We start from the raw sequence: 144,179 nt of genomic DNA, 5'->3' as shown, positions 1-144,179 counted from the left end.
TCTTTACAATTGTGAAAAATGTCTTTCTGCAGTTGATTAGTTTCAGGATCAACATTTTGATGAGAATACTTTGTAAGTGGCACCAAGTCCTCCAGACTGTATCACCTGAAGAGGGTCATAGCTAGTCTCACTGTTAGGACAGACAAGATTCACTAGTATGGTCAAGGTGACAGCTTGTTCTCTCCAAGAGAAAGTTTTTCTTTTCTCTTTATAACCAACAAGTAATAAGTGCTTGGAACCCTACCAATAGCTAGTTCCCATTGGACTTCCTTCTAGAGTTTCATCATCTGTTGGTGACCATAGTCTGAATCAATTATTTCATTAGGGATTATAAAATAGATGTTTTTGGATTCTATCATTCCTTCTACACTTATCAGCTGGAAGTGCTCTATAAAACACTACTTTTTGACATCAATTAGTACTATTTGGATACTTGCAAATATAAAATATTCTTGTACAGGAAAGGCACAATAAATGTTTATCTTCCCCCTTTAATTGCCATTATGGAAATAGAGAGTTTATGCACAAGCTATTTGCAATGGACATAGATTATTTTTTTGAGGGCTTTCTCTTTATTTTTTTTGTGTCCTTTTGATGGCCATTGTTTTTGCTGTTATAAATATGCTGTGTTGAAAATTCCTAGGGCGCTTGGGTGGCTCAGTTGGTTGAATGTCTGACTCTTGATTTTTAGCTCAGGTCATGATCCCAGGGTTGTGGGATGGAGCCCCCTCAGTGTGGAGCCTACTTAAGATTCTCTCTCTGTCTCTCTCTCTCTCTCTCTCCCCCTCTGCCCCTCCCTGGCTCTCTCTCTCTCTCTCTCTCACACACACACACACACACACACTCAAATAAATTTTAAAAAAGAAAATTCCTGGACATACATGTGCAAACATTTCTACAGAATTAATTCCTAAAAGAATTTCTGGGCCAAAGTGTGTACACACAGTCAAAGCTTTGGTAGATCCTGCCAAATTGCCTTTACAGAGTTAGATCATTTCCCACTGCAGCAAAGCATGAATGAGAATGTTTTCTCACATGCTTCCTGATACTATATAGAATCAATGTTTATAGTCTTCATAATATGATAGACATTGTCTTGGCACCAGCTTACCTTGGCTGGCTTGTCTCTTCCCCACTGAGCCTTCCTGTGAAATGACTGAACAGAAACACACTGCAATTGGTCTGCCTAGGGGTATGTTTGATGGTATTACTTGGATTTGCCATGGCACCTGAGGAACTCTGAGAGATGGTGTAGAACCTGCCTCAGAGTTATACCAACCAGAAGTGAGGAAGTTAGAGTATTTTTCTACCTCTTCCCCATCTACCAATGGATTGAGCACTGCGCTCAGGGTCATTGGCTCTGACGCTTGTGGCTCAGCCTGCAAGCTTACTTCTTGCCCAGCAAGAAAGGCTTACGGTGGAGAATGACAAGTGTTCTTAGTCTTCAGTGAGGTGAACGCTGAAAAGATATGGATGGGGCACCAACCATATCAGCTATAAGATCTCTGTCAGGAAGCCACACTTCATGCCCAAAGAAGCAAAATACAATAATTGTTCCATTGCCACAGACGGCAGAACATAGCACAGAAACAGATGTAAGATATGGAGCTCTTGAAACAGAGGTATAAATGAAGTGTTACAGGATTGGCAAATGCAGTAGGGGATGGGATGACGGAGACCAAGAGAGAGAAACCACGTACTAAGTTTAAGAGTATCTATGGCAGGCATTTTGCAAACGTCCTTAGTAACCCATTGATAATGATTGGGGTGATTCCAAATCATTCTGGGGCAATGACACCATGAGATAAGAGAATCTGGGAGAGTGAACAGGGAGGGGGACATTTAGAGTGGACAAGAAGAAAGATGATTCTCTTAACCACACCTGGTGAAGGTTTTTATCAACTCCCTAGAGAGGAGAAATTGGAAGATGATATAAGAACCTCACTATACATTTTCATATAGTTTATGGGATATTTTAAGTTAACCGCAGTCATTCTCAACTAATCCTTCTATAGTTTTCACAGAAAATCCTCAGTTAAAGAACTCTTGTAGGCACTGCTGTTATTATTTTTATATATGTTTAATTAATTAATTATATTCTTTCATTCCAGATACTCTGCTTAATTATTATTCTTTCATTCAAAGGGTAAACCACTGCCCAAAAGATGGCTAAGGGATCTGGAGTCAAACTTCTTGTATTTGCACCCCATCGCTACTAATTCTTATATTATATGACCTTGAGCAACTTTCTGAACGTCTCTGAGCTTCTGTTTCTCATCTGTGAGATGAGAAACCTACCCTGTAGGAATGTGGTGAAGATTTAATGAGCTGTCTACATAAATGCCTGGCATATTATGAGTACTCCATAAAAGTTAGGTATTTTGTAAGAATAACAGTTCTGGGAAGCCACAAGTCTAGAAGTCAAGGTTCAGGTGCTCTGAATAACTGGGGAAGCAGCTGTCCTTACGGAAGGCTGCTTCGTCACGCCTTACTTCCGTCTGAGCGTGCCCACACTGAAAGCGGGCATAGACTGTGGGGTCAGGGCATCGGCATTTCACATTGTTCTTCTAGGCCTATGGGCAAACTCAAAATCATGCCTTCTGAGTGGAAAGACCCCAGAGCTGTGAGTCTTTATTGGTATAATAGAGAGTAGAAGTCTGTCCAGAGAAAAGTGCACCTAGAGAGGCTCAGAGGAAGGTCTCATTGTGGGAACTGGCAGAAGAGGTACTTGACTCCGGTGATAAACAGGTAGGGCTACTTTGTCTCAAGGGCTGTGAGGGTCTGGTCCATGTGCGCCAAAATGCCGGTGATGAAAAGAAAAACACTGTGTCATGAGCATCAGAGCACAGAACTACCTGGCATATTTAACACCTTTGAAAAAGAAAAGAGAACAAAAATAAACAACCCCCCAAAGAATTCCCAATATGATTATTGTGAGAACATACTTCTTTGGCATTAACTAGGGTCTGTCTTAATATACAGATCAGGAGGAATGAGATCTGTTTTCCCGAATATATAATCCTAAGAAACAGGCCAAATGAGAATGTAGTCTCCTTGGAGGTAAAAGCCAGTTGTAGAGCCCAGCGTAGGGGCTTTGATTAAAAAAGCTTCAGAACATGGATCCATTTCCTCTTGCGCCAACTTTGGCTCAATGCAATCTTCTCTCTTTCATTTCATCACAGAGTAAAGTGATTCTTAGGGCCAAGAAAAGTTATGGAAGCATCATAATTTAGTGAAAATATACTCAATGTTCACGCTGAGATTATAAAAATCTTACCAGTTTCAGGCTCTTTTCTATTTAACTCCTGGCAAGAGACACTTGAATAACTAAGAGGATAGAAAATTTTCTCATGGAAAATAGTTAAAAATGTTAAGGTCACGGGGCACCTAGGTGGTGCAGTCGGTTGAGTGTCTGACTTCAGCTCAGGTCATGATTTCACAGTTCATGAGTTCGAGCCCCACATCGGGCTCTGTGCTGACAGACAGCTAAGAGCCTGGAGCCTGCTTCAGATTCTGTGTCTCCCTCTCTCTGCCCCTCTGCCGCTCACACTCTGTCTCTCTCTCTCTCAAAAATAAATAAACATTTAAAAAAATTAAAAAAATAAAATGTTAATGTCACAAGCCAGTGAAGAAAAAAAAAATCTCACTCAGAAATACCATGTTTGGTGTGCCTGGCTGGCTCAGTTGGCAATGTGCAACTCTTGATTTCAGTGTTGTAAATTTGAGCCCCACATTGGATTTAGAGATTATTTAAATTAAAAAAAAAGATACTATGTTTAAACACTGAAAATCTTACTTTTTCTCCATACACACTTCATGGAAGGTAATTCTGAAGATCAGATAATGTTTCACATTATCTGCCTGAGTCGGAGTTGCCCATTGGAATTTAAGGGTAGGGGATAGAGGCTTAAGGAGTGACAGTCAGCATGGGGAAAGCATGGCTTGACCCTTTGCAAAGGGATTTTATTTGTAGCAATTCTGAAGGTCAGGGCTTTGTAATTTTGTAAAAAGACCATCCTCCTTAAGGCTTTACTCTCAACACCTGTCTTTCTTTGGGACAAGGGTGAGTATGACAGCAAAGACAAAACAGAAAAGAACCCATCTGAAAAAATGAAAACTCATCAATCTTTGGTTTCTGCTATGTTCTCTGGGATATCAAGAGTTAATTAGTTGATAAGAAACTACCACTCTTTAGCTATAGTTTTTCTACCAAAGCAGAAATATAGAACCTGTTCTAATTACAGAGAGTTTGTTGCTATTTTTTTTGTTTGGATTCTTTTCCCTAGTTTATGTTTCAGATACGAGTAAAAGTCCAACGAATGGAATTTAGAAACATTCCACAGTGAGACATAAACAACATGTAGTCAAATCCCAGTTCTCCCTGAGCTGTTCGCCTGAAGATTCATTTCCTGACGCCCCCGCCCCCTCCCTCACCCCCACCCCCACCGCCTTTGCTGCAGAAATGGTCAGTGCTCTGGCTCCTTTCTTTTCAAGTGTGTCATGTCATTTGTTCTTGCAGTTTGGGGGGGCTCTGTCCTTCACATACTCAGCTGATGTGAATGGTTTTATGGATAAGACATGGGCAACCTGGGTTCCCCTGAGTTCCATGCCTTCCAAGGCCAGGGGTGTGGAGGAAGCCATGGTATTGTGTGCATGCAATGGCTGTTGTCCAGTTCAGAGATAACACACAGTTGTTTCTACATTTGGTGAAATGTCAGAATCATTGCCTCATACAAAAGTGGGCAGAGCCAGTAAATTGGGCTAGAAAGAGATGGACAATTCATTATTCAAATTATCATGTCCCTATAAATTATTTGTGTCCCTCAGATGGGAAACTAGGTATAAGTGGAAAATCTGTGGGGAAAGGAAATTTAAAGAAAGGAAAGAAAAGGAAAGGTCAAAATGTTGTTTAAAGTTAAGTCATTCTAGATTGGTTCTCATAGGTTCCAAGACTTCTTGGCAAACAAGGAAAATGCATGAAACGGAAGGTGGGAACTGGGCAAGGTGTCTGCAAAGTTCTACTGGTCCTTTAGGGCTAAAGGGAGGTTATTTTAGGATCAGAAATATGTGCTTTGGAAACGTGCCTATTTTTTCAGTTTGGATTTTCCATAATTATTTCTCATGTTCTCCCTTATTTAGTCAAGTATTTTTTTAAATATCAATGATAAACCGCAACAAAATTGAGAGCAACACAGTACGCGTTTACAAGCACAAAAAAATCAAATCAGTTTCAACTGGGTCAAGGGGAACTAAAAAATGGAGGGTGTGTGTGTCTATTCTTGAGTCAGAGTTTTGGTTGGGGATTAACATGTGGAAAACCGAAGGGGATTCCCATCCTGGAGTGACTTTCTGGGATTTTGGTTTTCTGCTAAAATCTTGGAAGATTTGTGTTTTACTCATAAGGGAGGCTATTTCCCATTGTACACTTTGTTTAATGTCACACATAAAATACTAAATTATGTTTATAAACTGCTTAATAGAAAAATTGGATACTTAAATTTTACTTCATGTCATCAAAGAAGTATATCCTAGGTTACTATTTGTACAGATCCAAGTGTTGGTATATTATGTTTGCTAAAGAAAGGTGAAAAGTAGTTATTCTTAAGTGGCTTATCATCTGAAAATCTTAATGGTAAATTTCAACTTGTTCCTATTTTATTTTTTCTTTTTCCTGGAATAAACTTGACTTTACTTTGTGTAAGTATAACTTCTTGTCAAGACCATAAAATGGGTAGAACCGTGATATTTCATACCCTTTTATTTGTAGTTTTGCGGGAAAAGATCTCAGTAATAATATTATTAACAGACTAAAAATGTTTCCCCAGGATGTTTGACTTTTAAAATTAATTTATAATCTAAAATCTGCAATGGGCAACTTCTATTTAAAGTATGATCTATGGTGTCAAAATGGTGCCAAATGGCCTGCTTCTGTCGTTCCCTTAAAAGAAAATTCCTTCTTTCCTCTTTTCTACGCCACTGCCTAGTCCCAGGAATTCCAAGTAGTAACTTTCCTGTATTTTATTATGATTTATAGGAATGATGTGTCATTATACATTACTTTTTTTTTTTTATAAACAGTTTGGGGTGACTATTTTGGAGAAGCTTTGTCAAAAGCTAAATAATGAATAATAAGAAGTGTTTATGTTTTTTGCAAGGGTAGCAGTGACTGAGAGAAGAAATAGAAGAGGAAACAGAAGAGGGTGGCATTAGAAGATAAGTATAGCTCCTTGTGTAGGGTTTCCTCCTCCTATTGCCTAAGCTCCTAAAGGACAGGGAACGAATGTGGCAATGCTTTGAGGTACTGCCCCTCTAAGAACTCATAGTTTAGAGGAAAAGAGAGATGAGTACACAGAAACTATAGTACTAAACACAAGAGGAATTTAGCAAGATTTTAGACTATTTTTTTTTAACGTTCATTTATTATTGAGAGACAGAGAGATACAGACCATGAGCAGGGGAGGGGCAGAGAGAGAGAGAGGGAGACACAGAATCCGAAGCAGGCTCCAGGCTCTGAGCTGTCAGCACACAGCCCGACGTGGGGCTTGAACTCACAAACTGCAAGATCATGACCTGAGCTGAAGTCAGACGCCCCACGGACTAAGCCACCCAGGCGCCTCAGATTTTAGACTATTTTTAAAAGAAATACAGCTGTAGGATCGTCAAGTACAAAGAGTGAATTGAATGAACTGTCGAGTAGTATCAAATTTGAGTTACTGATGATGACTCAAGTTCTTGCCGAAATGTTAGGCTTTTTTCACCTTTAAGTCATGTTAACACGTTCTCTCCAGTTTCAAGAGAAGCAATCTTAAATTGGGGTGTATGAAAAAGTTTAGTTTCCTGATAATTGGTTGTTTTGGGCACATGTCACAGTAAAAGGAAGAACAAAGAGGTTTTGCTCAGAATCAGGCCATTGTGGTTGTTTTTCTCCCAGGGTGATAGTCTTTGGGGACATATGCAGGGGTTGAGGGAAAAATCTTAAAAGCATCAGAATGTTAATATCAGCAGTGCCTGAGCTGCTTCATTGAATATAAAGCTAAGAAATCTCCTGTTAACTGATCACCGGGCCAAGTGTTGACAACACATTCAGTTTACTGACGTTTATACAAAGCCCAGAGAGCTGCAGAGAATCAAATCAGATTTTAAAGCACTGGAAAGAATGACACTGTTAAAACATAAATGTCTTTCTTAACAATTGATAGTTATTGAAGGAGAAAATAGCAGGTTACTGAGATGAAATGTCTCAGGTCAATAATTGAGCCTCCGCCGGTCTCTATGCATCTGGAGCTACATAAAGAAGTAATTATGGGGCTCAGCGTGTCTCACTTCAAAGTTTGTCTCATGGGCCTTCCAGAGCCCATGGGACAATATCTCCCAGAGCCAGACGGTAAGAGGGGAAAAAATCCACCCCAGGGGAAGACAAATGTTTTGTAATAAGTGTGAGCAATTGGCTGAAGGGAACAATTACTTTTATCTCTGCTACTGAGCCTCTGGATTCTGCCAAGTATATTTATGCTCCTTGGCAAACACTGAATTTTAATTTCTTGGCAAAACATACTCACAGACATCTCTTTTACAATATCTAGGAAAAGATCCTACTTTGTAAACACTCATTCTACAGAGTTTAAAAGCTACGGTGGGGGATTAAATCACATATCCCTCCTTAAATCTTCGGAGAGGAAAGAATTCCTCATGAAAAGGGACATCCAGACAGTTAATAGGAAGGAGTCTCTTTTGTTAAGGGTATTTGGTCTGTCTCATCTCCTATTAAGTGTTCTTACTGGTTCTGAGAGAGTTTGAATTCTCGATATCACTTAAAAAACAGAACAATACCCTCTAGCCCACCCTAACCCTATGTTTGCTCCTCGGTTCCTAGGCACTACAAGCTCTTTCTTTCTTTCTTTCTTTCTTTCTTTCTTTCTGGTGAGACAGTATAATTTCAACACCATCAAGTCACTGAGAACCCTGGAGAAAGTGATCAGTAACGTTACTAAGTGTCACTTGGCAGAATTCCCTCTAAAAGCCAAACCAAGGAACTGGGCATAAGTGAGCTCCTGGCACACAGCACTAAACAAAACTGACAGAAATAAAACTTGGAGCTCCAGAAACCAATGGTCTTCCTGTGTGAGAAGATGCTCTGACAAGGAAAAATGTTTTGAGTAGTGACACAGATTGCCTCCTGGCTGTGGCCATGCTACTGAGGAGGAGACATTCTATGTGGGTTTGTGACTGGGCCCTAGCTGTTTTGATCAAAGGGAAAGGTATTGGGTAGAAGAACCACCAAGTTGAATTTTTCTTTTTTTTCTCTTTTGTCTTCTAAGATCTGGTACATGGTAAAATGCAGCCCACTCACAGCCCCCAAGTTACATGTTACGGACAGTCCCTTGAGGGATATCCCTTAATTCCGATTCAGCTATCATTGACCAGGATTTAAAGTTTCATGGTTTAAGCCCTGTTTTGATAAGAAAAAATTATTCTTCACACTGAGCCGTGCTAATTCTACTTTTTCTAAAATAGAGCAAGGCTGATGGATTTGTGACAAATATAAGTCAAGACATTGTTAATGATCATTCATTCCAATAAGCCTTCAGAACTTTTCTCAACAGGGCACTCCAAGCAGTCATCACCCAAAAGACTTCTTATAAGGATATAAGAGTGTGTCAAGGCACCCAAGGGCAGGAGTGAAGAAATACCATGACTAGATCAAGAAGCAGAAGGCTCTTGAAGCCTTTTCTTTACCTTTCATCTCTGTTCCTCATGAGCATATGTGGTGGGCAGGATAATGGCCCCCACAGATGTCCTAATCCCTGAAACCTGTGAAAATGCTATTTTACATAGCAAGAGGGACTCTGCAGATATGATCAAGTGAAAGATCTTGAGATCCCTGTCTTGAGATGGGGAGAGCATCCTGGATTACCCAAGTGAGCCCAGTGTAATCACAAGGGTCCTTAAAAGAGAGAGATAGGAGAGTCAGTCAGAAAAGGAGATGTGACAATGGAAGCAGAGGTTGTGGTGTTGCAACCATAAACCAAGGATGCAGCCAGCCTTGAGAAGACGGAAAAGGCAAGGAATGTAACCCTGCCAACGCATTTGAGACCTCTGACCTTCAGAGGCATAAAATAATAACTGACTTGTTTAAGCCACCAAGTTTGTTGCGATTTATGACTGCATCGGCGGGAAACCAATACAACATTTGCTTCGTCTGGCTTTCTCTTTTGGCCAAGAGACTGGCTGTTTTCTCTGCTCCTCAGTTCATGTGGAAAGCATAACCTCCCCAGAGTGCCCAAGGCTACGTGTTGTAGGTGCCATCACACACACCTGACTCAACTCTCTTGGCTCCTGAGACTCTGACCGTCTTGGTTCCATTCCTAAATCCCCAAAAGAGAAGGTGACCAGGTCAGCTTGGGTCAGGGGTTCTCCCTGTAGCAGGTCATTCAAAACCAGGTTGTAGGATCACACAGCATAAGCAAGGCTGCCAGGAACCAACTCCTGTGGTTTGCCTGGGCATCTCCCAGAGATGGTGGGCAGGGCAGGCCTCTCAACAGGTGTCTACTATGGTATATATGCCTTCGTTTGTTAACCTCTTAAATTAAAAATTTTCCTCTACGAAGTCCCTGTAGTGGGATGTTGTAGATTGCTAACGGTCCCACTGTTTCATTCTTCTATATATTTATATGTTTTGGTAGTGTCCTTCTAACTTGATCTGACCTTGGCCACATGCCTCGCTTTAGCCAACAGGACAAATGGTCTTACAAAACCACTTGCATATTTCTGCTCCTTTGCTCAGACCCTTATCTTTCTCTCAAGAGCAGGCCTGGGGAAGCCTATTGCAGGATGGGAGACCAGGTAGCACAGAATAAGTCATCCTAGCTGAGGTCATCCTAGACCAGCCAGTCCCCCGCCAGCTGAGAGCTGACCACAGGTATATAAGTGAGCCCAGCTGGTTCAGTTCATATCAACACAATCGCTGAGCCAACCCTAGACTTATGAACAAGAATAGATGTTACCATTGAATTCCACTGAAGTTTCATAGTTGTTTGTTATACAGCATTATTGTGGCAATAGATAATGGATACAGGGCAATGTGATGTTTAAATATCATTTTATTTCCTTAACTCGATTGCCCTTAAGACTGATTCTTATTATCCTTGACAAAAATTGGCTTTCAGAATCTCAGCCAGAGATCAGACCTGAAGCATCAGAAAGGATGGAAGGCAGACTGATGTTTTTTTCAAATCTCCTATTTATCCATCCCTCTGGCACTATGCTAAGTGTTCTCCCAAAGTCTACCTCATAGAGCCTCATAGACACTCTTTATGGTAGGTTTGTTTATAGATGAGGAAACTGAAGCTCAGTGAGAGTTAAGTAACTTGCTCAAGTCGCTTGCATATTACATCCAAGAATTCAGATTTGATCCCAGATCTGTCTGTTGGAAAGCCTCTTTCTGATACCAGGCCCAGCGTCCTCAGTGCCCATCATTCAGATGTAGCAAATAAAAATATAGGACATTTAGTTAAATTTGAATTTCAGATAAAAAATGATTTCAGGGTGCCTGGGTGGCTCATTCGGATGGGCATCTGACTTCAGCTCAGGTCGTGATCTCGTGGTCTGTGAGTCTGAGCCCCGCGTCAGGCTCTGTGCTGAGATCTCAGAGACTGCAGCCTGCTTCGGATTCTGTCTCCCTCTCTCTCTGCCCCTCTGCTGCCCGCACTCTGTGTGTCTCTCTCTCTCTCAAAAATAAATAAACATAAATTAAAAAAAACAATTTCTTGTTTATCTGAAGTTCAAATTTATTGGTGTCTTGTAATTTAACTGGCAACCCTACCAACAAGAAGCTTACTTGGTGGGGGAGGGATATGTAAAAAGTGTGGTAGAGTTCATCCCACCCTAGTGATAATATATTTGAAAATAACAGATTATTACACCTGTAGAAAAGGTCATGAGCTCTCTGATGATTTACAAGGGAAGGATGCTGAGGCTCCTACTCTCACACTCCTGAGTCTTTAACTTTTGTAAGGTTTGTAACCTCAAAGGCCTCTGGTCATGTGCTCTTGGGATATTCTCCCAGCCACAAAGTGAGAACATTCATGCCCCTTTGCTATTCTTTTCTAGGCCACCTTAGGGAAGTATAGAAATCATATGGTGTATGTTGCTGGCTATTAATGAATCCAAAGTCTGAAGATAGAGGATTTTTTTTCTGCCTATGCAGAAGAAATTAAGGGAAGATCAGAGTACGTGAATAATAGCTAGCCATATGCCAGGAATTTCTCTAAACATTTAAAATAGATTAACTCACATAATCCACACAAAAACCCGATGAGGCAAATGCTATTATCAACATCTCATTTTATAGATGAGGAATGAGAGAGGTTAAGTTAGCAATCTAAGGTTGCACAGCTAGTAAATGGCAGTGCTGCCAGAGTTCAGATGTATAACCACTATGCTATGCTGCCTCTCACCTAGAATCTACTAAATTTCTACTATGTGCCAGGCATTGTCCTGAGACATAGTAGTGAACAATACAGTTTCTGCCTCTATGAATCATACATTCTGATGAGGGAAGGTAGAAAATGGAGGTGGAAAAAATATCCAATAGTGATAAGTGCTATGGAGATAATAAATCAGGGTCATGTGATAGAGAGTTTCTGGTGAAAGGATGGCTGCACTAGAATAGGGAATGATTTTTTAAGGAAGTATCATTTGAGCTGAGATTTTGTTTAAAAAGGAGCTCACTATGCAAAAATCTGGAGGAAGAATATTCCAGGAAAAGGGGACGCTCTTGTGGCAAAGGCATTTGAGAAACAGAAGTAACGCAGCACTGCTGAGATAAAAGAGGAACGGGAGAGAGGGGTAAGACGTGGCCCAATGGGTGGGTCAGGTCACAAGGTCATTTGTAGGCCATGGTGAAGGAAGATTGCATTCTCAGTAGGATGGACAAATATTGGAGGGCTTTAAGCATGGGAGGGACATGATATGATCTTGAGTTTTAAGGATCACTATAGTTGTTACATGAAGAAGAAACTGAGTCAGTGCAGGGTGGGTGTGGTTGGTAAAAGCAGAAGTAAGGGAATCTGGAGGCTATTGCTGTAGCTCCTGACAGACATAGGATTTTGCACAAGGGTGGCCAAGTGGATGGATACGTTTGAGGGGTGGAGTTGGCAGGACTTACTGATGGATTATAAGTAAGGAGTACGAGAAGGTGAGGAAGGAAAGCAGATATGCAGGTATTTGGTTTGAGCAGCCTGCTGGGTGTGGTGCCATTTAATAACATGAGGAAGCCTAGGGAAGGAGCAGAATAGAGTTCTGTTTTGACCATGTTAAGTTTGAGATTCTTAAAAAACATCCAAGAAGGACTACCAGGGAATCAGATGAACCAGCATCCTCTACCTCCTTTGCCTGTGTGTCCTTTCTCTTTTCTGCTCCATGTAAACCCAGGAACAGAACTCAGAGGCTCTGGGATGGCTCATTTGGTCAAGCATCTGACTCTTGGTTTTGGCTCAGGTCATGATCTCACGGTTCATGAGATCAAGCCCCACGTCGGGTTCTGCTCTGACAGCACAGAGCTTGGGATTCTCTCACTCCCTCTCTCTGCCCCTCTTCTGTTCTCTCTTTCTCTCAAAATAAATAAATAAAACTTAAAAAAAAAGAAAAGAAACAGAACTCAGCATGTCTCTTAGATCTTTAAATAGCATTCACTCATACAGCAATGTAAACTGAAGATTTTGTTCAGGACATGGGGGAGGCATTTATGTCATAAATCTCAGAGCAAACAGCTTAAACACTAATTAGACAATTGTTTCCCAAAGGCCTTTCCTGGTCCTTGGCCATGTATTCACAGGAGTTTCTCTCTGATTTTTCTTCTGTAAAAGAAGTGCACCAGTGGGGCGCCTGGGTGGCACAGTCGGTTAAGCGTCCGACTTCAGCCAGGTCACGATCTCGCGCTCCGTGAGTTCAAGCCCCGCGTCGGGCTCTGGGCTGATGGCTCAGAGCCTGGAGCCTGTTTCCGATTCTGTGTCTCCCTCTCTCTCTGCCCCTCCCCCGTTCATGCTCTGTCTCTCTCTGTCCCAAAAATAAATAAACGTTGAAAAAAAAAAAAATTAAAAAAAAAAAAAAAAAAAGAAGTGCACCAGTGTTTTAAGCTCTTCTCTTTTTCAAGTGTCTGCTGGCACTGACCGCTTTCAGACTGCAAAGTCCTCTATCTGTTATTAAACAGAACTATTCCACTCTACCATCCTGCTTATACCCTAATTTACATTTCTGGACCCATGAAGCTGCTTAGCAAGGAAAGTCCCCCTTAAGTACCACGGCCCATTGACCTAAAGTTTGGAAGGTTTAGGGCTATAAATGAAAGTAAATGTTTTCTGTTTTGTAAGTGTGCATATGCGCACACATAAAAACTAGTATCTTGGTCCTTGCCCGTCATTATAAAGAATTGTTCTTTAGAGATCAATGGGTAAATTGTTCATGAGCTATTTATCAGTATGGATTTTAATGTGAGATAGTCTTGTTTCACTGTGCTTATGATTTCTTCCTATGTAAAAAGATGGTTTTCTTGGTTGAGGATGATTAGAATCCTAGCATAGTTCTTTTCGTTTTTGTTGTTCAATCTTCTAAGACTAGAGGATAGAACCTGCGTGCTTCGTCTGTCTTGGTTGGATGATGCAATCCATGATCCATGTGACCACCTATCACCATTCTTAACTGGTACCAGCTAGGTGCTGGGCCCTGTGCTAACTAAGTAGGACCATGTTCCTGCCCCCAAATTTATATTCCATCAGGAAAGGTTGTGCTCCAGCAAATTCTGAGTAATGAGTGTGTAGGAAAATGTTATGAATTTTACTGTTTACTCTGCTTAAGGAGTAAGTACTCTCTCCTTATTTCAGAAGGCCTGATGCGCATATAATAGTCACCAATCCTACCAAACAGAAATCCCATCTTACTATAGCATTTACTGGCATGCAATATTTATAAATCTGTGATGATTCTTAGGAACAGAATTCTCTGCTTTATCGCCTGTGGTAAGCTTAAAAAGAGCCCCCCAAACACTAAGTCCCGGCTTCTGCCAGCTAGCTCTGCACTAGGAAGGAGTGTTTATTAGTTTGCAAAAGTAGCGTGTAAATGAAGCATTCCTGCACGCTAAGCAAGCAAGCGATCCGGGCGCATCGCACCGAGAAGAAATCTGAACTGTGGGGCCTCTGAATCTCTTGGCCCCTCTGTCAATGACTTGTCATTTCGGAACGGCTGTTTGAATGCTAATTCACAATGTGCAGCCCAGAAAATCAACGGTGGGTCAAATGAGTGGTGAGAACATTTTTCATTTGTTATCCTTCAGAAAACACGAGCTGGTGTCAGGAAACAGCCTCCAAGGTAAATGGGTAGGAGATCACTTTTTTCCAGTTGCAATTATAATAGCAAAGGCAATCTAAAAAAATGGTTGATTCGATCAGTAGCGTTAACTTATATCAGATTTAAGTCAATAAGCAAATAAATGAACCCACGGTCTATGCAAAACATTGGGTGAGTCAGGAATGGGTGATGATTTTTGTTCTGGATTTGTCACTTGGCTGCCTTCTCTGGAAGAGCAACAGGAAGTGCCCTTAGCTGACTGCAGCACACAGTGTCCTAGGCAGACGTACAAGGGTCTGGGCAATGGACTGTCCAGGGATATCTCGGACTGGGTGTGTCACCAAAGTCGTTGTGAGATCTGTCTTCAAAGAAACACAACTTGGCTACTTCTGTTGCATGAAACTCTCTTTCTCTCTTTCTCTCAAACACATACATACACGTGCACACACATGTGCACACACACACACACATAGATACCGTATGTAGTCGATTTTGTCACCATAGCAAATTTACACATTTTGTACTTCGTCTTTGCAGAGTTGCTTCGTACTTATTTCCCTACATTAACAGACTATCGGCTATTTTATTCTGAAAATTTTAGACTCACAGAAAGCCTGGAAAGTAATATAACAAAAACGTGAGTGCTTACTATTCAGAATTAACACATATTAACAGTGTGTTTATTTGCTTCAGATTTTTTAAGACATAGAATTAGAGACAATGTCTTTTTTGTGCCATTCCATTTTACCCCTTCCATCCTGGGACACAGCCTCACCGGGAAGTTGCTGGGTGTTCTTTCCTTCTAAGATTTTATATCTTTTACTACAGATGTCTGCATTGACGAAAACATTTGGCTCATGTTTATATTTTAAAATCTTAGGCAAGTATCAGTTTATCCTACAAATCAGTCTGAATCTCGTCTTTTTAAAAAACACTCAATATTGTTTTTGAGATCTATCCACATGAAAGCATTTAGATCTAGTTTATCCATTCATTCTAACTGATGTGGGACTATTCTACAATTTATTTATTTAAGGCTCTTTCCTCTCCCCATCCCTTTTGGCAGTAACAGACAATGCTATTTTGGGCATATATGCATACATCTCCTTGTACGAAAATAATGTTCTCTATAGCATGTTTCTAAAAGTGGAATTCCTGATCAGTACAATATACGGATTTTTCAATGTTATCAGCTATTGCCAAATTGGTCTCCAAAGTTGTCCCAATGTGCACCACTACTGGCTGTGTATTAGAATTCTATTTCTATTATATCTAGTTATTCTAATTCTATTTCCTTATATCCTCACTAATACCAGGTATTATCAAACTTTTGAAGTATTACTTGTCTGACAGGTGCAAAATATGTTTTCATTTGCGTTTTCCCATTACTGCTGAGGCTGAACATTTTGTCGTACTTTTTTTTTTTTTTTGCCATTAGTTTCTCTCTTGTATAAGTTTGCTTCATGTGTCTTTGCTCATGTTTCCATTGTCTTATTTGTATTTTCTCATAAGTTTATGGAAATACCTTTTTTATATTCTTGATACTATGCTTTTTTTCTCTTGTTTTTAATATATTAATTTATTGTCAAACTGGTTTCTCATATAACACCCAGTGCTCACCCCAACAAGTGCCCTCCTCAATGCCCATCACCACCTGTCCCCTCTCCCCACCCCCCCATCAACCCTCAGTTTGTTTCCAGTATTTAAGAGTCTCTTATGGTTTGCATCCTTCCCTCTCTGTAACTTTTTCCCCCCTCCCCCCCCCCCCCCCCCCCTGGTCTTCTGTTAAGTTTCTCAGGATCCACATATGAGTGAAAACATACGGTATCTGTCTTTCTCTGCCTGACTTATTTCACTTAGCATAACACTCTCCAGTTCCATACACATTGCTACAAATGGCCAGATTTCATTCTTTCTCATTTCCAAGTAGTATTCCATTGTATATATAAACCACAATTTCTTTATCCATTCATCAGTTGATGGACATTTAGGCTCTTTCCATAGTTTGGCTATTGTTGAAAGTGCTGCTATAAACATTGGGATACAAGTGCCCCTATGCATCAGCACTCCTGTATCCCTTGGGTAAATTCCTAGCAGTGCTATTGCTGAGTCATAGGGTAGATCTATTTTTAATTTTTTGAGGAACCTCCACACTGCTTTCTAGAGGCAGCTGCACCAGTTTGCATTCCCACCAACAGTGCAAGAGGGTCACGTTTCTCCACATCCTCTCCAGCATCTTGATAGTATGCTTTTTTTTTTTTTTTAAATTTTTTTTTTTTTCAACGTTTATTTATTTTTGGGACAGAGAGAGACAGAGCATGAACGGGGGAGGGGCAGAGAGAGAGGGAGACACAGAATCGGAAACAGGCTCCAGGCTCTGAGCCATCAGCCCAGAGCCCGACGCGGGGCTCGAACTCACGGACCGCGAGATCGTGACCTGGCTGAAGTCGGACGCTTAACCGACTGCGCCACCCAGGCGCCCCGATAGTATGCTTTTGACTGCATGAGTGGCAAAAGTCTTTTAGAGTTTGTGATTGTCCTTATACATTATTTATGGTGTCTTTTACTGGATAGGAGTATTGCATTCTAATGTATATAATGTCTCATTGGTGCTTTTTCTATTGTGAAATACACATAGCAGGAGATTGACCATTGGTGACGTTTAGTACCTTCACAATGATGTGCAATGCAACCATCACCATCTACTTTCAGAAACATTTTCATCACTCCAAAAGGCACCCATACCTGTTAAGCAGTCACTCCCTATTCTGCCCCTGCCCCAGGCCAGCAACCACTGAATCTGCTTTCTGTCCCTATGAATTTGCCCACTCTGGATATTTCATGTGAATAGACCTATATAACAGGTGGCCTTTTGTAACTGCTTCTTTCGCTTAGCATAATGCTTTCAAGCTTCATTCATGTTGTAGCAAGGTATCAGCATTTCATTCCTTTTACAGTGAATACTGATTTGTATGTACCACATACACATAATGTGGACGATCCACATTTGTTTACCCTCTCATCAGTTAATGGACACTGAATTGTTTTCATCCTTTTGGCTATTGTGAATACTGCCGCTATGAACATCGGCATACAAGTATCTGTTTGAGACCGTGTTTTCAATTTTTTGTGGCATATTTATAGGAACTGCTGAGTCATAAATGAAATTCCAAGTTTAGCTTTCTGAGGAACACCCAAAAATGTACTCCACAGTAGCTACACCGTTTTACATTCCTACCAGCAATGTATGAGTGTTCCAATTTCTCCACATCCTTATTAACACTTGTAATTTTCCATTAAAAATTACTACTTATTATAGCTATTCTAAAAAGCATGAGCTTTACCTCATTGTGCTTTTGACTTGCATTTCCCTAATGGCTAATGATGTTGAGCATCTCTTCATGTTTGCTTGTTGGCTATTTTTATATCTTCTTTGGAGAAATGTCTATTCAAGTCCTTTGCCCATTTTTTAAATGAGTGGTCTTTTTGTTATTGAGTTGTCATAGTTCTTTATATATTCTGGATACTAGAGCTTACTGATTATATGATTTGCAAATATTTCTCCTATCGGTAGGTTCTTCTCACTTTCTTGGTAGTGTCCTTGATGTGACAAAGTTTTTAATTTTGATTGAAGTCAATTTATCTATTTTCTTTTGTTGTTATGCTTTTGATGTCATATCTAAGAAATCATTGTTAAATCCAAGGCCATGAACATTTACCCCTATGTTTTCCTAAGATTTTTCCTGGTTTTTTTTTTTATGGTTTTATGGTTTTATATTTAGGTCTTTAATCATTTGACGTGAATTTTTTATGTAATTGAACTTTCTTATAACTTATAGATATTTTTCCTATATTCTCAGTACTAATGCTTTTTTTTGGTTAATGGATTACAAAAGTCTTTTAGAGTTTGTGATTGTCTTTTTACTTTATTCATAGTGTCCTTTATTGTGTAGGAGTATTACATTTTATTGTATACAATTTATTATTTGTGCTTTTTGGATCTGTTCAAGAAATTTTCTCTTTCTGAGGTCATAAAATTATTTGCCTGCATTTTTATATTTTCCTTACCTTTAGGTCCACAAAATTTATCTAGAATTTATTTTTATGTATGAGGTAGGATTCTAATTATTGTTTGCCTACATGGATAGCTATTTGTTTTAACAGAGTTCATTGACTTCCCTCCTAATTTGTAATATTACCTCTGTTATATGCCAAGTTCTGGGTTTTGTTTGTTTATACCTCTTTGTGTGTCAGCCAATTTTTATTACTACAGCTTTATTATAAGTCTTAGCGTCTAGTATGGCAATCCTTTCTCCTTGTTCTTCAAAATTGCCTTGGTGCGGTAGGTGAAATAATGCCCCCTGGCCCTCTTAAATGTTTGCATCCTAATCCCTAGAACCCTTTTACCTAACATGGCAAAAGGGACTTTGCAGAGATGGTGAAGCTAATGATCTTGAGATGGAGAGATAATCCTGTTCTATCCAGGTGAACCCAGCGTAATCTCAAGTGCCCTTAAAATGGAAATCAGGAGGGTCAGAGTCAGTGAAGGAGATAAGATGATGGAATAAGTCAGAGTGATATGGCCATGAGTCAAGGAATGTAGGCAGCCTCTAAAAACTGGCAAAGGCAAGGAATGGATTCTCTCCTAGAACCTCCAGAAGGAACACAGCCCTATTGACACCTTGCTCTTAGCTCTGTAAATCTCATTTTGAACTTTGGAACTTCAGAACAGTAGGATAATAAATTTGTGTTGTTTTAAGTCACTAAGTTTGTGGTAATTCATTATAGCAACAATAGGAAACTAATACACTTGATTATCTTGCTCTTTTCTCCTCTACATGAATTTTAGAATAATTTTATTAAGCTGCACACACATCCACAAATTCCACAAAAAATATCAATTGGAATTGCATGGGATTTATGGATTACTTTGAATTTGATAGGAATTAATATCTGTACATTATTGGTCTTTCCACTTACATATCTGTACATTTATTTTAGTAAGTCCTTTATGTCTTTAAGTATTACAGTTATCATAAAGGTCTTGCATATCTTTTGACAGATTTTGTGCTGAGGGTACCTTGTAGTTTTCACTGTTCATGGAACAGAATTTAAAAAATTATATTTTCTCATTTGTAATTGTTTGTGTATAAGAAAAACTATGTGTTTTTTCAGCTTAATCTTTTTTCCCAGTAAACTTTCTGGACTTAAAAAAATTATTAGAATAATTTGCCTAAAATGCCTATTGGATTTTCCATATAGACAATCATTTACAAACAATGTATCTTTCCTTCTAGTTCTCATCCTTCTTGTTCCTGTTTCTTGTCTAACTGCATTGATTAGGCTTCCAGGTGAGTAGAATAGAATAGTGGCAGTATTTCCTTCTTGTTGTAGTTGACTAGCTTTGTGGTTATGTATATATTTTTCCCTATTTGAATAATCAAACAACTGTACTGTTGGGGATAGCCTGTCCAAATCATGGAGACTATCTACCTCTTTTCATACTGTCAGCTCTACAAAAATCTTTCTAGAATGGACCTCTACTTCGTACCATTTGTTCCTTTGGCCCAAAGACAGCCTTCTTGGGAAAGTTGGTAGGTCACTCTTACAAACCCTGTTTATGGTATGAAGTTTAAAATATCCCCCAAAAGGAGCGATCAACCAAGTAAAGCTTAATAACAATATTATCTTTTTTTTTTCTAGTATTTCTTTTATTGGTCTAGGATATCCAGGATAGATATCTAGAATAGCTTTTATCAGGCTCCCACCACCTCAGTGACATGACTGAGCAACTTGCAGAAGATATGGTGTATTCTTGGAGTAGCACGTGGATCTGATCCCAAATCCAAACAAACTGAAGGAGATGAACCCAGCCCCTGTCGAAGGTGCAGTTGGGCTCAGCTGCTGTCCTGTGGAGCTCTGGGAGGAGGTGGGAAACTGAGGGCCCAGCCTTCACATGCCAGCCAAGTGGGCCGGCAAACCCACAACAATGTGTATGACCTCTAATGGGCCTGACCTTATACCAACATCCCAAGCATAACATGGCTGCTGTTTCACTCTGTCTTCAAATCTGAAAAACATTTCTCTTGTGGCCAATCTGAACCTAGGACCATGCAGAGAGGGAAACTCTGGGAAACGTAGTTTTTAGCTTACCATGTTGATAATAAAAGCCACCATAATTGTTGTCTTGCTCGTCAGAAAGTATCCTATGTATATCACATCATGTTGACCGCATACAGAGTACCTCTACTGGGCCAAGTAAAGGCCAAAAAATTAAAAAAATTTTTTTTTTATAAACTTTTTTTTTTTTAATTTATTTTTGGGACAGAGAGAGACAGAGCATGAACGGGGAGGGGCAGAGAGAGAGGAGAGACAGAATCGGAAACAGGCTCCAGGCTCCGAGCCATCAGCCCAGAGCCTGACCGGGGCTCGAACTTCACGGACCGCGAGATCGTGACCTGGCTGAAGTCGGACGCTTAACCGACTGTGCCACCCAGGCGCCCCTAAAATTTTTAATAAAGTCTGTGAAGGCTTCACTTGAAAAATATTTCTTATGTTCCAACATTGGACATTGTCTACTATGTTTCCAGAGTCCGTCATGGTTGGACAGTTGACTTTTTCTCTTTATTTATTTGCATTAGAAAATAAATGTCTACCACATCATTGTTGCAAAAGACAGGCCAAACTTTTAAAAAATAAATATATATAATTATACATGATATATGTTGCATATGTGATTTACCATTGTAACTTCCTCGAATCCTTTCTGGAAAGTACATGGGATACAAAAATAAAAACAGAATATTTTCCTGAGGATGTTTGATTTTCACAGAACTTTCCAAAGAAAGTTCAAACAAGAATCCTCTTAACACTTGCATTTCTGAAGAAGAATCCTGTCAGTGATCACTTTTTATTTACTGACATTTGGAAAGAAGATATATGCTCATAATGATCTCTTTACAATGAAAGTACAAGTTCTCTTCTTATGTGTGTATTTGTTAATTTTGTGTGTGTGCTCCTTTTTCGGCCAAAGCTATATGCTCTGTTGCCCCGATTCTTGGGTAAAATTCTTTACTCAAAATAAATGGTCTGAATACAAAACAAAGCTTTTAGATAAAGATTTAAAGTGAAGCCTATTGAAAAGTTTTTGGTATACAGTACCTGGCCTACTTCATTATTTACGTCACTTTTGAGATCTTATCTTTCATTTCTTAGGAAACTCAAACTACAGCTTTTAATTTTAACCCCTGGGGTATTGTCTTTGGCAGAAGAAAACAAAGATTCTATCAGTTTTATTTTATGTTTTGCCTGAGAAAAATTCTTGTAAATAATATATCTAAGTATAACACCATTATTTCTGCAATATAGGAAGTCTTCTTGGGATATGAAATTTTGTGACTGAACAAACTGGATTTCCCTTATTCAAAGTTCTTGTTGAGTTAAAATATGGTAAAAAGGTTCACAGAGATATATCTGACTGAAGCAGCGTTAAGTGTTTTTTGTATTTTCTTAAAAGTTGAACACTATTTGTAAGTTATTTGCAAGGGGAATAAACAACTAGCATCAGGTGTGTTTTTTCTACCTGTATTCAGTTTCTTTTATAAGTTTGGATGATGGTACAGTTCCACAGGTATTGCTGTGATGCTTATTGTATTACCATAATTAGGATCTCAGAAGCTATGTTCCATATGGAATAAGATGAATTTTTTTTGTAAATTAAAAGAAAAACATTTTAAAGATATGTATTCAGAGGTACATATAGTATATATATACAGACAGTACATAGAGAAAAAGCAGCGCTTGGATTAATTTTAGTTGCTCTAACAAGTTTTAGCAAAGAGTTACAAACATGCTATTGACCATAATGTTGAACTAGTTTGATTTTCGTTAATGTCATGGTAGGAATAAAGGTCAGGAATACCTCCTCAGAGACTTAAAAATGGGTGGGTTATAGAGGCGCCTGGGTGGCTCAGTTGGTTAAGCGTCCGACTTCAGCTCAGGTCATGATATCGCAGTTCACGAGTTTTGAGCCCCACATTGGGCTCTGTCCTGACAGCTCAGAGCCTGGAGCCCTTCTACGGATTCTGTGTTTCCCTCTCTCTCTGCCCCTCCCCTGCTCGTGCTCTCTCTCTCTCTCTCTCTCTCTCAAATAAAATAACATTTAAAAAATGGGTGGGTATATTCCAGGACAGAGAAGCAGAGGTGCTGCAGACCAAGGGGCAACATGAGCCCAGGCGTGGAGGGATGAAGCTGGAAGTATGGCTGCTCTGAGACCAGACACGACAGGCACCTCAGATGAGTGCAGGGAGTGAGCAGACCCAGCCCACCCTTGCTTGCCTGCTAAGGAGCTTGCCTTTTACCCTGGGGAAGACAGGGAGCCAGTGATGACTTAGAAATGAATTGGTTCTGGGGGCGCCAGGGTGGCTCATTTGGTTATGCCACCCACTCTTGATTTCAGCTCAGGTCATGATCCCACCATTTGTGAGTTCAAGCCCCATGTTGGCTCTGCTATGACAGTGTGGAGCCTAGGTGGGACTCTCTCTCTCTCCCCCCCCACCCTCTCTGCCCTGCTCCCACTTTCTCCCCCACACCAATTTCTCTCTCTCAAAATAATAAATAAAAACTTAAAAAAAAAAAAGAAATGAATTGGTTCTGGACAATAGTTCCAGGTTAAACTCCTAGGTCCTAGAGGTGAAATGCTATAGAGTGAGGTTTATTTCTGGAAACTTCATAAAAGAAAAACCCCAATCATGAAAACAAACAGAAAAGAAACAATACAGAAACATATGCTTTACAAATGTGTGTCAAGAGCTATGCAGTGAAGGCTACTTTGGGTTTTTTGTTTGTTTGTTTGTTGTTTTTGCATAAACTGTACTGAAGTTGTCTTCTTTCCTTGCAAATCTCCTGTAACAAACATGGGGATTTTTTTCCCAAAGACCTTGGCCCCAGTTAAAATTGGGGTGTCTTGTCTCTAAACTGCTAAACTGACAATTAGATTCATCCATCATTTACTTAATAAATATTTATTGAACACCTATTATGTGAGGATATTGTTTCTGCCATCACAGAGGGTTTTTCCCCCCAGAGAGAAAGCACCTGCACAGGCACACATGCACAACACACCACCCTCTCCCCAACTACAATGCCAGGTAGTGAGAAAGGTAATAAGGTTATAAAGAAAAATGAACAGACTGAGGGGAAAAAGGGAAGAGAGAGTGATGGGAATCTTCTATAGAGTTGTTTTATAAGTCAAGGAAGATTTCTCTGTGGAAGTGGCATTGGAGCAGAGCCTATGAATGAAATGAGAGAGAAAGCAACGAGGCTGTCAGGGGAAAAGAACCAGTAGGAATGCCTCCAAATGTCTGGACGGAATGGAGATAGGTGGGGACAGCGGCTCAAGTCACTACCTCTTTGGTGATTCCTTGCTGTGAACACAGATGGAGATTCGATCACCTATATCATCTCTGACTTCACTGAACTTCTCAGAGTCTTCAGTCACCTCTGATTGTTTGGTAACAGTTCCGTCATTAGATTAGATACCAATACGATGATGCTTGTATTGGTGGTTGGTTGGCCTATGTGTGTGTGGCTTTATGATAAGACAGCTTGAACAACAGAGGGTTAAAATTCCATCCACTGTAAACATGGGATCTTAATAACATGATTACATTTCGTTAAAAAAAATCCATGATGATAATAGCAACCAGCGTTTTTAAAAAGCACTTGAGGTGGGCAAGTACTGCCCTCGTGATAGAGGTAAGAAAAGAGGCTTAGAAAGTCTAAGCTAACTTGCTCAAGATTATACACTCAATGCTGATGGCTAGGTTTGAAATGAGGTCCTGTCCAGGTTCAGAGTTCAAACTTTATACCAACCACAGTGCTGGACTGTCTCCAATGGCAATGCCACTGAGGGCAGTATGGAGGATGTGAGTGTTAAATAGAATGAGGCAGTACTTCTGACTAATTTCCTGACAACCTGCTCCCTCACCTGGATATTCTGTTAACTTAGACTCCAGAGTAAATGCAATTCTCTGCTTTTAAGCATATACTTAGAGCAGACAGATTTCTTAGGAGGACAAGGTCTTATGGGAATTCATCTTTAAGAATAGTCTTCATTGTAAGGTTCAAACCTTATAGTGCAGGTTGAACTGAGAAATAAGGTTGAAGTAGGGCTATTTTTTAAGTTTATTATTTATTTTGAGAGAGAGAGAGAGGAGAGACAGACAGACAGACAGACAGAATCCCAAGTAGGCTCCATGCTGTCAGCGAGGAGCCCGACATGGGGCTCAAACTCGTGAACTGTGAGATCATAACCTGAGCCGAGATCAAGAGTCAGATGTTTAACTGACGGGAGCCACCCAGATGCTCCTGAGGTAGAGCTGTTTAGAGATAAGAATGAACCTGTGATTGTTTAGAAGCTGTAGAAGTCCACAAATTCAATCATAGCACAGGGCTAACCTCTGGATGATAACCATGTTTTTGGGGGGGCAGTATCATTTCTCCTGTGATATCTTAAAATTAAGTTAATGCGGGGCGGCCTGGGTGGCTCAGTCAGTTAAGCGGCCGACTTCAGCTCAGGTCACAATATCGCGGTCCGTGAGTTCGAGCCCCGCGTCGGGCTCTGGGCTGATGGCTCAGAGCCTGGAGCCTGCTTCCGATTCTGTGTCTCCCTCTCTCTCTGCCCCTCCCCCGTTCATGCTCTGTCTCTCTCTGTCTCAAAAATAAATAAAAGTTAAAAAAAATTAAAAAAAATAAAATTAAGTTAATGCATAGACAGCTGCATTTTCTCCCCCGCCCCCCCACACCCCAGAAAACTCATGTAAATTCAAATAGCAGCACATAGTTGTAAATGTGTTTGGGCTCCTTTTCCTTAATGGAAATGTGATGATAATTGTATAAATTCTTTAAGCCAAACCATTAGCATCATACTGACGCTTAGCCTGACTTTTTGGTGAACAGGTTGGAAAGATTAAGATAACAGCTCTTCCCCTGCCATTAAGAAATCCATCCTTAATATTTGGTTTTGGCTTTCATTTCAGAGATAGCCATTCACAGCTCAAAAACAAAATATGTGAGAAATGGAATCAGAGTGATCGAAAATAGAATCTGATTTTAGTATACATTGTTCATTTCTCCCTATGTACAAAAAGTATGAAATTTATTGTCTTCTTTCTGTTGCAGGGACTGTGCCTGCCATTTCATTAAAAAAAATTGTTTCATGTTGAAACAATCATAAACTCACAGGAACATTATAACTTTTTTCCTTGAATAATTTGTGATTAGTTCGCAGAGGTTTCGTCCTCATCCCCGAATGCATCAGAGCGTCTCCAAAGGCGTTCTGCTACGTAACATGCTGTAATAACCCAGTGGATGACATCACTACCATCTAGTCCTCACACTCAGTAAGGTGTGCTGGTTGTCCCAAGGTCCTTGGTAGCAGCGGGGTCTAGTTCAGAGTCACATGTTGCCATGACTTGTCCTGTCCCTTTAGCGTCCTTCAGGCCGGACCAGTTCCTTACTCTTCCCCTTGATTTTCATGACCTTGACTCTTTTGAAGATTAACAGGCCAGGCATCTTATGGAATGTTCTTCAATTTGGGTGAGTCTGGGTTCCTCATGATTAGATTCAGGTTATGAAGTTCTGACAGGGACCAATACCACAGGAGTGACCCGTGTTCTTATCCCATCCAATCTTCCGGCTCACGGTGTAAATTGGTTCCATTACTGATGATGTTTACTTGGAGCCCTGCTTACATTAGACTCTGTCAGGATTTCTTACTGTAAAGTAATTCTTTCCCTTGTATAATGAATACTTATCTTGTTAGGAGTACTTTGAAACCATATAATATCCTGTTTACCGCTCCCTCTTTCCTTAGGAACTTATTTTCATGCACAAGATGCTCCTGGTTTGTCTTACATTTTCTCTGCCCCTGGCAACACTAGTGAAAACACTAGAACACACGCACCTACACCCATACCCCACACCCACCCCCCCACCCCCCCACACGTATTATTTCCATATTTATCTGTATATACTGAAAAATATGAATTAATACCAGTACCCCCAATTCCAATCCCATAGTATAGCACTCATTCTACTTTCTCTCTTTTATGTTTTTTTTTTTTTAACAGTGACAAGCCTGGTTTCCATCATCCTCAATATATTTGCTGGTTGATAAGTCCATTTGTGACCGATCTCCCATCCTCCCCATAACCCTCTTCCCCACATCTCCTTCTTTTTGCTCAACATTCCCCAGTCTGAGCTCCACCCCACATGGACACCATCCTCATTCTACTTGAGCTCTAACAGCACATGCCAGGTGGCCCCCACAAGTATGTGTTTTCTCATCCTGCTCGGGCTCCTAAACTCTGTTGCTAGGCTGTCCCCTTACAGAGATGCCCTTCCCTCCCGCTCAGGTTCTGAGTCCCTACACCAGTTCACCTCCTGTGTGGATAGCCTCCTCTTTCCCCTTGGGATCTGATAACCCACGCGAGTTTGTCCCTCTGAATGCACTGTAAGATACTGTACACAGGACACCAGAAGACACAACAATCTCTCCCTCCTGGAACTCACAATCTAGTGCAAGGGGACAGACCATGAATGTTATAAATACGTCCACCTTGAGGTATGTTTAAGGTCATTCATGCTAGAAAATGGCAGAACAGGATAAAGGGAATGAGGAGTGAGAGTGGGGGTGCAGTTTTAGGAAGGGTAGTCAGTCAAGGCCTCATGAGAAGCTGTCACTAGAGTAAAATTTTGAAGAGGAGGAAGTGAAGAAGTGAGCCATGGCTGTCTGGGAGAAGGGCATTTATCCCAAGTAGGGACAGCACCCAGGGTAGTGACCTGAGAGGGGAGCTTGCTGGAGTGCACCAGGCTTAGCACACTGGGCCGGATGGCCAGAGATGGGGAGAGAGGTGGGAGAGGGGGCATGGGGGAATGGGGACACACCATGTCCACTGCATTCCCACTCGTACCTTTACCACTCTGACTTAACCCTTCAGTTAAGTGACATTTTTTTTCATGTCATTTGTCTCCCAATCCCAAATTCCTATTACAAAGGATTCCAAATAGTAGCATTCTAACATGGTCAAGCAGACAAAGGCAAGGCATTTAAAAAAGCTATTAATACTGATAATACAGGATAATTGTGTTTCCTCACTTAGTATTTCTTGGCCACCAGGTGGTTCATGGGACCGCTTCATTGGGAACACAGAGGAAATGTGTAGAGGGAGGACAGACCCTGACTGTCCACCTTCCCAACTGGCATTTCACAGACAGATGTGAACATCTGAACTAGTGTCTCCTCTGAGAAGTGGGCATCTGATTCCCCGGTCACCGTAATAGTAGTACGGAGAATAAAGATCTCTAGTTTAGAGTTAAGCTTGCTCCTCTTTTATTGGAATGCCGACTCACCCCAGAAAGATTTATTTTTACAGGTCAAAGAGTAGTACACCACAGGGTGCAGCCCACTGTGTTTTGGTTATTGTGTCTTTGATTTTACAAGTAACATGAGGTCATGTATTTTTTAAAACATGAAAATAAAAAGTGAACGTTGAATTCTCGAAAGCCCAGGGCTTTTTGGCTCGTTCCTCCAGCTCTTCGTGATGCGGATATGTTAAGCTGAAAGATAGTCTCAACGTGTCTTCAAAGGCTTTATTGTGCAGCTGTTGAATTTTGAAAGGTGTAATTTATGATATATCATGTCTACTCTTAGGACTGAGATGAGTACTGGCCAGCTGATTCTAGTGAAAATATCATTTGATGACTAAAAGTAGTGAATTCCATTCTCAAGGGAAAAAGTTATCCTCTGGGCCCCAGCACTGGCATCTAATTCCACATCATCTCAAGGGCGAGTTCTTAACACAAAAGACAAGGTTCAGCTGATAAGTTCAGAGCTCGCTATCACTAGTTTACAGAACCCATCCGAGAATTTATAGGCGAATGACTGTGATCTCAGTGGCACCATCAGCATGACAATCATAAGGGGGATCTTGTGAGGATGTCCTTAGGAAGCAACTCCCTTCACCCCTGTACTCAGTTTTCCTCTCTGTAAAGTGGAAGACTGTGCTGCTCTCATTTGTTGAAGGTTCCTAACTAGGTTATGACCTCTTTGTGAATAAGCTGGTAACACTCAGGTGACCATGCCAAGCCGGCAAGTGACATACCAGCACCCAGTACTGATAAGACTGGTTTAGAATTACATATTGTGTTTGGCTGTGGCACAACATATTAAGGTGGACACTGATAACTTGGATACGATCTGGAGGAGGTGCCAAAATGGTGAGGGTGTCACATAAGGGATGGTTAAATAATCGGAAATACTTGCCTGGAGAAGCCTTGGTGCTGTGTTCGGCAATACGGAAGGTCATCTGTGGCACACGTGTTGGACTTATTCTGGGGATCTGGACAAGATGCTGTGTGAAGGAAAACCTGCTCAGTTTCAGCTTGGTGACAGAGTGTCTTTCCCAACACACAACATATGCCGTTCAAATAACATTTGGAATATTGTCTCCTCTAGCTCCCCTACGTGGCTCTGTTGAGGGGAAAGGGGCCATGTTAGGTGCCTATTGTCCTTCTGTGTCTCTTGGTCTCCTCTCTTTTATGCTTATGCATTCCTCTACCCTGTCCTGAGTGTGCCAATCTTCACTGCATTCTCTGAAATACAAACTGTCCGACAGGCTTATTATCATCATTATTCTTGACAGTTACCCAGAGTTAACAAATAGACACCATAACCCCTAGCACCATGACCGCCACCAGGAATGAGCACTCTGAGTCAGCTGTGTGCAAGAGGGTCGGAGTTTCAGTGACCCACTGAACTGGGCTTCTTAGATCATATTTATCCCTAACCTTATTCACACTGACCATGTCCAGGCACTGTGCTGAATGTCCTGCGTGTACATACTCATTGGAGCCTCAAAATAATTGAAGAGGTGGATAATTTTATTATCCTTGTGTTATAGATGAGGAAACTAAGAGTCAGAGAGCTTAAACAACTTGTCTGAAAAAGCCTCAGCAGTCTGACAAATCTTTAATAACTCTGAGGAAATGCAGAGTTTGCTGACAGAAAGGTTGAGTGTGTGCATCAAAGATAGCATGGGACCTGGAGGGGAGGGGGGATAGTCTGTGCTAGAAGGGTGCTCTGGAAGGAAATGAAAGGAGGTGAGTAAAGACAAGTCCCGAGGTAGCAGAAAGGGCAACATTGACAGATGGCTTGGAGTCAAACTTTGATCTTTTTCCATTTTCTTAAAATGTGCTTTTTCCTTGTACATTTGTCAGCATTTAAAACTATGCAGAATTGCTGAATTGCTACATATACTCTTTCTTTACCATAGCCACGTAGACTCATCCCTGCTATCTTAAATTTGGGGATATGGCCTGCCCTGTACTCTTAAGTTAAGCTTTTTCTAGAGTTTTCTCACTCTAGTGGTCCTTCTTAAAAATGGGGCTCCAGTTCATTTCTAGACCAGCATACGTGGTTCTGTCTTTGCTGTGCCTAGGCATAGCTATTATGCTACACTGCTGTGCAAACATGCTTTGATCTGATCCCCCCTCTCTTTCTCCAGTTATATAAAATCACATGACTCCAAAGTTAGATAAATGCCGATGCCGAGCCACAGGAGAGCAGGGCTTGGGACCAATATTTTGTTGAAGGGATCTATTTCCCCCTTTCATACAGACAGGGCTGATTCCTATTCCCCAAGCTTGCGAGAGGATACTTGGAGTAGAAGAGCAGGAAGAGGGTCTGCTCATTTTGTGCTTTCAATTCTTGTGTTGGTGTAATAAAAAAAGAGAGAGAGAGAACATATTTTTAATTTAGTTATGCAGGATGGTCTCCACTTGCTCTTCTAAATCTGCTCTCTCCCATAGTATGGCCTTCAGGGACTGCTTTACCCAGGCTCCCCTGACTCTGTGGATTACAGCTGGGTTTGGGCAATGGGACAAACCAGCAGAAGAGTAGAGAGTAGGAGAGAAGTCTCCAGGAAGGGAGTCCCTTTGTTCCCTCCCTGCGATTTGCCAACAGCTATGCTTCCCTACTTAGGGCTACACAGCTCCAGTTGGGTGACATCTCTCATAGTTCGCCTCCAGTGGCTGCCTCTCCCTTGTCCCTTCAGGCCTAGGGGTGGTAGAGTGTGTAAGGGACGTCCACCATCCCTTGTCGATTCCCTCTGTAAACATGCCTTTCATTCAACAGTCCTCAGTGACCCTTTGGAGGACGCCATCTCTTTTAACTGGAAACTTCATTGATTTGACTCTTGGCAGATTCTTAAAAAATGAAACACCTGGATCACAGAATTAAACCACCCCAACTGAACTTTAATAGTACATTCATTTTAGAGGGAATACAAAATGTAATTCAAGAAAATGTACTAACAATGAAAGGAATTGTGAAAGATACCAACAAAAACACCAAAAAAAGAGTAACTTTCTGAAATAGAAAATTAATGCCCAATACATGTCTCTGGTCCCCTGTATAGACTATAACTTTAGTGAGCTGCTAGAATAACATTTATTTCCACAGTGTGTAATTAAGTTGATCACAATGCTTTGTAAATTAAGAATCAATTATAATGCTGTTAGGTGATTGGAGGTATTTATAAATGTGTACTCAAAGAGGAAATCCAATGAAGTTAAGTGTTTGATGAGGCAGAAGGACAGTCGTCAATATTTAAGTTGTAATACCACCTGCATGCGTAGGCACTGTATGTCCACACATATAAACTTCTCATTTGCAGAGAAGACTGCATCTCCATCTGTAAATGGCTCAAGCGGGGGCTCTTCCTAAATTCAGAAAACCATGAGATTTGGCTAAACGAAATAATCTTTACATAAGTGCAAGCTAATTGTTTTCCCCTGCGTTTCAATGACACCAAGTTTACCCCCTGAATATATTGGGTTTTTTCTTGATCCAAATCAGAGCTGACATTACACGAACATTAGGACAACCCTTTCAAAGCGCACCGACATGAGCAGACAGGGGTGCCAAGAATGTAAGTGAATTACACTGAGACTGCAGTGATACTGATCGGATTTTCCCTGCTTGCTGCTCAGGGGCTTACAGCCTCTGCCAGCATGGTGGTTTTGGGTTGGCGCAGTTTCTAGAGCTTTGTTCTGGTTCTACGTTGTCATGGGTCCAAACCACTTGAGATTCAGGTCTTTTGGAGGCTTTCTGTATCTTCTACCAGATCTTTGGATGTTCAAGGCCATAAGTTAGTACCAGAATTTTCCAGTTCCCTCTTGGGAAACATGACCTGAGGCCACAGGGAACTGGGAACAATTTGGCTCAGAGCAGACTACTCTGGCCCATCCAATTCTGGACGCCTAACGTCAGAGCTGGGATTCTGAAGTGAAAATCCGCTATAGTTTTTCCCTTTTCATCCCAATGACTGTCGGGGACAACAAATAAAACCTGCATCTTCTTTTATCACAATTCAATTCTCTGACATACGAGGCTAAGCTCCGTGTTTTTCATTAAGTTGAAAATGAGTCAGTAAACGTGAACAGATATGTCTGAGGTGATGGGATTTTAGAAAGGAAATATTTACCCGTCTAATTTTTTCTGTTACCTTTAAATTGCCATTAATAATAGGTGATTGTCTATTACACAGGATTTTTACATTTAATTCCTTCTGTGTATATGCAAACAAAACAACAGGACTCAGCCATTTAATACAGTACAAGGAACAGGAGTACATCAGGAAACAAAGCTCTAGAAGTCTACCAGTTCTTAAATAAATGGCTTCAACTTTTATATATTGGGACCCCAGAGTAAATCATTTTGTTCCCACTAGAGATACTATGTCCAACTATGCCTTTTCTTGTTTTTGTTTGTTTGTTTTTAAGGTTCTCAGGCATTATTTCAGAATTTTGGGGTGATGGTGAGGTGAAGAGAAGGACTATAGTTAACATTTTCATTTGGTTTCATTTGGAGGAAAAAATAGTCATCTTATAAATCAATCTTTCGTATTCAAAGTAACGTTAGAATTTTATGTTTAGGAATTACCCATGAGTATAATTATTAGTCCTGTTTAGAGCAATTTCTTAACTTCAGATACTTGTTTGCAGGGAAGATTTATTTACATGTCCAGATTTCAGTTAAGTTAAATTTTGCCTGGTTTGTTTAAATCAGTATGAAAGCAAACCATTTATTTATTCTTTTAAAAATAAGAGCTGATTTTACATAGATTGTGTCAAAACACACTGATGCCTAGAATGGTTTGGAAAACTCTTAGTGATCATCTAGTTTGATAACTACTTATAAGAAATGGTTTTACGTAAGCAACTCAACGAGACCTTGGAAAAAACTGACATCCCCTTTTTGGTTTTTATAATAGCTATCCTGTAATAACACACTGCAAAATAAATAAATAAATAAGGTGTTTCTACTATTCTGAAGATCATGCTGTAAGGAAAAGAAATACTCGAATACCAAGTAGTATACTGACTATTTTAACATTTAAATTACAATGAAACCATACTTTTAAAAACTTGCCAAAATAAATATAATTTTTCCACTTTTATCTCACTAAAAAATATATCTACGCTATAAACTGTTAGTTGGGGGAACTCACACTCTTCCATTTCTAAATTTTTGTCTCATAGTTTATTTTTGTGACATTTCAGATGAGTTTATGCAGGAACTAAGATGATTAAGCAGTGCAAATTTGCTGAAATATTTTAATGCCGGTATATTTTTATACCATGGCAAACATTTAGATTTAGAAACATATTAAGATATGACTCACTGTTGCATTATTTCCTATATAGTATGAGTCAAACCATGTTTCCTGGATAAAAACTTAGATGCATGAGTTTTGCTACAACAGTCACCTTATAAAGTAGATGTTAGTCACAGCCTCAGCATGAGCCTTAGAAGAGTTTCAGGGTTTACTGAGAATTGATCAGATTTTTCCATTCTTAATTCTAATACTTGGTTGCAGACATAGCCCCATAGCCTCTCCCTGGAAATAGAATGAAGAATATTAATCAGAATTAACTCTCTCAATAGCCTATTATTTCTTGTTGAGAGGAAAATTCCGAAAGTGTTCTTCATTACTGTCGGCACAACGAACATTATAAATAAATAACCCGATACTTTGACACCCAGCTTCCGGAGGAGTAGTGAGAAGGTGACGTTAACCAGCTGAGCTTACTTCTCTTCCACGCGTAATACTGTAGTGACGAGGGAGTCCTCCCACGTGCACAAATACGACACTACAAAGTGCCTGTGATTTCCAAATTCACTGGCCAAACAAAGGGTTTCTTAAGCAATCACAAGACACCCAGGCGTGGTTGCTTCCTCGTATGGACTTCATAGAGAATACATGTGAAGTTTTCTCTGGCCTGACTGTGCACCGTATGTTTACAGCGGCAGTAGCATAGATGATTGAAATCGAACACACAGTAACTACTTATGGGTTTTAAACAACTTACAAAACCACAATGTTCTCATTCAACAGGAAAGCTTAAATCAAAAGGCAACCGGATCCTAAATGCAGTTGGTTTTTTCTCAAAGGCCACGTACATGCTCATCGAGGCAGCTTTTATGTATTCTGCTGACACCTTCTGTGAAGTGCCTTGTCAGCACCTCTGTAGCACAAACTGCTGCTGAAACGTTGTTTACTCTGTTTTATTAGGGTAGCTTCACTTGTTATAAACTAACTTTTTTCATTTCTCCAAGGAGCCATTTCAAAATGATCTTCCAGATGCTGGCTAATAAGCACTTCTTAACTACTGTCCACAAGGTCAATCTATTTGCTGGCATTTGACTGTATAGAACAGGAAGTCTGTGCTGCATCTTGTGTTCTTAATGAAACCCGACAACAACCGGACTGAACGCACATTAGTCTCAGAACAGGAGGCCGAAGGATGGCAAAGACCAAGGGTCAATATTGAATTGATGGATAAAATCTAAGAGCTTGGAGGTCCCACTTTTCTTTTCGGGAAGAGGTTTCATTCATGTATGCAAAAATCTGTAAGAAGCAAAAAGGAAAAACTATATTAGTTTTATGTTGTAGCAGTGGAATGGGATTAGACGACGTGCAATTTCTTAAGATTAAGAACAAATGTGTGTGTGTGTGTGTGTGTGTGTGTGCGCGCGCGCCAGTAGTGGTAAAAGATAGGTAGAAGAATCTCATTCTTCCATGTTTATTCTTGACAAAAACTCTGAAATGTAAGCATTTTCTCCTTCTGACAGATGAGGACGTGAACTTCAGGAAAGTTAGTAACAATATGTTACTTATTTTTTTTTTAAAAAATTATTTCTTTATTTATTTATTTATTTTATTATTTATTTATATTTTATTATTTTAACGTTTTATTTATTTTGGGACAGAGAGAGACAGAGCATGAACGGGGGAGGAGCAGAGAGAGAGGGAGACACAGAATCGAAGAAACAGGCTCCAGGCTCTGAGCCATCAGCTCAGAGGCTGACGCGGGGCTCGTACTCCCGACCGCGAGATCGTGACCTGGCTGAAGTCGGACGCTTAACCGACTGCGCCACCCAGGCGCCCCTTTTATTTATTTTTGGGATAGAGAGAGACAGAGCATGAACGGGGGAGGGGCAGAGAGAGAGGGAGACACAGAATCGGAAACAGGCTCCAGGCTCCGAGCTGTCAGCACAGAGCCCGACGCGGGGCTCGAACCCACGAACTGTGAGATCATGACCTGAGCCGAAGTCGGATGCTCAGCCGACTGAGCCACCCAGGCGCCCCACAATATGTTACATTTATATCCAACACTTAATCTGACTTAATTATCACAATTCAGGGAGAGAAGTCACCCAGACATGGGTTCTGGACATGGGACTGCCTGGCCTTGAATCCTGGCTCCATAGATAGCTTTGGGACCGTTGGTAAGAAAACAAATCTTTGTGCCTCAGTTTTTACATCTGTAAAATGAGTGATAATGAAAACAGTACCTACCTCTTGGGTTTTTTGGAAGGATGACCGGAAGTAATATGTGCAAGCTATGTAAAACAGTGCTCACCCAGTAAGTACCCCACAATATTAGTTGTCATTATCTCCTTCAGTGAGGACACCAAAGTGCAGAGAAGTCAGGTGACTTTCCCAAGTCCCCAAGGGCTGGTTAGTTGGCAGAGTTGGGACAAACATTCCAACTTCCTTGACAGCGAGTAGAGTGCTCAGCCATGTGCTACATTCATGGCTATAGCCTATCTTAGAACAAATGCCCTTAGAACAACCTCCTAAATACTGGAAAGCTGACACATCTTGCCCATTGACCAATGTTTCAAACTGGTATACCAGTTCCCATCTGATTCCTCACATATTTGGGGATCAATGCAAGTTCTGGTCAGATTCAAAGGAATGGAACAGTACATGCTCCATGAAGATCAAACACTCCCACATGGCTTACTGAAAAGAGGAAAACAAAGGGAAATCACACCCGACTTTAAAACCAGTTCTTTATAATGTTACAGGGACTTTCTTACCAGGGGGAGCCTGTGAGTTAGAGAGCTGCGACTTCTTCCTCCAGGGTCCTTTGCCAGAAAAAGGAATGTTTTTTTTTTCCTTTCCTCCTGGTACGTTACTCTGCAGGCATCTGGCAATTGGATATACAAAGCAAATTGCAGGGATGGAGAAGAGTAGTCATCTTTGGGTTGCTTATGTTAGGACAAGAGCAGGAAGGTTTGGCAGCCAGAGGTGTTTATGACAGAGAATCTTGGAATAGGGAATGGAGGAAAGACTTGGCAGATGAGCAAGGAAAAAGAAGAATTGATGGTGGATTTCCCTGATTATACAGAGAAAAGGAAAGTTAGGTGGGAATATGCAACAGAGCAATACTTTTCTTGTCAGCCAAACTATTTTGGATGAGAAATAGACAGTACTTATATGGTATATCCAAGGAGCAATTTTGAAGATTAGAATTTCAAGATAATGGTGTACAAAAGTCCAGTAGATTAAAATATATTAGTTAATACACACACATACAACTGACACTCTGTCATAGAAAAAGTCTGTAGCTGAACTTATGATCTAGTTTGGCCAAAGCATACGATGACCCTGAACTGGCTAGCCATAGCGGCAGTGTAGACAGGGCTCAGCACTCTAGTGTCACACATGAAGATGAGTCAGGTTTTCAGTGGGGAATGAACCCGTATCATAGTTCCTGATCTCATTAGAGAGCAATAGAGAGCAATGAGAAGTGAAAAATGGTTTTAGAGAATGAAGCAATTCTGTACTATTTGTTTCCTTTCCCTTTCATCCATCATACTGGGCAATTTTTAGAAATGCTTAAAATTTGTATTTCATGAGGTGGCCAAGATTTTGGAGGAGATAATTTCTTCTTTTACACTGGGAAAAGTTGACATACTTTAGGGACCCTGAAGTTCATGATATAAGTTTTATCTTTTTTTACCTCACCATTTCCTTCCCCCACCCCCCACCCCACCCCCATGGTCCTCGTCTCTTGCCTAGAGCTCACCATTTTTGATGTTGTGGATCCTAGCTTTGTCTTTAATTGTAAAATATACATAGCATAAAAATCTACCATTTTAACCACGTTCAAGTGTAAAATCAGTGGCATTAAGTACATTTATATTGTTGTGCAACTATGTTGTTTATGTTATTTTCTGTATATCAAGATGTTTTGACATTTTAAAACCTTTCTGGTTGGGAAGAGATTGCCTCTCCCCAGGGCTAGCCATTCTTTTTTTTTTTTTTTAAATGTTTATTTATGTATTTTGGGAAAAAGAGAGAGAGAGAGAGAGACAGGGACAGAGGGAGGGAGGGAGGAGTGGGGGAGGGGGAGAGGGAGAGGAGAGAGAGAATCCCAAGCAGGCTCCACAATGTCAGCACAGAGTGATGCAGGGCTCCGATCTCGCTAACTGTGAAATCAGGACCTGAGCTGAAATCCAGAGTTGGACCCTTAACTGACTAAGCCAGCCAGGTGCCCCAGGGCTAGCCATTCTTCAGAGACAGCCCAGGGCTCACCCAGGAGCTGTCCTTTGATATGCAAAGTAACCAAGCCTGAGCCCCTCCACGTGGTCCTGTACCCCAGGGGCAATATTCCTCTGGAGAGGCCCAGGCTGTCCTCCGGCTTCTGCTCCTTCTGCCTCCCCATCTACTCTAGTACCTTCCTTGCGGCTCTGGTGTTGTGCAGTGTTTGCTGTATGATACAACTTATTGTCCCGAGCCTTTCCTGTGCTCCTCTTCTGGCTGCACCGGACTGGCCATCACGTAAAAGAACACAGAATAGCAACCATCGCCACCATCCGTCTCCAGAACCTTTTCTTCATCACCCCAAACTGAAACCCTGTACCCGTTAAACAATAACTCCACATTTCCTTCTGCCTCCAGCCGATCCTAGATTTTAATGAAAGGCTGACTGACACATTGGATATATCAATTAATAACGTTTCAGTGCTACTCTGAAATCAGCTTCCAAGGCTGATAGAATTTATACGTGTTTTTGCACACCTGACTAACAAATTTGCTATGAACAATCTAAACGAGTCAAGTTGAGTTTTGATTCCTTAGGATAGAGGCTCTCTCTACAGGGCTTTGCTAAGAATATAGAGTTTGATTTGGTACCTACAAGGTGGTATGGATCAAAATTAGTGTTCTTTAGATTTATCTTCTTTTTTCTTTAACATTTATTTATTTTTGAGACAGAGAGAGAGCATGAACAGGGGAGGGTCAGAGAAAGAGGGAGACACAGAATCTGAAACAGGCTCCAGGCTCTGAGCTGTCAGCACAGAGCCCGACACGGGGCTCGAACCCACGGACCGCGAGATCATGACCTGAGCCGAAGTCGGACGCTGAACCGACTGAGCCACCCAGGCACCCTAGATTTATCTTCTTTTTTTTTTTTTCAACGTTTATTTATTTTTGGGACAGAGAGAGACAGAGCATGAACGGGGGAGGGGCAGAGAGAGAGGGAGACACAGAATCGGAAACAGGCTCCGGGCTCTGAGCCATCAGCCCAGAGCCCGACACGGGGCTCGAACTCACAGACCGCGAGATCATGACCTGGCTGAAGTCGGACGCTTAACCGACTGTGCCACCCAGGCGCCCCAATCTTCTTTAGAACACTTTCAGCCTCTCATGGAAAGTTTCCTCTTGGCTCTGACTGGTACTGTGATTCTGGGCTACTTTTCTACTGTTAATGCAACTCCATCGTGGTTTCAGAATTTGGGGGCAAATGAGAACTTTATTGGTTGTTCACTGAAATCACCTGAGGACTGTTTAGACTACTCTGATGGCTTGCTCCCACCCTCAGAGACTCTGATTTAATTAATCTGGGCTGTAACATGGGTGTCCTCAGGTTTTTTAACCTCCCCCCCCCCGCCGATGATTCTAACATGCAACCAAGGTTGGGAAACCACTGTTTTAGAACCTTTACCCAACCCCTGAAACAAGCTGAAAATTATTCATTATCACACTTAACAACAAAAGACCCATCAGTCAAACAAATGACGTTAGCTTCCAGAATTCAGTTCGTGATCATTACTATACAATCTGATTTTCCTTTGGAAATTGAACCCTATGTGGATAGCAGTTAATATTTACTGAAGACTTATGTGTGCCAGGCATGGGGCTAAGCAATTTGTAAGTCTCATTCTGTTTAATCCTTACACAAACTTGCAAAATATGATTATTCCTGTTTTAGTGAGGAGGAAATCAAGGCCTAGTAGATTAGTTACCATGCCCCAAGTCACCCTCCAGGGAAGTAGGGAAGTCATGGAGGAGCCACACTCAAGCAGTGGGACCAAAACCCTCCTTTTAGCCACTACACAGTCTGCCACCTTCTCCGTAAACAGCCTGTGATACAAAGGCTCACGTGAGGGGCGCCTGGGTGGGCTCAGTCGGTTAAGCGTCCGATGACTTCGGCTCAGGTCACGATCTCACTGTCCGTGAGTTTGAGCCCCGCGTCGGGCTCTGTGCCTACTGCTCAGAACCTGGAGCCTGTTTCAGATTCTGTGTCTCCCTCTCTCTCTGCCCCTCCCCCGTTCATGCTCTGTCTCTCTCTGTCCCAAAAATAAATAAACGTTGAAAAAAAAAAAAATTAAAAAAAAAAAAACAAAACCACAGCTATAGCTAAGTAGCTACTTGTCTTTCTTTGGGTTTTTTTTTTTTTTCCCCTTCACATTTTTACAGTTAAACTGCAGGCAGAGACTGTCATAAGTTTACCTGCCTTGTGAAAGACATTAGGGTATCCTGCCTATGGTTTTGTATAATCCATTCTTTAAAAAACTTTTGGTGTCCATTATACTTCCAAAAACTTTTTTTAAACACAGAACTTTTGGGGGGACGTTATTTTCCAGGCATATGATGTTTTACGGAAATCCCTTCCCCCAAACCATAGGTGCTTTGTGGTAGAGGGGACAGGAGCCTATTTCCCTAGGAAGACTGGGGCAGGGATACGGCTCCAGTACTAAAGAGTATTCCCTGCCTTGTGCTTCAGATGATCCCGGGACTGGACCCAAAAGAGAGTTCATGCTAAAGTTTGGAGCTCTGGGCCTGCACGTTCCAGGGTGCTGGCCCTTAACTCTTCGAGGAAAAGGATAGGCACTGTGGAACATCTACCCCGAACTCCTATAAACACAAGATTTTGCAAATGATTTGAAAGTGATCCATGTGCTGCCCATGTTGTGCAAAAACAACCCTGGTCTAAGGGAAGTTCTGGCCCTCCCCGCATGCACTTTCCCTATCCCTGGCCCTTCCCATCACCCATATGTCCTAACTGCAGAAGACTTAAGCCTAGTGTTCCGTTAGAGGGGGCAATTTTAGGCAGCAGATTATTCTGAGAAAAATGAAGCTTGGTGTATCTTGGCCATATAAACTGAGGCACAGTGGATGTGAGCTCAAGATAAGGGAGGGGAATGGTGGTCAGAAACCACAAAATAGAGGACAGGAGAAGCCACGGAAACCGAGCCGACCAAGTTGCAGATTAACTGGGTCTTAAGCCTTGGTGGAAAGAGACTTGCTGTCCTCCTGAACACTGTGGGGAGATGAGTCCCTCACCATTTCTATTCTATTCTGTGCTATGCCATTCCATTCTTTCTTTCTTTTTTTTTTACTTAATACTGTGATGGACTCTTGACATGCCAAAAAAGAAATACACCTCCCTAAAGCTGTTTTTCTATAAAGTGAGGGCCTGGCCTCAATTATCTGAAAGAGCAGTGATGACTAACTTAAAGGGTGTAGACATAATGTGCAGCTTTTCTTTTGGAAGAAGAACTATGGCTCTTGCTGTCTAAATTTTAAAAATTCAGTGTAATTGTGTCTTTATTCACAACCACCGTTTTATAATGGTGAAGGACGAGGTGTCAACCGAAAACATTACTTTAGAGGAACATTCTCTTTTAAAATAATTTTTTTAATGTTTATTATTTTTGAGAGAGAGAGAGAAAGAGAGAGACAGAATGTGAGCAGGGTAGGGGCCAAGAGAGAGGGAGACACAGAATCCGAAGCAGGCTCCAGGCTCTGAGCTGTCAGCACAGAGCCGGATGCGGGGCTCAAACTCACAAACCGTGAGATCATGACCTGAGCCGAAGTCGGATGCTTAACCGACTTAGCCACCCAGACAGCCCTAAAGGAACATTCTCTTAAAAGGTCACATGTCTTAAAATGATTTTACTAATCCCCAAACACATCGTTGGTGATGCATAATGATAAAGGGATTTCCAGCCGTTCATGGATAGAACTTAAAATATTACCAAACAAATTCATTGTGGTTATGCATGGAGAGTTCTGAGATTCTTTCATCCTTACTAGCATTGTGATATTTTGCACATACGTAATTGACAAATTTCATATGTTTTACAACCCCCATTCATGTTACATTTACATAAAGAGTTCCAGGAATGAACAGAAAACTCCAGTACTGTTTACTTGAATTTGCTCTGTATTTTGAAGACCATATTTCCACTAATCAGACTGCCTAGAAATTATAGCCCTAAAGAATTTCTAAAGATGAAGACATTATTTTAGAATGAGCCAACGGTTCACTTTTGAAACTTCAGAACTGAATAATATATTCTAAGGGCAAGTGGAAAGCAGTTTAAAATGACCAGCAGTTATCCACAGCTATTGGGAATGTAGGGACTGAGTGGCTTGATGTGGGTTGGAAATTAAAATACAAACATTATCTGAGGCAAGATTGGAGGTCTGATATATTTTCTGTGTTCTGTTCCATTTCAGGAAGAAAGTTTCTATTTATCTCTGTGAAATGATGACAACAGCTGATCAACATAAGGAGGAATTCATTAATTTATACACTATCCCTTTAGTACATAAACAGTTTGGAATATGTTGTTGGTCCCATGCATGATTTCATATTGGACAGCCAAAATAATGTCATTTCCTGAAAATACCATGTTTTGTTTTTTTTTTTATCACGTAAGAAATGTTTTATGTGTACCAACAGAAGATTTTATGTGAGGGGTAATCTGATTATTTCTTAATTTAGACCAACATTTATATTAGCCAGTCTCCTTAAATCTCCGTCTCAGCCTTTAATTCATAGGACTGTGGAGAAGAAAAAAGAAACCGCACACTTGGCCCCAGCTCCTTGATCTGGCATGCAGAAAAAGGTCTTTGCCATTTTATTTTTAAAGTGAACAAGTTGGAATTGAGACAAAGCGGTCCAGGATATTTATAACATCCTTACCATTCTTTTGTGAAAAGTTGGATGAATCTTCTCATATGCAACCCCTGAAATGAGTACTTTCTCTCTGCTAGTACTGTGGCTAAGAGGACAGGCTCTGTGCTTCAATTGCCCGGCTGTGAACCCCAGTTCCAACACTCACTAGCTGTCGGACCCAGGGTAAGGTATTTGCCTCATCTGTAAAATGGGAACAATAATACTATCTATTTTATAGGTTGTTGTGAAGATAATAAGTTAGGTATGTAAAAATTAGCACTCAAAAGGTTAGCCATTTTGATGTTGATAATAATGATATTTGAGGGTTGAGCTTGACTTCATATAAGGTGCTGGGCATTTTACATTTTGCTAGTTCCACTTCCAACCTTTGGAAGTCCTAGACTCATGTTCTTGGAGCAAGCAGTAATTCTAACCTGCCTACACCTTGGGACAATGGCTGACACAAATAGTTCCAGGTTTCCTAAATTCCCCACTCCCCCTCCCTGCTTCCCTCCCTCCTGGCACGCTGGAAGAGGCTGGTGCCCCACTGGATACACAGCTGTCAAATCTCCTCTTTACTGGGCCAGTGGAGTGGTGTGGCCCACTTTTGAGGGACACAGAAAGCAGCTCTGTTATCCCGAGGAAGGAGTAGAGATAGAGTAGATTGCTAGTACTTTCTGGGGACACAAGGAAGACAATTAGTTGGGATAGCTCATTCATAATCACTTTACATTGGTTACATTTTGAAGTGATAATATTTTGGATATTTGGGGTTAAATAAAATTGATGAATTTTTACCATTTCTCTTTACTTTTTGTCATTTGGCTAATAGAACATTGCAAATTCCATATGTGGCACAAGTGTATTCTATTGGACTGTATTGTTCTGTTAGAGGAACAGGAGAACTTCTGAACGCAATCACAGGTCTTTGCCTTGTCCCGGTTAGGGTGCGTGGAAATGATTACTGCCTCGTATGGGAGATTGATGTAGGCCATTTCTGACCACATTTTCGTGTGGGCCAAGTAGACAAAAAGGACATGAGCAGAAGGTGCCCCCCAGGGCCCATGGCAAGCATTCTGAAATAACAGAATGTATGCACCAAACAGTAGCTGTGATTTTTAAATCAACAGATAAGCTCTCCATGAAATAACTTAAATCAGGATACTGCAGCATTTCATAAGGTTTCAAGTGCTATGTAAATGAAAGATTCTAACAAGCACCAATAATCTATTGACAAAGCAATTAGTGAGCGGTCAATGTAAATTTCCTTATTCAAAGATGGCTTGAGGGGCACCTGGGTGGCTCAATCAGTTGAGCACCAACTCTTGACTTGGGCTTGGCTCACTCAGGTCATGATCTCAGGTCGTGGGATCGAGCTCTGAGTCAGGTTCCATGCTGAGCATGGCTCCTGCTTGAGATTCTCTCCCATTCCTCTCCCTCTGCTCCTCCCCAGTTTCTCTCTTTCTCTCAAAAATAAAATAAAATTAGAAGAAAAAAAAAGATGACTTGATACTTCCCATTTAAGGTACAGTTCAAATACCTGTTGGGGCCTAGTGAGTTACCTACACTTCATCTGCATAACTTGTCATGTTAGCCCCAAGGTGAGAATCAGTGTCTGACTTTCTGATTATGTTCACTCTAGGCTTTTTCCCTGTTCTTTGGGAATCTTTGCCATGCATACATGCAGAAGCAAACCTGGATAATATTGCTGATAGTATCAATGCCACTATCATAAAGTGCCTTCATAATCCTCATCTGGTGTCCCCAACCCATAAACAGGCGATCTAAATAAAAAACACAGCTTCAAAGTGAATCTCCTACTTCCCTACTCCTTCTAACCAGACTTCTAGGCTCTAAGCCCCTTGCATCTGGCAACTCTGGAGCAGTTCTCTGGCTTAATGGTAAATAAAGGGGGAAAATAATTTTCATATGAATATGTGTATGTATACACAGAGGGCTTGAAAATCAACATACAGCAATAACCGAGATCTCATGATAAAAGGCAAATTTATTTGAAAACAGGAACCTGTTGAAAATCACTGCCTTTATCTTTTATATTGTATGTATGCAGTGGATTAGTCTTGATCAGAGGAGAGACTTTTTCCTCCTGCTGTCTTCCTCTAAAGGGCTTAGGGAATAACAATCCTTTTCACAAGCCTGTGTCCTCTCTGAGCCCATTCCCAAGGTATTTAATTGGCTGGGGAAGGGTATTTTATATATATGCACTCAAAGATCACAGAGGAAACTCTTAGAACTGACCTCCCAATTTGCACCAAGCCAAGACCAACACTACCCACATCAGAAAGGGTTTATTGGCCTCTGAGTTGTATTCTAAGTTGCTTAGTGGAACTAGACATTCTTTCTCTCAAAGACACATGTTCTGCATATTAGTCCTGACCCCCCCCCCCCAAAGGTGATTTAATTCCTATTATGCCACCAAACATTTCTACTAGTAAACAAAAGATACGCATAGAAGCCATGTCAGTTTCTATATCACAGCCTTTCTGTTGCACAAACTCCCTGGTTCAGGGTGGAATAGAAGATGGTGGCCTCTCGTGGTCCTACTTCATTTCAGAAGAGGGCACCTTTGTGTAACTACTGATTCAGACCAGCTTCTGCCCCCAACAGAGAATGGGGGTAGAAGTGTGAGGACAATGGGGACCAGAGAGAAGAGAACATAGCTATGAATCCAAGTTAATTTAGGGGGCAAGGTGTCCCTTTCCACCCTGGAGGATGAGTATATGCAAGTAATCAAAAGCAGTGATGGAGGCGGGAAGTAAGATAAAGTCACTTCTCTAGCTTCTACAGGTCAGACCTGATATTGGTAGGCACTATCCAGCTCTTCTTTTCTCCAAGGAGGGAGTTATGGCCAACTGCTTACATCCTTCAGGGTCAACTTGTTCTTTTTATTAAACTTAAAAAAATATATATATATATATATATATTTTTTAATTTATTTTATTTTTTTATTTTAAACTTAAAAAAAAAAATATATATATATATATATATATATATATATATATATATCTATATATATTGAGAGAGAGGGAGAGAGACATAGAGCACAAGCGGAGAGGGGCAGAGAGAGAGGGAGACACAGAATCTGAAGCAGGCCTCTGAGATGTCAGCACAGAGACTGATGTGGGGCTTGAACCCACAAACCATGAGATCATGACCTGAGATGAAGTCGGGGCCTTAACCAACTGAGCCACCCAGGCGCCCCCAGCCTTGTGCTTTTGAAGACTGGGAAGTGGCGCTGCGAAACTCCAGTCCCCAGCTTCCAGTATGAGGCCAGTGCCTGCTCAGGACACATTCCAGGCTCTGCTACCTGTTCCACCAGAGGAGACTCAAACTCACAGCATTATAGAGCTGACTGCTAAGCCTGCACCAAACCAGGCCAGCACCCATCCCAAACCTAGGCACCCATTTTCAGTTCCCCAGGCAGCCTCTGGCCTGCTGGGTCATGGCACATGCTGTACATGCCTAACTCTCCCAACCTTGAGATGGACCAGCCATTCCTGTGTGTGGCTTTGTGCTCATAAAGCGTATGACTCTAAACTGAAGAAACCCTGTAGATATTTCTGATAGTGATATGAAAAGAATACTTGTAAGAGGGTACAAAATGCCTTCTTTAGAGGAATTGCAAAAGCTTAGCGAGGGGTTTCTCCAAGCAACCAACTTTGCCTTTAATTAGCATTATGGACATATTATGAGGTCCACGTTTTTTTCATTGGCCACAAAGAGTTTACATCCCCAATAGGTAAACTGGGAAACTTGTGAACTGTTTGCTGAACTTTTATGACAAGTAATGAATGCTCTGACTTTATCAACAGGGACCCTTCTCAATGGCAGCTGGAATGCTGTGGGTTGGCCACCACATTATGTGTTGGGAGAAACAGAAGTCAAAGCACAGAGAACACAGACCCATGGGTAGGGGTACAGGAAGGTGACCTGAAGCTCAGGGAAGGCAGGTTGTACTGATACCCATCCAAAGGTGGAGGGGCTGCCTCCTCCACAGGCACTGAGGCCAGGCTAGCAGAGTCTGGTGGGAGTGGGGGGTGGCTTTTTACCCTCTGACAGTGGTCTGGGGCTGGCTTATGGAGGGTCCAGGCTCCCTTTCAGGGGACTGTACTAGGTGTAAGAAACACTAGCATAGAGTCAGCGGGTTAGGGGGAGCAGGGAAGTGGGGTAAAGGTGAGAAGCCAGAGGAGAAGGCTCTAGGCCTCCCCAGGACCTATTCTTACAAGTTGCAAAAGTGAGTCAGAAGGCTGCCCAGAGCCGGGCTATGGAAACCAAGTGGCTTAACTTACTGTGAAAGGCAAGGAGCACACAGCAAAGGTGATGGTCATAATAGCCAGGAGAATGAGGTGGTCTGTCTCCTCCGCCATGGACAGCCTTTCCCCTCTCCTGCGGGCCCCAGGGGCGTCCCGGCAGCTGCCCAAGGAGGGCCCGCAGCGGCTTCTCCTGCTCCGACGGTGCATGCGGATGAGGTTGAGGATGACGCTGAAGTTGCAGGCGAGCACCGCGACGATGAGGAGGAGCAGCAGGGTGGCATACAACTGCAGGTACGTAGTCTGGCCGTGCTCGATGAAGCACCACGTCCCGGGGCAGTACTGGACGTACTGCCCGTAGTTCAGCAACGGCAGCGAGCAAAAGAGTAGGGAGACGGCGTAGATGGTGGGCAGCACTGCCAGGCCGCTGCGGCGTGACACGACGCTGGTAGAAGTAGGGTGCCCGATGGACAGGTAGCGCTCCAGGGCCATGGCGAACAGCATGAGCATCGTGGCCAGGCTGAAGAAGGTCATGGCGAAGGCGAAGTAGGTGCACGCACGGCTGTCAGGCGCCAGCGCCACCAGGGTCTGGTTCCGAGCGTAGGAAGCCAGCACCACCGGGCTGATGAGGCAGGTCCCAAGCAGGTCGGTGAACACCAGCTCTGTCACCAGCACGTGGAACAAGGAGACCGAGTTCCCGCGTCCCGCGCTGCGTCCCGCGTCCCCCCGCCAGCGGCGCGCCAGCAGCGCCAGAGCGATGAGGTTCCCCAGCACCCCGGCCGAGAACATCACCGAGCTGATGGCCGGACTTTCGCCGGAGGGGAGCCACTGCCGCGACCCGCAGTCCTCGGGCCAGGAGTCATTGGAGATATTGCCCATGGTGGAGCGCCGGCAGGAGAGAGGCGCCCTCCTCTCCCGGCTCGTACCTGGAGGAGGAGGGTCTGAGAGCGCTCCGGCACGCAGAGGGAAAGGGGGAGGGATCCTAGTCCAGAGCCCCCTTCCGGCCCCCAGCGCGCCCAGGGCAGGCTCGGCCCCAGGGCTCGCGTCGCTCCGGGAGAGGCCACTAGGCTGCAGCATCCGGGCGGCGCTCAGGGCTCCTCTGCCGATCCTCGCTCCTCTCGGCCGCGGCCCCGCGCCCAGGGGGCGGCCGCCACCACTCCGCACCCGCCTGGGGACGGACTCAGAAGCGGAGTCACCGTCCCCAGGGCTAGCGCCCGCAAGCCGCCCCAGAGGTGGGACGCGCGCGTCCCACCCCGTGGGGGCACTGCGAGTTCACTGCGAGGTCCTCAGCGGGGAGAGGGGAGGAGACGGCCCCGACCCCGAACGCCGGCCCGGCCCGGCCCCGCGGGCGCTGGGCTGGAGCTGCGCTGTGGCCCTGCTCCCACCCAAACCCTGGGCAGTGGGTGCTGGAAGCCGCACGGCCGCCGACCTCGGCTAGGAAGCGTTGAGCCCAGGCGGAGCGCTGGGAGCGAGAGCGGGGCACTTGTGGGGTGCGCAGAATTCACGGAAGGCGAAAACGGGAAAGCAAGAGTGACTCACCAGACAATGGAGAAGTTTGGAGGGCCAGTCCTGGCCGTGTGCATAAGAAGGGAACAACAGACACTAAAGACAGCTTGCAGTAAGATCAGTGTCTTTTTCTTTTTTCTTTTCTTTTAACATTCTCAGGAAGATAAGCCAAGGGGCCGGGACCAAAATTGGGAGGAAGTTGAAAGTACGCCTGGTGAGTGTGAGGAACCGAACCAGGCGCGCCGCTGAGCTGCCTGTTGCATTGTCGGCTTTGATTCGGTTGCCAGCATTTCGCCTTTTCCTGTGTCAACACCAGAACGGCTAACCACTCGTTACAGCAAGCAAGCAAGAATGAAAGAAAAAGAGAAAGAAATGTTCCTGATGTGTGGAATTGTGTTTGTGAACACAGCTGGAAAGCACTGCACGGCGGCTCTCCACTCAAGATCGGCCCTGAGAGAAAATGTTGCTCAGGATTAATCTTTTCATGTTAACTGTGCAGAGCACATTTGGAAAGACCCATTCCTGGTAAAGTGTATTACTAAGTGGCCAGTTTTAGAAACTAGGGCTGACAAACGTGTCACAGTTGCAGACTCCTGAAAATGGGCTGGTGTTTAAAACAACAACAAAAATCCAGTTTGATGGTCGAAAGGGGTAATTCTATTCTGTGAGGAAAGTCATAGCCACTTGGGGACGGGAGGAAGACTGAGAGGTGGAAGGATCTGCATAGGGAACAGGCAAGGGGAAAAAGTCATCAGGGTGGAAGAAAGAAAAAATTACCTGTTGAAGAACACATCTTACTCGCCATGAATATGTTAGCTCACCTTGATACTTGGTCTGGGAATTGGAATGGAGATGGGGCTCCCAAAGGACAAGTTCACAGGGAGTCTATTTTTCTCAAATAAGGAGTTCAGCAGTCACAGGTAGGTGGGCTTCTCAGGACCCACCTCCTTCTGTTCTCCAGCCCTTTATTCCTAGCATACCGGCTTTCAGTCTACATGTTCTTTCCCCATGTAGTCACCAGTCAGGATTCAACCAGAGAAAAAAACCACTATAAGTGATGAAGAATGACAGATTTATTGTTAGGCACCAGATCTGTGCTGTTCAACATAGTAGCCACTAGCCACATGTGGCAGTGTAAATGAATTAAGATGAACTGAGAGTAAAAATGTAGTTTCTTGGTTGCACTAGGTACACTTCAAGTGCTCGATAGCCACATGTATGTGACTAGTGGCTATCGTTGGGCAGCTCATATACAAAACATTTCCATCATCACAGAAGTTCTATTGGAGAAGAGGCATCAGACCTTACATGATTGTGGGAGCTCATTGAGAAGTCTGTTCAAAGCTGTTTGAGGTCTTTGATTCTAGTGTTGAAATGTGAAGTCACCATAGGTCAGACAGAATGGCAGTCAGGGTAGAAAGCTAGACCTGGATAAAAGCAAGTACAGGCTTGGAACCTGCAGGGGCTAACTGGAATTCATGAAAAACTAGAATCCTCTAAGACAGACTGGATTTGTGTGTGTCCCTCCCTACCTCTGACCTTGATAACAGGCATACTGCAGAAGAAGCTGGCATCCTTCATGGGGCTGCACATGCACTTGGCTTAGGACACGGAGAAGCTGAAGGAGGACACCCAACCAGCCAGGTGAGCCAGCAGATGAGTGACAATGTACTAGAGTCACCACTGTGCCTGGAGCCCTTGCATTGTCCTTCAGAGCATGAAAACCATGGCTGCTGCTTCGCCGCTGCCCTCTCAATCACATACAGCACTTCTCTTGTGGCTAATGCTAACCTTGAAACCATGCAGAATTCTGGAGAACAGATCCTGCTCAGCTGAGTTGACCCAGTATAAAGCTACCACACTGCCCCGTGGGTCCAGGCATGAAGTCTGCATTGAAAGAGGAGGGTGAGAAAGAGGCAGCTCCTGTGAGCTCTCTCTCTCTCTCTCTTGTGCCTGTTTCTTTCATCAGGAAAGCTAGTTTTCTAGAAGCACCTCGGTAGACTTCCCTTTGTGTCTCTTTAGCCAGAACGTGGCAAATTGGCCACTCCTTAGCTCCATAGGAAGCTGAGACGAGGGTATTGGGCATTTCCAGCTTCTTCCAGAGTAGAGACAGGCAGGGGAGAATGGGCTGGGAGTGGCATTGGGTTAGTCAGCCTCTTGTCCACTGTTGTGCACAGTGCATTCCCTACTATCCCCTCTGTGGAGCCTGAAAGGAAGGGCAAGAACACCTATTCCAAATTGCACCCATTGCATTTGAAGAAACTGAGGCACAGAAAAGTTGATGATCTTACCCAAGGACATACAAAGTTAGTGCAAAGCTAGGAGTATGGAAGCCAGACCATCTCAATTACATTACAGACCCCTGCATATTGCGCACATTGTCCATTTAAAGCCAGAAAGGAGTACATGGCAAGATACCCATCCTCAATACTGCATTAGAGCTCCCTGGCAAATCACCCAACACAATTTAGATGTTACTTTTTGCCTGACATATTGGTGAAATTTGAAAAGATTACACATATCCAGTATGACCAGAGAGAGAGAGAGAGAGAGAGAGAGAGAGAGAAATGTGCTTACTATTGGTGGAAGTGTGAGTGTGGCTACAGCCTTCTTGGTGAGAATGGTCTGTTAATTATCACAAATTTTGAATATGCTTCAGCCCAGAAATAATATTAAAGAAATGTACTGCCTCAGGAGACATAATCTGACAAATACACAAAGTTATCATATACGCACAGCAGAAAGAATGTTCGTTATTGCAAGGATCTAGAGGACTTCCATAGAGGACTTGTTTAATAAATTTTGATATACCTATGCAATGGATTATATAGTTGCTGAAAAGGATGATATGTATCTGTAGTTCTTGATAATGATCTTTACCACACATTGAGTTAAAAGCATGTATATTATTTCATTCATATAAAATGATATGTGTAAGCATTTGCATAGAGCAGCATCTAGAAGGATGTTCAGCAAAATGTTAGTAGTAATTTCTCCGGGTAGTACTTTTTTCTTTATGCCTGTTTGTTTTGACTGATTTTTCTATAAATATGTATTACCTTTATATTAGGAAATGCAAGGAAGCTGCATTAGAAAAAATTTTTTAGAAAAAAATCACTGGAGGAGACTGTCCTTTCTACTTGGCAGAAAGAAGGGAGTTAGATGCTAATGTTTTAAATTATCTTCCAGTTCTACTGTTAAGGTCTTGCCAGTTGTTTGAGGCTGATCAGGAGAGTGGAGATGTATCCTTTATTTTTCACGAGGATTTTTGCAACTGTCCTTATTTGAAGATTGGAAATAATCACGCATTTCACACCATTTCTAATAAGACGGTGCCCTGCCCTACTTCAAGTGACTGCTTTGACATTAGATTTTTGTCATCCCTTAACACAATTCTGTCATCACCAGGAAGTCCCTGTCTTACAAAGGTGGAAACAAAGTGTCAACCAAAGGGTCCAAAAAAACAAAAAAAAAAAAAACCTCAAAACGCAGTTAATAAAAACCAACTTTGAGATAGGTTCAAAAAAAATTAAAGGTAACTAACTATAAGTGGGCAGGTAGAATCTTAGTGGAGAAATAGAAACTATAAAAAAAAAAAACGGAGTGGAAATTCTAGAACTGAAACAGCAGCTTGTATTTGGCAGAAGAAAGAGTGAGCTTAAAGACTAATCACCTCTGGTCACCCTGCTTTCCATGTTATCATTACTTTTGCGCTCACTGGAAATATTCACACACTTTCCATACCATGCAAGGCTTGCCCCATTTACCTATCAAGAGATGCGTGGGTTTTCTGTGCTCTCGGATACCTCAAACCTCTCTGGGATCTGGGGTGCAGGGCCACATTATCTAGGAAACTCCAGTGTTCACATCTAAGCTAACTCTTGTTCTCTTGAACTTCCCCTTCTCTCTTTCACAGCTTGTGGACCCAGGTGGGGAAGAAGTAGGACAACTTTACTCTTCCTCATCTCTGACCTAGGTCTCCTCTACCTAGGTCTCCTCTACTCTAGTCTTTCAAAAGTCCTAAGCCAAACATTGTGTTCTGTTACATTGTTCTTTCTTTGAGGCAGTTAGCATAGCACACTCTAGCTGCTGCTAAAACTAGGCAAAGGGCTCACTTATCAGCCAAGTACTGGGCAAAAAAATTCACAGGTTAATATGTCAAATTATAACATTTACATTCACCTAGGTGTGTGTATATCCGAGGCTTGGTGAGACTTATTACAACCTCATAGGATTGTTTGAGAAACAATTTGATAAAGTCTTTGCAAAACCTGGGTCAATACAAAGTACTTTACAAACGGATGTAGGAGTACAACAGTTCTCTTGTCTTTAGACGGGAAATATCACAGCTGCTTATTAGCTCCAGGAGTTCGATCAAATGAGTCACTCCAATAATGTCAGGAAGGTAGATTGCCTGTGATTCTTATTCTTTTCTAAGATTGATAGAGAACAAAGAATCCAATATAGTAATGAAAATTCTCTTTTCTGAGAAATGTTGCCTTCCAAGGACAAAACCGACTACAGGGCAGAAAACCACACATAACACAAGAATAAGGCTATAGTTATTCAGCTTGTTTGTATAACGTGGCAACTCATTACAGAAATTTTGGAAAAATTAGAAGGAAGCAAAAAGTCATCTATGAATGTGTATCCTTTGAAAATGACCACTCTTAACATTTTGATGTGTTTCTTTCATTTTTTATTCTATGCATTTTTTGTTTTCATGGATGTGATAATATTGTATCTAAATTTTTCTGTACTGTTTTTTTAAAAAACTTAAAAGTAGGGGCACTTGGGTGGCTCAGTCAGTTAAGCATCCGACTTCAGCTCAGGTCATGATCTCACAGTTTGTGGGTTTGAGCCCTGCTTTAGGTTCTGTGCTGACAGCTCAGAGCCTGGAGCCTGCTTGGGATTCTGTGTCTCCTCTCTCTCTGCCCCTCACCTGCTCATGCTCTGTCTCTCAAAATAAATAAATCAACATTAAAAAAAATTTTTTTAAATATAAAGTATATTGAATACCTTATATTACAATGTGCATTAAAGGCCTTAAAAATGTGCGTGCTCTGAGATCCAGAAATTGCACTCTAGAGATCTATAATCCATTATTTACTCATTCAGCAACAATTATTAAGGCATATATTTACTGAGGCAGCACAGTAAAGTTTTAAGAGCAGGGGTTCTAGAGTGAGATTGCTTTGGTTTTAAGTTTTTATTTAAATTTCAGTCAGTTAACATACAGTGTTATATTAGTTTCAGGTGCAATATAATGATTCAGTAATCCCATACATCACTTGGTGCTCATCACAAGTGCATTCCTTAATCCCCATCACCTATTTCACCCATTCCCCACCCCTCCCCTCTGGTAAACATAAGTTTGTTCTTTATAGTTAAAAGTCTATTTCCTGGTTGGTCTCTCTCTCTTCCCCTGCTTTGCTCATTTGTTTCGTTTCTTAAATTCCACATATGAGTGACATCATATGGTGTTTGTCTTTCTCTGACTTATTTCACTTAGCATTATTACCCTCTGGTAGATCCATCCATGTCATTGCAAATGGCAAGATTTCATTCTTTTTTATAGCTGTATAATATTCCATTGTGGGGGTGTGGGTGTCACACACCCACCACATTCTTTATCCATTCATCAATCGATGGACATTTGGGCTGTTTCCATAACTTGGCTATTGTAGATAATGTTGCTATAAACATTGGGTGCACATATCTTTGAATTAGTATTTTTGTATCCTATGGATAAATATTTAGTAATGTGATTGCTGGATCATAGGGTAGTTCTATTTTTAACTTTTTGAGGAACCTCCGTACTGTTTCTCAGAGTGGCTGCACCAGTTTGCATGCCCATCAACAGTGAAGAGGGTTCCCCTTTCTCCGCATCCTCGCCAACAACTATTGTTTCCTGTCTTGTTAGTTTTAGTCATTCTGACTGGTGTGAGGTGATATCTCATTGTTTTGATTTGCATTTCCCCGATGATGAGTGATGTTGAGCATCTTTTCATGTGTCTGTTCGCCATCTGGATGTCTTCTTTGGCAAAATGTTCATGTCTTGTGCCCCTTTTTAATTGGATTATTTTTGGGGGGGGGTGTTGAGTTTTCTGAGTTCTTTGAACTCAAATTTCAGTTCTGTCATTAGGCAAGTTATCTTACTTCTATGCGTCTCAATTTCCTCATCTGTAATATGAGGATAATGATATGACTTACACCTTTAAAGGCTGTGGTTGAACTGAGGGCCTGGCCCATACAAAGCACTCAGCAGGTGTCAGCTGTTTTATAATTGAGCCAGGTCCTGAGAGATGCTAATATAGTCCTTGCCCTAAAGAAGCTTATAATCAGATAATAAATGAAAAGACTACCATTTTTAAGGGCTTCCTATATCCCCCAAACTGTTGAAGGCTTCATACACATTTCATTAATTTTTATAACAATTCTATAGGAAGGGTCACAGAGAGCCTTGTTTTAGGGAGGAGCAAACAGATGAGGCTAAATACTCAAAGTTGTAAATATAAGAAGTTCCTTTCATTACCTTCTATATGTTGGCTTTAGGAACTAACTTAAATGTCAAGTAAAAGGAAGTTATGTAGGGGCTCCTGGGTGGCTCTGTCAGTTAAGCGTTAAGCGTCTGATTTTGGCTCAGGTCATGATCTCGTGGTTTGTGGGTTCGAGCCCTGCATCCGGCTCTGTGCTGACAGCTCAGAGCCTGGAGCCTGCTTCAGATTCTGTGTCTCCATCTCTTTCTGTGCCTCCCCTGCTTGCACTCTCTCTCTCTCTCTCTCTCAAAAATAAAACATTAATAAAAAGGAAGTTATATAAACACATTAGGTGTATCTATTCAATGAAGTATTACACAACTATTTAAAAATATACCTCTGCAGTCATTGACATGGAAGGTGTCTACAATGGTTTATGAATGAGGAGACTAGTACAGTTAATTCTGTAAAAATAAACACTTAAACCAAGATATAGTGAACTTTTCATAGAAAAATAGGTTCCAGTGTTCTCCCCACTGTTATCTCTTTTATTTTATTTTATTTTTAAGTAATCTCTATGCCCAATGTAGGGCTTGAACTCATGACCCTGAGATCAGGCTGCGTGCTCTACCAACTGAGCCAGCCGGATGCCCCTCCACTGTTATCTGTTTCCACAAAGATTAAACTTCCTTATTCAAATTCAGTCCTATTAAAGGGTCAATGCTCAACTTAAGAATAATGTTATCACCTTAATAAATAATATTTAAAACCTATTATATCAGTTATTTATTTCTGTGTAACAAACCACTCCAAAATTTAATGGCTCAAAGCAGTCATTTTATTTTGTCACGATTTAGTGGGTCAGTAATGTTGGGCTAGATGGATTTAGGTGGTTCTTTGCTGGTCTGGTCTGCCATCATTCTCATGGCTAATGCCATCTGGTGGCTAGACCGGGGAGTGGCTGGTGTAGGAGGACCCGGCTTGCAGCCCTTATCTCATTTTCCTGCAGTCTAGCCTGAGCTGGCCCCTGTGGTGGCATGGTGTTCCAACAGGGAGCAGGAGGAAGCTGTGAAGCCCAGACTGGGAGGTTCACAGCATCATCTCACCATGTCCTATTAGTCCAAGTCCCAAGGCCAGCCTGGATTCAAGGGCTGGGAAGTAGACTCTATCTCCTGACTCCTGATGGGGGAATGTGTACACAGGAAGGAGGAATGACTGCAGCCATTTTGCAAACCATCAGCCACTTCTAGTATGAAATCTATACTAACTATAGCTACTATTTTAACATAATCGTTTTATGTTAAGATTAAAACAAATAGTGGGTGCCTGGGTGGCTCAATCGATTGAGGGTCCAACTCTTTCTTTTTTAAAAATTTTTATTTATTAACTTTGAAAGAGACAGAAAAATGAGCAGGTGGGGGAGGGGCAAAGAGACGGAGACAGAGAATCCCAAGCAGGCTCTGCACTGTCAGCCCAAAGCCCAACATGGGGCCTGAACGCATGAACTGTAAGATCAAGACCTAGGTTGAAACCAAGAGTCAGACACTTAACCAGCTGAGCCACTCAGGTGCCCCGAGGGTCCAACTTGGGATTTCAGCTCAGGTCATGATCTCACAGTCATGCAATGGAGGCCCGCATCAGGTTCCGCGCTGAGTGTGGAGCCTGCTTGGGATTCTCTCTCTGTCTCTGTCTCTGTCTCTGTCCTCTCTCCCCCCTTCTGCCCCTCCCTCACCTGTACTCTCTCTCGCTCTCTCTCCCTCGTCTGTCTCTCTAATATTAGAAACAATAAAAAATGAAACCGAAAGCATTACCCATAGAAAATTCTACTCCTTGACCATGCTATCATACTTTGAGTTCTGCCACTACTAGAAAGTAGTGTTAATTTGACATCATTTTAAAAAGAAGTGACAAATGAGTCATCTTATGCCCTGGAGCTCTGGACACTTCCATTTCTGATCCCTGCACCCAGTACCCAATACATAGTATCACAAACTATGAAATACCATCTCCCCACTCTCCCTTCTCCCTTGTTTCTACTTTTTCTTTTCTGCTGTCTTCTCACATCAAATCCAGAAGTAGGAGGGAGAAACTGACTCAAGAAGGATATAAGAGGAAAATGTGATTCATGGGACACCTGGGGGGCTCAGTTGGTTAAGCGCCAACTCTTGGTTTGGGCTCAGGTCATGATCTTAACGGTTTGTGAGTTCGAGCCCCATGTAGGGCTCTGTGCTGACAACTGCTTGGGGTTCTTTCTCTGCCCCTCCCCTGCTCACACTCTGTCTCTCAAATAAATAACCTTAAAAGAAAAGAAAATGTGATTCATTTTCATTATGTGGGGATATATTGACATATCCTGTGATTTGATATTAAATATTGTTGTCACAGGGGTTGTGTTCTGTTATAGCCATAACTGTTTTAAAGGAAAATTCATAAGATCACTGCTGACTTGTTTTCTTTTCCATAGCATTTATTGATTTCAGTATATCACATAATTTAGTTATCTATTGGGTTTTTCTTGTTAAGCACCTCCCTCTGATAGACTACCAGTTCCTAGGGAGGGAAGGGATCTTTGTCCCTTTACTTCACTGTTGTGTCCCAAGGATTAGAACTGTGCCTGGCATATAGTAAGCACTCAAAGATTATGTGTTGAATGAATAAAGAGGACCTGGTAGGCTGGACCAGTGCTGCTGAGAAGTCTAATGATGAATGCAGAGAAGCAGGAACTGACTTTTGCAGGAGGGTGACTCTGCTGAGAGCACTTTTAGTGGAGTTGTGGGGAGAAAAACCTGGCCTAAGGGGAGTGTGGGGGGAGGATGGGGAGAGAACCATAGGTGAGAAGGGGAACAGCAGTGAAGACAACATCTTGGATGAGTCTGGAGAGCTACGAGGGGTGCTGAGAAATTCAGTGGTAGCAGAGGGGTGATGGGGTCAAGAGAAGTCTTCTATCTGAAATGGGTGATACTATATAGATGGAAATCACACGTAGAGAGAGAGAAAAAGATGATACAAAAGAGAAAATCGGCGATTGCCAGCGAAACAGCTTAAGAATCTTGAGAGGAGCAGGATTTAGGATGCAAGCAGAGGCATGTCATAAAGGAGAGCAGGCACATTTCTTCCACTGAGGCTGGATGGAAGTCAGGGTGTGTGGACAGAGACGCAGGTACATCAGTGGAATCAGCTAGAAGGACAAGGAAGTTGTCCGAAAGAGAAGGATGAAGAAGTGTTGGCATTTTCAAGTGGAAATAATGTGTAATTACCTTCTAGTGCATTAACTGGGAAAGTGGTTGCTTATATTAGAATAGGCTGTGGTGACACTTGAAGTTTGTAAGGGCGGCATTCCATCCTCCCCATCCAACTGGTTTTGCAACCCATTGTTCTCCCTCAATGAATGGCATCATTACCCATGCAGTTGCTTAAGCCAGAAACCTGGGGTCATCTTTGCCTCTTCCCTCTCCATTGACCTCTATATGTAAATAATCACAAAGCCTGTTTGGACACTTTTCCGATCTGTCCCCTTCTATATCCACTTGCACTTTCTTACATCTGGTCATCTGCTTATCTGGTTAGACTGAAGGTTAGGAAGCTTCCTAACTGGTTTTCCAGGCCCTACTCCTGCTCACCTCGGTTCTGTTCTCCAAACTGTAGCCTGATTCCAAAGAGGAGATGTGATCATTACACTCCCCTACTCTGTGTCTTCTCACTGCCTCAGGTCAAAGTCTAAATTCTTCAGCTTGGTATATAAAACCCATCCTGCCCAGGCTCCTGCCCTCTCTATGAAGACAAAGACAATAGGAGAAGAGACAGCAGCAACACAATTTTTTAAATTATACAGATGGGGCACCTGGGTGGCTCAGTCGGTTGGGCATCTGACTTTGGCTCTGGTCATGATCTTGCGGTTCGGGCCCTGTGCTGACGGCTGGGAGCCTGGAGCCTGCTTGGGATTCTGTGTCTCCCTCTCTCTCTGATCCTCCCCTGCTTGCACTTTGTCTCTGTCTCAAAACTGAATAAACATTAAAAAAATTTTTTTAAATAAAAGGATACAGATAATGGCCAAAAACTTACTGATTTGGCAGGCCAGAGAGAAATATGTTATGATTATGAATTGTTAAGTGGGCAAAGGTAAAAAATTGTTTATATGAGTCAAAACACAGATATGTAATAAAGAATGTTGCCTAAATTAATGACAGATGGGGCACCTGGGTGACTCGGTTGAGAGTCTGACTTCACCTCAGGTCATGATCTCATGGTTCATGAGCTCAAGCCCCGCATTGGGCTCTGTGCTGACAGCTCAGAGCCTGGAGCCTCTTTGGATTCTGTGTCTCCCTCTCTCTCTGCCCCTCCCCTGCTCACACTCTGTCTCTCTCTCTCTCTCAAAAGTAAATAAACATTAAAAATAAGAATAATAAGTTAATTAATGACAGAGAAGAACATTGGCAAAAAATACTAAGCATAAAGTGAGGACTAGGATAGAGCCTAGAGGAAGTAATACCATCTGTAAAACTGAAGTTTAAAAAATATGTCAAAATAGGGAGCCCAGCCACTGCCCAAAGTTGCAACAATTGAACATGAAAGCGCATAATTATTTAGTGGATTTGATAAAATTCATGTGTTTATATGAAGATTTTAAAAAGAAAAGTCAAAAGAGAACTCATAAGTCATCATTTGAGAGGGCTTATACATTGCCTTCTTACTTTGACAACTGGTAACTAAAGATACTTAAGTAGTTATCCAACTTTTCCTGTAATAAATATATCTTTTGAGTAACCAAATAGCCCCAACTGATGAAGAAAAATTCTATTTCACAGAAGAATGCTAGCCAAGAATGTAGAAGGAATGATAAGATCAGAAAATCATCACTGTCCCCTTTATTAAAATTATTGATTTTGAAAAAGATGTTCAGTTGCTATGAAAACACTTAGGTGGGGGCACCTGTGTGGCTCAGTCAGTTAAGCTCCTGACTTCAGCTCAGGTTATGATCTCACGGTTCGTGAGTTCAAGCCCCGCATCAGGCTCTGTGCTGACAGCTTAGAACCTGGAACCATGCTTCTAATTCTGTGTCTCCCTCCCTCTCTCTTCCTCCCCCCCGCTCATTGCTCTGTTTCTCTCTCTCCTTCAAAAATAAATAAAAACATTTAAAAAAATTTAAGAAAACACTTAGGTGTATGATTGCTGGGAAACCAGACATTCGTATAAGGACAAAAGTAATACCACAGATGTCATTTTATTATTCCAAGGCGTACAAGGTATTAAATGTTCAATAAAGGGCTCAAACTCTTACCCTAACCCAGGGGATAGGGTAGCAACCAGTTCATATGTTATAATAATGTTCATGTGTAAAATATGTAATAACATATATTGATAATATATTTTCTCTGACATGATAAACTGCAGCATGAAGTACAATATCGATTAATATATTCTAGCTAAAATAAAAACTTGAATCCATTAGCTTTCAGATCAGGGCTTGAAGAACAAGTTGAATGGTGGGACAGCGTGGCAAGCAGACAAACTCAGAGAGGGGACAACTGACTGGGTCTCTTCAACAAGTAAGAGTCATCGAAAGAAAAGATAGGGACTGTGCTAGATTCAGAGACTTAAGGGACACAATGACCAGATGCAAGCACGGTCCCCAGTCGGGCCCTCATTTGGACAAATGAACTATAAAAGTCATTTGGGAGCAAACTGTGCAATTTGAATCTGGAGTAGGTGTTAGACAAGATGAAAATGTGGCTGATATGGAAAGTTGGGAAACCTTAAGTAAAATAAGCAGGATAGCAAAACAGTCAGCAGATAACAGTCTCATTTGGTCATACACACACACACACACACACACACACACACACACCAATCTGGAAGACCATAGACTGAGGCGTTAATAATGGTAATTCTTGGTGTGTAGGAAATGGTGTTATCTTAGTTTTGCTTCTGTTTTGGGGAGATAACCTTCTATGATGTAAATATCCTTTTATTATTATTATTATTATTATTATTATTAGGAGGCTGAAAGGGCAAAGAAGATGGGTGAGGGGGTGCCTGTGGGCAGGTGGCGAGGCACAGCACCTCCATTTTGGTAACAGGTCCACAGCTGGGATAGAAGTCTAGGATCGTGGCCTTTTATTTCATCTATCCACACCGCATTCAACAAAGGGAATAAGAATCATGAGCAAGCTATCCCCAAATAGAAGAGTTTTACAGGCCATTTCTCCCTCTAGATTCCATGAGAAGGAGTCCTATCTGCCGCTCCTCTGTCTGGGGGCCTGGAGAGCTACTAGGTTTTGTCATGTTACCTGAGGAGGATTTTCACCTCCTCAGAAAAGTTCTCCAGCTCCTACCACCCCCATCTTCTGATGCCTTTGTGTTGTCTAGGTATAGGAAGGCTCTTCATTTTGTTCTTGGTTCCAAATAGCTTTGAGGCAAAACTGGGTTATAAGATATTATGCATCTTTTTTTAAAATTTTTTTTTAATGTTTATTATTTTTGAGAGAGAGAGAGAGGCAGAGAGCGAGCAGGGGAGGGGCAGAGAGAGAAGGCAGACACGGAATATGAAGCAGGCTTCAGGATCTGAGCTGTCAGCACAGAGCCCAACATGGGGCTCGAACCCACAAACCTTGAGATCATGACCTGAGCTGAAGTCAGACGCTCAACAGATTGAGCCACCCAGGCGTCCCGAGAGATTGTGCATCTTAATTAGGATTTTTGCAATTTATTTATTTATTTACTTTTTAAAAGTTTATTTATTTATTTGAGAGAGAGAATTCATGAGCAGGGGAGGGCAGAGAGAGGGGGAGAGTGAGAGAATCCCAAGCAGGCTCTATAGTGTCTGTGAGGAGCCTGATAAGGGGCTTGAATGCATGAACTGTGAGGTCATGACCTGAGCCAAACCAAGAGTCAGACACTTAACTGACTGAGCCACCCAGATGCCCCAGGATTTCTGAAATTTAAAATCCAACAAACAGACGAGAAAGTATAGAATGAACTCAGAGCTACAGAGCCAGATGTAACCTGAGGAGTGTCCAAAGCTAAACCCAGCTCCTTGCAACTGGCATAGCAGGAGAGACATTTCAGGTCCCAAAGTGGACCCTAGATCAGACCTTACCTGCCTAGATAGACCACTAGTCAAATTAACCACCCATCAAAGCCCCAAATTCTCTCCTTTTCTTGGTGCTCTGTGGAGCCCAGTCTTACCAGGATACCAAAAATAAAAACAAAAAGCAAAACCATTAAATGAGCTGACAGAATTACTTTTTTGGAATAAAAAATATTCCAGGCAATAGTTCTTAGATTATAATTCTCTGTCAGTAATATTAGGGCTTTGAGAATAGTTTGCATCCTTGATTTTTCTCCCTTTACCATCTTCCTCTCCATTGGGAACTGCCACTCAACAAGATTCTGTACACTATGCAAGAAAGCCTTTGCCATGTAAAAGCAGCACTAATAACAGAAAATAAATGTTTCATAGCTAGAGAGTGCCTTCTGTATATCCCTAACATTACAGAAAACACCTAGATTATCTTTGAAGTCCTTTGAGCTCTAAAATTCTGGACTATTGTAACCTAGGCAAGGATGGTTATAATGTATTTTAAGTACTTGTGCCCCCTCTAGAGGAGCAATATAAAAAAACAGGTCAGTCAGCGTTTGTCAAGGGGTTTGAAATTAAATTCTGGTGTCATTTAAAAGAGAAAGAACCATGGGGCGCCTGGGTGGCGCAGTCGGTTAAGCGTCCGACTTCAGCCAGGTCACGATCTCACGGTCCGTGAGTTTGAGCCCCGCGTCAGGCTCTGGGCTGACGGCTCGGAGCCTGGAGCCTGTTTCCGATTCTGTGTCTCCCTCTCTCTCTGCCCCTCCCCCGTTCATGCTCTGTCTCTCTCTGTCCCAAAATAAATAAAAAACGTTGAAAAAAAAATTAAAAAAAAAATAAAAGAGAAAGAACCCATTTGGAAATAGGCAGGAAAACCTAGTTTCAATTAACTATAATTTTCAAATTATAAAAGTCGTAATTTTCCATAATCATACCACTTTTTAAAAAAATTTTAGAGAGAGAGAGAGAGAGAGAGAGAGCACGAGTGCCAAGGAGAGGGGCAGAGGGACAGAGACAGAAAGAGAGAGGGAAAGAGAGAATTCCAAGCAGGCTCCACACTGTCAGCACAGAGGCTGATGTGGGATGTGGAGTTTGATCCGACAAACCCTGGGATCATGACTGAAGCCGAAATCAAGAGTCAGATGCTCAGCCAATGGAGCCACCCAGGTGCCCCAATAAACAGGCCACTTTAATGTAAATCCAATTTCCAACTGAAATATGTCCTTCCAATTTGTCTGCTACACCATACACATAAAATGTTGCATCCTGTTTTTCTCTCTTACTCTATTTTTTATGTAGCACCGGTGTAATCACCACCCCCTATGAGTAAATCCCAATCATTCCTCCCATTGCTGGACAGCTAGGTTGTTTCCATTATTCCATAACAACTACACATAACTTCTTTATGCACGTAGCATTTCCATGTTTGCGATTCTGTTCTAGGACTGACTCTCAGAGGTGAAATCACGGAATCAAACGATATGATCTTTTTTGAAATGACGGTACATATTTCCACATCGCTTCCTAAGAGGACTGTGCCAATTTGTATATTATCAGCAATATATGAAAATACCAATTCCAGGAAACACTCTCAGCCCTGGGTACTCCTGTTATTGAAATGTTTTCATAATTTAGTAGACCAAAAAATGTTATCTCATTGTTTTGATTTGCATTGCTTTGACTTTTGGTGAGGTTGAGCATTTTTCCAAGCTTAAGAGTTTTATTTCCTCTTTTGAGAATTCTCTGTTCACATTCTTTAAGCATTTGTCTTTTGACGACTTCATGTTTTCTCACTCCATGAGCTCTTACTGTTATGACTACTATCACTGCCTCCAGTAACTGTAGCTATCATTTGTTGAGCAACCATAATACTGCAAATATTGTGCTAGCCATTTTACATATATTTTTAACCCTTGTCACACCCTGCAAGGAAGAAGGAAGTCGAGTCTCAGAAAAGCTAAATAGCTTACCCAAGCCCACCTGACCTTGGACAGGTTACTTTCTACTACAGCTTCTGACTCATGTCAAGATAGATCTTCATTTTATAACAAAGATATTATCCTTTTACAGTATTTTCCCCAGGCTTGTCAGCACTTTTATTTTAGTTCCTTTTTGGATATACAGAAGTAGCATCGAATACTGTAAATGGTAAGTCCTTTACAAAGCCACACTTATCTTGGCTTTAATTAGGTAGTACATAATGGCCATTTAAAGTGACAAAAAGAATTCTACTCCTGAAACCGATCTTGCACTGTATATTAGCTAAAATTTAAATAAATAATTTAAAAAAGATAAAGTGATAGTGTTTAAAGACAGGACATGTTGGATTTCTTTAAAAATAAATTAGGGCCTAGTTTCAAATTGTTAAACATTTACGTATCATATATTGACTAATCTTTCTCTTCCTCATTGCCTTATGATGCATTCTTTGTCATTCATATAGTAAGATCTATATTTGGACCTGTTTTGCTGATCTAGCTTATACTTTGTACAAATATCACATTGTTTTGATTACCATATCTTTGTAAGATGATTAAAACACAACTAACATTCCCACAACTTTTTTTTTCCCCAGAATTTTCTTCCCTTTTTATTTTCCAAGTAAACTTTAGGATCGTTTATCAATGTAGGCAAAAAATATTTTCTTTTAAAGAAGGAACTCAAGCAGTAGAGATTTTGATTGGGGTTACATTAAACCCACAAATTAATTCAGACACAGTTATTTTCATATCCAGTTTTCCTGACCAGGAATAAATATCTGGTTACTTTTCCAAGTCTTACTTTATATTTTTAATATAATTTGTATTTTCTTCTTCAGGCATCACCACATACCTTGTTAAAGTTATTCCCAGGCATTATGTGTGTTTTAGTTGCCATTGCAAACAGGACCTTTTTTGGGGGTTTGTCTGTTTTTATACAGGTTGCTGCTGGTATTATTAAAATGTTATTGATTTTTACTTATTTTTACTAAGCTACATTTATAAACCCTTATTCATTTATTGGTTTACCAGATGATTCTTTCATATTTTCTAGAAATACAATAATATCAAGTAAGAATGATGTTTTTCTTATAAAGTTTTGTGTAGAGAAGACTTAATATAGCAGGTCTGAGACAGCTTTCTTGGAAAGGCCAGCTTGCAAAGATGGTGTGTAGTTGGATCTGGGAACTTGGACTTGGGGAGAGTTCCCACCATTCCCTAAGTGATAAGAGTCACTTACCGTGCATAGGCCGTACAAACAGAATGCTTTCCTTCTAGGGGTCTGACATTTTGGTATGTTCCAGGCAGAGGCTGCCTACGTGACCAACCCCCAATAAAATGCCTGGACATGAGTCCCTAATGAGCGTGTCTGGAGGACAACATTTCACAGGTATTGTCACAATTCTTTGCTGGAGGAATTAAGTACTTTTATGTGACTCCATTGCAAGGGACTCTAGGAAGGGGGTACCTGATTATCTCTGGACTTCACTCCACATGCTTTCTCCCATTGCTGATGTTGCTTTGTGTCGTTTCGCTGTAACAAATCATAGCCAAGACCTCAACTATATTTTGAGTCTTGTGAGTCCTTGTAGTGAATCCTCAAAACTGAGGGTGGTCTTAGAGACTCCGGATACAATCTGTAATACTTATCTCTTCTGTGTAGTGTTTCTGTTGAGTCTAGGAATCAGTATAAACAGGCCTGCTCTGCCTGCCTCAGATGGAGAGAGGTCTGGACCCTCCTGATTTCATCTCCAGCTGCTCTTCTCAAGTGCCTTCTCCCTCTCAACCTCCCCCTGCCCCCCCCCACCCCGCCCCAGCCGGGGGCTCTGACAGTGAGACTTGGAAAGTGATGGCTGCAGGTAGCTGCCTACGATTGCAAATTTGTGTCAGGGTCATATCTCCTTTATCTTTAATTTTGTGTTGTGCTGTTTCCCCAGTTAATTAGTTAAGTCTTTCTTATCCCTCTCCCCACTGCCAAAGAATCAGTTTTTTAGTTTACTTACATACATTTTTTCATCCTTTATTTATCTTTATCATTTTTAACCTCATTTTGCTTAGGGTCTATGTTCTTTTTATAAAATTTCAAATAATGTAATCCCTTTCTTTTTTTTTTAAATATTAAAAGTATGTGTTGGGGTGCCTGGGTGGCACATTTGGTTAAGCATGCGCTTCTTGATCTCAGCTCAGGTCATGATCTCATGGTTCATGGGTTCAAGCCCCACATTGGGTGTCTGCACTGACAGTGCAGATCCTGCTTGGGATTCTCTCTCGCTCTTTGTCCCTCCCTCCTCTCAAAATAACTAAATAAACATTTTTAAAAAAGTATTTTTTGCTACAGATTTACCTCTAAAATACAGAATCGATTACATCTCATATATATATATATATATTTTTTTTTACATTAATTGATTTGTTTTAAATATTTACTAACCTCTTTTAGTTATCTTATTTAAGAGATTTTCACTGTTTCCATAATTGTTTGATAGCCTGAAAACTTAAAAGATGTCTTATTTTGGATAACGTATTAGGCTAGACTCTTCAGACTAACCCTCCAGTTGAAAATAACTAAAAAATGTGCAAAGATTTCAAAAGTCTGGAAAGCATGAAAAAGATAAGATAGTCATGCTTTATCAGGCCAAAATCTAAATGAAAATGGAGATTTAGAGGGAAAAGCAGAACACTGATGTTGTTTTTGCCTCTGAGGACCTCTGCCAACTAAAGAAAGTTGGTTTTTATTTTTTATGGGCTTTCAGGGCCCACAAGTTCAGAAATTCAAATTTAGATTCTGGCAAAGATGGAGAGTGTAATAAGAAACCTTCCCCCATAACGCTAGGATCTCAAACGGCTATTTCCTTAGGTTAGGAATGAACCAGAAGTAAACCTAGGTTTTCCCTGTCTAATCCCCACCCCCAGGAGACTGTAAGAAAAATAAAATCCTTTGATGCTGAACAGTACAGAGGGAGTAAAGAAAAGAAAATCCTATCCTAGGGAACTTATAACCACATGCTGGTAGTGATTGTGTTTGTACCCCAATTCACCTCATCCAAATGGTCTAAAAAAGCCCTATGCCCTGAATTGGTTTAAAGTAATCCTGGACTGACCCCGGGTGCCTCGCAAATGCAGTTCCTCTCTGGAGGAAGGCACTGCCATATTAGGTGTCAGAGAATCTCAGAAATAAGAGCACTTAGCATAACATCAAACTCGCAGGGAAATGAGGAACCAGAAACACACCTACAATGGCTTCAGGTATCCTTCATTATCTAGCTTCTCATTTTGAATTCTAGGAACCAGATAGATTTGGATTTACTAGAATTTCCACACTATACAAAATTTTGCCACACTCAAGCCAAAGCACAAAACTCAGAACTTAAAAGATTCAGATGATGAAATTCTCAAAAATCAATAAGCAGGGGCGCCTGGGTGGCTCAGTCGGTTAGGCATCCGACTTCAGCTCAGGTCATGATCTCGCGGTCCGTGAATTCGAGCCCCACGTCAGGCTCTGTACTGACCGCTCAGAGCCTGGAGCTTGTTTCGGATTCTGTGTCTCCCTCTCTCTCTGACCCTCCCCCATTCATGCTCTGTCTCTCTCTGTCTCAAAAATAAACGTTAAAAAAAAATTAAAAAAAAATCAATAAGCAAAAGGCAGATAACCTTTTACAAATGGGAAAAGATTTGAACAGATCCTTTACAAAGGGATAGCCAAAGGCCAACAAACATATGAAAAGGTGCATATCAGGAAAATGCAAATTAAAACCACAATATGATACAGTTATGTAATTCCAGAACGGCTAAATTGAAATAGACAATATGAAGTGCTGACGAACGTGTGACTTGACCAGAATGTTCAAATACTGTTGTAGAAGTATAAATAGATACACTCCATTTTGGAAGACTGCTTGGCAGTATTTACTAAGGATAAAACCTTATGACCTGGCAATTACGTTCACAGTTATATCCTTAACAGAAATGCGTGCATATGTTCCCCAAAGATGTGTGTACCAGAATGTTTATCATCATCTGTAATAGCCCAATTAGAAACAACTCAAATGTCCATCTAAAACAGAATGAATTAATCTATTGTAGTAAATTCATACTTGGAGCACTACACACTGTAACGATGAGGACAAACAAAACTATCTGAACAATGTGGATGGATTTCATAAGCATAATGGTGAGTGAAAAATGCCAAGTATACACTGATTCTATTTATATGAAGTTCAAAAGTAGAGAAAGTTAATACAATATATGATATTAGAAGTCAAGAAAGTGGTTACTCACTACGGGTCTAGTTAGTAGCTAAAAAAAGGATTTTTGAGGGCCTGAGATTCTTTTTCTTTTCTATTTTTTTGATCAGCAAATGTTAAGTTAATTTTATTACTTATTTCTGCAACTTGGGGCCATAAATAATACAATGATATACACAGTTTGGCCATCCCGTATTTGAGGAGATTTTTGGAAACACTTATATTTTGGGCCCATAATTTCAGCCTTTAACACACCCCAGAATCCAAAGAATTAGCATTATCATTTGACTATACTCTCTTATGTATCCTATATAGGTTTTCTTTCCATCTTTATGGATCTACTGAAATCAAAGAATCCAAAAATGCTTGTCACTTGAATAAGAGGAAGTGGATTACTCTCTGCCCATGGTATAAAATGTTACAGCAACTGTTCTGAAGATGCAGGGCCCTGTAGGAAATCAAGACTCACCAGCCCCCCCTTTGCCAGCACTGCGTGATTGATGCTACTCTCCCCCATACATAATCATTAATGAAAGCGTGCTTTGCGCTGGTCTCCTTTGTAAATAGAACCAAATTACAGCACATACTCTCTGAAAGCGTCATTGCTTCCCTACAAATGCCACTCCAGATTCAGCACGGACTACCCTTCATGGACATCTGCCTTCCCAAGGGAAGAATAAAAGCCAAGTTTCTCAAACTCTGGGGCGCATTTCTGTCACAGGAATAAAAGACACAGAACAGGAAATATGGTCCACGAATGGTATTGTCAGTGTGTTGTATGGCGACAGAGGGTAACCACACTGGTGGTGAACACAGCATAAGGTATAAAGAAGATTGGGGCGCCTGGGTGGCTCAGCCGGTTGGGTGTCCGACTTCAGCTCAGGTCACGATCTCACGGTCTGTGAGTTCGAGCCCCGCGTCGGGCTCTGTGCTGACAGCTCAGAGCCTGGAGCCTGTTTCGGATTCTGTGTCTCCCTCTCTCTGCCCCTCCCCTATTCATGCTCTGTCTCTCTCTGTCTCAAAAATAAATAAACGTTGGGGCGCCTGGGTGGCTCAGTCGGTTAAGCATCCGACTTTGCTCAGGTCATGATCTCATGGTCCGTGGGTTTGAGCCCCGTGTCGGGCTCTGGGCTGACAGCTCAGAGCCTGGAGCCTGTTTCGGATTCTGTGTCTCCCTCTTTCTCTGACCCTCCCCTATTCATGCTCTCTCTCTCTCTCTCTCTCTGTCTCAAAAATAAATAAATGTTAAAAAATAAATAAATAAATAAATAAATAAATAAACGTTAAAAAAATTTAAAAAAAAGGAGATAAATCGCTGCTGTACACCTGAAACTAATATAACATTGTGCTTCAACTATAATCTAATTGAAAAAAAAATCCCTGGACAGGTTGTTAAGACACAGGTTCTCAGAATCTACCACTACAAGTTCGGATTCAGTAGTTCTGGGATCTGGCCCCCAAATTTGCATTTCTTTCTTTTCTTTTTTTTTAAATTCCAGTCAGTTAACATACAGGGTAATATAAGTTTCAGCTGTACAATTTAGTGATTCAACACTTCCATACAGCAAGGATCTGAGAGTCTGATGGTATTCTGTTTCTGGGTCTGAGAGCTGGTTACTTAGGTGTGTTTACTTTGTAAAAATTCATTCCCTCCTCTACTCATAGTCTGCACACTTCTCTGTATGTGTATTATACTTTAATAAAAGTTAAAACCTTGATAAGGAATTAAGGAGGAAACCTAAGTAAATTGGGAGATAAACCAATTTAGTCAATAGATCCAGCCAGTACAATCTTGATTAAAAAAAACAACAACAGTTTTTTTTTGTTTTTTGTTTTTGGTGGAACTTGGCAAGCTTATTTAAAAGTTTATATGGAGGGGCACCTGGGTGGCTCAGCTGGTTAAGCATCTGACTCTTGGTTTCAGCTCGGGTCATGATCTTGCAGTTTGTGAGTTCAAGCCCCTCCAGGCTCCATGTTGATAGCACAGATTCTCTCTCTCCCTCTCTCTCTGCCCCTCCTGTCTTGCTCGCTCTCTCAAAATAAATAAATAAACTTAAAAAAAAAATTTTATGGAAACACAAAGAAGTAAGGTTAACATAACAGGGCCCACTTCAAAAAGAACCAGGTGGGGGTGCCTGGCTGGCTCAGTTGGTTGAGCATCTGACTTCGGTTCAGATCATGATCTCACGGTTGGTGAGTTTGAGCCCTCCATCGGGCTCTGCGCTAACAGCTCAAAGCCTGGAACTTGCTTCCGATTCTGTGTCTCCCTCTCTGCCCTTCTCCCGCTTGTGCTCTCAAAAAAAAAAAAAAAAAAAAAAAAAGCAAACAAAAAAACCCACCAAAAACTAGGTGGGAGGACTGAATGTACCAGGTATGATAAAACTACTAAGTAACTAAGACAACAGGCCAATGTAATAGTACAGAGACTACAAGTGGGCATACAAATCTGGAAATGTGCTATGTGACAGTGATGACATTTAATATCAATGAGGAGAGAGCACTTTTCAGTAAAAAGTTCATTTGGAGACAACTGCGTTATTTACATGGTAAAAATACAAAATTAGTTATCTGCATCATACCATGCACAAAATAAATTACAGATTGATTAAAATCCAAGAGTAAAGGACAAAACTATAAAGCTTATGTAAAATAAGACAGAAAAATCTTTCCATAGAAAGATACATAACACAGAAAAACGATTCCAGGTTAGGAAAAAAAATTCTCAAATAAGACATTAAAATCTTAACCATGAAATAAAAGCTTAGTATACTAGATTCAAATAAAATGAAAACTTCTATTCACTAAGAGGTGCCTGGGTGGCTCAGTCTGTTAAGCTTCCGACTTCAGCTCAGGTCACGATCTCATGGTTCGTGGGTTCAAGCCCCACATCAGGCTCTGTGCTGACAGCTCAGAGCCTGGAGCCTGCTTTGGATCCTGTGTGTCTCTCTCTGCCCCTCTCCTGGTTGCATTGTCTGTCTGTCTCTCTCTAAAAAATATATAAACATTAAAAAAAAATTTTTTAAGTCAGCATAAAGAGACTGAAAGAGGGATTATAGAAGGGAAGATTTTTGCAACACACAGAACTGACAAAGCGGTCAGACATCTTCAAATCAATAAGACAGACATTTTATAAAAAAAAATCTAGGCAAAAAACTTGAATAAAAGTTTTAGAAGAGAACTTCCAAAGAACCAATAAATGTATGAAAATGTGTCCATCATTATTATCAAGAAGGAAAACATGTTGAAACCTCAATGAGATACCATTTACAAACTCACCAGACTGGCTAAAACCTATCAAGTCCAAATTTACAAGTATAGCAATGGAAGCTACCAAACAATGCTGCTGGTGGTGTGAGTTGGAAAACAATTTTACAATATAGCAAAATCAAAGATGCACATACCCTGTAACCCTGCCATCCCACTCCTAGGTATGTGCCAACGCAATGTATCCAACACAATACATGATAGGAATAGTCAAAGCGGTACTATTTGTAATAGATAAATCCGGAAACCCAAAAGTTCACTAACAACATATGATACAGTCATACGATAGAATACTATTTGGCCACAAAAATGTATGAATTGCACATACACATACAGCAAAGCTGAATCTCAAACAGAATATATAGTGGGTGCTGTCCAGATCCCCTATCCCAGGCCAGAGCTCTATCCCTCAGCTCCTGTATTGGTTGCTAATAGCTTGCAGTTGGCCCCTGCTCTGGACAATCATCCTTGGCCAAAAGGGTATCCCCAGTACACCCTGGCCGAAGACATTTTATGACATGCTGTCCCAAGTATCCCAGCGGGACCAACACTCTGGCCCTTTCCATCCTCCAGAGCTCCCTTGGGGATCAGGCTGAAGCTGACACCTCGTCCTTGCTTAGCTCCTCTCCCTGTCCTGCTTCCTTCACTACCTTTCTCCTGAGCGCACGAGCTCCACAAATCACATACACCTGAATCCCCGTCCTCACCTCTGCACCTGAGACATATTGCTAAGCTAGAGAGAAAGATGCAAAAGGGTACATGTATTATGATACACACATAGGTGCTAAAATAAAGAAAAGCCAAAACATGGTCATCTCCAAAGGCAGAATAATGTTTACTTTTGGAGCCGGGATCAGGGAAAGGCACACAGGGGGCTTCTGGTACCAGCAATGTTCTATTTCTTGACCTGCATGGTGTCTCCATGGATATTCATTTTATAATTATTATTTAAATTGTATGTGCATGTTTATGCACCATTTAGCATGTATCATATGCAAAAGAAGAAACACTTCCAAGTAAAGAGGTTTTTTTTTTTTGTTGCAACTTAAAACGTACCAGAGAAGGGCTCATTAATTTCTCCTTTCTTACGTTTGTTGAGATTTTCCTTATACCTAATATATCAAGGCTTGTAGCTATACCATGTATCACATTTATCTGTAAAATATGCTATGGATTTTTATGTAATTGGATATCCATTAATTTAACAGTAATGACTGTATGAGTTATCTATGCTGAAAAAAATTACTCCCAAATTTAGCAGCTTAAAAAAACAAAAAAAAACCACTTTTTCTCACGGTTTCCGTGGGTCAGGAATCCGGGTATGGCATAGCTGGGTCCTCTGGGTCTCTCACGAGGCTGTAGTCAAGGTGTTTCTGCGGCTGTAACTACCTCAAGGCTGGACTCCAAAGGCTCCACTTCTAGCAATGCTCACGTGATTGCAGGATTCACTTCCTTGTGGGCTAGTGCGCTGAGGGCGTCAGCAACTTGCTGGCTGTTGGCTGGGTGACCTCCCTCAGTTTTTTGCCTTGTGAGCCTCTCACAGTATAGCAGCTGGCTTCCATTAGAGCAAACAAGCAAGGCAGAAGCCAGTCTTTTTTGTCACCTAATCCAGAGTGTAACATCCCAGATGTTTTTCGCTGTATTCTATTCATTAGAAGCAAGTTTTTAGGTCCAGCTCATACTTGAGGGGAAGAGATTACACAAAAGCATATACACCAAGACAGGGATCACTGGCAGCTCTATCAGAAGCTGCCATTCCAATGATATAAATCACCAGTTGGCTTGTCCCCTGTTGCTTTGGAGAATCGCCAACCATTATTCAACAAAAAAAATCCTGACTGATACTCATCCTGGATCACAGTATACAGAATTCTGCCCAGTATACAGATCACAAAGCAGCTAAATTACAAACTAACATCTAACCATCAGAGACTCTTTAAAAAAACTCTTTTTAATGTTTATTTTATTTTTGAGGGAGAGAGAGCGCGAGTGAGCACTAGTGGGGCAGGGGCAGAGACACAGAGTCTGAAGCAGGCTCCAGGCTCTGAGCTGTAGCACAGAGCCTGACACAGGGCTCCAACTCACAGACTGCGAGATCACGACCTGAGCCGAAGTCGGACACTTAACCGACTGAGTCACCCAGGCGCCCCTGGAGATTCTATTCCCTAGGACTGAGTTTAGCCCTCATGTTTGAAACACTGTTCATTTTCTCTGCCCACAACACTGCTTTACATAAGGCATGTCTCTTCCACAGTCACACAAGCTTCTTGTTGAGCCTGTTTTAGTGGCTCTGGAGAACCAATTTTTATCTTTCTTAAGGTGCCTTTAAGACCCCAAAAGTGAATTTTAAGTCTGTATCAGAGTCGATGCTTAAAAACAGACCAACCTAAATATACTCTTCCTAATGAATATAAATCCGAGTTTTGAGTTATGTGGCACCAGAAATATAGATATATTTAAACAAATGTCTTTTTGTCTATTTGATCTACCTTTGATGGGGGGGAAGGCATGAAAATCATCCATGCCAAAAAATTACTCCAAAAAATTAGTGATTTTTTCATTTCTCATGTTTCCAGTGCTTTTTTCTTTGTATTTTTATTGTCATATTATTTTATCAGAATAAGTCCAGGCTGTAAGGTATTCACTACTGATTGTAATTTACAGCCCCAAGTAGACTTTTTAACCACTTAACCATTTAAAACTTTTATTGCCTTAAATTCTATTTTGCCTGATATTACTTTCATTCACATTTTAAAGATATATTTTTGGTCCCATTTTAGCTTTTTGGGGTCATTTTATTTTGGATTAGTAAATCACTGATTGCACTTTTTTAAATTTAGAATTCCCTGGATGGGCTTTATTTTTATTTTTTTTCCATTTTTTTAAAAATTTAAATCCAAGTTAGTTAACATATAGTATAATAATTATTTCAGGAATAGAATTTAGTGATTCATCACTTACATAGAACACCCAGTACTCATCCCAGTAAGTGCTCTCCTTAATGCCCATCACCCATTTAGCCCATCCCCCCCCAACACCTCCAGCAACCCTCAGTTTGTTCTCTGCATTTAAGAATCTTTTATGGTTTGTTTCCCTCTCTGTTTGTATCTTATTTTTGCTTCCCTTCCCCTATGTTCATCTGTTTTGTTTCTTAAATTCCACATGAGTGAAATCTTACGATATCTTTCTCTGACTTACGATAATCTTTATCTGATGATATCTTTTTCACTTAGCATAATACCCTCCAGTTCCACCCATGTTGTTGCAAATGGCAAGATTTCATTCTTTTTCATTGCTGAATAATATTCCATTGTATATATTCCACATCTTCTTTATCCATTCACCAGACAGTGGACAGTTGGGTTCTTTCCATACTTTGGCTATTGTCGATAGTGCTGCTATAAACATTGGCGTGCATGTGCCCCTTCTAATCAAATTTTCATATCCATTGGATAAACTGGGTGGGCTTTCAATTGGAAGAAATTAAAGAAGTCCTTCCAAATTCACCATGAATTATTTAATGTTGCATGGCACTTACTGTTTTCATATCCTATTTTGTACTGATAAGAAATTGATGTTGGCAAGCTACCAATGTCATTGTTTACCTAGTGTCAATACAATGTGCCACTAGACTAATCTTAAACATCAATTGTCTTTGATTTGGGACTTGATGAGTTCAAATCTATGCCATAAACCGCAGCACTTAGTAACATTTGCACTACGTTGTATTATTTTTAACTTCTAATTTGTCCTATGTTTTCAATTGGATTCTAAGAACTTCTTATGAATTAAGAATCAGTAGAAGGCCCTCTAAGGTGACTTAAAATACACATTCTTATCAGATTGGACTTGACTATGCTTTATTCTCATTGGTTTTAGCAATTCAGTAGCAAAAAGAAAAAAAAAATCAAGTTTATTTCCTACTCTCCCTATATTTGACCATGCTCTGTAACCAGAGCATGATGGATTCTGAATCCGTTCATTGCAAAAATTTTTAAGACTGGACTGACTCCAAGTACATACAGATTTAAAAGTTGTCTGAAAGAGTCAATCTTCACGTAGTGGATATCGGGTGAGACCTGTGATTTGTTTCAACAAATTAGAGAGTTGTGCAAAGGCAGGGACAGCAAACCCTAATTACTTTACCACACTTTATCTGTGAGCTCAGCTTTGCTCCACCCGCAGGCAGTACTGGAAATAGCCACATTGGCAAATCCAGCCTCACTCATGAGAGGAATTAAGAGATGGGCAGGAAACACTCTACTCCAGTGAGGCAAAATTGTTTTTACAATTTTAACATTGCCTAATAAACTTTTTACATTGTTAATTTAATTTAAATTAAAGAAATTTTTGTAACGTTTATTGATTTTTGAGAGAGAGAGAGAGAGAGAGAGAGAGAGGGAGAGAGAGAGAGAGAGAAGGAGACAGAGCACAAGATGTGGAGGGGCACGGAGAGAGAAGGAGACACAGGATCCGAAGTAGGTTCAGGCTCTGAGCTGTCAGCACAGAGCCCAACGTGGGGCTTGAACTCATGAACTGTGAGATCATGACCTGAGCTGAAGTCACACGCCCAACCAACTGAGCCACCCAGGTGTCCCATACGTTGTTAATTTTATTAATTACAGCTTGCTATTCCCTGGATAAAACTGAAACGCATTAATTTCCACAATCTGAGACAGTAGGAAAATATGGAGCAAAAATATTTTTTCCTGCATTTATTATTTTCATCTTTGCATGGCCTAAGAGAAAAATTCTTGTATGCTGGAATGAGAACATTCCTCTCAGATATAGAGGACTCTTTGATCAAGTTACAGCAGCCTCTTATTGAATATTACTTATGTTTTTGGGAAATCATGGGAGAGAGCACCTTTTATTCAACACATATTTATAGCCCTTCTATAGTACATGTTAGTTATTAGGGGAAAAAAGAGAAAAATAGGAAAATATCTAGTCCTCACATCTTTTAAAACCTAGGAGAGAAGATAGAGTATGATGTATTTTTTAAAATATTCAAAAAGTATAAATTACAAAACTTTAAAAATAGTTATACATATTTTACTGGAGATTTCTATTCTATGGAGAGCTAAAAAATATCTTTAAATCCCAAATGAAAGCCCACCTTTACATATAATCTCTGATAACATTTCTGTGAATGAATGCCCTTTAGTTGGTTTTCTTTCACAACAGAACAACTCACAGCCTTAGCCCCAAGGTGCACCTGCAGGAGGTTAAGAAGCAGCATATCTAAGGGAGTACCTCTATCTCTCTGGGGCCAAAGGCTCATCAACGCCATCAGTAGTGAGCATTGGAAAGGGTATGTGATGGCTGCCTGCATGTAAATGTTCTAACAGCCTTAAGAACATTACAGATAAAATGGAGTCAAGTGTGAGGGATGACCCACAACGGAAAAGATCTGAGAATCAGAGGTAGGAGAAACATCATGGAGTCTTCTGCATATTTTGTCTTCCCCCCCACCCCCCTTACCTTGTTGCCTGGAGCAGTAGTTCTCAAACTTGACCACCCATGAGAATCACCCAAAGAGCATGTTAAAGCATAGTTTGTTGGGGCCCACCCCAAGAGACTCTGATTCAGTAAGTGTGAGGTGGGGCTGGACAAGTACGGGGTGGTACTGATGCTCCGCTCCAGGGCCATGCTTTGACAAGCACTGGCCTGGAGCACGGAGACCTTCAGTTAAATGAGCAAGCTGGCTGTGTGGCTAGGGAGTGTCTGAAGTCATCCAAGTGCTTATTATTTGTGGGATTCCTCCTCTCTCCCCTAAAGTTTCAAGAACACCTGGCCCAGTCAGCCTCTGACTGATTATTGGAACTAAATTAACAGTCCTAATAGGTGGCCTTTTATTAACTTGGCTGGGTAGTATGTAATTAAAATCCACAGGTAGCTCAGAAACTTTGTTGGAATCAGTAGCTGCAATCCTCTGTCCAGATAAACTGGGGATGTAATAAGAAGGGGTGAGGGGGAATTTTTTCAGAATTGTCCCCTTTCCTAACTTGCCCTTGAGTATCCTGAAACTAAGAAGCAGAAAATGGCCCGATACACCACTGAAAGCAAAACAAAAGGCATGACTGAATCATAAGTTGTAATCCTTCCTGTCAGCTCTACCTATGAAAGAGCTGTGTGATTCATCTTGAGTTCAGTGCTCCCTCCTTGGCAACAGGACACTCCCGGGCCTGCACATACACCGTCTTTGTCCCCCTCCAAGTAGAAAGATCATAAAAAGCCCGTTCCTCTGAGCTGATGCAGCCCACAGCCAGGTGAGCAGGCCCAGGGCTGTATTTCAGACCCATCCACTTAGCCAGCGCTCTGGTGGAGTGCACAGACTGTACAACCGCCTAGGGCCCCAGCCTCCCTCTCTCACACCATCTGGTGCCCCATCTGTCCCATCCACAGTGCATGGCACCAGCATGATTTTCCTCATATTCTACTCTGTTTGCACACTGGCTTCAAGGTCTCCAACCCTCCACCACTGCACCCAACACTCTATATGATTTAAAACCTGCCTCTCTTTTCAGCTTTTTTGCCACCTTTGCTCACAATTCCCAAGCTTCTGCCAAATGGAGCTACAAACTAAGCCTGGACATGCCACACTCCTTTACTGTGTGGCTTTGCACATACTATTCCTTTAGACTAGAAAGCTCTTCCAAGGCACCTGGGTGGCTCAGTTGGTTAAATGTCTGACTTGATTTCAGCTCAAGTCATGATCTGGTGTTTCACGAGTTCACAAAACTGTGAAACTGTGATGTTAGCACAGAGCCCACTTGGGATTCCCTGTCTCCCCCTCCATCTGCCCCTCCCCCCACTTGCACTCAGGAGAGTGTCTCTCTCTCTCAAAAATAAATATTAAAAAAAAATAGGAAGCTTTTCCTTCATGCCTATTCCCCATGTTTGCTTGGTCAATTTCTAGTTATTTTTGTAAAAAAATAATTTTATGTAAAAGAAACATGGCCTTATTTTAAAACTTGGAAAATGCAAAGAATTATGGGGAAAAGTCCATATTAAAAGGTTAACTGTGGTTCACACTTCTCATTCTTTATTTTTTCAAACTATTTTCTATGCACGTATATTTATGGGTCATACCTAAAAATCTGTATCATGCTTTTTTCATCTAATATTACATTGTAAGATTCCTTCTGAACTTCTATGAATTATTTGAAAACATCTTTTTTTATGACTGTGTAATTCTCATGTTTGTGTGTGTGTATACAATTGATCCTTGAACACAAGGAGCTGGAGCTATAGTCAAAAACTTGTGTGTAACTTTTGACTCCCCCAGAACTTAACTACCAATAGCCTACTGTTGACTGGAAGCCTTACAGATAACATAAACAGTCAATTAACACATACTTTGTATGTTATATGTGTTACATACTGTATTCTTACAATAATAACTTTTTCTTAAATTTATTTTGTATTTCTAGTCTACACAGTTTAACTGTGAGGTTTTTTTCAAGTTATTGCAAACATCCAAAAATTTTTTCCAATATATTTGTTGAGAAGAAAACCCCACAAATAAGTGAACCCGCATAGTTCAAACCTGTGTCGTTCAAAGGTGAACTCTCTAGTATATCTGAAGAGTTTGTTTAACCCTTGTTTTGGTCTTTAGATGGTTTCCTTTTCATTTTTTTCCAATTGTAAATAATGTTACAAAGAAGAGTTTAGCACATCGCCAAGACAGCCCTTCTGTTTATTCTAGGCAATTCTAGAGTGGAATTACTAGAATGGTAGAAAAGAACACTTTTAGGTTCTTGATATGTGCTGTCAGGTTGCTATCCAGAAAAGGTAGTCAATTTACAAACTCACCAGCCACGTTCCTCTTATTTAATAAAAGCTTCTCTGTTATTGAGACTCAATTTTTTTTTTTTTGGTTTAGTCCTTGACAATTTCATTTTAATTTTGCATTTCTTGGATGAGGTTGGAAATTTTTCTACATTTATGAACCACATGCAGTTCCTCTTCTGTGAACTATCTCTTGGGGTCTTCGTCCGGCATTCAGTCAGAGCCAAACTTCCTACTCACTTTCAACACTTGATTTAAGCATCTTGTCCTGGAGAAGTTCTCCTGATATCTCACACCCAACCCCAAGTTCAGACCTCATCTTCTAACTGGACTGTGTGTGCACATTTACTCCTGGGACTTCTAAACGCTATTGTAACTGTTTACATGACTGTCTGCCCTATTAAACAATGAAAAACTCATGGGCCAGGGCTGAGTCTTAGGTATTCTTTTCCTCAGCACCTAACCAATTGCCTGGCACAATGTATGTGCCAATTAAGACTTATTTAATGATCTAATGAATAAACGAAAAGAAATAAAAGATCATTGAAGAATGGACATCTAACTTAACTTGGATTTCATCATGATGGTATATCTAGACTTTGTATTAAACAGAAAGGATCACTAAGTCCCTGGATAAAGCTATGCAAACTTGTGTAGACTAATATAAATGCTAATAGAAGAGCATATAAAAATTCACACTATTAAACCACTGGAGAAAGAAATACAACTGGCAACTGTTTATTCAAAAAAAAAAAAAAAAAACTAAACCTCTTCCTTTCATTTAAAGAAACTTCCTCTGCAAAATATTATAAAATTATGTTTATTGATTCATGTGAGACCTTATCAAATTATCTTGACAGTTATTATAGCACACCTTCCAAAAGGAGAGCACAATAAAAGAGGCATCTCCTGGGGTGCCTGGGTGGCTCAGTCGGTTGAGCGACTGACTTCAGCTCAGGTCATGATTTCGCCGTCTGTGAGTTCGAGCCCTGCGTTGGGCTCTGTGCTGACAGCTCAGAGTCTGGAGCCTGCTTCTGATTCTGTGTCTCCCTCTCTCTCTGCCCCTCCCCCTGCTCATGCTCTGTCTCTCTCTGTCTCAGAAATAAATAAACATAAAAAAAATTAAAAAAAGAGGCATCTCCTCTGAAAATAAAACACACATGTATTTACCCATTAAATATACAAATGAAAGTTAAACTTGAGAACAAATGCATTTTTCATGAAGTCATCCTCTCAAATTACAACTTGTATATTCCTAATTTGGTCATTTCACAGTTCTGCTATACCAAAAACAAACAAACACACATATATATCCAGGTTAATACATCTCTGAGATAAACCAGAGATGAAAAATGGGGTTGCTGCTAAACTGGAAATAAGACAAACACTCTTGTCTTTGGAAGGGATGGCTGAGTGGGGATCTTGGGACTATTCAAATGTAGCCAGATTTCCAGCTCAGAGTCTCTGAGCGTGTTGGGGTACAAAAGGACCCTAGAGGTGACGAAACCTCTCTGACAGCCCCCAAGTGTTCTTTTACCAAAAGTGCAAGTTCTTACCTACAAGCTGGATTTAGAGGTTTTTGTTTGGCTTATTAGCTGCAACCATATTTCCCCCACATTTCCCTTTTGGCCATAGTGTTGCTAACCTTTGTAAACATTTAAACATACGATTAAAGTGCTCACTTGTGCTCCATCTGAGCCACATCCTGCTCCAGTTTTGAAAGCATAGCTCTCAGGGACCTCAATATGATCTTACAGTTCCCACAAAGAGCAAAATATGGCTGTTAATAGGTGGATGTTAAGGTTGTTGACATGATCCTCAATTGAGGTTAGGGGAGTCTTGGGTGGGCTTTTCTCTGTGCCAAATGCCCTGCTGCTTCACACAGCCAAACGCAGTGAACACGACTCTCTGGGAAGTCATATGTCACCATTTTTCAAAGAAACATAAATCCCTCCCGCAAAGAATCCATCAATATGATAAACATATAAAATGAAGTTTCCAAAAATTGAAACATTTTATAACCCACTCCCAAATTTCGATTCCTACTGACATCCCTACCTGAATACTAGACTTCAAAAGATAAAAACTAGTTTTTCTTCTCTAGGCTGGGGACCACAGTCACATCTTGCCTCATGTCTACTTATTTATGGACCACCTCTCCACATGAAGCAGTGAGCACCATTCCAGAGGGTGGCTGGCAAAGGCCTGTCCAAACCCTGACCTGGCTGTACTTCCCACCTCACTTCTCTGCAGAGCATCTATAATTCAGGCAATTAGGATACAAAATAAACAAATCAGGTTTCACCAGAAATGAATAGGATAAGAAATTTTAAGAACACACATCACATAATTGTAAATAATGGTGCTTCTACCGGAATCCAAATAAACACCCAGAAGTGTCATTATTCTCTCTAAAACATTAGGGACGCCACGCCCAAATGTTGGAACAATTAATATCCTCGCTTGAAGACTGTTAACGTTGGTTACACTACATGAAATTGTAGTTGCTGTTCATAACTCAAGATGAAAAAATCGACTGAACTGGTTCATGACTAGAGTGACCACGGATTGTTAAAGATGTTATCAAATACTTCTGAAAACACATTTAGATGTTTTGTTATGGGAGATAGCTTTTAAATTGTAAATTTTTTTTTTTTTTAAATCATGGTTCTTTGACAGAAGATGTGACATATTCCTCAGCTTACCAGAGACTGGATGGTAAAATACTGTCACAGACTGGACTCCATGTTAGTTCGGCACGAATTGCTATACCAATTTCTGTACATAAGAGGCCTTATGAAAATCTTGTGAAAAGACATCCGAAATACCGGTGTTCTGAAAATTATGAAAATCCAAGGGTCCACAATGGAGATTACAGATAGAAAACGCAAGGCTCGGAGGTCTTCCATTTCTTCAAAGGTGCCGTTTTCCTCATTGACCGCTTTAAATGCTCCATAGTAAGCACGATACTGTTTTAAAGAAAAACATCCCATTATGACACTGAAAGGCTGATGGTAGAAATAAATTCACTTACCTCACTTTAGAAACATTAATTTTTTAGGAACATGGCAACTTGGCTTGGAATATTCATTTTTGGTACAATTACAAGCAGCAAAGACCACTGCCACTGACAGGAATAAGTAAGGAGTTTGGAAGGTGCAAGGTCGACCTGAAGGCTCAGTGGAAGCGAGTGCTTCTGGGAGAGGCGTCTAAGTCCCTGAAGGCTGCTCTACTTGCTGTGATGCTGCAGGGCTGGGGTTTCCAGGACCCTGCCAGGCTGTACAGAGGAAGAGCTGACATGGGACAAATCCAGGCCACCAAATCTTTTACAAAGAGGGTCACCACGTTTCCATAAACACAGAGATTCTCTTTTCTCTGGTTTTCCTTTTTTTTCTTCTGCCTGCTTTCTGTCCTTTTATTAGCCCAGAATAAAGCCTCATTTGTGAAATGTTGCATGTTTGGAGACAACAATGAAAGAGAAACTTTTAATCAACAAGGAAACAGGAAATACTCCAGTGGGAAGATAGGAGGAGACTTACACAAGGACCTGTTCAACTCATGTGAATTACTTATTCTTAGGATAGATGCTTACCTTTCTGTGGTTGACATCCTCTTTTCAGACTAGGACACACACACACACACACACACACACACACACACACACAGAAATATAAGGCTACTTACTTGTGCCTGACCACTCATATTGTCTTGATCTTCCCCGAGGTTCTGACCTCCTTGGAGCCCTGCAAATTGTCCCATCCCATGGCTTTTCCTCCTGTTGAGCCACCATGGCCAACACTTCAGCCAGCACTACCATTGTCTCCCACTCTGCTGGAGGCCAGCCGTTATATTTCCTATGCCTACTGAGAGTCTAAATCCATAATAGGACAAAATGGACTCGAATGGGACAGAAAGCATGTAAACTCAACATTACTGGGAGGGGTTATGAATAATTGTCCAGCCCAGACCCATTCAGTGCAATCAAGGAATATGAGATGTGTCTTCCTGTAATTGCTTCCTTACTTTTTACTCTATTTTCTATAGAGCATTTCAGTGGGCTCAGACATTCCCATCTACTGCACTTAAGAAGATACACTTAGGGATGCCTGGGTGGCTCAGCTGACTGAGCATCAACTTTTGATTTTGGCTCAGGCCATGACCTCATGGTTTGTGGGTTTGAACGCTGAGTCAGGCCCTACTCTAACAGCATGGAGCCTGCTTGGGATTCTCTCTCTCTTTATCTCTCTCTGCCCCTCCGCTGTCCACATGTGTGCACTCTTCCTCTCTCTCAAATAAATCAACATTTTTTAAAAATAAAAAAGAAGTTACACTTATATCTGAATGCCCTCTCCCATCGTCACTAATAATACTAATAGTAATAATAATGGTTAGTGTCCATGTAGAGCACTGTTCTAGGCATTTCACTTTTAAAACTTCGTTTCATCCTCACAAAAATCCATTACAATCATTATCTCCATTTCAAAAATGTGAAAACTGAGCATTTTACTTTAAAACCTTTTGGATTTTACATGCCCAAATCCTAGCTCCTTTCAAGGTCCATCTCAAACATTAAGCCCTTCGGGAAGTCTCTTTCAGGGAGCGGCTAAGTCCATTAGCTTTAGAGTCTGACCATGAGGTTGGATGGAACCCTCACTTGGCTGCGTGAAATTAGGCAAGTTATTCCATTTTCTCACCTATACAATGGGGATAAGTGTACCTACCTTCCATGACTGTTTTGAAGTTTGAATAAGATGATATGAGTAAAACCTTTACAACAGGTCTTAGCACACAGTAAGAACTCAAAAATTTGCCAGTATTATTATCTTATCATTAGTAGCAATACCTTTTCTCCTCTAAACTCCCTTACGGCCCCAATCACTCCATCCCTCGTCCTGTATTATAGCTCATGTGGGCAGATGTGATATTTTTCTCATTTTATATCCCCACAGTGAATTACAGCACTGAATGTTGTTTGTACCAGAAACATGCTGAATTTGATAAATGGTCAACAGTAAGTTGATTTGAAAAGCAAATACTTTATGTAAGTCTGTTTTTACATTTGTTCCTTTCTCCTCAAAGTAGAGTACAGCAAAATATAATTTTAACTATGTCACAATACTTTATTAGTTGGGAGCTGAGTAACTAAATGAGATTTACATAACTAAAACAAACCATTTTACTTCTATGCAGTATTTGTCCATGTCCGTTCTATCGCATATTATTAGGTTAATCGTATTTTCAAGTCACTTGATTTATATTAGAAATGTATACCTGGATTTTTATTTTATTTTTATTTTTTGAGTTTACTAAAAATGTGACAAATGTATTCATTTATGACATATTAATTCTGAAGAGATATCAATTTAAACACAATTTAGACTTTCAAAACCTCTCTGTTGCTCAGTAATATTCTCTAGAACATACTTTATAAACTGCTTTTATTCTGGCCATAAAAGATGACCAGAATAATGAATAACCTCAGAATATAAACCCCTCATGTTTAAAGTAGTTCAATTTACAGTGAATTGGTATGAGAAGAGCTCCCTCTACTGGACTTAAGAGTCCAGGAAAAAAATGCTATGTTGCCAACTTGCTGGAGACGTAAGTAGCTGTACATCCCTGCTGAGGAGAGCTCTCTGGATTCTAATGCCCCTTCTATCCAGTTTATCCATCACAACACCCAGACCTCATCCTCTGCACTAGCCCCTTTAAATCCACTTTCAACTCTTTTCCCTGGACCCATGTTTTGCCCACCTCTAACAGCCTCCTTTGAAAGGAGCATCCTACCCATTCTGTTTGCCCACCAAAATGAAATACACACATGAGTTCTCTCAATACAGGCAGGATGTCCTCTATCACTTCTCTGACTCCATGGATTCTGATATATGCAATTATACAAGCTCGTCCTTATCTTTATCTGGCCTATAAACTTCTCAGCTATTATGGCTAATCTATCATTAGATCCCTTTTCCATCCATCCCTGCTCCCCTACCAACCTCCAATACATTGTGGGTCTCTAAGGTAAAATGAATTTTGATGAAAATATGTTACATGCATTAGAGAATGTGCTACAAACTTCTTCTAAAGCTCATCCCATAGTCTCTATATTTTCTTCCAAAAAAAAAAAGTTTTCAAAATGGAAATCTGAAAATTCAGTTTGGTTAAGTATCTTGCTCTAATGCAGCATTATAGCAAAATTAACTTAAAAAATCAAACCTCAATAAATTTTTCACTGGTTTAATGAAATATATTATTCGTGCTATGAGCAAGGTTTTTTTTTTTTTTCTCCCTTCACATATAGCCTTTATTTTTCCCAGTCACCAGGCCCATTCCTTAGGAGAGTGATTTTCAAAGTGTGGGGGTTTCCAATACCTGTTCAGTGTGTCTTCAGGGTATCATATCATTAAAAAGGTACAATATCATAAAAAAGATTTATTTGCCTTTTTCACTCCTAGGTGTACAGTAAGTTTTACCAAGGATACCCGACGTGTAATGACATCATCACTCCAATGGCTAATGGAATATATACTGTGTATTCTTGCGTTTGCTAGACCTTTCTTAGGTAGTTGATTATGGATATACACATACGTGCATTTTCAGAGAATGTTCTCAGTACTTCTGTGCTCCTAACATGCTTTTTCTTTCATTTTATCTTCTATAATCTCTAGAATTTTATTATCATTCATTATATCTTCGTGAAAGCCCCAAGTTTTCCTTCCACCAATGCAGAAACACAAGAAGTAAGTACATTTTGTTAACTTGTTTTGCAATAATATTTAAAATTTTTCTTATTTAAAATTCCTAATACGATAAATACTAATAGATATAATCTACAAAAATTAAAGTTCTTTGCATCCTTAATAATGTTTAAGAGTGAAAATGGGGTATTTAGACTAAAAAAAATGTTAGAAAACCACTGCATTAGAAAATAATGCTCAGGGGGAGGAGTTAAGATGGCAGAGTAGTAAGGGGACCGTGGGCTTGTCTCCTCCTGCAAACACAACTAGCTCAACATCAAACCATTCTGAACACCTAGGAAACAGATCTGAGGATTAACAGAACAATCTGCATAATTTGAGGGAGAGAACACAGCAGGGTACATGGTGTGGAGAGGTGAATCAGCAGAGAGGAGAGCCATGGTGCCGCAGAGGGGAGGCAGAAGTATTCAGAGAGAGGAGAAAGAGGGGGAGACAGAACAGCATATCGGGTTTGTGCAAGAAAGCACTCCCCCTGAAAGCAGCAGAGAGAAACAGTAAAAATATGGACAGGGGACTGCATAAGAAAACTGTCCCCCAGAACTACTGATGGCATTGGGGGCGGGGGAGGAGACGGTTTCAATACCACCAGTTTCTTATAAACAGCAGAGCACAGAGTCTGAGGTTTAGAGGTCAGCCACTGGTGGTGCTCTGGCAAGGAATGGGGGTAGAGCCATGGGCAGTGGGGTCCGAGGACCCTCTGGGTTGCTCAGTAAGAAATGGTTCCCTTGCGAACCCTCTTGCACTGTTGGCGGGAATGCAAACTGGTGCAGCAGCTCTGGAAAAGTGTGGAGATTCCTCAAAAAATTAAAAACAGACCTACCCTGTGACCCAGCAATAGCACTGCTAGGAATTTACCCAAGGGATACAGGACTACTGATGCATAGGGGCACTTGTACCCCAATGTTTATAGCAGCACTCTCAACAATAGCCAAATTATGGAAAGAGCCTAAATGTCCATCGACTGATGAATGGATAAAGAAATTGTGGTTTATATACACAATGGAGTACTACATGGCAATGAGAAAGAACGAAATATGGCCCTTTGTAGCAACATGGATGGAACTGGAGAGTGTGATGCTAAGTGAAATAAGCCATACAGAGAAAGACAGATACCATATGGTTTCACTCTTATGTGGATCTTGAGGAACTTAACAGAAACCCATGGGGGAGGGGAAGGAAAAAAATAAAAGAGGTTAGAGAGGGAGAGAGCCAAAGCATAAGAGACTCTTAAAAACTGAGAACAAACTGAGGGTTGATGGTGGGTGGGAGGGAGGGGAGGGTGGGTGATGGGTATTGAGGAGGGCACCTTTTGGGATGAGCACTGGGTGTTGTATGGAAACCAATTTGACAACAAACTTCATATATTAAAAAAAAATAAATTAAATAAATAAATACATAAATACATAAATAAGTAAGTAAGTAAGTAAATAAATAAATAAATAAATAAATAAATAAATAAATAAAAAGAAATGGTTTCCTTGCTTGGAGTGCATTTGGTAGAGGTGATACAGCCTCTCTGAAGGTAAAAGACCCGGCAGGCACCATATCAAGCTGCCAGGTTCAACTATAAAGGAACAAAGATAAGGACTGAGGGCAGCAAACCCTGGCATTGAGCTGCTGCCGCTGCTGGTGGCCTGTTTCCTGGGACAAGTCTGCCCTGGCTGCAGCGTGGCAAGACCCTCCCCCAGAAGAACCGCACAAATCCCTTCCACCCACTTACTCTGCTGATCATAGACTGCTACAAAGTTTCAGCCTTAGGGGAAACTGGATTTAGCTTCATCTGGGTTTTGTTTGTTTGTTCTTTTTGTTGTTGTTGCTTCTGTTTTTGTTGATTTTCTTTTATTTGTTTCTTGGATGCAGGAAGAGCAAAATTTTTATTTTATTTTATTATTTATTATTTTTAAATTTTTTTTCTCTTTTCTCTTTTTTTTCTATCAAGCTTCTCTTAACAAGCACACCAAAACACATCTAGGATCTAGCTTTCTTTATTTGTTTTTAAATTTTAAAATTTTTATTTCACTCTATTATTGTTTTTCTTTCCTCCAAAATGACAAGACAGAGGAATTCACCTCAAAAGAAAAAACAGGAAGAAATGACGGCCAGGGATTTAATCAATGCAGATATAAGTAAGATGTCTGAACTAGAATTTAAAATGATTATAACTATAACTAGGAAGAATTTAAGATTATAACTATAACTATAAGAATTTAAAATGATTATAACTATAACTAGGCTTGAAAAAACCAGAGAAGACACCAGAAAGTCCCTTTCTTCAAAGATAAAAGAACTAAAATCTAGTCAGGCTGAAATTAAAAATGCTATAACTGAGATGTAAACCCAAGTGGAGGTCATAAAAATGAGGATGGACAAGGCAGAGGAGTGAATTAATGATACAGAAGATAAAATTATAGAAAAAAATGAAGCTGAAAAGAAGAGGAAATCAAAGATCAGGGATCCCAAAGGCAGTCTTAGGAAACTCAATGCTTTATTAAAACGTAACAATATTTATATCATAGGAGTCCCAGAAGACAGAGAGAAAAAAGGGCAGGAGGTTTATGTGAGCAAATTATAGCTGAAATTTTCCCTAGTCTGGGAAATGACACAGACATCAAAATCCAAGAAACATAGAGGCTCCCATTACATTCAATAAAAGCTGGCCATTGACAAGATATACCATAGCCAAATTCACAAAATACACAGACAAGGAAAGAATCCTGAAAGCAGCAAGGGGGAAAAAAGTCCATAACTTACAAGGGAAGAAAGATAAGGTTTGCAGCAGATCTCTCCGAAAAAACTTGACAGGCCAGAAAGGAGTGGCAAGATACAGTCAATGTGTTGAATCAGAAAAATATGCAGCCAAAAATACTCTATCCAGCAAGGCTGTCATTCAAAATAGGAGAGATAAAGAATCTCTCAGGCAAACAAAAACTAAAGGAGTTTATGACCACTAAACCAGCCCTCCAAGAAATTTTACACGGGACTCTGGGGAAAAAAGGACCAAAATGAACAAAGACTATAAAGGACCAGAGAGCATCACTGGTAACAACACAATGACACTAAACTCAACATCTTTCAACAATCATTCTGAATGTAACTGGACTAAATGCTCCAAACAAAAGACACAGAGTATCAGAATGGGTAAAAAAAAAAAAACCCAAAAAAACAACAAAAAAAAACCCCCACAAGATCCATCTATATGCTACCTACAAGAGATTCATTTTAGACCTAAAGACACCTGCAGATTGAAAGTGAGGGGATGGAGAACCATCTATCATGCTAACGGATGTCAAAAGAAAGCCAGAGTAGCCATACTTATATCAGACAAATTAGGTTTTAAACCAAAGACAATAACAAGAGATGAAGAAGGACATTATATAATAATTAAGGGATCTATCTATCAAAATCAAACAATTGTAAATACGTATGCCCCCAACTTGAGAGTACTCAAATACATAAACCAATTAATAACAAACACAAAGAAAATCATTGATGATCATACAATAATAGTAGGGGACCTTAACACCCCACTTATAACAATAGACACATCATCTAAGCAGAAAATCAACAAGGAAACAATGGCTTTTAATGACACGAATGGACTTAACAGATATACTTAGAACATTTCATTCTAAAGCAGAATACACATTTTTCTTGAGTGCACATGGAACATTCTCCAGATAGATCACATACTGGGTCACAAATAAGCCTTCAATAAGTAAAAAGAGATTGAGATCATGCCATGTATATTTTCAGATCACAACGTTATGAAACTTGAAGTCAACCACAAGAAAAAATTTGGAAAGTCCTCAAATACCTGGAGGTTAAAGAACACCCTACTAAAGAATGAATGAGTCAACCAGGAAATTAAGGAAGAAATTAAAAATACATGGAAGTAACTGAAAATGAAAACACGACAGTCCAAACCCTTTGGGATTCAGCAAGGCAATCCTAAGAGGAAAGTACATTGCAATTCAGGGCTATCTCAAGAAGCAAGAAAGGCCCCAAATAAACAACCTAACCTTACACCTAAAGGAGATAGAAAAGGAGCAGCAAATAAAGCCTAAAGCCAGCAGAAGAAGGGAAATAACAAAGATTAGAGCAGAAACGATATAGAAACAAACAACAACAACGAAAACCAGTAGAACAGATCAGTGAAACTAAGAGAAGGTTCTTTGAAAGAATTAACAAAATTGATAAATCCCTAGCCAGACTTATCAGAAAGAAAAGAGAAAGGACCCAAATAGATAAAATCATGAATGAAAGAGGAGAGATCACAACCAAAACCAAGATATACAAACAAGCGTAAGAGAATTCTATGACAACAAACTGGGCAATCTGGAAGAAATGGACAAATTCCTAGAAACTCACAAACTACCAAAACTGAAACAGAAAGAAATAGAAAATTTGAACAGACCCATAACTGGCAAAGAAACTGAATCAGTATTCAAAAATCTCCCTACAAACAAGAGTCCGGGGCCAAATGGCTTCCCAGGGGAATTCTATCCGACATTTAAAGAAGGGTTAACATCTATTCTTCTTAAACTGTTCCAAAAAACAGAAATAGAAGTAAAACTTCCAAACTTATTCTACTGGGCCAGCATTACCTTGATTCTAAAACCAGACAAAGGCCCCACTAAAAAGGAGAATTACAGGCCAATCTCCCCAATGAACATGGATGCAAAAATTCTCAACCAAAACAATAAAATACCCAGGAATAAACCTAACAAAAGAGGCAAAAGATCTATACCCTGAAAACTATAGAACACTTATGAAAGAAATTGGAGAGGACACAAAAAAATGGAAAAGCATTCCATGCTCATGGATTGGAAGAACAAACATTATTAAAATGTCTATATGACCCAATGCAATATACACATACAATGAAATCCCTATCAAAATGCTACCAGCATTTTTCACAGAGCTAGAACAAACAATCCTAAAATTTGTATGGAACCACAAAAGACCCCAAATAGCCAAAGCAGTCCTGAAAAAGAAAAACAAAACTGGAGGCATTACGACTCCAGATATATTACAAAGCTGTAGTCATGAAGACAGTATGGTACTGACACAAAAACAGACACATAGAACAATGGAACAGAACAGAAAACCCCAAAATGGACCCACAACTATATGGTCAACTCATCTTCAAGAGAGCAGGAAAGAATATCCAATGGAAAAAGTCTCTTCAACAAATGGTGCTGGAAAACTGGATGGCAACATGCAGAAGAATGAAACTAGACCACTTTCTTATACCATGCACAAAAATAAATTCAAAATGGATGAAAGACCTAAATGTGAGGAAGCAACAAAATTCTAGAGGAGAACACAGGCAGCAACTTCTTTGACCTCAGCTAGAGCAACTTCTTACTTGACATGTCTCCAAAGGTAAGGGAAATAAAAGCAAAAATGAACTAGTGGGACCTCATCAAGATAAAAAGCTTCTCCACAGCAAAGGAAACAATCAACAAAACTAAAAGGCAACCATCGGAATGGGAGAAGATATCTGCAAATGACATATGGGATAAAGGGTTAGTATCAAAAATCTATAAAGAATTTACCAAACTCAACACCTGTCTGCATTGAATATATTTGGAACTTTACAAATTTTTAAATAAAATAATTTTATTTTCTTTTCTTATTTCTTTTTAGTGAGAGAGAGCATGAGAGAATGCAAGCACATGAGTGGGGTGGGGGAGGGGGATGGGCAGAGGGAGAGGGAGAGAGAAAGAATCCCAAGCAGGCTCTGTGCTGTCAGTGCAGAGCCCAATGCAGGGCTTGATTTCACAAACCTTAAAATCCTGACCTGAACTGGAATCAAGAGCCATGGGCTTAACCAACTAAGCCACCCAGGAGCCCAGGGAGAGAGAGAATCAATCTTAGGCAAGCTCCACACCCAGTCCAGAGCCCCAACACAGGGTTTGATCTCACGACCTTGAGATCATGACCTGAGCCAAAATCAAGAGTTGGACGCTTCACCAACTGAGCCACCCAGGCATCCCTAAAATCATTTTCAAATCCATTATTTCCTTCCATCCTCACAATCCCGTATAAGTTATTCAGTTCCCCTGAGAGACATGTCCAAATGCAATGCTCTTGTGTATTATGCTGTATTATGTTCTTTTCGACATTATTGTTACTAAAACATTCAAAACGAGGACATAACATCCATGCATTTGGCTATTGTCTGCTTTTTCACAGCGCAGGTAAGTAAGGCTATTACTTTAGAGCAGGAGTCTGTGAACTTTCTCTGTAAAGGGTCCAACAGTAAATATTTTACATTTTACAGGTCAAGAGGCAAATAGTGAGTATTTGGTAGGTACTTATATAACAAGAAAACACATTTCCACAATTTTCACTGATGAAATTAAAAATGTATAATAATTAAGTACATTTTTGGGGTAACTGATGTCTACTATTGAGAAAAATGAAAGTCTTTTTTTTCTTGGAACAGTATTTGAGTTAATTGGGGTTTAGAGTTCCTGCATACTATCATCAAATTGATTTGTAAAATCAGTTCATTTGTAAAAACTATTCTTAATTCCCCAGCTGTGCAAAAACAGTGGGCAGGATGGATCTGGACTGTGGGCTGTGATTTGCCAACTCCTGTTTTAGAGTATTGTTCTCCAGATGATATCCCTGGATCAGCCGCTTTCACCTCACCCGAGAACTTGTTAAGAATAAGAATTCTTCAGGCGCCTGGGGGGCTCATTTGGTTGAAAGTGGGACTCTTGGTTTCAGCTCAGGTCATGATCTCATGGTTTGTGGGATACAGCCCTGCGTTAGGCTCTGCACTGACAGTGTGAAGCCTGCTTGGGATTCTCTCTCTCTCCCTCCACTGCACTCTCTCATTCCCTCTCTCAAAAATAAATAAGTAAAAAAATAAATAAGAATTCTTCAAAAACATCTGAATTAGAAACAATGGGGGATAGGGCCCAGGCATCTGTGGGTTGTTTTTTTTTTTTTCCTTAGGTTTATTTTTGAGAGAGAGAGAGAGCAAGTGGGGGAGGGGCAGAGTGAGAGAGAGAGGGAGGGAGACAGAATCCCAAGCAGGTTCCACGCTGTTAGCACAGGGCCTGACATGGAGCTTGAACCCACAAACTGAGATCACGACACCCAAAATCAAGAGTCCAAGGCTCAACTGACTGAGCCACCCAGGCGCCCTGCCATCTATGATTTTAAAAGCTCTGTTGGTGACTTTGAGCCAGCCAATGTTTCAGAACCACTGTTACATATCTATGCCTATACCTGATCTCCTTCTATATAGATGTATTTATTTCTTTTGGGGAATTCTGAGCTTAACCGTGCATGATGATGCCACAGACAACTCTTTTCCCACACGTTATGGCCTTCATTTAAAAAAAATTACATTATATTCCACCTTCCTCCAATCTTAAAAATAACATCCAAAATTGCTACATTGCTACCTACTCACAGACGTCTCAGCCTTCAAAGGCATTGTTGGCAATGAATTTACTTAAATGTATATCATGTTGAACAAGGACACTGAGGATGGGGGAAAGGGAGAGGAGCAACCCTGAAAAAGTTCTCTCAACCTCGGTTGCTCCTAAAATGTCTTAGCCGGGATCCCAGGAGGAAACACCTTCACAGCTACCAGGTACTCCTATCGCCACCACCACCCCCATTAGTAAACAGAAACCGGAGATAATGGCTTTCCCGTCACCTCGCCTGCCAAGATAAAAACAAAACCTGTCAAGGCAGGTTGTCCAAACGACAGGCTGAACCTCGAGTACACACCTGCCCGTCCAAACAGCCCCTCTGCCTCTATGGCCACCCGCCCCCCCCCCCACCGGGAACAGCAGTTGCCACTCCTCAAAGATTACTTGAGAATTTTTAAAAACTAAATCTATCTTTAGTCTCTCATCTCTGCAAATCACTCTGGCAGGTTCTGGCAGGATTACACCTTCCCTTAGTCTTTCCACGCCAACACCTGGGGAAAAACTCCCAGGTGCATTCGCCCATTTCTGACGCCACTAAAATTATGGGCGGGTCTACGAAATAAAACATTACCTAGCCCTCTGGAAAGAGGAACCAAATTCTGCTCCTCAAATGCTGAGGTGCTAAAATAGCCCCGAGATCCTCCCAGAGGGAAGGAGAGAGGAGAGGGTACTGCTAACTGGAGAGGTTCTGCGGAGCTAGGGAGACACTTTCAGACTCCGTCTTTGCCTTCCTTTCTTTGTTTCCGCCTCTTCTGGCTCAACAAATTCGGTTCTGTGTCCTCGGGGCTGTGGAGGGGACCCGATCTGGGGAGCGCACCAACAAACCCTCGGGGCCCAGGGCGCAACTCCTGCGCGGCGTCCAACGCACTCCACCCTTCGGTCCCGCAACCGCAGCCTCAGCGCGCAGCGACTCACTATTAAAGGCAGGGAGCACAGAGTGAAGAGCACCGTCATGAGGGCCAGCAACAGCAGGTGGTCCAGTTCCTCCAGGGGCTTCACAGCCGCCTCCTTCTCGCCGGCGCCCGGCTCCGCGCGGTCCCTGGTGCCGGAGCGCGGGCGCCGCCGCAGCCGCCGGTGCATCTCGTAGAGGTTGCGCATGGCGCTCAGGTTGCACAGCACGATGGCGAGGACCAGCAGGGCCATAAGGCTGGCGTAGAGCACTGAGTAGCGCAGCACCGACGGCGAGCGCTCCTCGTGCACCATCTGGATGAAGCACCAGGTGCCGGGGCAGTACTGCACGAACTTCCCGATGCCCGCGAAGGGCAGCGCGCAGAAAGCCAGGCAGAAGGCGCCCACGACGGGCGCCACCAGCGCGCCGCGGCGCAGGGTGATGTGCCGTCGGTAGAAGAAGGGGTGCCCCAGGGAGAGCCAGCACTCCAGGGCCATGGCCAGGAGCTGCAGCGTGGAGGCGAGCCCAAAGAAAGACATGAAAAAGGCGAAGGTTTGGCACAGCGAGCTGTCCGACGCGGGCGCCAGTCCCCACAGGCTCCGGTTCTGCGCGTAGGCGGCCAGCACGAAGGGGCTCACGAGGCATTTGCCCAGCAAGTCTGTGACCGTCAGGCCGCACACCAGCACGTAGAAGACCGAGGGCGGCGTGCGCGGCGGGCAAGACCCCAGCCCCGAGCGAGCCAGCAGCCCCAGCGCCAGCAGGTTGCCCAGGAGGCCCGCGCTGAAAAGCACCCCGCCCATGGTCGCCGAGTAGCCCTTCTCCACGGAGGTGATGTTGTAGCAGCGGTAGAGCGGCTGCCGCATGGCTGGTGGCGCGGCGGACAGGCGGGGCTGCGGCAGGGCCAGGGCCCAGGTGTCCGCGGGCGGGAACCCCCGGCGGCTCCGCGCGCGCGCACGGCCCCGACCAACAGGCTGCGCCGCCGAGGAAGCTCCGCGGGCGGAGGGGTGTTCCCTACTGCCGGCACCTCCTATGTAAACTCTCTGGTCACACCCCGCCCCTCGGGGCGGGCCGCGGGGCCGCGTGCGCACCCCGCGCAGGCATTGTGGAACCCGCAGCAGCCGCGCAGAGGTGGCTGCCCTGACGTCCTGAGGAGAGATAAGCCCTTCGTGCCCAGAGTTGGAAAGAAAGAAGTCCCAGCGTCCAAGGCCGGTCTTTCCGACGAGGCGAGAGAGCTGCTGAAGTGGAGGGAGATTAAGTAACAGCCAAAAGGGAGGAGAGGGGCGAGGGGCGTGAGGAGGAGATGGTGGCGGGACTCTGGTGGTGCCCAAGACGAACTCTGAGATGAGCGTGGAGGGGAGGCTGAGAAAGGGCCACTACTAGTTGTTGAATTAGTGGGTTAAGTAGGAGTAAGGGTAACTTACATTTGCATAATACTTAAGCCTTAGCTCGCATTGTTTTCCAGGTCTGTGCAATGTGAACAGTGATCTTCACTGCACTGGTGAGGAAACTGAGACCTTGGATGGTTAAGTGCTCTGTATCCAAGGTTACAGAGCCAGGAAATGGCAGAACTGGACCTGAAACGCAGATCTTCTATTTATAGAGTCCATCCATCTGTCTTGCTTCATTGCCTTCTCCTCTTGAGAGGTTGGCTAGATATCAGGGAAGTAGATCCAGAAAAAAACAAGAAGAGATGCTGGCCCTGGGTACCATGACTCACAGTGGTTGTGTAGACGGTAGGAGGAGTATGGTTAAAACCAATGATGCTGTTCTCATACAGACCTGAGTTTGAGTCCTGATTCTGCTACTCACTGCCTTTGTGACCCTGAGAGCCTTGCTTAACTTCTCTAGAAGTAACACCTTGCCAGCATGCTTGGCTCTTTTGAGGCACAGGGACAACATCTGTAAAGTGCAGATACCTAAGTAGTGATCAGTGCAATGCAGTTGTCAGGATTTTCACCTGCTTGGGGAAGGCTGTTTTAGTAGCTGATATTTAACTGCAGTTTTTAGCCTGGGTTTTGAAACCAGGAACCAGTAGGCTTTGTTTAGAGCTTTCTCACTCTGGTTTGTGACTACCAGAAAACATTTCTCTTCTGGCCTTTGACTTGGCTGTATCAGTAGAGGCAAGGGAATTCATTGTGATACATGTGATTTCTTTCTTATTTAGCCCTTGATAAACTGGGTGAACAACTGGCTTTGAGTGTGGAATTTGAGTAGGATTACTGGGACCATATTATGCAAGCAAGTAGAGATTATGGCTTGGCTTAAAGAAGCTCATTCTTAGGCTCAGTGCCTGTTTTGATGCTGGACTCAGGGAAAGAGCAAGACTCTTGAGCTTTCAATGTGAAAGCCTTAAGGGTGGCTAGAGAGGTCACCCCGAGACTGAAAGTGTGGCCGGTAATTCGGGCTGTGGGGTGGAGATGAAGAGTCCATGCTTTGGAATTGGATAGTTTTGGAATTGGATAGCTGTGGCACTGGGTTAGTTTACTCTATCACCCTAAGTAAATCTCCTTGTAAATAGAATATGGGATTTATGCTGCCCTCTAGGGTGGTTGTGAAGTTGCAAAAGCCCAAAGTGTTTGGCAGAGAGTAATAATAACAACGTTTATGGGACCTTATACATGTTAGGCACTCTTGAATCTGTTCTCATCTGTTGACTCACTTAATAGAAGGCCTTCCACAGGGTGAGTTCCCTGGCTTCCACCTTCTCCCATTCATCCCCACCTCCAGCTCTTGATGAAGAGTGATGGGTTTAGAAGAGTCTCACTTGAGTTGATGACGTGGAGAAGAAGGAGCATGCTCTAAAACCAAGAGCAAAATCTGATGACATCTGAAGTCTCCTTTCCAGACAGAAAGCCAGACAGACACACATACACACAAACACACACACTCACAATTTACACTAATTGCACATGTTACCAGTTTCCTGAAATCCCACGGTGGTGCCCAGAGGAGGCCTAGCTTAAGAACCCTCCTCTAAGGACATTGACCAGGGGGTTCTCTGAAGCATACCTACTCCAGTTCTTTGAAGCCTTATTCTTCCGTTGCAGCTGCCTCCACCTCTGTGCTCCTTCCAAGATTAGTGCACAGGGAGAAAAGAGCCCAAAAGTGTAAGCAGCTTTTACAAAGAACTCCAAAGAGTGACTGAAGAGAGAGCTGAAGATCCTTGACAGTGTTTACATGTCATGCCTCAAAGGTTGATGGCCTTACACGGGTGCAATTCAGGAAACCGCATGTTTCCTCCTGGCTAATGTAGCTGGCCTTTACCATGGGTTTCCGGCTGTTTTCCTGCTCGCTTTGCTCTTGTTCACTCTGCTCAGTTTTCAGGCTTCACTTTGGAGTCTTCTAAGAAGTCTGATTTCACACATTTACTGTTCAGCCAGGAAAAGTATCATTTGTTCATGCATCGTGTATTTTTTGAGCACTTGCTTTGGTTCCAAGGATGGGGGCAAGGTATGTGGGCACTGAGCCACGCATAGCAAATAAAGGAAGGCAAATGTCATGTCCTGTGACTTTTACATGGTTACAAACTTTTATATCAGTTTTCACAGTACTAAGGCTAATTTTTTTTTTTTGGTAGGAGGAACACTTTTTTTAAAAATTATTTTTGATAGAGACAGAGCACAAGTGGGGGAGGAGCAGAGAGAGAAGGAGACACAGAATCCGAAGCAGGCTCCAGGCTCCGAGCTGTCAGCACAGAGCCCGACGTGGGGCTCGAACTCACAAACTGCGAGATCACGACCTGAGCCGAAGTTGGATGCTTAGGAGCCACCCAGGCGCCCCAAGTAGGAGGGACACTTTTAATGAAAATATCTTAGGCCTACTTATGTAGGAAATTATCTTCATTATCTGCAGAGCTGTATTAGGAGACTTAATTGGCTTATAAAACAAATTTGGAAAAGTATACATGGCATAATGTGAACAGACAAATCTGAATATATAATTATGATTTTGTAATTGTAAAAACCATATATCCTCATGGACAAGGCCTAGACATTAACATAAGCAAATGAAACATTGACTTAGACTTGAGAAGGGTGGTGGAAAAACTTTCTTTTGGGTTTCCAATTTTTTTTTTTTTTTTTTTGGTAGGAGGAACACTTTTTTTTTTTTAATTTGTTTTTGATACAGAGAGACAGAGCACAAGTGGGGGAGAGGCAGAGAGAGAAGGAGACACAGAATCCTAAGCAGGCTCCAGGCTCCAAGCTGTCAGCACAGAGCCCGACGCAGGGCTTGAGCTCTGATACTTCCAGTATAGTATCTGTAATAATTATCTCAAAACATTTTAAACAGAAAGTAAGTGTGTGCTCATGGCCTAGTTTTAGGAAGGGGAGGAGAAGGAAAAAATAGTTTTTTCCTAGATCCTTCTGGACTATGCTTCTAAGTCGTTTGCATCCATCCCTCACTCTTCATCCACTGCAAGCAATATTTCAGGTGGCGATTGGGAAGAGCAGAGAATGGAGAGGAGGAAAGCTAAAAAGCAAAGAACAAATTAGCTACCAATTGTGGAGTATCTTCTGTACGCTCAAAGCCATGCTGGAAGGTTCTCCACATTCAGTAGGTGGGGTGGTAGCACAGCAGTGTGCTGATGGCGGTAAGGTCTTAGAAGTCATACTGTGTGAATTCAGCCCTCAGCTTTGCCCCTTAATACTGTAGTACACTTGAGTAATCTTCTAACCTTTCTAAACCTCAATTTCCTTGTGTGTAAAAATGAGGGGAGGATGGATAATTGCACTAAACTCATAGGGTAGTTACGTGGCTTATGTAAAAGAATCTGCAGGAAGCAGTAGTTCTCAACCTTGGCTGCACCTTAGAATCATCTGGAGAGCTTTAAATATTTTTTTAATTTTTTTTTTCAACGTTTATTTATTTTTGGGACAGAGAGAGACAGAGCATGAACGGGGGAGGGGCAGAGAGAGAGGGAGACACAGAATCGGAAACAGGCTCCAGGCTCTGAGCCATCAGCCCAGAGCCTGACGCAGGGCTCGAACTCCCGGACCGCGAGATCGTGACCTGGCTGAAGTCGGACGCTTAACCGACTGCGCCACACAGGCGCCCCTAAATATTTTTTTTAAAGATTTTATTTTTAAGTAATCTCTCCACCCAATGTGGGGCTTGAACTCCCAACCCCAAGATCAAGAGTCACACACTCTACTGACTAAGCCAGCCAGGCACCCCAACTTTAAATATTTTTGATGCTTCAGCATCCCCAACCAATTATATGAGACTGTCTGGGGGTGTTGTCCCGGCTTCCGTACTTTTGAAGTTCCCCAGTCAATACCACGGCGCAGCAAAGGTGAGAACCACTGCTGGCTCCTGTTAGCATGAAGCACGGTGCTATGACGTGCTCTGTATGGCTCTGCCTGGCTCTGTGTCACTCTGACAGTGGGCTTACTGTTTTCATTCCTGTCAACTGCACCAGAGAAGTTTTTTGTTTTGTTTTATCTCCGTTTTTGCAGGTAAGGAGAATGAAACTCAGGTTAATCCCTTCTTCAAGTTCACATAGCTAATATGTCATGAGGATTGAATGGCATCCAGGTCTTTTGGATTCCGTAAGCCTCTGCTTTGGAGACAAAGAAGAGCAGGGAAGGCAGTATAGTGAGAGAGCAAGAAGGGAGCCTGTATGTGCTCAGAGGTCGGGGGGCAGGACTACTGCCAGGGTCAGACAGCATGCCAGTTCCCGACATTTCTGTGGGCCACATGATGTCTTGTGGCCAACTCTGCACAAATGTCATTTCAGCATCTGTTTGCTAAAATTTGCAGGTGGTGTAGTAAAGCCTTCATTTTGTCTGATTCTGGTTCCAGCTTTTTAGGGTCCCCCAAACTTTTATCTAGCAAGAAAGTCCATTTTGATATCTTTGGCTGCCAAAGTGAGAGACTAAATCCTTCAGAGAGTTTAGGGAGTGGGAGTGTCTTGGCCAAACTTGGCTGACCTTTTGTGTCCATGTGTAAATCAGGATCAGAATCTGTATGTTCAGAACTTGGGCGAAAACATATTTTCAGTTTTAGCTTGGCTGTAGTTTAAACCCTAAAGATCGGCATGAATTTTTGAAAATGTCTTTGGGGGATGAACTGTGAGTAAATAAATGGTGGAATAATAACATTTGTGAACTAACTCAACTGTAGGTTGTGATGGTTCGCTGAATACAGAGATTTTCTGGCATTTTGCTTGTGGTTCTGAAGGAAGTTGTTGGCAGGTACCCCGCGAAGCAGACTCTGAGATGGAGATTAGCATGTCGGGTATTTATTGGGGAGGGCTTTTGGATTAACACCTGTGAAAGGGAAGGAACAGAAGCAGGACTGGGTAGAGAGAGAAGTCACACTATGGTACAGTTTTAAAAAGAGGTCTTACCCAGGGGCACCTGGGTGCCTCAGTTGGTTAAGCGTCACACTTCGGCTCAAGTCATGATCTGGTGATTCATGAGTTTGAGCCCCACCTCAGGCTTGCTGGTGTAGAGCCCACTTTGGATCCTCTGTCTCCCCAGCTCTCTGCTCCTCCCCATGCTGTCTCTCAAAAATAAATAAACATTAAAAAAAAAAAGGCTTTACCCAAACCACCCAGTAACTCAGAAGCTTAATGGGTCCCTGGAATGTCCTGAGTTGGGGATGAGGGCCTTAATACCCTTGGGTGGGCCAGGCACTGGGGCCCAAGGGAAGGGCACATGGCCGTGGGTGCAGCCACTCTCTTGAGGCAAAGCAGGAGGAGGCTGACAGCTAAGGGCTGCATGCCGGCAGCTGGAGGAATAAGTCCTTTTGTCCAGGAGGGGATTTGCGCAGCACATCACAGTGACTGCTACCAGGACAGTGCTGATGGGCATTTCAGCTAAGATCCACAGACAGTGGCCCTTAAGCTCCACCTATACCTACCTCAGGTTTAAAGGAGCCTCCCTAAACACCTTTTTGTTGACCTCACGCAAGATGGGCCCATGCCTACACAGCATTCAATGCTTTTTTTTTTTTTTAATTCATACCATTTTTGATCTAGTTTTCCTCAGCATAGTCTTGGATTTTTATTTCATCTCTGATCACTCCGCAGTCTTCTTCAGATTCTTCCTAAAAGTTCCTCACCCTTATCCCCAAAACTAAGTGACCCACTCTCTTGAGCTCCCTCAAATGCTCTATAGCATTTTACTGCATTGTGTTGTGTGCTTGCATGTTGTGCGTTAGTCTTTCAAGGTCAGGGGCTGTGTCTTGTTCAACTTGGTCCCTCCACCTCCACGTCCCGGCACACACTGGTAGGCACACAATAGGCGCTCAGTAAATGTTTGCTGAATGAATGAATAACCATAATACCTTCTATTTTTCCTTTTCCTGAAAGACTCTATTCTTGAGTCTTAAACAATTTTGATCTCTTATTCTAAGAACTAAGATATTCTTCTCTATTCAAGTACCAGGCAGAAAGCCCAGATTAAATAAATATAGTATCAGTTGTATGCAAATACAAGTCTGGGTCTCAAAAGTGCTTCATGTACCTGTCTGTGGCTCTGAAGGAAGACGAAAAGGAAATAGTTGTGATTGACTTTCTCTGTGTCCGTGCTAATTTATATGAAAGATGAATCATTTAAAATAACACTCATTCTTAGTAGGAAAACCTTGAGAACAAACAACTGAAAGAGTTGGAAACTTCCATCTTTAAGAATGAATTATTGCTCTCAATGCGACTGGGGAGACCGAAGGAGAAATTATCTGTTTTACATATTTCTGTGAACACCTTGTAATAAAGGTGCTCCTGTTACAAAGTAATAGGAATTGAACAAAGGATAATCCACAGACATGCCACTTATAACCCGTGGATCAAGAGTAGTCAGTAAACATCATCTAAGTGAGGAAATATGGTAAGGGAATTTTGGAGAAGACTTTGATTTAGAGTCTACGGAGTGAATGAAATGAACAGGAGAGTTGTTGATCGGGGCAGTGAGACACTCCATATGTCCTATAAACCTCATCTGTACTTTTCTTGTACTTGGCTAAAAGAAATGTTCATCTTTGGCTTAAAGGGCTGATGAAGTGAAATTTGCTGCCTGGAATGTGCCCTGTCAGGGAGAGGGACTGTGGCCTTTGCCAATCATGCCTGCTGATTTGGCTGAGCCAGAATCTGTTATTGAATTAGCTCAGCTCTGAGGCAGAGACTGCTAGTTGCCTGCCACATCCATTTCCTCTTCTTGGGCATTCACATAAACTACATTTTTCTGTCTCCCTTGTCATTATGTGTTGCCATACAGCTGAGCTCTAGCCCTACATGCCATCCTCCATATACTTTTCCCATCTGCTAGCTGAGTGTAAAGGACTTTGAGGTCCTAGGAAAAGGTAAACCAATATATGGAAAGAGCTTGGCTCCCTGAATGACCATGGAAAAGGCTGGCCAGGTTCCTGCTGGCCAGGAACATACATTTTGGGGGTTGTGTGAGAAAAAAAAATGCTGTTGTCTAAGCTGATGAAAATTTAGAATTTATCTGTTAGAGCAGCTGGCATTAATCTAACAAATACAAGCTTGTCAGCTTACATTTCGTAAGGCCAACTCTTCTGCAAGAGAGGCTGAGAAATATTGTCCTTTAGTTGGACACATCACCACTTGGAATATGGTTGGAGTTGTGCTGATAAGAAGGGGAGAGTGGGGCATTCGGTGGTCAACCAGCAGTCTCTGCCACAATGTGTAATAGTTTAGATATTGCAGAGTGATTGAGGGAAATGAGGACTGAGAAAAGATCATTCAGCTTGGCAACTAGGAAGTCACTGATGACCTTCAGGAGCCTAGAGTAGAGTCATTATCAGATTGCAGAAGATGGAGGAGTACATGGGCCATGAGTCATTGGAAACAGCAATGAGTTTGGGCTGTGAAAGGAAGGAAAGAAATTAAAAGTTTGAGTGGCAGAGGGAAAAATAAAGGCTTTCATACTGGTGTAAAATTATTTATACTTTTAGACCTGACAAAGGAAAACCAGTAGAAAAGGAGAGTAAAAACTCGGGATAAAGAGATGATTGAGAGAAGAAGAGATGATTGAGAGATGATTGAGAGTATCCTTGAGGATACTGGGATGGGACATAGCAGGAAGGGAGAGACGAGCCATAGAAAGAAAATAATGATCTTCTCCCATGATGGGAGTTGAGAAAGTGAAGGTAGTGCGTATAAAGACAGGTACTTTGAGGTGAAAAGTGGGGTAAATGATGGAGCTGACCCTAAGTAGCCTCATTTGTTCATTCACCAAATACCACGTTTAGACAGAGCTGTAAACGTGAAAAAGGCAGTCCTTCCCTACATGGAAAGAGGAGAGATGATCATTGAGCAATAAATTATTTAAGCAAGAGGTGTGAAGTGATGAGTTTATCTTGAAAGTAAGGAGTGTCAGGGGTATAAAAATGAGAGAAATGGAGCAGCCGGTGTGGGGAAGGCCCTAAAGGCATCATTAATACATGGTGGTGATGGTGACAATGGTGGTGGTGACAGTGGTGGTGGCTGACAAATAGCAATGAGAGCACAGCTGAAGTTAGCATGAACCTGTAGTGGGTCCCTTAGCATACTTCTCTACTTTCTCAGCATTCATAGTCTGTGACCCGAAGGCAGGAATGGAAAGAAAACACCTAGGTCAGTTCAAGGAGCGTTCTGTTTCTAATGTTAAGTGTAGTAAAATTTTGGAACAATGGTCCAAAGAAGTAAAAATTCTATACAATAGATTATTTAAAATCTGTTGGTTTTATTATCTTTGTAGAAGATAGAAAGGAAAAAAAATACCAATAGGGATAAGTTACACTTTAGTAAGCATTAATTTTTATCATATGCAAGTTAGTTTGAGCTCAGATTGAACATACATTAAAGAGTTATTAATTTCTTACGCATGGTATGAAAAAAGTTAATGATGTTAAATTGAATTACTGTGGTAGAGACTGCTCACTAACTCAGTTTCCTCTTTTTCCTGGGCACTGAGCTAGATGACATCTCCCAGCCTCTCTTACATTCAGATGTGGCTGTTGACTGAGTTCTGGCCCATGGAATGTAGGTGGAAATAACGTGCACCACTTGCAGGCTCAACCTATGAAAACTGGCCATTCATGATCCTCTGCTCACCTCTTCTTTCACCTCTTGACTGAATGGGGGGCATCCAGTGGAGGACTCTGAAGCCCAGGGGTTTAAGGAGCCAGGCTCACTGAGTTCCGCATGAGAATCCAGTTGAACTCTACTGAGTACAGAGTAAATTATTGCGTTAGGCTTCTGAAATTCTGAGGTTTGTTTGTTATAGCAACTGGCTGGCATTTCTTTCCCTAACTAATCAAATTAGTAATCACATGAGAAGGGGGCTTACTTAATAATAATAATAATAATAGCCAGTCTGAAACATAGCAAGCCCTTCCTCACCTTAAATTACACAAACTTTGAGTACATACCAATTTACTTAATACATTTCCTATGATTGTGGAAAAGTTGGATAATGTGTGGGTTTCCAGTCACTGACATTAAAGATTAATGGGAAAGTTGCTACAAGAAAAGGGAGGTGAAGTGTATATCAGAGGCTGTGAAAGGCCTTTGGAAGGCAGCCATGGGAAAGTAAAAGAATCTGAAGCAGTCTTCCTGGGTCTTGCATCTGCATTCCTGACACCACCGTGGGGAGACAGTTGAACCGCGTAAACGGCAGTGTGCCAATGTATGCTGGAAGGACATTATCAGGGGAGTGCCAAGTTTTTTATTTTATTTTTTAATTTTTATTTTATTTTATTTTTTAAATTTTTTTTAATGTTTATTTATTTTTGAGACAGAGAGAGACAGAGCATCAACGGGGGAGGGGCAGAGAGAGAGGGAGACACAGAATCAGAAGCAGGCTCCAGGCTCTGAGCCATCAGCACAGAGCCCGACGCGGGGCTCAAACTCACGGTCCGTGAGACCGTGACCTGAGCTGAAGTCGGGCGCTTAACCGACTGAGCCACCCAGGCGCCCCCCAAGTTTTTTAAATCACAGGAGCAGAGAAAGGGGTTTGAGAAATACCCAAACGCCAACCTAGAATTCTATACTCAGTGAAAATATTCTTCAAATCAGAGACAAACAAAGAGATTTCTCAGCAAGGAAAAGCTAAGATAATTCATTACTAGGAAATTCACACTAAAAGAGATAATAAAGAGAATTCTTCAGGCATAAGGAAACTGATCCCAGACAGAAAAACAGAACTGCAGGAAAGAAAGAGGAAACGTGGATAAATCTAAATAAAGACGCACTATACAAAACAGTTATAATAATGCCTTGTGTAGTTTAAATATATATGGAACTAAATTCATGGCAACAGTAGCACAAAGGGCATGAGGGGGTACGTGGAGTTCAAATGTTTTAAGATTTTCACATTATCTAGGAAGTGGTAAAAGTATTAATATGTATTACAGTAGCAAAACGTATGCCATAATCTCTAGAGTAACCGCTAATAGTAAAGGAATATATAATTAGCAAAGAAGAAAATGCAGTAACACAAAATATATAGCTGGTTCAAAAGAAGAAAAAATATAAAACAGATAGAACCAATAAAGAATAAAATAGTGAAATCCAAATATGTTTTCAATAATATTAAATGTAAATGAGCTAAAGTCATTACAGATTTTTAATTTGAAAAAGAAATTAAGCAGATCCTCACTGGATGGAAGCACATAGCCCAGACTAGGTACAGTGAAACTAAGAAAATTAGGAATCTATTTATGCATCATTTACAATGCGGTTAGAAGTAGAATATTGTTTTGCAAACCACAGATAAATCAGACATCTCTTTCATCCCTTATATTTCCATATGAGGTCTACCAGGTTTTGAAACAGAAGTCAGCAGCGAGGACATGGACGAATCAGAGGAAACTAAGCCAAAAGGGGGGGAAGGTTTACAACTCTTTAAAAAATTGACTTCTAGAGATTCTGTGAAAGGCTGGTCCTTAAATGTTTGAATAGGAACTAGGTAATTAATATTTTCAAGGTATTGAAAAAGGAAATGAAATGAGAAATCAGCACATCAAATCTGTGAACATTAAATGAACATTAATAAGGCTTTTTGAGTGTGGACTCTTAAGATTCATGGCTAGGTAGAGACCATTTGGGATCAATCTTTACTGAAAGTTTCTTTGACTTGGACTCCCATACATAGTCCTAAAGATTAATAAGTTCCACAAGAAGTTTTGATTTTATGCTTCATTTAAATAATTTTTTAAATGTATGTAAACTTATTCTGTCTTCTATAGTCAGTATGACCTGACATTGTTTCCATGTGTTTCTGTTCATGTCACATTGGTGCCAAGGCCTTCTGATGTCATGGGTCAGTATAAGAAGAAATGTTTCACCCTTGTTACAACGAAGGAAAGCTGTAAAAGAATTGCTTTACCATGCAGCACATAGTGATACAGGCCACGACCTTAATAGAACATACAAGGCAATAGTCAATTCCATAATCATATTTTGAGTTAGATGTGTTTTTTTGTGTTTTTTTTTTTTTTTTTTTTTTTTTTTTTGTAGATCTGGCATACCAACTTCACAAAGGTCATCGTTAAAAAATGTAGTAGTAAAACCCCAGCGGAGACCTCTTAGTTAAATTTATACTTTGTGGTAGGTAGATTTAAAAACTGAGCCATCAGAATAATAGGTCTGTGGTTTAAAATGAGTTCATCTTAAAAAGGAAAAATAATATATAATGATGATCATGGTTCATCACCTTCAAAACTAAGTTGTGATCTGTAGCTGGGTTCCCTCCTCAGTTGGAGACAACTGTGGGAGAGTCCCAAGCAAGCAACTACAAACATTCATGCTTCAGGTATCTTGGCTCAAAGGAATCTCTGATGCTCTAAGGAAGATGAACATCAGCATGCCCAGACATTTTGGAACCCTAGGAGATGGAGAAGGGTATAACCTCATTAACTTTAAGGGATCAAGCGAAAATCAAGGAACAAAAAAGTTTCCTCCTGGAAGCTGCCTGCTATAAAACAGCAGCAGACCACTTAGGGCATGCAGGTAAACTGAGGCCCTATGAGTAGCTCCAAGAGAAATAATCACAAACCTGGAGAGCCAAGCAGTAGTGGAGAGGAAGAACAACCAACACAAGCTGTCACACACCAGGGGCACGGAAGGGGATTGTGATAATTTGAACAAAAATAATAAAAGCATTTAAGGAGATTCAAGTATAGCTCAAAAAAGATTTTCTGAAATGAAAAATAGGAGTTTCAAACACAATTTAGTAGATGAATTGGAGAAGTTGATTGCTTCTGAGAGATGCTTTCTTTGCCTGTGTCTGGCCATTTATTCAAAAGTTCATTACCTTTTGGGTGTTATGGTTGGGACTGTTCAGAGCTTCTTCTTGGACCCCATCATGGCCCGAGGGCTTTGGTTTAGAACCCTTTATTTAACAATTCTCTGGGTGTATGTGGGTATATTTTTCAAATTTCTTTCCCTGCTCCTAGGATTTAAAAAACTTGGCACTCCCCTGATAACTTCCCTCCAGCATACATTGGCACACTGTTATTGAGGCGGCTCAGCTGTCTCCCCCCCAGGCTGTCAGGAATGCAGGTGCAAGACCCAGGAAAACTGCTTCAGATTCTTTGACTTTCTCATGGCTGCCTTCCAAAGGCCTCCTCCCAGGCTCTATCATACACTTCACCTTCTTTTTCTCTTCACTTCTCATGAGTCCTTCATAACTTGCAACAATTAGTTTGTGTTTTTTACATACTCCAGTCTTTGTGTGAAATTCTCTATCCTATCATAGATTTTACTGATCATTTTAACTACTGTTACTTTGAAGTCTGTGATGAATCATTCTAACACCTGAGCCATGTGTAAGTATGTTTCTGTTGTCTGCTTTTTCTCTTGGTCCTGCCTAATTTTTTTTTTTTTATTGATATTAGACACTGTGTAAAAATACTGTAGGGGCCGGGGTGCCTGGGTGGCTCAGTAGGCTAAGCGTCCGACTTTAGCTCAGGTCATGATCTCGCGGTTCATGAGTTCGAACCCCTCATCGGGCTCTGTGCTGACAGCTCAGACAGACCCTGGAGCCCGCTTCAGCTTCTGTGTCTCCCTCTCTCTCTTTGCCCCTCCCCTGCTCATGCTCTGTCTCTCTCTCTCAAAAATAAATGAACATTTTTAAAAAATACTGTAGGGGTTTTGAAGAAGTCATCTTTCTCCAGAGCGGGCTGACCTAACTTTTAGTGGGTAGCTAGAGTAAGGGCAAATGACCTTATTCAGGGACAGAGCTGACTTGATATTGGGTTGCAGTCTTTGAAGCTGTGTTGGCTGGGGGAGTGAGTAGGGGTTGAAATCCAGCTGGTAACTCTGCCCCTAAGCTGTGATTCCTAGTGTGATCTGCATGTGCCCAAAGAAAAGGGTGTTCTGTTCAACTGACACAAAAGTATGCGTATGGACTAGTAGTTGTCCACTTTCACCTCTTCCCATTACGGTTGCTTTTGGGAAAATGGGAATGGAAATAGGTCTGTTATGGCAACCTCAATTAATGGCTCCGGCTTTCCGAAACCTGTAGCTTTGAAATTCCAAGAAGCTTGTAAGGCAAATTAACTGAAAAGAGTGGCAGCAGCCCATTGAAAAAAAACCCGTGAAGGTGGAATCATGATGCGTGAAGTCTACATTTAATAATAATTGTGTAAAGGAAAACAACAAAAACATTGTCCTGAGCTGCTTTGATGTCTGATTAATCCAGGGCAGGACTGAATGGCAAGTATTAAGAGAAGGGGGCCAGGATAGAGAATAGATGCTATCTGAAGAGTGACTCGGGCTAATTTTCTCCAAAATCCCACAGGTACGTTCATTGAAAATTTATAAGCCTTATTTGTTTCAAGATGATGGGAGAAAAGAGAGGAGAAGTCCTGGCAAATAATTAGAATTTTGGCTAAAGCTAGAGACTAGGCTGCCTCATCTAATGTGGTCCTTTAAGCCTGATCCACAATAGATATAAACAGGCAAAAGTTCTTTGCTTATTTAAGTCATGTTATTTATAGACATCTGGACCCCAAGCAACAAAAATATCATTTAAAAGGAACTCTTGCAGTAATTTTTGGCTCAAGGAAGCACAACTCGATCTGACTGGATAAAGTTTGCAATTTTATAGTATTTTCCATGTACTTATCAATTAGAGTAAATGATACGAAACAAAAAAAAGTGCTGAACTTATATTGCATTTGCAACTGTTTATTTTCAGGAGATATTTAAATATATATATATATATATATATATATATATGTTTTTAAAGTTTATTTATTTATTTTTGAGAGTGGTGGGGGGGACAGAGAGAGAGAATCCCAGGCTCTGCACCTAGGGCTTGAACTCACCAACTGTGAGATCATGACCTCAGCCAAAATCAAGAGTGGGGATGCTTAACCAACTAAGCCACCCAGGTGCCCCCAGGGGATATTTATAGGTGGCTTCTAGTGTGTATAGTTTTGCACATTTATTATTATTTTTAAGTGACTTCGTTTTTTTTAAAGTGTTTTTAATGTTTAATTTTGAGAGAGAGAGAGAGAGAGAGAGAGAGTACACGAGTGGGGGAAGGGCAGAGAGAGAGAGAGGGAGACACAGAATCTGAAGCAGACTCCAGGTTCCGAGCTGTCAGCACAGAGCTTGACTCAGGGCTCGAACCCACGAACTGCAAGATCAAGACCTGAGCCAAAGTTGGGCACTTAACTGACTGAGCTACTCAGGCGCTCCATTTCCACGTTGATTAAAGTTTACACCAGTTTAGAGTAATTTATGAATTTCCAATTAGACATACCTAAATAGGCAAGAAAGAAATCTGTGGGTAAAAAATCTCTATTCTTTCTTAATGTATGTAGCTATATCCCATCCATACATCTTGCTCATTGCCCTGCTCCATTTCATCTGGGTATTCCTCTGATGATTAACATCAGTCTAAGCAAGAAAGTATGTGTTCCTCCACATTAGGCCGCCTCTGTTCTCCTGTCTTGTCCATTCCCGGCTGTGGCCTGTAGCTCAGCCATCTGCAATGGGAAGGAAGAGCTCTAAGACCAGCCAGCATGACTCTCCAACTGTTCTGCTACCGAAAAGAAGAGTTGATGGCACAAGTTGCACCCTAAATCCTTGAGTGCCCAAGATTTTAGAAATTCAGAAGGCCTTTCTTTCTCAGAACTATGAGCTCTAACATGAGGCAAAATCCTAGTTAGACACTCAAAAGCCAGGCCTTCCTTTCATTGTTCCTTGACTGTTTTTGTTCTGTCTCTTTCTTGGAGACAAAGGTAGAAAGCCCTATCTGTTCTGGGGGCAGGTAAAAAGTCCACCACATTAGGGATCTTACCAGTACAATTAACACCCTTCATAATCTGCCCAAGCACCTCCCCTCTTTTAGCCTTATTAAATTATTCCTTTTCTCCCCCTACCCCCACCCCAGCCTGCCTGCCTGCTCACTATTTATCCTATGGCCCAGCTATAGGGAGCAGTTTTCATTTGCCGAACATACTATGCACTTACCTCCCTCTATTCTCTGCTCATGGTGTTTCTGCCTAGAATGCCCCTCTATTCTCTTATCACTCCACTGCTGAAAGCTTACTCAGTCCTTAAGGCTCAGCTTATATATTACTTCCTTGGAGAAATCTTCTGGTCTATGCCTGTCCTAGGTTCTTCCTCTGTGTTTTGTTAGCATGTAGTCCCTACTGTTTCAAAAAAAAAAAAAAAGAAAGAAAGAAAGAAAGAAAGAAAGAAAGAAAGAAAGAAAGAAAGAAAGAAAGGCATATATCATATCATTTTATGGTCAACTTTGGGTCTCTCCCATTAGTAGTTTGCTTCTAAAGAAGGGAACATTGTTCTGGGGGTCTTGGAATCTCTAGTGCCTAGCACGGTGCCCAGCATGTGCATCCTATAAATGGTGAATACTTAAATAAACGAATGGGAAAAAAGTGGGAAAGTCTGGAAGAGGAACAATTTTAGATATAAGGGGGAGGCAAAAATGAATTTGATTTTAGATACATTAAGTTCGAGGATACAGTGGGGCATTCAGGCAGAAATTCTCCATCACCTAAGTTATCCCACGTGTCCTGCTGCATGTGTCTTGAAATGATGCTGACTGGATCTATCCAAGGTTGGGACTGGGTCAGTTAGGGTTGTGGCAGGAAAGAGCACATTTAAGTGGGAAAATTGAAAAAGGGTTAATGGACTACTTACAAAGATGTTAACGGAAATAACATTTCTTGGTCTTGAAAAGGCAAGGAGTGGTTACTGGAATTTATGAGGGTAGAGCCGGAACTGACGTTGTAGCTGTCGCTATAGGTGAGGCTGCTGGAGAGAAGTTGTGGTCTTTGGTGCAGGGACACAGCCATGGCCAGAGTGCAGGCACACAGGATGGAACTTGAGGATAAATTCCCTGCCTTCTCTTCCCATCTGCCCTTAAACTCCTATCAATCCTTCCCAGTAGCCTGTCCCAACTGGACATCAGTGGGCGAGGGAACTTGTTTGATATTATCCATAGAGGTCAGCCTTCTGGGGCATGGGGCAGGTAGAAAAGCATGGAGAGTGGACGTGGACGGCAAACCGAGACTATCTAGCCCAGAGACGATGAATCAGCCATCATGGATGCTTTGCAGCCCTTCGACATGCTTTTCTTTAAGGGAGCATGCCGCTTGAGCATATGCTAGGAAGGGTTCCAGGGCTTTGGCTGGATTGAGCAAGGTGCTTAGCTACAAAGCAGGGAATTCAAAGGATTGAGTTGGAATTGTAGTGAGTATGGAAGCTAGCAGTCAGAGCTGGCTGCAGAAGTAAAACCAAACATAAATCCAGGGAGTGAGGCTTTTAGAGGAAGGGATGAGGGAGTTGGAGTAAGGAGAGCAGGAGTGAGCGTGATGTAGAGGGCTGGATTGGCAGAGGCAGCCGGCTCAGGAAGGAAAACACGGAGGTGATATTGTTACAGGTGAGCCCTTAACCAGGCCTGGCATCATAGCAGGGGTGGTGTGAGCCTGCTAGGTTAATTATACCAGGCCAGACTCAACACAATTTTTGTTAACCTTTTGCTGACTCTTTGAAATCACTACCGCAATTCTTAAGTCTCTACTTCCAGACCAGTCTACCTCTTTCAACCCTGGCCCTGGCCCCCTACTTCACCAGGGTGACTGAGGTCCTCAGGGGTGGACTTGCTTAACCTCTACCTCACCACCTCACTTCCTGTCTTCTCAGAGTAAACATTATCTTTCCTGCTTTCCTCAGCACTTGAGCCTTCTATGTGTCCTTGATCTCTTTATTCTGCCCCCCCACCTTAAAATGGGCTTTGTCACTTCAGTTATCCCCCCTCTAACACTTGCGTTAACTTTCTCTAACACAAATAAGCATGAGTATAGTTAGCCTGAAAAGCAAAACTACCAATTTATCCCTCTTTTTTGGCTACTGTCCTCTCTCTCTCTCTCTCTCTCTCTCTCTCTCTCTGTCTCTCTCTCCTTACCTTAAGCACCAAAATTCTAGGAAGGCTGCCTCACAGCCCCATCACCTACCCCATATTTAATCCCCCGAGTTTTGACTTCTCTGACAGTACTCTGCTGAACATATGCTCCTAAAGTCTCCAGAGGCCAACTAATCATCCCTTCAAAGGTTTTATCTCAGCCTGGGGCTATGACCTTTGCCTTCTTGAAACTCCTCCCTTCATATCCATGGCACAGTGTTCTCCTGGATCCCCACCCCACCTCTCACACAGTCTCCTTGCTTTCTCTGGTCACATTGGGCATGGTGTGGCTCTGCAATTAGACTTCCTGGGTTCAAATCCTGGCTCTGCCACTTCCTATCTGTGCAATGTTGGGCAAGTCATTGTATCCTACTCTACCTTGGCTTCCTCATCTGGTAAACAGAAATGGGAATGGTACCTGTCCCTTTGAGTTGTGTGAACATTCCATGGCATGTTGAATAAAAGCACTTTACAGGCTGCCTGGCTTGTAATAAATGCTCTGAGTTAGCTGTCAGCATTTTAATCTGTCTCCTCTTGTCTCTGATATATTTTCTTCTACTAAGCATACCTACGTGCCATTTCCTGGACTTCTCTGTGCTTTCCTGTCTTGTTGCTTTTACTCACAACATTGCCTCTCCCTAGAAGGTTCTCCCTTCACCTATTGCAATCCTTTGACTTCCTTAAGACCCCACTTAAATGCCATCTTTTCCATGAAGGCCTCCCAGGTCATTCAAGCCAAAGCTGTTTTCTCTTCCAGTGAAGTCTCACAGTCTTTTTCTCATTCTTCTGGCAGAGTCGGTCTTGTATTATAAATATTTAATTCTGTGATTTATCTTACTTATAAGATTTTAAGTTCTTTGATGGCAAAAAAAATATCTCATCAGTGTTGAATAGTAGATGGTCACAAATGGATTAATAGGGACCATGTATCCTAATCCAGTGAGGAAAGCGTTACATTAGATTCAGTGGAAATATCTTTACAAAATATTTACGTCATCTCAGAAGACTACTGAATGGAGTTCAACTAGAAGAGTCTGAAATAAGATTACAGGGGAACATAAAAGAATGAGTAGATGGATTCCTCATGTTTTTAATGAATATAAAACCCTGGGAGAAATACATATGAAACTGAAGGTTGTAACCTTAGAAAAACTATTTGATTTTAATGTACACAGGAATGAAATGCTGAGTCAGAGGGGTTTAGGAATTAATAAGTAAAAAAGAAAAATCTGTATATTGAGTCCATTCATACCTATTCTCAGAAACTCAGGAAACAAGCAAGAGAGTTTGAATTTGGCTCAATAGGAGAGAAAGGAAGAGATATTGGAACAGGTGTTGCACACAGTGGGTCTTCCCTAAATGCGAGTGAACAAGTGAATTAAGGAATGTATTTGGCAGGGTAAAATATTGTTTTAACATCAGTGTATTTCATGGAGTAGATTGAACTTGGTTAAGTTGCCTATGTGACTTTGACAGTGAGTACTTTTCACTCTGCTAATATTTGTCACCCATGCACATTTTCTCCTCAAAGTTCTTCCTGGGTTCTTTCAAGATACTTTCAAGACAGTTTTCCACTTCTCTGGCCATCCATTCTGTTTCTCCTTTTCAGCATTCCATTCTTGGAGCGCCTCTCCTCTCTATTGCTTTCTACGCCCTCTGGGCTTGATCCATTCATCCATGCTCATGGTTTCAGCTCTCCTTCATATGTGATAACTCTCAAATAATGCATTTCTAGGCTCCACACACACACACATCCAGCCACCTACTTGAAATATTTGCAACTTACTTGTCACAACTGAGCTCAATTTATCAGTTTCCACCACCTAGCCTGAGATACAGGCATCTCTTAGTTAACTTACTAACTTGGCACTCCACTTCATCCTTTCAACCTTTGTTTAGAATGGAGGCTTTTGCAAGGAAGGCTAGAGAAAGAATTGTTACTGTTCCAAAAACCTGGCCTCTTTTCTGTTTTCCTGACCAAATCGGTTTGGTCCCAAACTTGGATATCCCATTCAGAAAAACAAAACCAACATGGCTAATCAGAGCCTGTCTTTTGTGGAGTCAGTCAAGTGAGTTGTCACCTTTAAAAGAATGTTTTCTTGAAAGGAGAGGAGTCTTACCTCCATCTGAAGTGGCTTATCAGAGTATTCCTTACAACTACATGTAGTAATTTCTCTCCCAGAAGTTCTGCAAGCAGTTTTCTCCATCTCCTTATATTTCCAGTGATGTTTAGGGCCCCATATATTAAATACTCCAGGAAGTCACTCACCTACTATGACTCTGCCCTAACTCAAGGCTCACTTTCCTACAGAATTAGCAATCTAAGTAAATGTTAACACATTACATATTTTCTGAAGCTGGAACACTAGGTATCATGCTTGTTTCTTCCTTCTCGTACTCAGTCTCCAGATCGGATCTGCTTCTTAATTTCTAAAATAAATGAGCTTTCCAGGCACCTGGGTGGCTCAGTCAGTTAAGCATCTGACTCTTAATTTCAGCTCGGGTCATAATCTCACTGCTCATGAGTTCAAGCCCTGCATCACGCTCTGTACTGACAGCATGGAGGCTGCTTGGGAGTCTCTCTCTCTCCATCTCTCTCTCTCTGCCCCTCCCCTGCTTGCACATTCTCTTTCAAAATTAATAAACTTAAAAAATTCTTTCAATGTTTATTTTTTATATTAAATATAATTTATTGTAAAATTGGCTGCCATACAATACCCAGTGTTCATCCCAACAGGTGTCCTCCTCAATGCCCATCACCCACTTTCCCTTCTCCTCCACCCCCCCCCCGCCCCCATCAACCCTCAGTTTGTTCTCAGCATTCAAGAGTCTCTTATGGTTTGGTTCCCTCCCTCTCTAACTTTTTTTTTCCCTTCCCCTCCCCCATGGTCTTAAGTTTCTCAGGAACCACATAAGAGTGAAAACATAAGGTATCTGTCTTTCTCTGTATGGCTTATTTCACTTATTATTAACACTGTCCAGTTCCATCCACGTTGCTACAAAAGGCCATATTTCATTCTTTCTCATTGCCAAGTAGTATTCCTTTGTGTATATAAACCACAATTTCTTTATCCATTCATCAGTTGATGGACATGTAGGCTCTTTCCATAATTTGGCTGTTGTTGAAAGTGCTGCTATACTTTGTAGCAACATGGATGGAACTGGAGAGTGTTATGCTAAGTGAAATAAGCCATACAGAGAAAGACAGATACCATATGTTTTCACTCTTAGGTGGATCCTGAGAAACTTAACAGAAACCCATGGGGGAGAGGAAGAAAAAAAAAAGAGGTTAGAGTGGAAGAGAGCCAAAGCATAAGAGACTCTTAAAAACTGAGAACAAACTGAGGGTTGATGGTGGGTGGGAGGGAGGGGAGGGTGGGTGATGGGTATTGAGGAGGGCACCTTTTGGGATGAGCACTGGGTGTTGTATGGAAACCAACTTGACAATAAATTTCATATATTGAAAAATAAATAAATAAAAATACCTATCTCATGCTAAAAAACAAACAAACAAACAAACAAAAAACAAAAACAAAAAAAGAAAGTGCTGCTATAAACATTGGGGTACAATTGCCCCTGTGCATCAGCACTCCTGTATCCCTTGGGTAAATTCCTAGCAGTGCTATTGCTGGGTCACAGGGTAGATCTATTTTTAATTTTTTGAGGAACCTCCACACTGTTTTCCAGAGCAGCTGCACCAGTTTGCATTCCCACCAACAGTGCAAGAGGGTTCCCGTTTCTCCACATCATCTCCAGCATCTATAGTCTCCTGATTTTTTCATTTTAGCCACTCTGACCGGTGTGAGGTGGTATCTCCGTGTGGTTTTGATTTGTATTTCCCTGATGAGGAGTGACGTTGAGCATCTTTTCATGTGTCTGTTGGCCGTCTGGATGTCTTCTTTGGAAAAGTGTCTATTTATGTCTTCTACCCATTTCTTCACCAGATTACTTGTTTTTCAGGTGTGGAGTTTGGTAAGTTCTTTATAGGTTTTGGATACTAGCTCTTTATCCGATATGTCATTTGCAAATATCTTTTCCCATTCCATCAGGTGCCTTTGGGCTTTGTTGATTGTTTCCTTTGCAGTGCAGAAGAAGCTTTTTATCTTGATGAGGTCCCAATAGTTCATTTTTGCTTTTAATTCCCTTGCCCGTGGAGATGTGTCGAGTAAGAAATTACTGCGGCCTAGGTCAAAGAGGTTGTTGCCTGCTTTCTTCTCCAGGGTTTTGATGGTTTCCAGTCTCACATTCAGGTCCTTTATTCATTTTGAGTTTACTTTCGTGTATAGTGTAAGAAAGTGGTCTAGTTTCATTCTTCTGCATGTTGCTGTCCATACCCATTTGTTAAACAGACTGTCTTTTTTCCATTGGATACTCTTTGCTGCTTTGTCAAAGATTAGCTGGCCATACATTTGTGGGTCCAATTCTGGGTTCTCTATTCTATTCCATTGGTCTATGTGTCTGTTTTTGTGCCCATACCATACCATCTTAATGATTATAGCTTTGTAGTAGAGGCTAAAGTCTGGGATTGTGATGCCTTCCACTTTGGTTTTCTTCTTCAAGATTACTTTGGCTGTTTGGGGTCTTTTGTGGTTCCCTACAAATTTTAGGATTGCTTGTTCTAGCTTTGAGAAGAATGCTGGTGTAATTTTGATTGGGATTGCATTGAATGTGTAGATTGCTTTGGGTAGTATTGACATTTTAACAATATTTATTCTTCTAATCCTTGAGCTTGGAATGTTTTTCCATTTCTTTGTGTCTTCTTCAATTTCCTTCATAAGCTTTCTATAGTTCTCAGCATACAGATCTTTTACATCTTTGGTTAGGTTTATTCCTAGGTATTTTATGGTTGTTGGTGCAGTTGTGAATGGGATCAGTTTCTTTATTTCTCTTTGTGTTGCTTCATTATTGGTGTATAAAAATGCAACCGATTTCTGTACATTGATTTTGTACCCTGCCACTTTGCAGACATTTGGTGGAGGCTGTGGGGTTGTCCATGTAGAGTATCATGTCGTCTGCGAAAAGTGAAATTTTGACTTCTTCTTTGCCAATTTTGATGCCTCTGATTTCATTTTGTTGTCTGATTGCTGATGCTAGGACTTCCAGCACTATGTCAGACAACAGTGGTAAGAGCGGACATCCCTATCTGTTCCTGATCTCAGGGGAAAATCTCTGTTTCTCCCCATTGAGGATGATATTAGCTGTGGGTTTTTCATAAATGGCTTTTATGATGTTTAAGTATGTTCCTTCTATCCCAACTTTCTTGAGGGTTTTTATTAAGAAAGGATGCTGAATTTTGCCAAATGCTTTTTCTGCAATGATTGACAGGATCATATGGTTCTTATCTTTTCTTTTATTAATGTGATGTCTCACATTGATTGATTTGCAAATATTGAACCAGCCCTGCAGCACAGGAATGAATCCCCCTTGATCATGGTGAATAATTCTTTTTATATGCTGTTGAATATGATTTGCTAGTATCTTATTGAGAATTTTTGCATCCATATTCATCAGGGATATTGGCCTATAGTTCTCTTTTTTTGCTGGGTCTCTGTCTGATTTGGGAATCAAAGTAGTGCTGGCTACAGAGAATGAGTCTGGAAGTTTTCCTTCCCTTTCTATTTTTTGGAAGAGCTTGAGAAGGATAGGTATTAACTCTCCTTTATTTTTTTTTATTTTTTTAAAAATTTTTTTTTTTCAACGTTTATTTATTTTTGGGACAGAGAGAGACAGAGCATGAACGGGGGAGGGGCAGAGAGAGAGGGAGACACAGAATCGGAAACAGGCTCCAGGCTCTGAGCCATCAGCCCAGAGCCTGACGCGGGGCTCGAACTCACGGACCGTGAGATCGTGACCTGGCTGAAGTCGGACGCTTAACCGACTGCGCCACCCAGGCGCCCCTAACTCTCCTTTAAATGTCTGGTAGAATTCCCCGGGGAAACCATCTGGTCCAGGACTCTTATTTGTTGGGAGATTTTTGATAACTGATTCCATTTCTTTGCTGGGTATGGGTCTGTTCAAATTTTCTATTTCTTCCTGTTTGAGGTTTGGAAGTGTGTGGCTGTTTAGGAATTTGTCCATTTCTTCCAAGTTGTCCAGTTTTTTGGCATATAATTTTTCATAGTATTCCTTGATAATTGTTTCTATTTCTGAGGGATTGGTTGTAATAATTCCATTTTCATTCATGATTTTATCTATTTAGGTCATCTCCCTTTTCTTTTTGAGAAGCCTGGCTAGAGGTTTATCAATTTTGTTTATTTTTGCAAAAAACCAACTCTTGGTTTCATTGATCTGCTCTACTGTTTGTTTGGATTCTATATTGTTTATATCTGCTCTGATCTCTATTATTTCTCTTCTTCTGCTGGATTTGGGGTGTCTTTGCTGTTCTGCTTCTGTTTTCTTTAGGTGTGCTGTTAGATTTTGTATTTGGGATTTTTCTTGTTTCTTGAGATAGGACTGGATGGCAATGTATTTTCCTCTCAGGACTGCCTTTGCTGCATCCCAAAGTGTTTCGATTGTTGTATTTTCATTTTCATGTGTTTCCATATATTGTTTAATTTCTTCTCTAATTGCTTGGTGGACCCATTCATTCTTTAGTAGGGTGTCCTTTAACCTCCATGCTTTTGGAGGTTTTCCAGACTTTTTCCTGTGGTTAATTTCAAGCTTCATAGCATTGTGGTCTGAAAGTGTGCATGGTATGATCTCAATTCTTTTATACTTATGAAGGGCTGTTTTGTGACCCAGTATGTGATCTATCTTGGAGAATGTTCCATGTGCACTTGAGAAGAAAGTATATTCTGTTGCTTTGGGATGCAGAGTTCTAAACATATCTGTCACATCCATCTGGTCCAATGTATCATTCAGGGCCCTTGTTTCTTTATTGATTCTGTGTCTATATGATGTATCCATTGTTGTAAGTGGGGTATTAGAGTCCCCTGAAGTTACCACATTCTTATCAATAAGATTGCTTATGTTTGTGATTAATTTTTTTATATATTTGGCGGCTTCCATATTTGGTGCATAGACATTTATAATTGTTAGCTCTTCCAATGGATAGACCCTGTAATTTTTATATAATGCCCTTCTTCATCTCTAGTTTAAAGTCTAGTTTGTCTGATATAAGTATGGCTATTCCAGCTTTCTTTTGACTTCCAGAATCATGATGCATAGTTCTCCATCCCCTCACTTTCAATCTGAAGGTGTCCTCAGGTCTAAAGTGAGTCTCTTGTAGATAGCAGATAGATGGGTCTTGTTTTTTTTATCCATTCTGATACCCTATGTCTTTTGACTGGAGCATTTAGTCCATTTACATTCAGTGTTATTACTGAAAGATACGGGTTTAGAGTCATTGTGATGTCTGTAGGTTTCATGCTTGTAGTGATGTCTCTGATGTCCTTGCAACATTTCACTCACATAGTCCCCGTTAGGATCTCTTGTAGGGCTGGTTTAGTGGTGATTAATTCCTTTAGTTTTTGTTTGTTTGGGAAAACCTTTATCTCTCCTTCTATTCTGAATGACAGGCTTGCTGGATAAAGGATTCTTGGCTGCATATTTTTCCTGTTCATCACATTGAAGATTTCCTGCCATCCCATTCTAGCTTGCCAAGTTTCAGTAGATAGGTCTGCTACTTCCCTTATGTGTCTTTGTATGTTAAGGCCTGTTTGTCCCTAGCTGCTATCAGAATTCTTTCTCCCTCCTGGTATTTTGTCAGTTTCACTATGATATACCATGTAGAAGATTGATTTGGGTTATGTCTAAAGGGCGTTCTCTGTGCCTCTTGAATTTCAATGCCTATTTCCTTCCCCACATCAGGGAAGTTCTCAGCTATGATTTGTTCAAGTACACCTTCAGCCCCTTTCTCTCTCTCTTTTTCTGGAATTCCTATGATACGGATATTGTTCCATTTGATTGCATCGCTTCGTTCTCTAATTCTCCCCTTGTAATCCTGGATTTTTTTAATCTCTCTTTTCACAGCTTTCTCTTTTTCCATAATTTTATCTTCTAATTCACCTATTCTCCCCTCTGCCTCTTCAGTTCGCACTGTTGCTACCTCCATTTTATTTTGCACCTCATTTATAGCATTTTTAAATTCGTCATGACTATTTTTTAGTCCCTTGATCTGTAGCAATAGATGCTCTGTTGTCCTCTATGCTTTTTTAAGCCCAGCTGATTAATGTTATGACTAGTATTCTAAATTTTTGTTTAGTTATATTGCTTAAATCAGTTTTGATCAATTCGTTAGCTGTTGCTACTTCCTGGAATTTCATTTGAGGAGAATTCTTCTGTTTCATCATTTTGGCTAGTTTTCTGTCCCTTATGCATTTTAACAGCTTGTTTTGTGCTCTGCACCTGCAAGGTAATGCTATATTAAAGTGGGGGTCATATACTGTCCAGGGCCTGGCCCTTCAGGAGATGTGTTTTTTGGAGATTGTTACTAGCTTTCTGTTGTTGTGACTTTGGTTATTTTATTACCCTACTCATAGTGATATTTGGGACCCTCCACCAGGTGTGCTTTGATTTGTTCCTTGGAGTAGCTCTGTGTTTTCTCAAGTTGCCACTTTTCTTTCTGGTAGATTCAGTCTCCTTTCCTCCCCGACTCTGGGGTTCAAAGACCTTTGGCTTCAGCACTTCTTTGTTTGAAAGATGTGGGAAGTATGGATCCCCCTACTTCTCCACCATGTTGGCCCCTCCTGCCTCTTTTTTAATGTTTGTTTATTTTCGAGAGAAGGAGAGAGACAGAGAGAGAGAGAGACAGAGCATGAGTCAGGGAGGGGCAGAGAGAACGGGAGACACAGGATCCAAAGCAGTTTCCAGGCTCTGAGCTGTCAGCACAGAGCCCAATGTGGGGTTTGAACTCATGAACTGCGAGATCATGACCTGAGCTGAAGTTGGATGTTCAACTGACTGATCCAGCCAGGTGCCCCAAAACTTTTAAAATAAAATAAATGAATTTTCTTATTTCATATAACTTATCTGTAGCTTTAAAAAATTTTTTAATGTTTACTTATTTTTGAGAGAGAATGAGCACAAGCAGGAGAGGGGCAGAGAGTGGGAGACACAGAATCAGAAGCAGGCTCCAGGCTCCAAGCTGTCAGCACAGAGACTGATGTGGGGCTTGAACTCATGAACCACGAGATCACGACCTGAGCTGAAGTCAGATGCTTAACTAGCTGAGCCACCCACGTGCCCCATCCATAGATTTTTCTTGTTTTGAACTATACTGCAGAGAATGATATCATCTATATGCGTAATGACCATTATGGTTGTTTTTCCTTCCAGTCATTATGCCTTTTCATATTTTCCTTGGACATCCAGTAAAATGTTAAATGGAAATAGTGATGGCATATATCATGTTTCTTCTTGAAAAGAAATGTTTCTAATGATTCATCATTGAGCATAAAATTAGCTCTAGGTTTTTGGTAGATACTGTTTATCAAGTTAAGGAAGTTCCCATTTTTTTCTAGCCTGCTAATAGATTTTTTTTCTAAGTCATATATGTGTGTCATCTTTATCAAATGCCTTTTCTAAAAATCTTGAGATGATCACATTTTTTGACCCACATAGATTGGCAAGAATCATGCTTCTCTATTTATTTTGGAGACTGTTCTACATTTTTCTTTTCTCATGTTGCTCTTCCTTAGGTTTAGTATCAAGCATATACTTGCCTCATAACATAAGATGGAGGAATTGACCGTCATATTGTTCTTTAATAGCTCTAGGATTCATTAGGGTTTCTTTTTGAGTCTCCTTTGACTAGTTTGTTTTTCTAGGAATGGTTCCTGAATCCAAATTTTCAAATTTATAGACATAAAGTTTTTCTTAGTAGTTTTTCTCTCTCTCTCTCAAAATGTGATATAATTTACCTTCTTTAATTGCTCGATACTCTTCAAAAGCGTCAATATTATAAAAAAGAAGCGAAGTCTAAGGAAATGTCACATATTGGAAGAGACTAAGGAAAAATAACAATTAAATACAACATTGGGCCTGGATAGGATCCTGGAACAGGAAAAGAGTATTAGTGGAAAAGCAAGTCAGAGTTGAATAAGGTCTGAAATTTAGTGAATAATACTGTACCAATGTTAATTTCTTGGTTTTGATCTTTGTACTATTGTTACGTAACATGAAGAGAAACTGGGTAAAGGGTATATGGGAAATATTCTATTTTTGTAACTTTTCTGTTAATCTAAAATTAGTTTAAAGTAAAAAGTTTAAAAAAAGAGATCATTCTGGTAGCTGTATAGAAAATAGACTTGGGGTGGTGGCAGACTGGACACAAGGAAAACAAGTAGACATTCAGGAAAGGGGGTTTGGAAGAGTAAAGATGGTAGCAGTAAAGATAAGAAGTGGTTTACTCATTTTGAAAACTATCATAGCTGTTCCTCTGTCTCATTTTTTGATTTATAATATTATTTATTTGCACCATCTCCCTTTTTAAATTGATAAATTTTACTAACTTTTGATTGATTTCATTAGCCTTTTTAAGGAACTAATTTTTTTTAAAAATGCTTAAAATTTTTCTTTCCTTTCTATTACATTAATTTATTTCCTCAGTAGATATTTGTTGTGCTCTTATTATATTCCAAAAACTGTTCTAGGCACTTGGAATAAGTCAGTGAACAAAACTGACCAAGATTCCTGTTATTAAACCCACCAAGTCTTAAGTCAGATGAACCCAGGAGCACTGCATTGTAAAAGGGAAATGATATATCTGGGATCAACCCAAGTTGAACCAAAGGGCATGAATAAGCTGTATTAGCCATTTACCCAGACCCTCAGGTCACCCCCACAGTTGCACCAGTGCACCTCCTCCCATACTTCTGGCATATGGAGAAACCCATATGACTATCTGAAAGAGGAGGCATAATCCCAAGCTTGGTTTACAGATGAGTTGGGTTGGTATGTTGTATAAGCTGAAGATGAACAGTGGCTGCATTATAGTCACATTCAGGAGTGGCCTTGAAATACAGTGAAGAATGAAAATCCTTCCAGTGGGTGGAACTGTGAGAGGTGTACCTGGTCATCCACTTTATGTTGAAGTGGCCTGAGCTGAGAATGCATATAGATTCCTGTGCCATGGCCAATGGCCTTCCTGTCTGAAAAAGAAATGTACTGGAAAATCAGAGATAATGAAGCCTGTTGTAGAGCTATCTGATGGACCTATGGAAGAAGTCATGAAGTGTAATGATCTTTGTGTCATATATAATGCTCACCAGAAAACATCTGCCATAGAAGGGGCTCTGAACAACCAAGCAGACAAATTGACTCAACCAATTGACATTAGCCAGGCTTCATCATCAGCCACCCCAGAAATGGCATGATGGGCACATGAATGGAGTGGCCATGGTGATTGAGATGGAGGCTAATGACCTGATTTAGCTACTCTTGCGTCTGAATGTCTGACCTGTCAGCAATAGAGACCAATACTGAGCAACTGAATGTGATACTATTCCTTGAGACCAATCAGCCAACTGGTGGCAAGTCATTAGGCTTCTTTCATCCTGAAAGGATAAGCAACTGGTTTTCATAAGGGGGACGGATGCTTTTTCTGGGCATTCTTTGCCTTTCCTGCCCATAGAGTGAGCCTCATCCAGCATCCTTATCTGGTGGCTTATAGAATGCTTGACCCACAGACATGGGATCCCACATAACATAGGGGATTCGTTTCACATTAAGAATGTGTGGGAAAAATAAAATAAAAAATAAAAAAATTAAAAAATTAAAAAAATTAAAAAAGGGGCGCCTGGGTGTCTCAGTCGGTTAAGTGACCGACTTCGGCTCAGGTCATGATCTCGCGGTCCGTGAGTTCGAGCCCCGCGTCGGGCTCTGTGCTGACAGCTCAGAGCCTGGACCCTGTTTCAGATTCTGTGTCTCCCTCTCTCTGACCCTCCCCTGTTCATGCTCTGTCTCTCCCTCTCTCAAAAATAAATAAAACGTTAAAAAAAAAAAAGAATGTGTGGGAATGGGACACTTGGGTGGCTCAGTCAGTTGAGCATCCGACTTCAGCTCAGGTCATGATCTTGCAGTCTGTGAGTTCGAGCCCTGCATTGGGCGCTGTGCTCTCAGCTCAGAACCTGGAGCCTGCTTCGGATTCTGTGTCTTCCTCTCTCTCTGCCCCTCCCCCACTCATGCTCGCTCTCTCTCTCTCTCTGTCAAAAATAAATAAACATTAAGAAAAAAAAAAGAATGTGTGGGACTGAACCCATGCCCTTGGGATCCAAATACCATATTTCCCAGAAGAAGCAGACCTCACAGAATTCTGAAACAGTATTCCAAAGGCATAGGTGAAGCACCACCTCAGAGACCATTTGCTGAGAGGATGGGTATTATCATTTAAGATGCAGTGCTATGTGCTAAATCAGAGATCTCTGTATAGCACTATGTCCCCATTAGAAATAATATACAGGTTGGGGAGCCAATAGTTGGCAGCATGAATGCCTTCCCCACCATCATTCTCAGTGATCAGCTGGGGAGCTTGTGCTTCCTGTCCCTACAACACTGGGATTTGCAGCGTCAGAGACTGTGGTCCTCCAAAGAGGTTCGCCATTACTAGGGAACTCTTGAACTACAAACTACAGCCACTATCAAAGCACCCTGGATTCCTTGTATCCAGGGCCAAGCAGGCAAGAAGTATCACTGTCTTGGTGAGAGGTAGAGCTGCTGTTAGACAATTCACTTGGGAAGCCTCTTGGTGCTCCCTAGCTCTTTGTAACCGTGAATGGACACATGAAGTAACCCCAACCTGAAATGAAAGGGGTCATCCCACCAGGGAAGCCACCAAGAGCTGCTGAGGTGATAGTTGAGGGTGAGAAAAATTTAGAATGGGCAATGGAGAGAGGAGATGATGAGTGCCAATCATGCCTTGGTAGCAATTCCAACAATAGCCCCTCCTCTAAGTTTTTACTTAAGACTAGAGGTCATGGAAACCATGGAAGAACTCTTCCCCAAACTTATATGGAAAAGTAGATCTGTGCAGCTTAAGGGTGGACTATGGCTGCCATGGAAATGAGCCACTCAGATCTGCTCTGGGGAATGTAGTTGACTAACAAGCCCTCCATATCCACCACCATGTTTACACAGAAGCCTTGATTCCCCTAGGCTGTTCCAGTAATGACTGGCACAGCTGGGGTACTAGTGCAAACCCATTCCTGTAGGTCATGGAATAACTCTAATGGGAAATTTTGGCTCCAAGACTCCCCATAGGCTTGACCAGAGTTTCTTAGAACTGTACTGCAGTTTGAGACTCTTTCTGCCCAAACCTCCCTCCTTCTTCCTCTCTTTCCATAGGTGTCATCATGATCTGAAAGCTCTCTCAGTTATTCCTTCTTCCTTTATACATCACAACATATAAATCTCTTGCACATCTAATCCCATATTGGCATCTGCTTCTTGGAGGGCCATAACTAACAGTTGGTATTTAAAACCATAATACTGGATGAGATTGTCAAGGTTATGAATGCAAAGAGAAATTAGAAGGGGAGACACCTGGATGGCTCAGTTGGTTAAGCATCTGACTCTTGATTTTGGCTCAGGTCATTCATGATCTCATGGTCTTGGGGTCAAGCCTGCATCAAGCTCTATGCTGCACATGGGGCCTTCTTAAAATTCTCTCTCTCCCTCTTCCTCTGCCCCTCCCATGCCTCTGAAAGAAAGAAAGAAAGAAAGAAAGAAAGAAAGAAAGAAAGAAAGAAACTAGAAGGGAACTGAACTCCTGTGCTCTCCAGAATTCAGACTGAAAGAGAAGAGAGAATTAACAGACTCACAATGGGTGGCCGATGAAGTAGAAGAAAAACCAAGAGAATGTGATATCCTCAAAACCAAGAGAAGAAACTATATGAAATGCTGCCTGATCATGTAACCTAAGGATCATGGAGTTTAACAAGGTGAAGCTCACTGTGACTTCGACAAGAGAAGTTTTGCTGAGGGGGAGTTCAGTGGATGACACCTGATTGGAATGTGTTTAAGAGACAATGGGAGAAGATGGTGGCAAAGGAAGGTCCTGAACTCACCTTCTCCAATGACACAACAAATCTACAGGTACATGTGAAATAATTCTCTATAAAAAAGATCTGTAAACTAGCTGTAGCTCCTCCACTATAAAGAATAAGAGGACCACATAAAAGGATGGGTAGGAGAGGCAGAGATGTGGTCCCACCAAAAAAAAAACCCACCCTTGGTACAATGACTCACTATGATGAAGGAGCTTACAAATGCAGAATTTCTCCCTGAAATTGAGGGGTCTGTGTCCCAAATCAGGCACCTCAAACCTTGGGACTTGTACCAGATAGACAAGCACCAAAACATCTGGCTTTGAAAACCAATGGGACTTATGTCAAGGAGAATCATAGGGCTGTAGAGAATGGAATTTCCACCTTTAAAGGGCTCACAGGCAGACTGACTCAACCCAGCATCCAGCAAAAAAGCAGCAGTTTGAAAAGCACTTGACCATACATGAATGAGATTCATTTGTTAATCTTAAAGTGTCTGCTGGAGGAGTAGGGGTCTGTTAGGACTCCAGGAACGGAGGCACTGGTGAGTGCCATTTCTTGTTCTCCCTCCACCTTAATAGCACTGGTAGGTGCCATTTTACATTCTCCCTCTAACTTGCTAGCACCACCCCAGCAATCCCATCAGAGTCAGGCAGTCAAGTGCCCTGTCCCTCTACTGCCCCTGTGGCCCTATCAAAGCCATCAGGCATGTGTCACCCATACGGGGGACTCCCATTGAGCTCTAGTGGCCAAGAGGGATTGTGATTCTGGACCCCATGGGTCTGAAACAATCAGGAACAGTTCTTGGCAGGCTACCACCCCCAATCAGCAGACAGCAGATCAAAACACACCCAAGTCTTCCTATGAAAAAAAGCCTATTTACTTGTCCTGGAGTTTCAGCCTGAGTTGCATGCTCCAGTATTACCATATATCTAGAGGCTATGGAGGTGCTCTTAGGGAGTGTAGACTGGGAGATATCATCTTTATTCTCTCCTCTGGCCTCCCAACAGCTCACTGGTACCTCCCAGGAAGGCTCATATACTCATCCAGAGCCCCAATGTTTGCAATTATTGCCAAGGGGACACCTTCAGATTGTCTGGTCTGGAGGCCAGCAGGGTTTACAATTACAGTCCCACAGGACTGTATATATTGCCTACCTTAAAAGTTGCCTGAGTGCCTAGCTTCCAATCAGCTAAAACTAGGGGCTAAAACTAGGGGCTGACTAAGATCCCTCCCTCTGGAACACATAGGTCTTGACATTCTCTCAACAACTGGGACCTACCAAGAATAAATCATGATGCTTAGACAAACTGCAAAGGTTCAAGAGACAACCAAAAGCTAGGACAAGGTTAAAGAATAAGGTTCATTTACTACACAGGCCACTTCTTAAAGAGCAGGAGGTATAGCTGTTTTACCTAATGCATAGAAACAACAGCAAAATGAGGAGACAGAAGAATATGTTACAAACAAAAGAACAAGATAAAACCCAGAAAAAAACAAACAAACAATGAAATAAACATGAGTAATTTACCTGATAAAAAGTTCAAAGTAATGGTCATAAAGATGCTCACCAAACTCAAGACAAAAATTGATGAACACAGTGAGAACATTAACAAAGAGATAGAAAATATAAGAAATACTAAACAGAAGTCGCAGAGTTGAAGAATACAATTAATGAACTGAAAAATACATTAGAGGGGTTGAAAACAGACTAAATGTAGTCGAAGAAACAATCAATGATCTGGAATACAGGGCAGTGGATCTGAAACAAAGCATCAGAAAAGAAAAAAGAATTTAAAAAAGAGAGAGAAGATAGCTTAAGGGACCTGTGGGAATAATATGCTCATTTAAGGGGCCCCAGAAGGGAATAGAGAAAGGGGCAGAAAAATTATTTTAATAAATACTGGTTGAAACCTTTCCTAACACAGATATCCAGATCTAGAAAATCTAGAGAGTTCCAAATAAGATGAACCCATAGAGCCCACACCAAAGCACATTATAATTAAATGTCAAGAGTTAAAGAAAAAGAAAGAAACTTATAAGAAGCAAGAGAAAAACTTGTTACATACAAGGGAACCCCTATGAGACTACCAGCAGATTTCTCAGCAGAAACTTTGCAGGCCAGAAAGGAGTGCCATGATATATTTAAAGTGCTGAAGGAGGGGCGCCTGGGTGGCTCAGTCGGTTAAGTGGCCGACTTCGGCTCAGGTCACGATCTCGCAATCTGTGAGTTTGAGCCCCGCGTCGGGCTCTGTGCTGACAGCTCAGAGCCTGGAGCCTGTTTCAGATTCTGTGTCTCCCTCTCTCTCTGCCCCTCCCCTGTTCATGCTTTGTCTCTCTCTGTCTCAAAAATAAATAAACGTTAAAAAAAAAATTTTAAAGTGCTGAAGGAAAAAAACTCCCATCTAAGAATAGACAAGATTATCATTCAGAATTGAAGGAGAAATAGCTTTCCAGACACAATCTAAAAGAGTTCATCCACACTAGCCTTACAGGAAATATTAAAGGGGCTTATTTAAGCTAAAAAGAAATGGCACTAATTTAGTAACAAGAAAAAAATGTGAAAAATCTCACTGGTAAAGATAAATATATGGTAATAGTAGTGGATTAATCTCTTACAAAGCCAATATGAAGGTTATAAGGCAAAGTAATAAAAATAACTATGACTACAATAATTAGTCACAGGATACAAAAAATAAAAGGATGTAAAATGTGACATCAAAAAAAAAAAAAACAAAAACAAAGGGGCACCTGGGTGGCTCAGTCAGTCGAGTGTCCGACTTCGCCTTAGGTCATGATCTCACATTTGTGAGTTCGAACCCACGTCAGGCTCTATGCTGACAGCTCAGAGCCTGGAGCCTGCTTTGGATTCTGTGTCTCTCCCTGTCTCTGCTCCTCCCATGCTCCTCCTCATGCTCTGTCTTCTCTGTCTCTCAATAATAAATGTTAAAAATTTTTTTTTAAAAAAACAAGGGGAAAATAAAGATGTAGAGTATTAGAATGTGTTCAAACTTGATTTACTATCAACTTAAAACAGACAATTATATATATAAAACAGACAATAAAACAAAGAATATATATATATATATATATATATATATATATATATATATATGTTGTTACATGTAGATCTCATGGTAACCATAAAGCAAAAGTTTATGGTGGATACACAAAAGGTAATGAGAAAGGAATCTAAGCATAACTTTATAGAAAGTCATCAAACAAAAAGGGAGAAAGCAAAAGAAGAAAGGAGCAGATAGGAACTGTAGAACAGCCAGAAAACAATTAACAAAATGGCAGTACGTACACACCTACCACTGATTAAATTATAAGTGGACTAAATTCTCTGATCAAAAGGCATAAAGTGACTGAATGGATTAAAAAAAAAAAACTAAACCCATTTATATGCTGCCTACAAGAGACTCACTTTAGATATAAGGATACACACATACTTAAAGGGATGAAAAAAGATGTTTTATGCAAATGAAAACCAAAAGAAAGCTGGGGTAGCTATACTTATATCAGACAAAGTAGATTTTAAAACAAAGACTGTAATAAAAGACAAATATAGGCATTACATAATGATAAGGGATCAATCCATCAAGAAGATATACCATTTATGGGGTACCTGGGTGACTCAGTTAAGCATTCGACTTCAGCTCAGGTCACGATCTCACAGTTTGTGGGTTCAAGCCCCGTATCAGGCTCTGTGCTGATAGTTCAGAGCTTGGAGCATGCTCCAGACTCTGTGTCTTCCTCTCTCTCTCTGCCCCTCTCTCTCTCTCTCTCTCTCTCTCTCTCTCTCAAAAATAAATAAACATTAAAAATTTAAAAGAAAGAAGATACACCATTTGTAAATATTTATGCACCTAACATAGGGGCATAGAGCAAATATTAACAGACCTAAAGCAAAAATTGATAGCAACATAATAATAGTAAGGAACTTTAATACCCCACTTACATCAATGGATAGATCATCCAAACAGTCAATAAAGAAACATTGGCCTTGGATGACACATTAGACCAAATGGATTTTAATAGTTATATAAGTAACATTCCATCCAAAAACAGCTGAATACACATTCTTCTCAAGTGCACATGGAACATTCTCCAGGATAGATCATATGTTTTGATCATAGATGAAAACAAGTCTTAATAAATCTGAGGAAATTAAAATTATATCAAGCATCTTTCCCAACCACAATGGTATGACTCTAAAAGTCAATCACAAGAAGAAAACTGGAAAAATCACAAATATGTGAAGATTAAATAACATATATCTGAATACCCAATGGGTCAATGAAGAAATCAAAGGAGAAATTTAAAAATGTCTTGAGGCAAATGAAAATGATAATACAATATACCAAAATCTATGGGATGCAGGAAAAGCAGTTCTAAGACGGAAGTTTTTTTTTTTTATAAATTTTTTTTTTTTCAACGTTTATTTATTTTTGGGACAGAGAGAGACAGAGCATGAACGGGGGAGGAGCAGAGAGAGAGGGAGACACAGAATCGGAAACAGGCTCCAGGCTCTGGGCCAGAGCCTGCCTCGGGGCTCGAACTCCCGGACCGCGAGATCGTGACCTGGCTGAAGTCGGACGCTTAACCGACTGCGCCACCCAGGCGCCCCACTAGGACGGAAGTTTATAGCGATATGGAGCTACCTCAAGAAACAAGAAAAATCTCAAATAAGTAATGTAACTTTGCACCTAAAGGAATTAGGAATAAATAAATGAAGCCCAAAGTTAGGAAGGAGAAAATAGTAAAGATTAGAAAGAAATGAAATAGAGACTAAAAAGACGGTAGAAAAGATTAGTGAAACTAAGGGCTGTTCTTTGAAACGATAAACAAAAATTGACAAACCTTTAGCTAGACTCACTAAGAAAAAAAGAAAGAGCTCAAAAAAATAAAATCAGAAATGAAAGAAGAGAAATTATAATTGACACCAGAGAAATACAAAGGATTATGAGACTACAGTGAATAATTTTACACCAATAAATTTGATAACCAAGAAGAAATGGATAAATTCCTAGAAACATACAATCTTCCAAGACTGAATCATGAAGAAATAGAAAATCTAAATGGACCAATTACTAGTAAGGAGATTGAATTAGTAGAACAAAAAAACAAAACAAAACAAAAAACACCTCCCAACAACAAAAAAAAAGCCAGGAGCAGACGGCTTCCCAGGTGAATTCTATCAAACAGCCAAAGAATATTTAATACCCATCCTTCTGAAACCAAAAATTTGAAGAGGAAGAAATACCCCAAACTTATTTTATGTGGCGGTCATTGCCTTGATGCCAAAACCAGACAAGGGCACTACAAAAAAATAATAGTAAATAAATTACAGGGCAATATTTCTCGCGGACATAGATGCAGAAATATTCAGCAAAATATTAATAAACCTAATTCAATAATACATTAAAAATTCATACACCACAATCAAATGGGATTTATTCCAGGGATTCAAAGATTGTTTAATATGCACAAATCAATCAATGTGATAAACCACATTCACAAAACAAAGGATAAAAATCATGTGATCATCTCAATAGATGCAGAAAAATCATTTGATAAAATTCCACGTTCATTTATAAATAAAATAAAACTAAAGATAAAATAAAGATAAACTAAAGATAAAAACTTTCAACAGCCTAAATGTCCACTGATGGATGACTGGATAAAGAAGATACACACAACTGAGGGGCGCCTGGGTGGCTCAGTGGGTTGAACATCCATTTCGGCTCAGGTCATGATCTTGCGATTTGTGAGTTCGAGGCCCGCGTCAGGCTTTGTGCTGACAGCTTGGAGCCTGGGGCCTGCTTTGGATTCTGTGTCTCTCTCTGCCCCTACCCCACTCACACTCTGTGTCTCTCTCTCCCACAAATAAACATTAAAAAAAAAGAATATTAGTCATAAAAGGAATGATATCTTGCCATTTGGGAAAACATGGATGAATCTTGAGGATATTATGCTAAGTGAATTAAGTCAGACAGGGAAAGACAAATACCATATGATTTCACTTATATGTGGAATCCAAAAAAACAAAACAAAACAAATGAACAAACAAAACAAAAAACTCAGGTTGGATTGGTGGTTGCCAGAGGGGAGGAGGGTTGCAGGTGGGCAAAATTGGTGAAGGGGATTAAGAGGTACAAACCTCCCCCTAGAAAATAAATAAGTCATGGGGATATGATGTACCGCGTGGTGACTATAGTCAATACTATTGTATTGCAAATTTGAAAGATGCTAAGAAAGTAAATAAATCTTAAAAGTTCCCATCACAAGAAAAAAACATCTTTGCAACTTTGTATGGTGACAGACGGCAATGAGATTTGTTGTGGTGATCATTTTACAGTGTATACAGATGTCAAATGACTACATTAGACACCTGAAACTAATATAATATTGTATGCCAAATACACTTTAATTTTCAAAAATAAAATTAAAAACAAGATATCATGGGAAAACAAGAATTGGAGATGCTGAGCATAGGCAACTTTTCTGAGGAGACATTTTGCAAAAGAGAACTGGGAAATAGTGTGGTAGCCTGCATGGGAATTGGGGTCAAAGAAAGTGTTCTTAAGATGTGAGAAATCACAGCGTATTGGTATGCTAATAGGAATGATCCAGTAAAGATTTTTAAAAAATGATGGTACCTGTAAGCAGAGAGTGAAGCGCTACCAGGAGTGAGGTCATGAAGTAGGTAAGAAAGGATGAGGTCACTGATGGTGAATCTCTGCAAAGCGTCTTTGCTCCAACTCCCTGCTTCTCCCAGGCCCAAGCCTCATGGGGGTCAGTTAAGCTCAAGTCCCTGAAATAGAAGGACACAATTTCCCACCCTTCCACAGAGACCATTGCATCAGCCCAGCACTCTCCAGTCCAATTTTCAGTTCCCTCTCTATGTTCAGCGTCTAGGGATTTCAGCCTGCTGTTTGTGATTTTGGCTATGCTTTTAAACTAATTTTTAAACCTCTACCCATTTTCTGGCTTTATATTTGGAATTTTTTTTCCTGGCTAACTCAGTCTACCATCTTACTGGAAATGAGAGTCCATGAGAGCTATTTTTTCTCAAGTGTGGATCTGATTAGCCCCCACGTGAAATCCTTTGCTGGTTTACAGTTACCATGAGAATTAAATGCAGGTTTCTTATGGTAACCTGTGACACCTGTCATTCTTCTCTGGCCATCCACTTCTGCAGCCTCAGGAGACACCAAGAGTTCTAGGACCCACCATGTGTGCCCTTGTCTTTGCAGATGCTGTTCTCTGCTCTGGAAGGCACCCTTTTTTCAGATGTGTGATGTTGGCTTAAGTTTTCAGACACATCTCAGGAGTTGCCTATGAGGAATCTTTGCACCCCCTTTATTCCCAAGTCTGTTTTAAATGTCTGTCTCATGCTTTCCCTCAGCCAGAGCTTATTTCCTGTAAAGCTCTTCGCCCTGTGCATCCGTATCTGTTTACTTTGTGGTTTCCCCTGTCCCATCAGCTCCTGGCTGCCTCCAGTATTCCCAGTGCTTCCATATGTTTAGCACATAATGGCTTGGTAAATGTTTGTGTTGGTATTTATGTTGGGTGCAGTAAGGCTTTCAATATGAGTCATATAAGTTCTCAAAATACATTTGACTCATTGGAGAGAGAAGCATATCTTAAGAATTTATTTCTGTAAAACTCTATTTTATTGATTGCTACAACTCTTATACGTCACTGGCACAACTCAGAGAAATACAGATTCTCACAAGTTTAAATCCTGAATCATGGAGATCACTTAATGCATCTCCTTTATTTTCTGGATAGAGAAATATATTTTTCTTTGTACCCATTTGTGTGTCTACCAGTGATGTAGGGAGAGTTCCTGTTCCTGTACACACATTCTCACTAGCCTGGGTACTTTCAGCATCTTATACCTCTGAGAATAAATTTGGGTGTACTTTTATGTTTATTGGCAATATATCTTTCTTCACTCGTGAAATGTCTGTTCCTATCCTTTTCCCAGTTTTGGTTGGGATGTTGATATTTTTCATACTTCTTCGTAAGTGCATTTTATAACTAAGGGCATTACCTGATGAGAAACTCTTTGTTGCTCATATTCACGTGCAAGTGCTTTTCTAGGTCATTTAACTGTCTTAACAGCATCTTCTTCCATGCCAGTGGTCAAATATGTCTGTTTTCCTTTTTGGCTTCTGACCTTGGTGTCATTCTAAGAATGTCCTTCTTCACGTTAAGATTATAAAAATGTTCAATACTTAATATAGCACATTTAATTAATTATCAATTAATTGATTTTTACACTTCAGATTTTAGTCCACTTTTTTTTTTTCAACGTTTTTTATTTATTTTTGGGACAGAGAGAGACAGAGCATGAACGGGGGAGGGGCAGAGAGAGAGGGAGACACAGAATCGGAAACAGGCTCCAGGCTCCGAGCCATCAGCCCAGAGCCTGACGCGGGGCTCGAACTCCTGGACCGCGAGATCGTGACCTGGCTGAAGTCGGACGCCCAACCGACTGCGCCACCCAGGCGCCCCAGTCCACTTTTTTTTTAATGATGTGAGGAAGTAATCTAACTTTACTTTTTCCCACGTGTATAGCTAATTGCTCCAATGCCGTTTCTCCAATTTTAACTGTTACTGAAGCCTTTGCAGTGAAGTCTCTAGCATATTTTCATTAAAAGCACAAGAGTTTGGGGTCAGAGAGGTCTGTGTCTGTGTAGTGAGTGCCCATTCTGCCTGTCCTCTGCTGCAGTGGGGATTCATGGAGACAGTTTATGGGTGGTAATGACACCAAAGGGGCATTTACTAATGTCATTGTGTTGGCTTAGTAGTAGTAGCAGGATTAATAGATTTTGGATGGGACTGTATTCTGTTCTGTTGATCTGTTCATTTATACCCGTACCAGGACTGTCCTGCTTTAATTTCATGCAGTGTCATATAATGTTTTAATATCTGAGATGTAAAATCTTCTGCGTGAACTTTAACTTTTTGTAAATAATTTTTAACATCTTTTTTATTGCACGTATAATAATGCTTTCCAAGTCATTAATGATTATAAAAGCATTTTAATTTTTTTTAGTATTTTGGGATTTAGGATTTAGGATTTTAGTATTCAGAATGTAAAAAAGGGTTATAGGTAATGGTCTTAAGAGAAAAGGTTGAATGGTTTAGGGGTATTACATTGGCTTGATGTATCATGAAGAAGAAATTAACTATTTTCCATTGCTACTGAGAACCAAATAAAGAAATAGGTTTAACTTGCAACATGGGTTTCAGTTAAACAAAGGTGTGTGTGTGTGTGTGTGTGTGTGTGTGTGTTAATATAAGTTTTGCTTGGGAGTGAAGCATATTTCCAAAGAAAACGTTGAACACTATTATGGGAGGTTTTTTTAGTGTTTGGTGCCATTCTCTGTCTCTCTGTCTCTGTCTCTCACTGTCACACACACACACACACACACACACACACACACACACGCTTGATTCTTGTCCTACTGAGGGGAAAGGAACAAAAGCCCCCTGATTGTTTAAGGGGCTTTCTAACTTTATGATTACATGAATGTTAACATTTAATGCAGACTAACCTGTGCTTTTGGGATTTTCCATACTGGTTAGGAATCAAAATACTGCCATCCTCACCAGAGTCACACTTCAGCACATAGTTTGGCACAACATTTCTCAGAACACTTATTTTCCTTTGTTTTAGTCTGTTTTTCTTGCCCTGTCATTAGTATTTCAAGCATACTACCAAGTTATTATCTCTTCATATTTTCTCCTAAAATATGGCTTTTCTTTTGTTTATTTTCAGTACATGTGTCATGGGGGAGGAAGCAGCAGGAAATGATCCTTCACGGACCACTATCATTTAGTGCTCTGTGGTTTCTTTTGCCACATGTTTTCCTTTTTTTGAATTTCACATTTACACTAATTTTATTAGTGCTTCTCCAAGCCTAATGCGCATTACTACTGCTGCTTTACATTTGAGGAAATTGCAAAATATCACCAGTGAGCTGGAGACAGAGAAATAATGGAGACTCATGGCATTGCACTTTCCAGAAAGGTCTTAGTTTCCAGTAGCTTTAGTATTAAAGGAGATAATTAAGAGGACATGACCTCCAGTTGACTCCTGGACAATTGGAGGCTCCTCACCCCCTCCCCTGTCCTTGGAATGTATAAAAATCTGCCTATTTTTCCCAGAGGGAGTTGTTCCAAGGACATAGCCTTGAGGTAGCAATGTTCTGAGACTGGCTGCGCAGTATATGTGAATGAACCCAGTTAAGGCCTCCATATAAACGTTTAAGATTTGGCAAGTGGGTGTGGAGATTTTCGCATCTTGTGGCCACCCAAGGCAAACCTTGTAAGTAAGTTTCTTTGTTTATTAAACCTGTCAGCTAGCAACCTGGTGTGTCTGCTTCTTTCTTCCATCTCTCCTTGCCTTCTGTGTGTGGGGCCAGTTTGTGAACCAACAGTTGGTGAGCCAGCCAGGAGACCGAAGCAATGGGCCTTGGGAAAGAAGCAACCGCAAAAGATATCCTGAGTTAGCCATCCACCTCTACATGGGAGGAGCAGCTTGTATGTTAGATGCTTGTGGACTGCTCCATGAGTACAGGAGCGCCCCCAAAATGCCTGCTGCCTTAATGCGTTTGCTTGAGAAACCACACATAGCACACTTCAGCAAAGAAGGGAAGCGAATGGTTGCTGCAGTGCGCTGGCCTCTGCTGTGGGCAGTTCAGCTGGTCACTAATGCCCAACTGGATGTTGAATCTCAAGTTGGAAAAGTTGGAAGAAGAGCTGAGGTTAGAGAAGGATGTGCAGTTGTCTGCCACTCAGCTAGCTTTGGAGCTAGCAAGCAAGGTGGGAGAATAGGAAAGTAAGTTGGGGACCTTTGTGTGCCATTTTGCAAAACTAGGAAGGCACAAGCTTCCACAGATGAAGGTCTGAGCGTTTGAGACAAAGCCTGATTAGAACGCCAAGAGATGGAATCTCTGGAAAAGTGAGGAGAGCAAAGGGAAGGATGTTGTGATCAACAATAAAATGGCCAGAGTGCTCTGTGTCATCTAACTCCTAATACAAAGAAAAATTGTAAATTAGCAATTTCCCTAGACTTCTGATAATAGGGAAATATACCCCAAAACTCCTACAAGAAAATTTGCATTCTTTCTCTGTCCTTTGAAGTTGTTTGTAAATCTTATTGTGTCTGAGATGTAAACACCCCAAAAGGTAACCAAAACAATGCCCTCAGAGACTGAAGAGGAAAAGAGGGAGAAATAGGCTTTGTAAAATACAGACTGTTATAGAAGCTCCCTGGTCCAGAAATCTAGTCCACAGCTCCATAAGATTATTCATCAAGAGCAAATTCAAATCTTAAAAGTCTTCTCCACATATATTAATAAAAAGCTTTAGCTCTAGAGCGCCTGGGTGGCTCAGTCGGTTGAGCATCCGTCTTTAGTTCAGGTCATGATCTCATGGTTGGTGAGTTCAAGCCCCACATCGGGCTCTGCACTGACAGTTTGGAGCCTGGAGCCTGCTTCCAATTCTGTGTCTCCTTCTCTTTCTCTGTCTCTCTGTCTCTCTGTCTCTCTCTCTCTCTCTCTCTCTTTCTCTGTCTCTCAAAAATAAATAAATATTTTAAAAAATAGTTTTAGCTCTGTGAGTGGGTACCTGACTCATGGATAAGGTTTTGGAATGAGAGCTGTTTGGAATGAGGGTCCCTGTTTGTGTCTGTTGAGATGTTTACATATGCCTTTGGCTACATGTTAATGTATATATGATGTTTCTTTGCCTGCAGAGGATATTACCAAAATTATTTTGTAAAAGAGCTCTATTTAATTAGCTTAAAGAAAAATAAGCTTCAATATCAATAGTGTGCTTATGTAAAACTAAAACTTAGCTATAAGGACAAGATTTTCTTGGACTGTTGGTCAGTTCCTAGGATAGTGAAAGGTTTTCCTTCACCTTTTAAGGAATCCAGATAGAAAACAAAGATTCTGTGTTTTATCAAAATAATTTCCTGTGCTTCATGTTGTCTTTATTAGGTCTTTGATTACCTAAGAGTCTTCTATGTTAAAAGAGCAAAGTTTTTTTGTTTTTTGTTTTTTTTAACCATAATGTAACCTTCTGTATTTGCCTTTGAAGTCTTTGTCACTTTCGTTAAATAGATAACTAAGTATTGTGTCACAGTGATTTAGGTTTCTATTTGATCACATGTTTTAAAACTTTTTGGTATTTTTGACAAGCTTCCTAAAAATGAAATTCTTAATGAAGTCTCATTGACCTTGAGCTAACTTCAGGATTTTCCAGATGGTTCCTGGAAAATCATGTAAGATGTATTCTCTCTCCATATAAAAGAGGGATTAAACTGATTAATCCTATGTGATATGTTAAATTACATGGGAAACAGTCAAATAAGAAGTGATGCTAAACTTTCTTCAGGGTATATTTGTATGAAATCCCTAAAAATCTGATATGTCTTGGTATAATTTTATCAGTCATAATTTTAAAATGTATGTCACAGAAATAACCAAATTTCCTTGCTAACTGCATTATAATGAACTTTTACTAGATATTTAAGTATGGTTATTTTAAGTCTTTTTTAATTTACAGACATTTATTGTTTTACTCTGACACTTTTGCAAAAGTGTTCCTGCAAAAGTGCTTTACTTTCAGAGATTCATGAAAAAGACACTGACAAGTACAGATTTCTGATAGCTAAGATCAATTTGCTGTCCTGTGGGAGGGGCAACAATGGACCTTTCAAGGTCCTCTCCAAGGCCACCTGTACAACCCCACAGTATATCATGGGATGTTAGCTCGAGACCCGTCCCTGTTTTCCTTCTCCATGTCAGCCACAGGACACTCTGCAGGCTTTGCTGGAACATCTATGAGAGAGAGGATCGGAGGGGAACCCACATAAAATTCAAGTCTCAGGCACAGCTGTAAAGTTTTGGGGAGTCATTGGTCAGGTGAGGTGTGCATTGTCCCAGAAGCTGTGATTGATAAGGTGCAAGCCTATCCAATCCCTAAGGACACGAAAGAGGTGCAAGCCTCTGCAGAGATTTGAGGGTTTGGGAAGATTTTTATTCCCCACCTGGCACAATGCCTCTCTCTCTTATGTTGCCTGGTGAAGAGAGGGCATGTGTGGGACCGGGTATCAGAGCAAAAAGGCAGATTTAGAAAGGTAAATAAATACTGCTGAAGCAGATTAAAACTCTGGGCATCTCCTACACAGTGCTACCATGAGTGAGAAATGTCTGTGACTCCAGAACGGATGGGTTAGGCACTGTGGCAGAGATAACAGAAGGAAAGAGTATCCTTAGGACTTTGGCCCCAGCTCTGGAAGGGGTGGACCTCCACAGAGCCATGGCTCCTGCCAGTGTGCACAGTGCTCTCACAGATAAACAGCATGTTGTGGTGAGCACTTCCCTTCCTGTCAAGGGGTGGGTTGAGAAAATATCCCTCCATCCCACTTGGACTAAATGGCATGCCTATCTACGGCAGAGGAGCACCCTGTCTGCCAGCCCACTGTCTTCAGAAATGTGGGTGCTGCTAGCCCCTGTAAAGTATGTAGATGCTCCGAACACCTCTGTTCCTATTCCTGTGGTGGCCCCTGCAGCCTGTAGGGAGGGAGGGAGGGAAATTCCCACTGATGCCTGGTGCACAGATGTCTGGAAGTAGGAACAAACCAAAGCAGGTGGTGGGCCAAACTGGGAGCAGTTTGGCTGTTGATCACTCATAACCCCTGGACATTAACCCTTTGCAGTGACTGTTGAGCTATTCTAAAGGGATTAACCCTATGGCTTGGACAATGGCAAAGGGTAGATGATCGTGACTAAGCCCTTGTGGGGTCAGGATATGTGGAAAGACACTTGGGTTTGCCTACAAGGGGCTGCAGCAATCCTCAGTGTCTTCCACATCCAGGCTTATAAGGCACTGACACCCCTAGAAATCAGAAAGCTAATGCCCTAGACTGGGCATGAGCCCTAACAATTTACCCTTCAGTAGATACAGCAGATTGGTTGCATAGGAAGAACAGCCATCATTATGCCCAGATGGGATGGCATGTTGTCGAGAATGCCAGACTGTCCTTGAAACACAGTGACTTGGGTAATGCAGTCATGTGTCGTCATACTGTCATGTATAGCCTAAACAATGCCCAAGGCAGCTGTCAAAGGGAACTGAGGACATCCACTGGAGCTCCCAACCTGTGATGGATTGGCAAATTAACTATATTCCCTTCCTCCCTCTGAGTGAGGGTTGTAAATGTGCCCTGGTGCCATGGACACTATGTCTGGCCAAACCCAAGCTTTCCCGTTGCTGTGCAAACCATACTGCTACCCTTAGGGGATTAGAAAAACTGAGTACCACGTATAGATACCCTCATTGAATAGACAGTGGTTGGGGGTCACATTTCAAAGGTCATTACATGTATGACTGGGCAAAAAGAACATGACATAGAATGGAAGCTCCATCTCCCATATAACCTGCAAGGAGCAGGATTGGTAGAAAGGAAAAATGGAATATTAAAGCAGCAGATTAAATTACTAACAGGTAAAACCACCTTGGCCAGGTGGACTGAAGTACTTTCCCAGGCTTTTTTTTTTTTTTTTTTTTTGAGGGAGAGAATGAGAGAGAGAGAGCACACGTGGGGGAGGAACAGGGAGAGAGAGAATCCTAAGGAGGCTCCATGCCCAGCTCAGAGCCCAACGCTGTGCTTAACCATGAGATCATGACCTGAGCTGAAATCAAGAGTCAGTTGTTTAACCAACTGAGACACCCAGGCTTTAATGCATTTGGATGAGCAACAAGTAGGGCCTGTTGTCCCCTAGGCTAGACAGGGGACCCCTGCTGAGGCAGCTGATACTGAAAAATTATGGAAGTTGAGAGAAACAGCCATTGCCCTGAGTCTCACTTTGATCAATGTGCCATGCTGCTAAGAACACCAAGCCTCGTCATGCCTGGGAAAGGAGTTATTGACTGGAATTGGCAGTGGGACATCCTGCCAGGATGGATTAATTACTTCAAACCCCTGAATGAGGGGAAACTGCTCAGTGCCCACTGAGATCCCACTGTCCTGCTGCAGGCTAGGACTGTTGAAACACACTATACCTGGAATGGAACAAGTACTATTAAAGGAGGAAAGAAGGTGGGGTCCTGGTCCTGTCCCCAGTCTGTCTCCTCATGCCTGACGATGCTGCCTCCCCGGGCCAACGTGTCTGATATGCTCAACCAGGTCAAGTTCCCCAAGCTGCCAACCTACCTCTCCTCGAGGCCAGGAGGGCAAGTTCTATTTTCCATTGGTAACTTTATCCACAATGTTTGTCCCCTCCATTGGCCTAGGGACATTATAATATATTTAGGAGCCCTTACTAAATTTACCCAGCAAGCCTTAAATGATAGCCAACAAACACTACCTTTACTGAATACTGAAATGGCTCATATGAGAAAAGCTCTCCTCCAAAATAGAACGGCCTTGGATATTATTATTGCCTCACAAAGAGACACCTGTGTCATTACCCAGGTTGTGTGCTCATACCTAATGAGTCTGCCAATGTATCATCTCTATTAAATCACACTGAGGGCACAAGTGAACACCATGAGTGATCCAACCCCCAGTATAGGGGACTTAGTAAATCAATAGCTTGAATTATAGGGCTCTTGGCTCTTGTTACCTATTTTGGGAATCAACATAGTCTGCGTTTTCTCTTGCATGTGTCTTTATTGTTGCTGTGGTGTCCACCTCCAACACAGTCAGATAGCCATGAAACAGGCCACCTCCGTGCTAGCAAAACCCCTTGCACACCACTCAGCACATGGTGGAAGAGGAGGGGTGTAAGACTGTAAAAGCCGGTCACAAGGGGCGGAGTATTGGAGGTCACCCAGATGATGTGACTGCCAGTTGACCCTTAAGCTGGACCCAGACAACGAGAGACTACTTACTCCCTCCCCTGCCCTTGAATATATGCTCTGCCTATTATTCCCACAGTGAAGGTTGTTCCAAGGCCATAGCCTTAAGAGAGCAATGTGTTGTTCAGGACCCCTAGACTGAATACATGATTGATCCCAGTTAAGGCTTCTATGTAAACTTTTAGTATAACCATCTACTTATCTTGTAGCTGTCCACGACAAGCTTTGTAAATTCCCTTGCTTATTGAACCTGCCACCTGCCAATGTGATGTGGTCTGCCCCTTCATTTGGTCTCTTCTTGCCCTCTGGCACTGAGACAGTCTGCAAACCAAATTTCATTGCTTTGGATTAACATCAATTAACCAAATATTATCTAGAGTTAGTATTATAGTGGATGTTGTGTAAGAGCCAAAAGAAGCACTTATTTAGTTATACATTTATCACACAGCAAATATTTATTGAGAGCCACCTGATAGGTGCTGGGGCTATAATGGAAAGAAACAAAACACAAAGTTTTCAGTCTGGCAAGGTTGGCAGACATAAGTGTTACAAGCGCTACGAAGAAAAGGTGGTGTCAAGTTAATTTACTCAACACACATTTCTAGACCACCTCTTGCTTTGTGCAAAGCATAGAAATTACATAAACTGGGAAGTAGATCAGCTGCCCACGAGAGAAGTGAAGCACTAGCTAAAATGTAGGGGTTTTTTGAAGTTGTGAGTAAACCAGTTTTGTCTCTCTGGTGCATGAGTCAAGGATCATCAGGAGGAAGGGGCAGAAATTTCTCTCCTGTCTTCCTACTACTGGCCACCATTAAAGCCATGCATCACATGGACTACCATTTCAAGGGGGGCAGCTGAGAGCTCTGGGAACCACCTCAGGCTGGCATGTGGTGAGGTCAGCAAAAGGGCCTGCAGTGGAGGGAAAAAAGGCAGACAGAGAAATTCCCCTGATGAGGGGAGGCTCTGAACAGGCTCAGGTAAGGGATAAGTATAGATGTCTATGAAGGAAAGGGCCATGCTCCTCCCATGTGCTCTGAAAGTGGGTATTTTGATATCCTTTCCAACTTTGCTCTAAGTCCTAAATCACGTGGAAAGTCGTGCCTTCTGCCCTCTCAAACAACCGTTTATTCAACTAGCCATCAAATCAACCAACCCAAAACTCACATTTCACAAGTGGCCTTTCACGTAGAGCTCCTCCTCCACTTTTTCCCTTTCTGGTTGGTTTTCAACCTCGGATGCACATTTGAATTATCTGGGGAGTATTAAGAAATACCGATGCTTGACTTTCACAGACTCAGAAATTGTGATTTAAATGGTCTGAAGTATCGCCTGATTTTTAAAAGCTCCCCAGGTAATTCTAATGTACTAACAAGCTTGATATTCCATAGTCTGAAAAGTATGACCGATGCACCATCTAACTCACTGAAGGAAAGAGAACACTGCTAATCATGCTCATCTGTTTGCTTGTTAGGCAAACTATCGAAAGCTTAAATTAGAATTACATAGGGTCTTACTTAAATAGATGGTAGGTGTAGAACTCTTGTAAATAGTTTTCAGAAAAACTAATAATAAATTAATAAATAAGGTGAAGAGATGGTGGCCAGGACCCGAGTCCTGGGAAAACTGTGGCCGCAAAGGGCAGCTGGTACATGGGTGCACAGTCTCCCACATCATGAAGGACATGCTCCCCAGGTCCCTATCCCAAGACCCCAGAAGAACTAGCTGAGGCTGCCAAAAAGTATAATATGCAGATAGAAAACTAGAAGCAATACCTGGCTGATGGCATGGGGTCTGACAATTACCAGAAGCTCCCTGACCATTCATAGCTCGAGAGGAGTCTATGGTATGAATGAGATTACCTAGACCTGAGGCTTAACTGGGGTGGACTGATCACCTGGGACCTAGACGCACAACCAGGAACCATGTGGACACATCCCTCACACTCATTTCTTGGAATCTAATGTGTAAGCAGCTCCTCGGCTTCCTGGCCTTCGTGCTGTTGATGTTTTGGGTCAGAGAGTATTACTCCATCTACCAGCCTGTGAGGTCAAAGCGGTATTTTTGTACTAATCTGCACCTGGAACTTAGAGGCTGATACCATCAAAGAACCTGTGGTTTACTAAGAGGTTTGAGGAGACTTTGTGTTCCCTGACTCCCTCATTCCTAGAGATTTAACTTTAATGAAGTCCCTAAGAAAACTTTGTCCTTGGGGCACATGGGTAGCGCAGTCGGTTAAGCATCCGACTTCAGCT

At 41.3% G+C, this 144,179-nt stretch overlaps 2 protein-coding genes across 3 annotated transcripts; both read right to left on the bottom strand.

Annotated features, from left to right (window-relative positions):
* Positions 1 to 34,094: 34,094 nt before the first annotated feature.
* On the bottom strand, positions 34,095 to 52,551 carry PTGER2 (prostaglandin E receptor 2). The gene is given in 2 exon segments (XM_030319099.2): positions 34,095 to 34,316; positions 46,260 to 52,551. Coding segments are annotated over 2 exon segments (1,260 nt in total). The 5' UTR covers positions 47,298 to 52,551.
* On the bottom strand, positions 34,239 to 94,645 carry PTGDR (prostaglandin D2 receptor). Of its 2 annotated transcripts, none has more exons than XM_030319100.1 (3): positions 93,695 to 94,645; positions 81,270 to 81,533; positions 34,239 to 34,316 (listed from the first exon to the last, which is right to left on the bottom strand). In XM_030319100.1, exons 1-2 carry the CDS (start codon positions 94,529 to 94,531, stop codon positions 81,294 to 81,296), a joined length of 1,077 nt encoding a protein of 358 aa, XP_030174960.1. In that variant the 5' UTR covers positions 94,532 to 94,645; the 3' UTR covers positions 34,239 to 34,316; positions 81,270 to 81,293. The 2 variants fall into 2 exon arrangements, with proteins under 2 accessions (XP_030174960.1, XP_030174961.1); XM_030319101.1 differs by lacking the exon at positions 34,239 to 34,316 and adding an exon at positions 79,631 to 79,655.
* Positions 94,646 to 144,179: the final 49,534 nt, after the last annotated feature.

The sequence above is a fragment of the Lynx canadensis genome, chromosome B3 (genome assembly GCF_007474595.2).
Source record: "Lynx canadensis isolate LIC74 chromosome B3, mLynCan4.pri.v2, whole genome shotgun sequence".
Classification (NCBI taxonomy): Eukaryota; Metazoa; Chordata; class Mammalia; order Carnivora; family Felidae; genus Lynx; species Lynx canadensis.
This window is presented reverse-complemented; position numbering and strand designations above follow the sequence as displayed.

Excerpts from the sequence above, each read along its gene's own strand:
- PTGDR (XM_030319100.1), bottom strand. The coding sequence starts at position 94,531 with ATGCGGCAGCCGCTCTACCGCTGCTACAACATCACCTCCGTGGAGAAG. Across the intron at positions 81,534-93,694 it reads TGTGCTCCCTGCCTTTAATA|TATCGTGCTTACTATGGAGC; the intron begins GTGAGTCGCTGC and ends TCTTTAAAACAG.